General features: G+C 49.6%; 5 protein-coding genes across 6 annotated transcripts; all 5 read left to right on the plus strand.

Annotated features, from left to right (window-relative positions):
- Positions 1 to 2,617: 2,617 nt before the first annotated feature.
- On the plus strand, positions 2,618 to 3,965 carry LOC119957936 (basic proline-rich protein-like; the record flags this gene model as incomplete). The annotated part of the gene is made up of 3 exons (XM_038786152.1): positions 2,618 to 3,282; positions 3,318 to 3,446; positions 3,587 to 3,965. Coding segments are annotated over 3 exons (1,173 nt in total), but the record flags the coding sequence as incomplete, so codon positions are not given.
- Positions 3,966 to 6,679: 2,714 nt separating this feature from the next.
- On the plus strand, positions 6,680 to 19,561 carry tbcb (tubulin folding cofactor B). The gene is made up of 6 exons (XM_038786000.1): positions 6,680 to 6,964; positions 11,746 to 11,889; positions 14,560 to 14,656; positions 16,524 to 16,715; positions 18,167 to 18,239; positions 18,387 to 19,561. Exons 1-6 carry the CDS (start codon positions 6,842 to 6,844, stop codon positions 18,502 to 18,504), a joined length of 747 nt encoding a protein of 248 aa, XP_038641928.1. The 5' UTR covers positions 6,680 to 6,841; the 3' UTR covers positions 18,505 to 19,561.
- A 6,565-nt stretch (positions 19,562 to 26,126) lies between these two features.
- sdhaf1 (succinate dehydrogenase complex assembly factor 1) lies at positions 26,127 to 30,791 on the plus strand. 2 transcript variants are annotated; one of them, XM_038786248.1, is made up of 2 exons: positions 26,127 to 26,210; positions 30,198 to 30,791. In XM_038786248.1, the coding sequence occupies exon 2, from the start codon at positions 30,217 to 30,219 to the stop codon at positions 30,496 to 30,498; it is 282 nt and encodes a 93-aa protein (XP_038642176.1). In that variant the 5' UTR covers positions 26,127 to 26,210; positions 30,198 to 30,216; the 3' UTR covers positions 30,499 to 30,791. The 2 variants fall into 2 exon arrangements, with proteins under 2 accessions (XP_038642176.1, XP_038642177.1); XM_038786249.1 differs by lacking the exon at positions 26,127 to 26,210 and adding an exon at positions 26,326 to 26,348.
- Positions 30,792 to 41,962: 11,171 nt separating this feature from the next.
- On the plus strand, positions 41,963 to 105,377 carry clptm1 (CLPTM1 regulator of GABA type A receptor forward trafficking). The gene is made up of 14 exons (XM_038785973.1): positions 41,963 to 42,105; positions 56,273 to 56,397; positions 58,210 to 58,333; positions 60,236 to 60,388; positions 64,517 to 64,634; positions 75,202 to 75,287; positions 75,554 to 75,674; positions 80,453 to 80,697; positions 82,512 to 82,605; positions 83,802 to 83,992; positions 86,217 to 86,312; positions 94,296 to 94,431; positions 98,476 to 98,643; positions 104,956 to 105,377. Exons 1-14 carry the CDS (start codon positions 42,058 to 42,060, stop codon positions 105,120 to 105,122), a joined length of 1,872 nt encoding a protein of 623 aa, XP_038641901.1. The 5' UTR covers positions 41,963 to 42,057; the 3' UTR covers positions 105,123 to 105,377.
- A 20,352-nt stretch (positions 105,378 to 125,729) lies between these two features.
- On the plus strand, positions 125,730 to 134,388 carry LOC119957887 (potassium channel subfamily K member 13-like). Its single transcript, XM_038786066.1, has 2 exons — positions 125,730 to 126,063; positions 132,555 to 134,388. The coding sequence occupies exons 1-2, from the start codon at positions 125,730 to 125,732 to the stop codon at positions 133,439 to 133,441; spliced, it is 1,221 nt and encodes a 406-aa protein (XP_038641994.1). The 3' UTR covers positions 133,442 to 134,388.
- Positions 134,389 to 142,340: the final 7,952 nt, after the last annotated feature.

The following is a 142,340-nucleotide window of genomic DNA, read 5'->3' on the forward strand; positions in this document are numbered from 1 at the left end:
GGATTAGACCTTGAATCATAGAATTTACAGTGCAGAAGGTGGCCATTCGGCCCATCGAGTCTGCACCGGCTCTTGGAAAGAGCACCCTACCCAAGGTCAACACCTCCACCCTATCCCCATAACCCAGTAACCCCACCCAACACTAAGGGCATTTTGGACACTAAGGGCAATTTATCATGGCCAATCCACCTAACCTGCACATCTTTGGACTGTGGGAGGAAACCGGAGCACCCGGAGGAAACCCACGCACACACGGGGAGGATGTGCAGACTCCGCACAGACAGTGACCCAAGCCGGGAATCGAACCTGGGACCCTGGAGCTGTGAAGCAATTGTGCGAACCACAATGCTACCGTGCTGCCCATGAAGGGAGTAGGAACTCTCACTGCTGGTAAATAACTGCTTTACTGTTCTAAAATCAGCAAGTGCCTGGCACATCTTTATAGTTGAAATGATCCTGAATCTACAAAGCACTCTTTTCCCTTGGTTTCTGTGGCTATGACTCATCTTTCATTCCCTCACCCTATAGTATAAATATCTCCCACTTTATGTCTTTTAGCTCTGATAAAGGGTTATCTGAACTCGAAACGTTAGCTCTTTTCTCTCCTTACAAATGCTGCCAGACCTGCTGAGATTTTCCAGCATTTTCTCTTTTGGTTGGAAGTAGGTAGACTTGCCAGAGAAAACCCTGTAAAGCTTAGAAGCATTAAATTGAAAGCTTGAACTCCTGAAAGACTTTAATTCCTATTGGAATTTTATTTTATCATCATTTTTTCTTCCCTCTCCACCCCTCTTTCCACCTATATTGTCTGTGTGGAAAGGGGAGAGGAGGGGTGAGGGGTGAGGGGTATTAGGTAGTCAGTTACATCTTTTCAGTTAATTATATCACGGTTAAATAATAAAAAGGTTATTTATGCAAAGGTTCCAAACCTGGTGACTGCAGTTTATTGGGGCCCAGCCAAGGCCTGCGGGTATTTTAAAATAACACCCAATTTCACTTGTGTTGCGACTCTGGGTCAAGTGGGGTTGGAATTGACCGTGCCACCACCGGCCCAGGGGGTCGTGACAATGGAAAGTGAAAATAGGTGCTGTTGAAACTTGAGCAGGAATGTGATGTGATGGAATAAGCTTGGCAACGCACCGTGAGGAATGGGGGAGACCAGCTGTTCACCCCAGGGATTCGTCAATCAGCAAATGTACTCATTTACTCTGACCTGGTTAGATTGTGAAACCACGTTCAACGCATTTGAGGCACAATGTTGCTCGGATCCTCAATGACCGTCATTTCCCTACCCCCTTCTCCTCACTTCCCCCTACCCCTCCCCTCACTTCCTCCTCCCCCTCCCCTCACTTCCCCCTCCGCCTCCCCTCAATTCCCCCTCCCCTCACATCCCCCTCCCCTCACTTATCCCTCCCCTCACTTATCCCTCCCCTCACTTATCCCTCCCCTCACTTATCCCTCCCCTCACTTATCCCTCCCCCTCCCCTCACTTCCCCCTCCCCTCCCCTCCCCTCACTTCCCCCTCCCCTCCCCTCCCCTCCCCTCACTGTCCCCTCCCCTCACTTCCCCCTCCCCTCACTTCCTCCTCCCCTCCCCTCACTGTCCCCTCCCCTCACTGTCCCCCTCCCCTCCCCTCACTTCCCCCTCCCCTCACTTCCTCCTCCCCTGCCCTCACTTCCCCTCCCCTCACTTCCCCCTCCCCTCCCCTCACTTCCCCCTCCCCTGCCCTCACTTCCCCCTGCCCTCCCCTCACTTCCCCCTCCCCTCACTTCCCCCTCCCCTCACTTCCCCCTCCCTCACTTCCCCCATTCCCCTCCCCCCCTCCCTTCCCCCATTCCCCTCCCCTCACTTCCCCCTCCCCTGCCCTCACTTCCCCCTGCCCTCCCCTCACTTCCCCCTCCCCTCCCTTCCCCCTCCCCTCCCTTCCCCTCCCTTCCCCCATTCCCCTCCCCCCCTCCCTTCCCCCATTCCCCTCCCCCCCTCCCTTCCCCCATTCCCCTCCCCCCCCCCCCTTCCCCCATTCCCCTCCCCCCCTCCCTTCCCCTCCCCCCCCCCCTTCCCCTCCCCCCCTCCCTTCCCCCATTCCCCTCCCCCCCTTCCCCCATTCCCCTCCCCCCCTTCCCCCATTCCCCTCCCCCCCTTCCCCCATTCCCCTCCCCCCCTTCCCCCATTCCCCTCCCCCCCTCCCCTTCCCCTCCCCCCTCCCCTTCCCCTCCCCCCCTCCCCTTCCCCTCCCCTTCCCCTTCCTCCCCCTTCCCCACCCTCCCCTTCCTCCCCCTTCCCCACCCTCCCCCTTCCCCACCCTCCCCCTTCCTCCCCCTTCCTCCCCCTCCCCCTCCCTCCCCCTTCCTCCCCCTTCCTCCCCCTCCCCCACCCTCCCCCTTCCCCACCCTCCCCCTTCCTCCCCCTTCCCCATCCTCCCCCCTCCTCCCCCTTCCCCATCCTCCCCCATCCTCCCCCTTCCCCACCCTCCCCCTTCCTCCCCCCTTCCCCACCCTCCCCCTTCCTCCCCCTTCCCCACCCTCCCCCTTCCTCCCCCTTCCCCACCCTCCCCCTTCCCCCCCCTCCCCCCCCCTCCCCCCCCTCCCCCTTCCCCCCCCTCCCCCTTCCCCCCCCTCCCCCTTCCCCCCCCTCCCCCCCCCTCCCCCCCCTCCCCCCCCTCCCCCCCTCCCCCCCCTCCCCTCCCCTCCCCCTTCCCCCCCCTCCCCCCCCTCCCCCTTCCCCCCCCCTCCCCCTTCCCCCCCCTCCCCCCCCCCCCCCCTCCCCCTTCCCCCCCCTCCCCCCCCCCCCATCCCCTTCCCCCCCCTCCCCCCCCCCCCCCCTCCCCCTTCCCCCCCCTCCCCCTTCCCCCCCCTCCCCCTTCCCCCTTCCCCCCTCCCCCTTCCCCCTTCCCCCCCCTCCCCCCCCCTCCCCCTTCCCCCCCTCCCCCTTCCCCCTTCCCCCTTCCCCCTTCCCCCCCCTCCCCCTTCCCCCTTCCCCCCCCTCCCCTTCCCCTTCCCCCCCCTCCCCCTTCCCCCCCCTCCCCCTTCCCCCTTCCCCCCCCTCCCCCTTCCCCCCCCTCCCCCTCCCCCTTCCCCCCCCTCCCCCTTCCCCCCCCTCCCCTTCCCCCCCCTCCCCCTTCCCCCCCTCCCCCTTCCCCCCCCTCCCCCTTCCCCCCCCTCCCCCTTCCCCCTTCCCCCCCCCTCCCCCTTCCCCCCCCCTTCCCCCCCCCTTCCCCCCCCCTTCCCCCCCCTCCCCCCCCCCTTCCCCCCCCTCCCCCCCCCCTTCCCCCCCTCCCCCCCCCTTCCCCCCCCTCCCCCTTCCCCCCCCCTTCCCCTTCCCCCCCCCCCTCCCCCTTCCCCCCCCCTTCCCCCCCCCCCCTCCCCCCCCCTCCCCCCCCCCCCCCCCCCTCCCTCCCCTCCCCCTTCCCCCCCCCTCCCCCTTCCCCCCCCTCCCCCTTCCCCCTTCCCCCTCCTCTTCTCCCCTCCCCCATCCCCCTCCGCCCCCTTTCCCCTCCTCGCCCCCTTTCCCCCCCCTCCGACCCCTTTCCCCCCCTCCGACCCCGCCCCCTTTCCCCCCCTCCGACCCCGCCCCCTTTCCCCCCTCCGCCCCCGCCCCCTTTCCCCCCTCCGCCCCCGCCCCCTTTCCCCCCTCCGCCCCCGCCTCCGCCCCCGCCCCCTTTCCCCCCTCCGACCCCCCGCCCCCTTTCCCCCCTCCGACCCCGCCCCCTTCCCCCCTCCGACCCCCCCCCCTCCCCCCCCCTCCGACCCCGCCCCCTTCCCCCCTCCGACCCCCCCCCTTCCCCCTCCGACCCCGCCCCCTTCCCCCCTCCCCCCCCGCCCCCTTCCCCCCCTTTGCCCCCACCCCCTTCCCCCCCTTTGCCCCCACCCCCTTCCCCCCCTTTGCCCCCACCCCCTTCCCCCCCTTTGCCCCCGCCCCCTTCCCCCCCGCCCCCTTCCCCCCTGCCCCCTCCGACCCCGCCCCCTTCCCCCTCCGACCCCGCCCCCTTCCCCCCCGACCCCCGCCCCCGCCCCTCCGACCCCGCCCCCTTCCCCCCCTCCGACCCCGCCCCCTTCCCCCCTCCGACCCCGCCCCCTTCCCCCCCTCCGACCCCGCCCCCCTTCCCCCCCTCCGACCCCGCCCCCTTCCCCCCCTCCGACCCCGCCCCCTTTCCCCCCCTCCGACCCCGCCCCCTTTCCCCCCCCTCCGACCCCGCCCCCTTTCCCCCCCTCCGACCCCCCCCCTTCCCCCCTCCGACCCCGCCCCCTTCCCCCCCTCCGACCCCGCCCCCTTTCCCCCCTCCGACCCCGCCCCCTTTCCCCCCCCGACCCCCCCCCTTTCCCTTTCCCCCCCCGACCCCGCCCCCTTTCCCCCCCCTCCGACCCCGCCCCCTTTCCCACCCCGACCCCACCCCCTGTCCCCCCCCGACCCCACCCCCTGTCCCCCCCCGACACCCCCTGTCCCCCCCCGACCCCACCCCCTGTCCACCCCTCCGCCCGCCCCCTTCCCCTCGCTCCGCCCGCCCCCTTCCCCCCCCTCCGCCCGCCCCCTTCCCCCCCTCCGCCCGCCCCCTTCCCCCCCTCCGCCCGCCCCCTTCCCCGCTCCGACCCCGCCCCCTTCCCCCCTCCGACCCCGCCCCCTTCCGACCCCGCCCCCTTCCGACCCCACCCCCTTCCCCCCCTCCGACCCCGCCCCTTCCCTCCCCCCCTCCGACCCCGCCCCCTTCCCCCCCCCGACCCCGCCCCCTTCCCCCCTCCGACCCCCCGCCCCCTTCCGACCCCACCCCCTTCCCCCCCTCCGACCCCGCCCCCTTTCCCCCCTTCCGACCCCGCCCCCTTTCCCCCCTCCGGCCCCGCCCCCTTTCCCCCCTCCGGCCCCGCCCCCTTTCCCCCTTCCGGCCCCGCCCCCTTTCCCCCCTCCGGCCCCGCCCCCTTTCCCCCCTCCGGCCCCGCCCCCTTTCCCCCCTCCGGTCCTGCCCCCTTTCCCCCCTCCGGTCCTGCCCCATTTTCCCCCCCCTCCGGCCCCGCCCCCTCTGGCCCCGCCCCCTTTCCCCCCTCCGGTCTTGCCCCCTTTCCCCCCTCCGGTCCTGCCCCCTTCCCCCCCCCTCCCCCCCCTCCGGCCCCGCCCCCTCCCCCCCTCCGGCCCCGCCCCCTGCCCCCCCTCCGGCCCTGCCCCTCCGGCCCCGCCCCCTCCCCCCCTCCGGCCCTGCCCCCTCCCCCCCTCCGGCCCCGCCCCTTTCCCCCCCTCCGCCCCCGCCCCTTTCCCCCCCTCCGGACCCGCCCCCCCCTTCCCCCCCTCCGGCCCCGCCCCTTCCCCCCCCCGCCCCTTTTCCCCGCCCCCTTTCCCCCCCCGCCCCCTTCCCCCCTCCGACCCCGCCCCCTTTCCCCCCCCCCCGACCCCGCCCCCTTTCCCCCCCCCCCGACCCCGCCCCCTTCCCCCCTCCGACCCCGCCCCCTTCCCCCCCTCGACCCCCGCCCCCTTCCCCCCCTCCGACCCCCCCCCTTTCCCCCCTCCGACCCCGCCCCCTTTCCCCCCTCCGACCCCGCCCCCTTTCCCCCCTCAGACCCCGCCCCCTTTCCCCCCCTCCGACCCCGCCCCCTTTCCCCCTCCGACCCCGCCCCCTTTCCCCCTCCGACCCCCGCCCCCTTTCCCCCCTCCGACCCCGCCCCTTTCCCCCCTTCCGACCCCGCCCCCTTTCCCCCCTCCGCCCCCCCCCCCTTTTCCCCCCCCCGCCCCCCCCCCTTTCCCCCCCTCCGCCCCCCCGCCCCCTTTCCCCCCCCCCCCCCCCCCTTTCCCCCCTCCTCCGCCCCCCCCCTTTCCCCCCCTCCGACCCCGCCCCCTTTCCCCCCTCCGACCCCGCCCTTTCCCCCCCTCCGACCCCGCCCCCTTTCCCCCCCCTCCGACCCCGCCCCCATTCCCCCCCTCCGATCCCGCCCCCTTCCCCCCCTCCGACCCCGACCCCTTCCCCCCTCCGACCCCGCCCCCTTTCCCCCCCTCCGACCCCGCCCCCTTTCCCCCCCTCCGACCCCGCCCCCTTTCCCCCCCTCCGACCCCGCCCCCTTTCCCCTCCTCGCCGCCCCCTTTCCCCTCCTCGCCCCCTTTCCCCTCCTCGCCCCCTTTCCCCCCTCCGACCCCGCCCCCTTTCCCCCCCCTCCGACCCCGCCCCCTTTCCCCCCCTCCGACCCCGCCCCCTTTCCCCCCCTTCCGGACCCCGCCCCCTTTCCCCCCCCTCCGACCCCGCCCCCCTTTCCCCCCCCTCCGGCCCCGCCCCATTTCCCCCCACCGGCCCCGCCCCCTTCCCCCCCCCTCCGGCCCCGCCCCCCTTTCCCCCCCCTCCGGCCCCGCCCCCTTTCCCCCATCCGGCCCCGCCCCCTTTCCCCCCTCCGGCCCCTTCCCCCCTCCGGCCCCTTCCCCCCTCCGGCCCCGCCCCCTTTCCCCCCCTCCGGCCCCGCCCCCTTTCCCCCCCTCCGGCCCCGCCCCCTTTCCCCCTCCGGCCCCGCCCCCTTTCCCCCCCCTTCCGGCCCCGCCCCCTTTCCCCCCCTCCGGCCCCGCCCCCTTTCCCCCTTCCGGCCCCGCCCCCTTTCCCCCCCTCCGGCCCCGCCGCCTGGCTCCTCCCCCGGCCCCGCCCCCCGTCCCCTCATTGAGCCCATCTCTTTCCCCCCTGCTGACTGGTTGTTGAGTAAGGGGCGTGGCCTCCCGTCTATCCAATCATCGTTGGCGCTGAGGCAAGCCGCTGGAAGATTCTGGAAACGGCGCCGCTCGAGAACCAAACGGCCCCGTGATTCAAACCGGCAGCCCGGGGACTGAGTCGCTCTTCGGAGGCGGGAGGGCAGTCAGGACCGGGCCGTACACTGTGACCGGGATGGAGGAGGGCTCATACCGGGTGGTGTCGGCGCCGGCGGTCGAGGTGCGAATCACCAGCTCGCTTTCGTCCTTTGTGTCGGAGAAAAGATTCAACCGAGGCGTCACCGTGTCCGAGCTGAAAGTGAGTCACCGACTGGCCCAGGGGAGGGGGATCCGCAGTCCGCCAAATTTAAACCCTCCCAGGCGGCGGCTGAGGGGCCGGGGCCGAGCCTCCGGGGGGAGGGGCCGGGGCCGAGCCTCCGGGGGGAGGGGCCGGGGCCGAGCCTCCGGGGGGAGGGGCCGGGGCCGAGCCTCCGGGGGAGGGGGGGCGGGGCCGAGCCTCCGGGGGAGGGGGGGCGGGGCCGAGCCTCCGGGGGAGGGGGGGCGGGGCCGAGCCTCCGGGGGGAGGGGGGGCGGGGCCGAGCCTCCGGGGGGAGGGGGGGCGGGGCCGAGCCTCCGGGGGGAGGGGGGGCGGGGCCGAGCCTCCGGGGGGAGGGGGGGCGGGGCCGAGCCTCCGGGGGGAGGGGGGGGCGGGGCCGAGCCTCCGGGGGGAGGGGGGGCGGGGCCGAGCCTCCGGGGGGAGGGGGGGCGGGGCCGAGCCTCCGGGGGGAGGGGGGGCGGGGCCGAGCCTCCGGGGGGGGGGGGGGCGGGGCCGAGCCTCCGGGGGGGAGGGGGGGCGGGGCCGAGCCTCCGGTGGGGGGCGAGTCCGGTTAACAGAAGGGGCGGGACCCTGGAGACGGGGCTGATTGTTTATGGGCGGGGCCCGCGGGGGGCTAAGGGCGGGGCGGGGAACTTCGGGAGTAGGCGGAGTTAACGCATTAACACTGCCGTCCGGTCCTGCGCCGACTCGGGTCGGGGCTAATTTATGGTGGGTGGGGTGGGGCTTCGGGATCAGATTCTCGTAGTCGGGTTTTAAAGTCGCGCATGCGATCCTTGCCTCATTGACATGTGTCAAGTCCCAGTGCCCACAGAATCAAATAATTTATAGTTCAGAAGGAGGCCTTTAGGCCCATCGAGTCTGCACCAGCCCTTGGAAAGAGCACTCTACCTAAGCTCATACCTCCACTGTGTCCCAGTAACCCCCCCTAACCTTTTTGGACTCTGAAAGGGCAAGTTAGCATGGCCAATCCACCTAACTTGGACATATTTGGACTGTGGGAGGAAACCGGAGCACCCGGAGAAAACCCACGCAGACACAGGGAGAACGTGAGGACTCTGCACAGACAGTGACCCAAGCTTGGAATCGAAGCTGGAGCTTGGAAGCAACAGTGATAACCACTGTGCTGCCATGCCACCCAGCTAGGGGTGTGGTGCCAGCTATCCAATCACCAAAATCTCACCTTCCCAAGTGTGCTCTCTTCCTCGCAGCTCACGCAGCTTGCCATAGATCAATGGGCGGCCAGGAGAAATGTTTCAAAGATACCCTGAAAGCATATTTTTGAATAATAATAACCTTTTATTGTCACAAGTAGGCTTACATTAGTAATCTTTATTGTCACAAGTGGGGTTACATTAACACTGCAATGAAGTTACTATGAAAAGCCCCTAGTCACCATATTCTGGCGCCTGTTTGGGAGAATTCCGAATGTTCAAATTACCTAATAGCACGTCTTTCGGGACTTGTGGGAGGAAACTGGGGCACCCAGAGGACACCCATGCAGACACGGGGAGAACATGCAGACTCCACACAGGCAGTGACCCAAGCCGGGAAATGAACTGGGACCCTGTGTTGTGAAGTCATAGTGCTAACTACTGTGGGTTTCCTTTGACCTTAGAAGCAGAGAAGAGTGTGCTCTGGGCACATTCAGGAGTAAAAAGAAACCTCTAAGGCGTGCAACCCCCCCCCCCATATTGACCACCGATTAACCATAAGACGTAGGAGCAGAGTTTGTCCACTCAGCCATCAAGTCTGCTCCGCCATTCAATCATGGCTAGTATTTTTCTCATCCCCATTCTCCTGCTTTCTCCCTATAACTCCTGATCCCTTTATACTTTTTAAAATACATTTAGAGTACCCAATTCATTTTTTCCAATTAAGGGGCAATTAAACGTGGTCAATCCACCTAACCTGCACATCTTTGGGTTGTGGGGAGCGTAACCCACGCAAACACGGGGAGACTGTGGAAACTTGACACGGACAGTGACCCAGAGCCGGGATCGAACCTGGGACGTCGGCACCATGAGACAGCAGTGCTAACCACTGTGCCACCACGCTGCCCTTGATCCCCTTATTAATCATGAACCTATCTTTGTCTTCAAGACACTCAGTGATTTGGTCTCCACAGCCTTTTGGGGCAAAGACGTCCACAGATTCACCACCCTCTGGCTGAAGAAATTCCTCCTCATCTCTATTTTAAAGGATGGTGCCTTCAGTCCGAGATTGTGTCCTCTGGTTCTAGTTTTCCTACAAGTGGAAACATCCTCTGCACGTCCACTCTATCAACTGACTGAGTGCTTCCCAACATTATTTCTGTAATTAGTCTTGCGCTCTTTATTCACAGCTAAAAGCTAACTAAGCTATCTCTTTGCTTAAAGGAAAGCTTTTGTATGCATCAGGATGAGGCAAACATTGCGATATGGGACCATTTTTCCACTTTTAAGTATATGATGTCAGCATTGCAAAGTTCAGATTATGTGCCGATCAATCTACCCTATCTCAACTGGTTTCTCAAAGAAAACGTTACAGACGTGCCATTCTAAATATCTGCCTCAAATCAGTAGAACACCAATTTATTTGGGGAAAATTAGGGGGATGAAGCACTGACCTACAGCCACTGTGAAAGCAAGCATACATATTAATGTACAAATCAGGAGCACGGGTAGGCCACTGACCCCATCAGGCCTGTTCTGCGATTCAATTTGATCATGGCTGATCTGATTTTAACCTCAACGTTACATTCCTGCCTACTCCCTATAACAGGGGTGGGCAAACTACGGCCCGCGGGCCGCATGCGGCCCGCCAAAGGTCTTTATGCGGCCCACCAAGATCAAGTCATAAAAAAAAAATTTTTTTTTTTTAAATGTTTTTTTTATAAGGTTAATGGGGGGGGCTGTTGGGTTACTGGTATAGGGTGGATACGTTGACTTGAGTAGGGTGATCATTGCTCGGCACAACATCGAGGGCCGGAGGGCCTGTTCTGTGCTGTACTGTTCTATGTTCTGTGTTCTATATGAGGCGCCCAGAATCATAACCGGGTGAAGCGCCATTTTTGAAAAGTAGACAAAAAGAGGGCTAAAGGCAGGATGCCCCCGGGGGAAGCGCTGAGGTATATGCCGCACGCTAATTGGTTACAACCGGGACTATTAATTAATATACTATGCAGCCCTTTAAAATTGTGAATTTCTGAATGTGGCCCTTGCACGGAAAAGTTTGCCCACCCCTGCCCTATAACCTTTCACCCCCTTGCTTATTAAGAATCTATCTACCTCTGGCTTAACGATATTCAAGGACTCTGCCTCAAACAGCTTTTGAGGAAGAGAATTCCAAGAATCTCTGCCCCTATTTTGAATCAGTGACCCCGAGTTTTCTATTCTGCCAGAAGAGGAAACATCCTTTCCACCCAACTCCCCTCAGGATCTCAGCTGTGTGCAGTTCTGTGCACTGCAGCACAGGGTTATCCTGTTCTTGGGTACTGACGAAAGATATGGGCATCTGGTGGGACAGGTCAACATTTTGAAATGGATACTTTCGATAAAGTTAAAGATTGGAGTCGAGAAGGACATTTAACCAGGAGAATCGGGCAGAATCAAAGAACTAATTGATCGCTTCCTACATTACAACAGGGGCTCAAAAGTACTTCATTGGATGTGGAGCACTTTGAGATGACTCGTAGTCCTGAGAAGTGCAATATAAATGGAAGTCTTTATTTTGCTTCTCCCTCCTTAGCTTTAATGTTGAAGCAAAAATCCTGCTTGATGGATGTGATTTGGTATTAATTGAGAGCTAAATATACAGAATTAACAATGTGCTGTTGGGATTACTGTCTCCTGTGAAATGCATAGCCACACTGCAGTCTGGAACACACTGGACTGCAACAGATTGCACATAACAAAAGTTCTCTCAAATACATAAATTACTCTGGTTTGGGAATAGAACGGGGGTATTGATGATATCTGGATGTTCTGTCTTTGCACTTTTAAACTATATTTACTCAAGATGTGGAAAAAAAAAAGTTTATTTTAATGTTGGCCTGTAAGCCTAATGTTTTCACAAGTATTTTTCTGGAAATAAAAGAATGCTTACACAGGTTAGGTGCTAATTTGTGAGCTTTGCTTTCCCAGGATCTGTACGTTTTGAGAGTCTGTCGTAGAACTTGCACATTCCTTCACACCCATTGTTTTGGAAAGTCGTTGGTTACTCTCTTGCTGTGGAATCCACAACAATTTAAACTTGTGTTCACCCTTAATGTCGTAAAACATCCCAGGACACTTCACCGGAGCATTATGAAACACCGTATGAGTGAGCCACATGGGGAGACATTGGGTCAGATAACGCAACGCTCAATGAAAGAGATAAAAGTGGTGGGTGTTGGACAGGCAGTCATATATTTGTAACTCAGAAGGCTGCCAAAAGCATAATCACCTCTGTGGAGTTGGGTCACAGAACAGGCTCGAGGAGCTGGCTGGGCTATTGCTGTTCTCATGTGCTCTGTGAGGTGTGTGCATGTGCAACATTCCAGAAGGTACCATGCAAGCTGCTCACAAGTTGTTCCATTCAAGATAATGCATGTGTGATTCAAAATTGAATAGGTACCATGCAAAAAGGTAACAGGGAAAATTGGCTCGAATGATGCAATGAAGAGAGTAGTTGAGAATTAGTTTTAAGCCATATGACCCCACTTCTATGGATATCCAGTTTCTGTTAAATCCTCTATGTTGTGAGGAACCTGTTTTTAAAACCTTGCTGTTCTTTGTTTACAACAGTGCAAATTGGAGCTGATTGTGGGCTCTCCAGCCTCCTGCATGGAGCTGCAGCTATTCAGTCCAGATGACAAATTCATTGGCTTGCTGAACCAAGATGATGCATTGCTGGGTTCCTATCCAATTGATGACCGCTGCCGAATACATGTGAGTATAGCACAGTCACAACTATTTTCAGTAAACTCATTGAATGTGAACCTCAATCGTTTAGTCCAATAAAAGGACCTTTTTAAAAAAAAGAAAAATCTACTTTTTCATATTCCTTTCGTTCTAATTGCCCTTGATCCCATCAAGTGCCTTTTCAATCTTCCTTGCCCACATTATCACCTTTTAAAAAAATTCATTTATGGTATGTGGGTGTTGCTGGCCAGGCCAACATTGGTTCGCCATCCCTAATTGCCCCTTGAGAAGGTGGTGGTGAGGTGGCTTATTGAACTGCTGCAGACCATCTGTAGGTACACCCACAGTGCTGTCAGGAAGGGAATCCAGGATTGTGACCCAGCGGTAGTGAAGAAAAGGTGATTATAGTTCCAGTGAGTGGCTTGAAGGGGAATTTTCAGGTTGTAGTGTTGCTTTCTCTAATTTCAGCCTTTGAACACCATCTAGGCTGGTACGTGAAAGCAGAATTAATCTAATTCTCCACACTTGTGTCTGTTCTTCTTTCAGATGTGATGTTAGATTAATAACGAATTTATGTATTTTCATATCCCTGGCTCTATTTGAAGTTGTTCAGGAAACTACTGTTATTTGCATCACTATTATCCAACCAAAACCCACTAAATTGTTGTTTGATGTATTGCTGAGAAGAGACACATCGGAACTTTTAGTCTTGCACTAATCATGACACTTACAAGAAGGGACTTATGGTGACACCATGTAAAGACGACACACAAAGAGTGTCTTTGTATTTGATGCTTTTTACCCGTTTTTTTTTCCGGGTTTTCGGAGCCCAAGCCCAGTGAGTTGAGGAGGTGAACTCTTTCCTGACAGAGGTATGTCGAAATCATGGACAAAGAAGCCCAATGTTAAAAAGGCTCAGGAGGGAAGCCCATCGATGGAAGGTGAAGGAGGGAAGATGGCCGTCACGACACTACATTAAACACGTTGGTTGCGGTAATGGTGCAGGAGCTTAAAAGGTCGACAAACGAATGGACAGGCAGCCCGAGGGGCAGGGCCAGCAAATTCAGGAATCTTTTAAAGCCACTAGCGAAGCGGCTTTGGGCCTGATCCATGAACAGTTGATACGAACTTCGAAAGTGGTGCAGGCACAAGGCAAGACCTTAAAAGGGGTCAAGGGGGCCTTGTCAAAGCATGAGGATAGGCTTGCCTCAATGGAGGCAGAGCTGCTAATGGTGGTGGAAAGTAAAAAAGGCTTAAGACTCAAATTGGAGGACCTCGAGAAAACGTCATGGTGGTTAAACCTTGGGTTGGTGGGGCTGCTAGAGGGAGCGGAGGGCCAAAAGGCGAACCAGTATTTTCCTTGGCAGATGGGGGAAGATGAGGTGTTCTCCCCTCCAGAATTGGTCAGAGCACGTCGGGCGATCAGGCAAAAGCCAAGACCGAATGAGCCACTGCGGGCGGTGATAATCTCCAATTATCAAAGAAGGAGAGGGTCTTGGACTGAGTGCCATGATTTCATTGAATGGCGGAGCAGGCTCGAGGGGCCAGATGGCCTACTCCTGCTCCTAGTTCTTATGTTCTTATGAGTGAAAAGGATTCAGAATATTGACCGGAACGGGCTTACGATCTGAATATATCAAATTGGAAAAGAAGTGTGCGGCCTTCAATAGGCCGAAGGCGGTATTTTATAATGGGGTGAGGTGTGGGGCGGTGTACCCAACGCAACTATGGCAAATGGCAGCACGGTAGCATTGTGGATAGCACAATCGCTTCACAGCTCCAGGGTCCCAGGTTCGATTCCCCGCTGGGTCACTGTCTGTGCGGAGTCTGCACATCCTCCCCGTGTGTGCGTGGGTTTCCTCCGGGTGCTCCAGTTTCCTCCCACAGTCAAGATGTGCAGGTTAGGTAGACTGGCCGTAGGTAGGGTGTTCTTTCGGAGAGTCAGTGCAGACTGGAAGGGCCAAATGGCCTCCTTCTGCATTGTAGGGATTCTATTATCAGAAGCTGCATGTTTCAGCACACATTCCTGCTATTTTGGTGGTCTTACAGAGAAACATATTCAATCATTCCCCATTCAAAGGAATTTTGGGTGTCTAAGCTGATTTTGTACACAAATTACTAACTTATTGAACAATTTTGTTTTGTATTTCCAGCTTTTTAATTGAACATCTCATGAAATCAATCAAGTTTTATGCACAATTAGCAATAGTAATTAAAGATTATGGGGCAGCACAGTGGCGCAGTGGGTTAGCCCTGCGGCCTCACGGCGCCGAGGTCCCAGGTTCGATCCCGGCTCTGGGGCACTGTCCGTGTGGAGTTTGCACATTCTCCCCGTGTGTGAGTGGGTTTCGCTCCCACAACCCAAAGATGTGCAGGGTAGGTGAATTGGCCACGCTAAATTCCCCCTTAATTGGAAAAAATGAATTGGGTACTCTAAATTTATTTTTTAAAAAGTTTTTAAAATCCTGCATTTGATAAATCGAAAGGATTCACTAAATGACTGAAATACCAAGTGGTTGCTGGTGAGGTTTGACTAAGTCCAGATAGAAATCCTATTTTGGCGCTGTACAGAAGAACAGTGCTTGGGAGAATTTGGTTTGAGTTTCTGGGGCAGATTGTCTCCACTCACTGGCATAGTGCAGAATGGTTATTATCATCTTCCTTGCATAGGGTGATTATTTCATATTTGTTTTGTAGGTAATAGACCAAAGTGGAGTGAAGATTGGAGAGTTTGAGGATGTGTCTAATGTTATAAAATATGAAATGTCCAATGAAGCCTATGATAAGAGAACAGGTAAGATGGCTTTGGGAGCAATGTCTTGTGCTGGCTTTTTTCAAAAACAATACTCTAACCATGGAATGATTCAGTCTTGCATTCTATAACGTGTAGAATTGTTTTTGGAAAATGGGCTGAGAGTTTATGGCTCCATTTCTGATTTTCTTATTTAACCACTAGTTAGTTCATGTGGCCAGGTTCTCGCTGCCAGAATGCTCTTAAACCAGGCACTGTGTATGTAGGAGTCACCTGAGCTGACACATTTTAAGAGAATTGCAGGTGAAGTGAAGGAATTCACATGCAACACTAAATCTGGTTTGCCATCGTGATCTTTTTATTGTGTTCAAATATACCTTTGTCACAAGCATTGTCTGTAAGTAGCAGATGTCTGGAAAAATAAGCTACCCATTCGGGGATCCCTTTGATGCTGACTTTCTGTAAATTGTGAAGGAGAGCCCAAGTACTCCATAGATCTAGATGATTCATTACATCCGGATAGCTTTTGTGAATAAATCTCGCCCCCACCCCCCCAAACACACACACACACACACAAATGAGGTAGCACTGACAAAGCGACAAAACACCAGATGCCAACCCGTCCATCTGACCCATTGTCCCATTCCCTATTCCTGTCTCGGGACTCGTCTCATTTAACAATGTAATGAGATTTTGTCAGGCAGATATGAACTAAGCAAACTGCATTTTCAGCCAATGTTAAACGGCATAGTCAGCTAAACTGTGTACCCTGCCACGCTAAACCTGAAAGCTGATCCTGAGTATGAGTGACATTTAAGGACATAATTGTTTCTAGCCGCAATACAAAGTCACCAAATATTGGGCAAAAAAGAAGAAAACAAAAAAACCTTAATTGTCCCAAGATACTCTAACCCTACATATATATGTATACATTCTATCTTACAGAGACAAGGCCACAATTTGGGCACCTTCTTAATAGTTGCCCTGGACTTTCTGCAAAAAGCAGATACCTTGGGGAAAATCCACATTTTCTCAAATAGCGTGGAGCAGTGAATCCTTAAAGCATTGGAGTATGCACCAGAAAAATGGTGTGTAAAAGGTGTATCCTCCTGATCTCTGAGGTAGTGAAAGCACTCCTGACAAACCATTTTTTGCTAAGGCTAAAAATACTTCTGAAGTTTAGCTATGACTTTAATTTTAACAATACATTTCACTAAACCCGCAAAATAGTCCTGTACAAAAATTGATATTTACAGTTCTTAGTCATTTTTGCATTGGTAATGAAAAGCTTTGAGAACTGATTCTCATGGCGGCCCTTTCAATCTCCCAGCCTGGTCAGAGATATGCAAAAACAGGGGATTGAGAGACTGGGCGCCAGCCTGGCTAAATGACTGTCCAAGCAGGCACAGTGGTGAGATGGTAGCATTCCATATTGATTTAAAGCAGTGTTGCCTGATCTCTGCTGGGCAAATGGGAATGTGGACAAATGCAGCCTCATCATACTGTTCCCTTAGCCGATTAACTACCAGTCAACAGACTGGCCTGCTTTCCTCAGTTATTTTACCCAGCTTCTAATTTCCATTTTTAATCATATGATCACACTCTGGTTTAAAAAAAACCTCTCAATTTATCAACACCTCTGTAAAGGGGAAATAGTAGTGGTTTCCAACAGAATCAACTTAGATCTATCTATATGGGAAGGGGGAGTTAGAGGGTGCATCTTGAAGAAAGCACAGAGCTGGTGAGTGAAGTGTGTGGCATTAGTAAGGAAGTTTCATTCCCCTCCCATTTGTTCAGTTAGCTTTTATATTATGTTTTTGAACTATATTCCAACAAATGTGGTGAGAGAAGTTAGCTGAAACTGCTTCTGGCTGTTTATAACCAAACAATTAACCGGTTTCTATTTTAGATTCGATGCGTTTGTTCCTGAAACGCAGTAAACTGGGCTTGTATGATGAAGAACAGAAAGCAAAGAATGAGGTTGAACTTGAGCAGAGGGTACAAGAAGAAAAGACTTTGGCTGATGCCATTCTAGTTGGTGCAAGATGTGAGGTTGTAATCTCGGGCCAGCCAACTAAACGTGGCACAGTAATGTATGTGGGTAAGTTGCTGCTGACTTGACAGTAGAGTCCACAATTTAAAGATCTTCATATGTTTTCAAATGTAACATATCCTTTTGCCAGGCATTCGATATTTCCCTTCCCCCTCATTTTCCTCCCCCCATCCGGCCACTTCAGCCCTACATAGATTCCTTTGTGTTGTATGTTTTTGTTGAATGAGATGAAATGTAGAATCTTAGTTGCCCCATTAGAGCGATGTATTTGTGGCCATCTAGACTGGGAATACCTTGTTGGTTGGGCTGTTGCCAATAAAGGAATTGCTATTTTAAGAGTCCCTGTTTATTTCCAAAGTTGCCTTTTATTTTATTTTATTATTTTGGTCTGTAGAGCCACAGTAGGGATGTGCCATTAAGCAGAAGATTCAAATTTAAAACAGCCTGCTTGCCGGGACAATGTGTACCCAGGTTTTGTATTTTGGAGAGGAAAAACCAGACTACTGAATCAAGTGGATCTTAAGAACCAGCTTTGGAGGGAGTTTGTTTGATTGGTTAACTGGTGGATTGGCCAGGGACAGTGTTCTGCCCGACAACGGTCAGTGATTTGCTCCGGTGTGATGCTGACACTTGCTCTCTCTCCTTGAAATGATGCTGGGCCTGCAGAAAAGGTTCACACAACCTTGCCTGAGAAAACCATCTCCAGCCTAGAAGGCAGTAGTATCAAATCGAAGGTCTGAACTTCAGAAAGACATTTACTGGAAGTCAACCCAGTGCATCCAAGATCTTTATCCTTTTATATTATTTTCTTTTCCTTTCCACAGCCCTTTCCCCTCTGTGTTGTGTGTGATCTCCTGTTTAATTATAATACTGTACGTAATAAAAGGTTACTTGTGTTTTAAATGATAAACCTGACGACTGTAGTTGATTGGGATTGAACCAAAGACCTTGATTATTTGAAATAAAATCTAATTTCACCTGTGTTGCCACTCTGGGTCAAGTTGACCACGCATCAGCCCAGGGTATTGTGACACTTTAAAGTAGCTTTGGTTCCTGTTACATTGCACACTATTGATTTTGGCTAACCATATTGAGCAACATGACCGCATTTAACTGGGAACATTTGTCTATCAACTATAACACATTATGGTTCTAAACCTGATTGGCCTGTGTATTGTACCCGTGGGCATTTTCTGGCTTTCTCTAAAGGCCTTGATTGGATACTAACCCCAGTGCCCTTCTTTATTTTGTATTCTGAAAAGTGTTCAAGAAAATGTGTTCAGATTGTTGATTCCAGTAGAGCAGTTTTGAACATGAGACAGGATCCACGGGCCTATTTGGAGCCCAGCATCTTCACCCAGGAGCCCATTCTGTGCCTCGTCGTGGGTCTCAGTTGTACGTTTCACTGTCAGCTGAGTGCAGATTCATAATACACATTCACAAGCCCAGCCTGGGTTTACATATTGTCTCAAATGTAAACAGTAGTTTTTCTTTTTCAGGTCAAACAGATTTTAAACCAGGATACTGGATTGGACTGAAATATGATGAACCTTTAGGGAAACATGATGGAAGGTAAAGCCTGTGATGTGAAATTCAATTGTTGTCACTAATTGGTTATTCACTTGTGCTGAAATAGCATTTTGAATGTAAAATTGTCATAGTCAAATTGCTCTGAGTTCTTTGCTCATCAGATAACTGCTTTTGTTTTTTCCTCTGCAGTGTGAACGGAAAGAAGTATTTTCAGTGTCAGTACAAGTACGGTGCATTTGTGAAGCCACAGTCCGTAACAGTGGGAGATTATCCGGAGGAGGACTATGGTCTAAATGATGAAATGTAAATGCTAATTGTCTACCTCTTGGAAGTGTTGCCACATTATTTGTGGATTTGTGTCCTGATGATCCTGAATAGAATGATTCCTTCTTGCAGCCACATTCAGGCGATTGGAGTTCCTGAAAATATCAGGACTTTGCTGTTTATTTGTTTTGTATGCTCTGCAGATAAGAGTTTGGCCTGTGATATTTGCAAGAGTAATATTCCTAAATTACTAGCTGACACGAGTTGCTTGCAAACCGGCTCAGAATTTGTAAAGTACAGTGGCTTCAACAACTAGCCACTACCTGAGTCACCGTTGGGATCTCTATGTAAACACTCGAGTAAAAAGTTGCTACACCTAATGTAAACCATGGAAATTAATATTACATTGCATCAGACCACAGCCATGGCTTAACAATGTCCGTCACTAATTTTATATACATTTATGAAAGAACAGTATTTGTCCCTTCTGAACCTTGTCTTTTATATTTATGCATTGTGCTCACTAGGGCAGGGGTCTGAGCATTTGACTGCAGTAATCGAACAGCTGCTGATTGTCACAACAAGAACTTTTAAATAATATCAGCTACCATTTTAACTTGTTTCCTGGGATAGCAGGTCACCACCACGCTTGTTGTTGAATTCTTTTAACTTACTGTGTGATGCCTGTGGGTGCAATCTCTGTAAGCAAAAAGATTAAAACCTGGCATCCGTCCTGTCTTGATTCTGCTGAGTTATTTATGCAGAGTGCAATGTGACGTCAGCTGTGTAAAAGGTTAGATGGTAAACATGTCTTATTTTTTACTTGTATTTAAAAGAATGATTTTCTGGTGAGTTTATAACACTTAATTGAGATATAAAGTTTGCATTATCTTGCCAAACACCCACCTTCATCTACTTGAAAAGAGAGGGCAGTGATTTACTCGTGTGTCATTGAAATGTTGCTTTATTACCAGGGTGTGCACGTAACATTTTTGTGTTGAATGAAAAGGACATATTTGTTCCCGCCTTAACTTTATTGTTTCTCGCTGATGATCGCTTAAGTGTAGTGAGGAATTTAACAATTAAAATACAGCACTGTTCACTTGTCTCTCTCCACTTTTTTTCTTTCTGGTGCAAATGTTGTAAAAGGAAAAGAAATCTGTTCCAAATCGGTTACTTTATCAACTAGATGTGTTTGACAATTGGCTGCACTACTAAGATGAAAAAAAAATGAAATGAAAACCACTTATTGTCACGAGTAGGCTTCAATGAAGTTACTGTGAAAAGCCCCTAGTCACCACATTCTGGCGCCTGTCCGGGGAGGCTGGTACGAGATTGTCCCTGCAGCAAGGTTTAGGCAGACATACACCAATATGTTTTAATTTGATGAGATGTAAAAGATAGTGAAGAAATAAAGCATTCTTACCTCATGGAAGCTTTTCATTGCATTCTGATATTAGTTCTTGTGTTGGCCATTTGGTTTGGATTGGATTGGATTTGTTTATTGTCACATGTACTGAGGTACAGTGAGAAGTATTTTTCTGTGAGCACCTCAAACGGATCATTTAGTACATGAAAAGAAAATGAAAATAAAATACATAATAGGGCAACACAAGGCACACAATGTAATGTAAATACATAGACATCGGCACCGGGTGAAGCATACAAGAGTGTACTATTAAATCAGGTCAGTCCATAAGAGAATCGTTTAGGAGTCTGGTAACAGCAGGGAAGAAGCTGTTTTTGAATCTGTTTGTGCATGTTCTCGGACTTTTGTATCTCCTGCCCGATGGAAGAAGTTGGAAGAGTGAATAAGCCTTCCACTGCCAGCGCAGAGGCCAGGGAGGGGTCTTTGATTATGCTGCCCGCTTTCCCCAGGCAGCGGGAGGTGTAGATGGAGTCAATGGGTGGGAGGCAGGTTCGTGTGATGGACTGGGCCGTGTTCACGACTCTGAAGTTTCTTGCGTTCTTGGACCGAGCAGTTGCCATACCAGGCTGTGGTACAGCCAGATAGGATGCTTTCTATGGTGCATTAGTAAAAGATGGTAAGAGTCAGTGTGGACATGCCGAATTTCCTTAGTTTCCTGAGGAAATATAGGCGCTATTGTGCTTTCTTGGTGATAGCGTTGACATGGGTGGACCAGGACAGATTTTTGGTGATGTGCACACCTAGGAATTTGAAGCTGTCGGCCATCTCCACCTCAGCACCATTGATGTGTGAACTGTACTTTAGAAGTTTACAATTGATTTTTCTCCACAGTGAAGTACTCATCAGAACTTTCCTCTAATCAGTTTTTGACATGGGAGAATGGTTCGGGTAGGGTATGAATATACAGAGATCGTTGACTAGAGTAGTACATGGGCAAAATAGAGGTTTCCGTCTATAGAGTGTGGTGGCTTGAGAGGAGAGAAAGATCAGCCATTATATTGAGTCTTTTGTAGGCATTGTTATTTTCAGTGGGAGGACCAGAATAGATGATGTGTGCAGGGAGTGGTCAGCAAGGACTTTTAGAGCAGGCATGTGAGGCTGGCCTCTGCGCTGGCAGTGGAAGGTGACTACAATTTGAGGATAGTGTGTCGCCAGTGGTAGGGGACTGTTGGGAGGAGTACAGCGGTTGAGGCTGACGGATGTTACTGGGGGTAAGGAGTTCTGGTGAGTTTCACAGCTAGTGCTGTGTTCGGAGTAGTGAAGGGAAAATTAGAACATAGAACATAGAACGATACAGCGCAGTACAGGCCCTTCGGCCCACGATGTTGCACCGACTTGGGAAGTCAAAAACTAAAGGCCATCTAACCTACGCTATGCCATTATCATCCATATGCTTATCCAATAAACCTTTAAATGCCCTCAATGTTGGCGAGTTCACTACTGTTGCAGGTAGGGCATTCCACGGCCTCACCACTCTTTGCGTAAAAAACCTACCTCTGACGTCTGTCCTATATCTATTACCCCTCAATTTAAGGCTATGTCCCCTCGTGCTAGCCACCTCCATCCGCGGGAGAAGGGGACTGTCCACCCTATCTAACCCTCTGATCATTTTGTATGCCTCTATTAAGTCACCTCTTAACCTTCTTCTCTCTAACGAAAACAACCTCAAGTCCATCAGCCTTTCCTCATAAGATTTTCCCTCCATACCAGGCAACATCCTGGTAAATCTACTCTGCACCCGTTCCAAAGCTTCCACGTCCTTCCTATAATGAGGCGACCAGAACTGTACGCAATACTCCAAATGTGGCCGTACCAGAGTTTTGTACAGCTGCAACATGACCTAGAAGTAGACTGTTCAGCCTCCCCTCATAAGGTTCTAGTGACTTAACCATATGGCAAGAAAGAACACTTTAAATGTTGAATTCAGAAAGCCTATTAACCATTGAAAAAGGTAACAAGTCAGCCAAGGTGTCAATCAAATGCAATTGGTAAAGCTTAAACTTTTAACAAATGAACAGACATCTCACCACCCTTCTCAGACCAAGTCACAAAGTAACAACTCTTTAAAAACATCAAAGACTGCTCTCCGCCTCCCCATGAAGACCTCTCTTCTCTGCCTCATAAACATCTCACTCTCCCCCACTACCTACATCTTTCTCTACATCTTTCTTCACATCCTCTTCTGCCTCTGCCCATCCTTTTTTTAGTAAAATGACTTCTCCAGGTGCTTTTTTTATACCGTAAAACATTGAAAACCCACCTTAGCCAGTTTGTTGCAAAAATAGCCAATTGGTCTTTAACTTGTCAATAATAAAATAATAACCCATTGGTTTTTAGCTAATTTACACACACTGCCTTAGTTTTCTTCTCAAACTACTTCTCTCGAGGTTGGCTTAGATCTCAACCAATAATTGGTCCACATGGCTGTCTGCCACCTGGAATTAAGGGCCTGTTCCGTTCTCCCCCCAAGTCAAGGTTAACCTTCATATTCTGTCTTTGTGTACTGTGGCCTGAGAAACACATTAATCCTTTCTCTCAAAGCACTTTAAACGTCTATTAATAATCCAGTGTTAATAAAATGCTTATAATTACAAAAGTCATAAACATTTCTCTTCCAAATTACATTTCCAGCCTTTCTAACATCTATTAACGGATTACACAATTAAGGCTGTCTACTTATCTAATCTGGCTGGCTTCCAATCACATTTGTTTCTTTTTTATTAAAATGGCTTCCATCAACTTTAGCAGAAAACGCTTAAGAACATATTAATTCCAACTACAAAATGATAGTCACACAAAAACTAGTGATTTTCAAACTACCAACAATACTCAATGACAGATTCTTCAGGCCTCTGGGCTAGAGAATTCCAACGATTAACCCCCCCCCCCCCCCCCCCCCCCCGGTGTAAATATATTTCTCCTCTAATGGAGCCTAAGTAGTTTCCCCCTTAATTTGAAATTGCACCCCCCTGGTTCGAAACTCCCCAGGCAAGGGAAACAATTTACCTGCATCTACCCTGTCTATTCCTTTTAAGTATTTTGTGGCTTTCGTAGAGTCTCCAGGACTCGGGGCTCACTACAGTCGTGGGTCTATCAGTAACTGAGGGCAAGTCACCATCCCTAAGGCTGAGGGATGGCCATAGTGTCATACAGCACAGAGAGCCCTTTGGCCCATCACGTCTGTGCTGGCTATCAAGCCTATCCAATCCCATTTTCCAGCACTTGGTCTGTAGCCTTGTTCGTTGGGGTGTTTCAAATGCTCATCTAAATGCTTCTTAAATGTTGTGATGGTTCCCACCTCTACCACCCTTTCAGGCAGAGAGTTCCAGATTCCCACCACCCTCTGGGTGAATATGTTTCTCTTCAAATCCCCTCTAAATCTCCTGCCCATTACAGTAATTCTATGCATCCTGGTTATTGACCCCCATCGCTAAGGGGAAAGGTTCCTTCTCATCTAGGCAATCTATGTCCTTCATAATTTTGTACACCAGTCAGGTCCCCTCCCAACCTTCTCTGCTCCAAGGAAATCAATTCCAGCCTAACTAGTCTCTCTTAATGGCCGAAACATTTCAGCCCAAGCAACACCCTTGTGAATCTCCTCTGCATCCTTTCTGGTGCCACCACTTCCTATAGTGTGATGACTAGAATTGTAACCATACTCGAGCTGTTGCCTAACCAGTGATTTATACAGCTCCATCATCATAACCCCCCTGCTCTTGTATTCTATGGCTCTGCTAATAAAGATAAGTATCCTATATGCCTTCTTGACCACTGTATCCAGCTGTCCTGCTGCCTTCAGGGATCTGTGGACACGCACCCCAATATCATAAGATATCAGAGCAGAATTAGGCCGTTTGGCCCATTCAGTCTACTATGCCATTCGATCATGGCTGATCTTATCCGGCCTTAATTCCACCATCCTGCCTGTTCTCTGTAGCCCTTCAACCCATTACCAATTAAAAATCTGTTGAATTCCTCAATTTACTCACTTTCCAAGCATCCACCGCACTTTGGGGTAGCGAATTCTGTGGATTCACAACCCTTTTGGGAGAAGTAGTTTCTCGTCAACTCTGTTTTTAATTTGGTACCTCTTATCCTCAGGTCCCTCTGATCTTCTTGAACTTCCAGCATCCTACCGTTCATTGTGTGTTTCCTTGCCTTGTTAGTCTTCCCAAAATGCATCACCCCACACTTTTTGGGGTTAAATTCCATTTTTCTGCCATCCTGTCAATATCGTCCTGTAATCTCAGGCTTTCCTCCTCGCTTTTTACTGCACTGTATAATTTTGTGAGACATGTTTTGTTTCAGTGAGATCACCTCTCATTTGTCGACAATCTAGAAAACACAGGCTCAGTTTTCCTGGCCTCTTGATCAGAGCGTCCCGCCATCCCTCGAACAGGTCTGGTGAACCTCCGTTGCACTCCCTGGGCTCTGTGGCAATAAAATTTTTCTGTTGCAAGGGGACCAAAAGCGAGACACAAAGTGTTCGTTAAGAGCTGTGCCCTCACATACATTACTGTCTTTAATCTGCCCTTTCATTTCCCCTTAGTTTTTTAAAATATAAATTTAGACTACCCAATTCATTTCCAATTAAGGGGCAATTTAGTGTGGCCAATCCACCTACCCTGCACATCTTTGGGTTGTGGGGATGAAACCCACGCAAACGGGGAGAATGTGCAACTCCACACGGACAGTGACGCAGAGCTGGGATCGAACCTGGGATCTCTGCGCCATGAGGCAGTAGTGCTAGCCACCGTGCTGCCCTTCATTTCCTCTTAGTTAACCTCTGGCTCATCAGAAAAGATCTTTGGCTTTTGCTGGCTAATAATGTTTTGCTCTCTTTACTTTCCTAATTTTAATTTTTTATTTTGCCCTTGCATTTTTTATAATCCTCGATTTTACTGATGATTTCTGGTCGGGAGCATTGCAGTTCAAGGGAAACTGCAGCAACACAAAGGGCGGCAACTGGTGGAGGTGGGAGGATTGCAACTTGTCGCTGAGCTAGGAGGAACACAATACAATACAATACAATCCTGACAGTGCAGAGGGAGACCATTTGGCCCATCGCCTCTACACCAACCCTCTGAAAGAGCACCCTAACTAGGCCTACCCCCCATATCCCTGTAACCCCATAACCCCACCTAACCTTTGGACACTAAGGAGCAATTTATCGTGGCCAATCCGCTTAACATGCACATGTTTGGACTGTGGGAGGAAACCAGAGCACCTGGATGAAACACACTGGTTTAGCACAGAGCTAAATTGCTGGCTTTGAAAGCAGACCAAGGCAGGCCAGCAGCCCGGTTCGATTCCTGTAACAGCCTCCCTGAACAGGCGCTGGAATGTGGCGACTAGGAGCTTTTCACAGTAACTTCATTTGAAGCCTACTTGTGACAATAAGCGATTTTCATTTTCATTTCATTTTCACATGCAGACGAGGAGAAAGTGCAAACTCCACACACTGACCTAAGGCCGGAATTGAATCCAGGTCCCTGCTGCTGTGAGGCAGCAGTGCTAACCACTGTCCCGCCATGCTGCCCCAATGGATCATGGCGATGGGTGGTACTGCGTTCGGAGGACCTGGGTTAATGTAGTGGCGTTAAGAGGACTGGTGTCGGGAGCGGTGATGGGAGGCACTGCACTGGGAGGATCTGGGTTGATGTAGTGGTGCTGGGAGGACTGGTGTCGCTGGGCTGGCAGGACCTGGGTTAGTATGGTGGGGCTGGGAGGCCTGGCATCGCTGCGGTTGGCGGACCTTGGTTGGTGCAGATGTGCTGGAAGGATTGATGTCACTGGGAGGACTGGTGTCGCTGCGCTGGGAGGACCTGGGGTGGTGCTGGGAGGACTGGTGTCGCTGGGAGGACTGGTGTCGCTGCGCTGGGAGGACCTGGGGTGGTGCTGGGAGGACTGGTGTCGCTGGGAGGACTGGTGTCGCTGTGCTGGGAGGACCTGGGTTGGTGCAGTGGTGCTGGGAGGACTGGTGTCGCTGCGCTGGGAGGACCTGGGGTGGTGCTGGGAGGACTGGTGTCGTTGGGAGGACTGGTGTCGCTGTGCTGGGAGGACCTGGGTTGGTGCAGTGGTGCTGGGAGGACTGGTGTCGCTGCGCTGGGAGGACCCGGATTGGTGCAGTGGTGCTGGGAGGACTAGTGTCGCTGCGCTGGGAGGACCCGGATTGGTGCAGTGGTGCTGGGAGGACTGGTGTCACTGGGAGGACTGGTAACGCTGCGCTGGGAGGACCCGGATTGGTGCAGTGGTGCTGGGAGGACTGGTGTCACTGGGAGGACTGGTGTCGCTGCGCTGGGAGGACCAGGACTTTGAGGGTAAGTCGGAGGTGAATGGACGGGGTATTTGGCCGCTTCGGGGTGGAATTTGTGGGGTTTAAACATGGGGAAAGGGGAATTTGAAGAGCCGCTGACATTGTGGGCTAAAACTGAGAGGAATTTCCTCCCTGTGGAAAGGTCGGCGCAAGTTTCTCAACGTCGGGTTACGACGGTTTTGCGCCAAAATGCTCCATGAGCTGAGGGAGGGCGAAGAAATTCGTAAATACAAAATACTGTGGATACTGAACAATCTGAAATTCAGACAAAAAGTATCAGCAGGTCCTGTTTTAGGGAGAAAGGCAAAAACGTTTAATATTTATAGAGTCATAGAGTTTTTACAACACAAAGAGGCCCTTCGGCCCATCCTGTCTGTGCCGGCCATCAAGCGCCTATCCTAATCCCATTTTCCGACTCTTGGTCCGTAGCCTATGGCGTTTCAAGTGCTCATCTAAATACTTCTTAAATGTTGTGAGGGTTCCAGCCTCTACCACCTTGTCAGACAGCGAGTTCCAGATTCCCACCATCCTCTGGGACAAAGGGATTTTCCTCAGATCGCTTTGAAATCTCCTTCCCTGACCTTAAATTTATGCCCCCTGGTTATTGGCGCCAATACTAGTTTAAATCCTTCCCATCTACCCGATGTGTGTCCTTCAGAATTTGGCACACCTCCATCAGGTAACCCCATCAGCCTTCTCTGCTCTAAGATGAACAACAGCATCCTAACCAGCCTGGCTTCATAGCTGAAATGCTCCTGCGCAGGCAACATCCTGGTCAATTGCCTCTACCCTCCCTAGTGTAATCACATCCTTCCCATACTGTGGCGACCAGAACTGCATACCGTATTCCAGATGTGGCCGAACGAGCATTTTATGCAGCTCCAACATAACCTACCTGCCTTCATAGTCTATGCATTCGCTAATAATTGCCGCCTTAACCACCTTATCTACCTGTCCTGCTGCTTTCAGGGAGGGACACACATCACAATTTGCCTCTGTATTTCCTAACGTCCGACAGTTTCTTGTGTTTTCCCTGGCCTTGTTTGTGAGGTCAGAAATAAGTTTAATAAGGGCAGCACGGTGGCGCAGTGGTTAGCACCGGGACTGCGGCACTGAGGACCCAGGTTCGAATCCTGGCCCTGGGTCACTGTCTGTATGGAGTTTGCACATTCTCCTTGTGTTTGCGTGGGTTTCACCCCCACAACCCAAAAGATATGCAGGTTAGGTGGATTGGTCACGTTAAATTGCCCCTTAATTGGGGAAAAAAAATAATTGGGTACTCAATTTATTTAAAAAAAGAAATAAGTTTAATAATCTTTATTATTGTCACAAGTAGGCTTACATTAACACTGCAATTAAATTACTGTGAAAAGCCCCTAGTCACCACATTCCGGCGCCTGTTCAGGTACGCAGAGGGAGAATTCAGAATGTCCAATTCACCTAACAGCATCTCTTTACGGACTTGTGGGAGGAGACCGGAGCACCCGGAGGAAACCCACGCAGACACGGGGAGAACGTGTTGACTCCGCACAGTCAGTGACCCAAGCCGGGAATTGACCCCAGGACCCTGGCACTGTGAAGCAACAGTGCTACCCACTGTGTTACCTTGCCGTCCTGTTTAACTGTCTCCTACACATCCCGAGTATTTTCTGTTCTTCTGCCAAAGAGAAATACATGGGATAAAGTTGAAGGAAAGGGTTCTATCACATTCCTCAGGGCTTGCAACATATTTCACACCTGCCTCCCCTGTAAAAGCATTTCTACTTCTTTATTGCAGTTTCACAAGCCATCTGTCCCTGAATTTGGACTCACCTTTGTCTGTCTTGGGCAGCCGAACGGGGGTTCAGTGGGCTGCCTCCTGATGCGCAGGATTGTGGGTTTTGAGTGAAGCCACAGAGATGTGTCTAGGTGGACACGTCTGTACAATATTGTTTCAACTGAGGTGATGCCTGTAATCTCGGTTGGAAACATGGAAAGTTTACACAATAGAAGAAGGCCATTCAGACCATTGTGTGCCAGGCAAAGGGCAGCCACTGAGTATAAGTTCAGTTTGCCAGCTCTTCGTTCGCAGCCCTGTATTTTGCAACATTACACGCATATCTGAATATTTCTTACAGGTACTGAGGATTTATGCCTCAACCACCATTTTCAGCCAGTGACTTTCAAATGTCCTCATAGAAGCCCCACAGTGCAGAAGGAGACCATTCAGCCCATCATGTCTGCTCCCACCCTCGGAAAGAGCACTCGACCTAGGTCTACCCCCCCCACCCACTCCGTCCTTTTTCCATAACCCCGTAAACTAACCTGACCACAATGTGGCAGCTTAGCATGACCAATCCACCTAAGCTGCACATCTTTGGACTGCAAGAGAAAACCTGAGTACCCGGAGGAAACCCACGCAGACACGGGGAGAATGTGCAGACTCCACACCGGCAGTCACCCAAAGCCGGAATTGAACCCCGGTGCCTGGCCATATGAGGCAGCAGTGCTAACCATCGTGCCGCCCATTCTCTGGGTGAAAGAATTTCTCAACTCCCCTCTAATCTTTCCACGAAATACTCTAAATCTATGTCCCCTGGCTATTCTCTCTGATCTATCCACTCTATCGACGCCATCATCATTTATACACCTCAATTAAATCACCCCATAGTCTTGTCTTGTTCCGGAGACAGCAACATCAGCCTATCCGATCACTCCTTTAAAGTGTCCATTCCTGGCAACCTCCTCATAAATCCCTGCTTTACATTTCCTGATATGAGCACATTCTTCTGGTAATGCAGTGACCAGACCTGCGCGCAGCACTCTAGCAGTGGTTCCATACAGTTGAGCATTGCCTTTCTGCTCTCGAGGTCAGTGCCAAGGACAATTGTCCATTTGTCCTCTTGATCACCTGATCGATCTGTCCTACTACCTTCAGGGAAATGTGGCCATGCAGCCTGCTCCTGTACACTTCTCGGTATCCTGATGTCAACTGTGTACTGTATTCCCCTTGGCATCGTTTGTCCTCCCGGAATGGGTTATTCCCGCTTCTCCAGATCAAATTCTACAAAAGATCCCGTGCTACTATTTGAAGAGTTTTCTCCCCCCTCTCCCGCCACCAGACAATATTTTTTAACCAAAACAGATTATCTGGGAATTATCACATTAGCTTTTTCACGCAGTGAGTGGTTAAAGTCTGGAATGCGCTGCCCCAGAGTGTGATGGAGGCAGATTCAATCAGAGCACTCCCAATGGGATTGGATTATTAGGTAAGAAGGAGGAACACACAGGGCTACAGGGAGAAGACCAGGGAGGCACGGGTGCATTTGCTCGCCAGGGAGAGTTGGCACAGACGCGATGGGCCATTGTAACAATCCTGTGCAGTTCGTGTGACCTTGCTGTGTGCCAATTGGCTACCTTGCTTCCTACACACAACAGTGACTCCGCTTGTTAAATACTGCATTGGCTGTGAAGCCACCTGGGAGGACCTGTAGCTGTGAAAGGCGCTATATAAATGCAGTCCTTTACTCCTTGAAGGAATTGCAATTTTGACTTGTCAGCTGAGTTGTATTTTCGATGGCCCCAGTACTTTGTTTCCATCTGCACCCTCGAATTGGTTAAAACTACTTTCGCGAGCCCAGTTCCCTGTCTTGAAAATGAAAACAAAATATCGCGGATGCTGGCAATCTGAAATAAAGGCAGAAAGTGCTGTGGAAAACTCAGCAGGCCCGGGAGCAGACATGGGGAGAATGTGCAAACTGCATATGGACAGTGCCCCAGGGCCGGGATCGAACCCGGGGCCCCAGCACCGTGGGGCAGCGGTGCTAACCACTGCACCACCGTGCCACGTGCCGCCCCCTGGAACTCTCATATAGGTTTTACATTTCATAGATCCATCGATGTTTACCGCTCAGAAGGAGGCCATTCGGCTCATTGTGCCCATGCTGGCCTACATTTTCAGTGGGAATTAAACGCAGCGAGTGCCATAACATTATTTGTGTTTTTTGAACAGATTCAGGTAGACCACCACCATGGTGAGACACAGCAAACTGCAGAAACAGGTCTTAAACCTTTACAAACAATTTCTCCGGGCGGCCAAGGCTAAACCGGGATTTTTGCCTCTGATCCGCGATGAATTTCGCAAAAACTCCCAGATACCCAGAACTGATGTGATGCTCATTGAGTACCTGCTGCGACGAGGGCAAAGGCAGCTGGATCTGGTGCGCAAGTCAAACACCAAACAGCTGTCAGCGTTCACCAGGTCAGACCCATCGAAGAAACTCGAGCTACGGGACATGAAAGACTCGCCTTGACAGCCACTGGAGCTGGTCTGAAAACTTAACATCCTGGTTGTGATTCTCTGGTTCCCCCCCGCCGCGTGTTTCCTCGGCGGCGCGCCGTTCGTTGGCAGCGGGATTCTGCAAGCAGGAGTGTGGCTCCTGGCGGGAACAGAAAATCTCGAAGACCGGAAAATTCCGACCCTGAATCCCTCGCGCCAAAATCGGAAGTGTGATGGGAATTAAGCCACGAGATACTTGTGGAATCCAGTGAACTAGTTTGCTCTGGTCACACTAATAAATTAATAAAAGTTACGTATTTGATACCATGGCAGCAAAGTGGTTATGTTACTGGACTAAATAACCCAGAGGCCTGGGCTAATGTTCCAGAGACCGGAGTTCAAATCCAACCACAGCAGCTAAGGAACCCGAACTAAGATAGCCGTTCGCTGGTTCATTCCTCAGGGCCAACTACAATCAAGCTGCCTGGTTTAAACAACGCTTTGCAGTTAACAGTCAGCCACCATTAACTGGTGCATTCTCCATGGCAACACCCCTACCAATCGGGAGTCCGCCTGCCAACCAGTCAGCGCTCTCTTCTCATACCATATGACGTTTCCCCCGATATTGGTGGTCTTACCATTGTCCTGTTGAGTGCGAGACGAAAAGCTTTGACAAAATGGTTCAGCAATACTCAAGAACCTCGTTGGGCGGTGGGGTGGTGGGAGGGGGAGGGGGGGAAGCTAGCTTCAGTAATGGTGACCAGGAAACTCCCAGATTGTCGTAAAAACCCATCTGGTTCACTCATGTCTCTACATGTAGTGTAAGGTTAGTGGGGGGATTGTTGGGTTATGGGTATACGGGTTACGTGGGTTTAAGTAGGGTGATCATTGCTCAGCACAACATCGAGGGCCGAAGGGCCTGTTCTGTGCTGTACTGTTCTATGTTCTATGTCACCCACAGCATATGTGGTTGACTCTGAACTGCCCCTCTGATATGGCCTTGTGTTCAAGAAGGCTCACCATCAGAATGTTTCCCTCTTGTGGGTGAACTAGTCCAGAACTGTGGGGCACTGTTTCAAAATTAGGCGTCTCTCTTTTAGGACAGAGATGAGAATGTTTTTCTCTCAAAGGTTGTGAGACTTCGGAATTCTCTTCCTCAGAGTGGGAGGGGGGGGGGGGGGGGGGGGGGGGGGCCGGTAGGGAGTGTCATTGAATATTTTTAAGGCAGATACATTCTTGTCGGGCAAGGGGATCAAAGGTTATCGGGGGATAGATGGGGAATGTGGGACTCGAAACACAAATAGTTCAACCATGGTTAAATTGAATAGTGGGGCAGGCTCGAGGAGTCGAATGGTCTACTTATAATAATCTTTATTTAAATAGAATTTACAATGCAGAAGGAGGCCATTCGGCCCATCGAGTCTGCACCAGCTCTTGGAAAGAGCATCCTACCCAAGGTCAACACCTCCACCCTATCCCCAGTAACCCCACCCAACACTAAGGGCAATTTTGGACACTAAGGGCAATTTATCATGGCCAATCCACCTAACCTGCACATCTTTGGACTGTGGGAGGAAACCGGAGCACCCGGAGGAAACCCACGCACACACGGGGAGGATGTGCAGACTCCGCACAGACAGTGACCCAAGCCGGGAATCGAACCTGGGACCCTGGAGCTGTGAAGCGATTGTGCTATCCATAATGCTACCGTGCTGCCCCATTATTGTCACATGTAGGCTTACATTAGCACTGCCATGAAGTTACTGTGAAAATCCCTTGGTTGCCAGATTCCGGCGCCTGTTTGGGTCACAGAGGGAGAATTCAGAATGGCCAATTTAGGTAACAGCATGCCTTACGGGACTTGTGGGAGGAAACCGGAGCACCCAGAGGAAACTACGTAGACATGGGGAGAACGTGCAGACTCTGCACAGACAGTGACCCAAGCCAGGAATCAAACCTGGGACCCTGGACCTGCGAAGCAACACTGCTATTATTTCACGTGTTTGAATAAAAACAAAATTGCATTAATTAGAAACCTGCAGTGCAGAAGGAGTCCATTCAGCCCATCGAGTCTGCACCGAACCTCTGAAAGGGCACCCTACCGCGGGCCACACTCCCGTCCTATCCCCGTAACCCCCACCTCACCTGTACATCTTTGGACACTAAGGCCAATTTAGAATGGCCAATACACCCAACCTGTACATCTTTGGACTGTGGGAGGAAACACACGCAGACACGGGGAGAATGTGCAGACTCCGCACAGTGAGCCAAGCCGGGAACCAAACCCAGGTCCCTGACGCTGTGAAGCAACAGGGCTAACCACTGTGCTACCATGTTGCAGTGGGTCGCATTCCTGCCCCTGAGCTCGAAGCTCCGGGTTCCAGTCCATGGTGACTTGACCACAAAACATTCCGCTTTGTGTCGGCGAATGACTCTGCCATTAGTTAGTTCCACGACGACAGACACTGGACTACTTTGGTTCAGAGTAATTCCAGGCAGCCATCGTTAGCTACTGCCGAAATGTCTCACATTAACACAGCCACCTGGATTGAAATGCCTCCTTTGCGTGGTAGTCATGTCTCTCCTGCTTTTCTGGTCTCCTTCCCACTCTGCTTTGCCATCTGGATGTAGCAGACCCAGATGAGATCTTGGCTTCCTACCCATCAACTTTTCAGCCGGTGAGTGTCCTGCGTGTGGTTTGTGGCGTGATACGATTCTGCAACAAGAGCCGCGAGAGCTTAGCTCCCAAAATACCATCTGTTATTCTCTTCATTCCTTCTTTCAGTGTCTGTATAGCTCGTTCTGCTAAACCATTCAACGCTGGATGAAAAGGAACGTATTCCATTTCTTTGCATAAACTCTAGAAACAAATCACTTGTAAACGTTGCCCCATTAGAAAAAAGAGAATCTGATAGGCCACGAGTTGCAAAAACTTGGCCTGGCTTCTCTATCGTAATGGGAGCTGTGATGTTGCTCATGATGTGTACTTCTAGCCAGTTAGAATACACGTCCACAATATCCCTAAAGAATGCAGCCACCCTGCACACTAAGCTCATTAATAAATTTTAAGTACACGATTATTTTTTTCCAATTAAGGGGCAATTCAGCGTTGACAATCCACCTACCCTGCACATCTTTGGGTTGTGGGGGTGAGACCTGTGGTGATTGTATATCTGTGTAGATGCAATACCACTGAGTAAGCACTAGAGGGAGCACGGGAGAGATATAAAGGCAGAAGAACAGGAAGTCAGGGCACACTTCACAGAACGGGAACTGGTAGCAGGACATAGACATCCAAGCAGCATCGATGTAACTTTAAGTTAAGCACTGAAGAGAGAACGAACTTACAATAAAGCATCTACTTCAACTTTAAGACTACGAGCTTTATTAAGACACACGGAACAACACAAGACCCAGGCAGACACCCGGGGAGAATGTGCAAACTCCACACGGAGAGTGACCCGCGGCCGGGATTGAACTCCAATCCCCATATTAACCAATTATGCCCTTAAAGTTTGATTAAAAAGAAGTGGGGGTGGGAGGCTCATGTGGACAGCATACAGAGTCTCTACCCCGTCCAAACCCCTCAGGATCTTGAATACCTCTATTGTGTCTCCTCTCAGCCTTTTTGTCTCCAAAAAAAAAGTCTCAACCTCTCCAATCTATCCTCATAGCTACAGGGCGAGATTCTCCCATATGGGGAGAAATCGTAAGGCTGGCGTCAAATCCGGGCGGGTTTGACGCCAGCCCCCCCCTTCCCGACCGGGAACCGATTCTGGTCCCCGGTCGGGGCTAGCATCCCGACGCCGTAAACTCCGGCATCGCGGGCTTAACGAATTTCGTTAAGCCCGCTTGCCAGAGTTAGCGCCGGCTGACGCGTCATATGACGTCAGCCGCGCATGCGCGGATTGGAAGACTCCAACCCGCGCATACACGGATGACATCATCGCGTATTTGCGCGAAACCCGCGCATGCGCGGGCCGGGATGCCCCTCAGCCGCCCCGCGAATGGATACTGCGGGGCGGCGGAAGGACAAATAGTGCGCGGGCATCGGGCCCATGGCACCCTTGGCACGGCCGTGGTACTGCCGTGCCAATCGGTGCCATGGTTATAAAAAGCGAGAGTTTACGGCCGTTTTTACGAACGGCCAGACCAGGTGTGTTTGCTATTCGTAAAAACAGCCGTAAAGGGCTGGGAACTCGGCCCATTGATCAGCTGAGAATCGCTGCCGGCCGTAAAAAAACGGCGGCAGCGATTTGTATCGGGAGTCGGGTGTGGGGGGGGGGGGGGGGAGGGGAGAATAGCGGGAGGGCGTCGGAACAGCATGGCCGTAAAATTTTACGAGCCACGCTATTCTCCGCACCGTCGGGAGTGCGGAGAATCTCGCCCACAGTTCTTTATCCCTGGAATAATTCTGGTGAATCCTCCTCTGTATTCTTCTCCAATGTCTTCACATTCTTCCTCAAGACTGGCACCCAGAACTGAACACGGTCTCCAGCTGAGGCCCAACTAGTGTCTCATACGAGTTCAACATGACCTCCTTACTCTTGTACTCAATGCCCCTATTAATAAAGCCTTGGATAAGATGATGCAACAAGCCCTGACACCTTCAATGACGTATGTAGATATACACCGAGGTCCCTCTGTTCCTGCACTTCGTTGAGAGTTTCTCATTTTATTTTATTCTGTCTCTCCATATTTGTCTTGCCGAAATGAATCACCTCACACTTCTCTGCATTGAACTTCATCTGCCGCTTGTTTGCCCAATCCACCAACCTGTCTCTTGCCTTTTGAACTTCAAGACTATCCTCATCACAGTCGAAAATGTTCCCAATCTTTGTATACCCTGAACAGAAGGGTCTCAGGAAGTATCTGGTCAGTGACCAGATCAACAAGAAATCTGGTCATTTATCTAATTGTTTGTAGAACCGTTCTTGGGTGTTGGTGCAGAGGAAATGAAAAGGAAGATTCTTCAACTCCTAGCTTTCATATCAGGGCCAACTGGCCTTCTGCTGTTCCTAAGTCCTATGTTTCTATGTTTGGTTCCTTCCTCATTTCTTCCCGTATAGCCTCTCTTTTCACCAGTTAGGAAATAAACATAATTTAAAGTAATTTCTATTTGTATTCACGTGTGTTGGACATAACCTCTAGCCTTAAGTTTAACCTTAATTTATATTCCTGCAGTTGTGTGTTAAGGGAACCTGAGTTTAGTTTCACTTCAAAAGATGCCTGTATTTTAGTGAGTTCTTTTACAACTCTAGAGCAAACACAGGGTATTAAAAAACTGAGCTGTTGCCTAGCAACCAGGGGCCAACAGAAACGGCAAAAAACAGTTTCAGTTCTATTGGTGGTTATGCTGTGAGGCGGAGGGAGTAAGTCTCTCTCTAGCAGGACATGAAGAGAGACTGCACATTGCAGACCCTAAACCTAATAACAGAAGAGGTCCTAAAACCAGGGAGACGGAAAGTAGCAAGTTTCAAGCTTCTAGTTAAAGGACCAAAGAACAAGAATCTGGGGAAAAGGTGAAGTTAAGAGTGAGGAGCTTAGACCAAAAAGGCCAAGCAGACAGAAGATGAAGTGGGCTTGCAAGAAGTCAGAGATCCAAGGTGACCAGAAGATTTGTGACTGGGTTGGCAGGACAGACTTATGAGGAGAAATTAAGTTGGTTCGGATTGTATTCGCTGGAGTTCAAAGAATGATGGGGGCTCTCATAGAAACTGTTATGGGCCAGGGTTTAGAGAACCCCAAAGTGTATCATGGAGTTCACCTGATGCACAACTTTTAATATATTGTGGTATGGGCAGCACACGGCCCACTCTACAGGTGTGGTACAGCAGAAATGGAAAAGTATTTTTTAAAGCAAAACAACGTTTATTCTATGAACTCAAGTTGACCTTTTTAAAACAAACAGTGAACATCTTAGCAACCATTAATTCAAATATAACCAGAGGGCTCACTGTGTGGCAAACATCTGGGTATTAGGGTGGGGGGGGGGTGCTGTAGGGGAGGCGGACAGGGAGTAATGAGAAATCCCTGCAAGTTGGTTTGAACAACATCTCTCACTTGGTTTTAGAGTGTGGGGTGTCTGACCAACAGTTTTCCTATTGGTTTACATGGACTGTGTATTTACTGTGAACATTAGAGAATATGATAGATCTTGTAAAGGTATAGTTAGGGTGAAGGAGTAGTGTAATATAATTCATCCTTCCTTGTTTAATAAGTATTTTAGTCTTTTGTTAAATGTTCATCAGCTGGCTCCTGTGACTCTGTTCAGTAGCTGCCTTCCATGTATCTAAACATAAAATGAAAGTTAGGATCTATCAAGCCAGGCACCGGCCTGGGAGCTGACTTGTCCAGTAGTTACACCAGCGAGAATCACAACACACCCTGCTGGCCTGAAAACTCAGGCAAAGATACTCAATTACAGGAGATCCAATCTTTACAGGGTGACACAATGACAGAAAGCATGTGATCAGATGCTGCATTGTCATACGTCACATGATCAGGTGTCATGTGATGTCACATGGCCATACCTGAGTAATCACACATCCTGTGAGCCGAACGTCACACAGCCTGAATGCAGCATCTTCCAAAATGTCAATGTGCATTACCAGCAGTGTGAAACTCCTAATTACTTTTGTAGAAAGTTGTGGGTTCCTCAACGCTCTATTAGAACAGTACAGCACAGAACAGGCCCTTCGGCCCTCGATGTTGTGCCGAGCAATGATCACCCTACTTAAACCCACGTAACCCGTAAACCCGTAACCCAACAATCCCCCCCATTAACCTTACACTACGGGCAATTTAGCATGGCCAATCCACCTAACCTGCACATCTTTGGACTGTGGGAGGAAACCGGAGCACCCGGAGGAAACCCACGCACACAGGGGGAGGACGTGCAGACCCCACACAGACAGTGACCCAGCCGGGAATCGAACCTGGGACCCTGGAGCTGTGAAGCATTGATGCTAACCACCATGCTGCCGTGAGGCCCCAAAACATCAAGCTCTAACATCAAGGACTTCCAACGAAGGTAGTTTATTGCTACGCCGAACAGCAACATATATACAGTACCAACACACTGCCGGAGATCCCTAGGATAACTCCCGTGTTCCCGGCATGTGGCCACTCGGTCTACAATCATTGAGAAAATGTGAACTCCGCCCACTGAAGTTCAAGTGCAAAGTCAACCGTCTGGTTTAACCATTTTTATTCCCCCTTCTTATTTGCCTCTCCTAGAATATTATGTAAACATGGGAGTTAGGAGAAGGGAGAACTATTCGGTCCTGATGCTCTGTATTTTTTTTCATTCTTAAAAAGTACTTCATTCATTCAATTTTGCAAACACAATACATGACAGTTCAAGTTTGACATTGCACAACGTGCAATACAGTTCAGCATGCCACCCTGAGGAGCCTCGGAGCACTGACAATTACAGGTTATAAACATTTCATTTCAAACATGCACTGGTGCATACGGCCCAGTTTCACACGGGTCCCAGTCGTCGGTGTTGTAATTCGATGCTCATTCACTGGGCCAAAGAGGAATAGCAGCCAGTCTTTCCTAAAGAAAGGTGTATTCACAAAATCCAGAGCACACGAGCTCAGGGTCCCTTTTACTTCCTCCCACACAGGTGAAAACCGGTTCTTCTCTGCAGTTCAGAATAATTCCCAAACCTTTCCCCAAATAGTAACAGCTGTTCTTGCTTAAAGCCAGAGAACGCACTTCAAGATGGCAGCATTGACACTTGATTTTCTCTGGTGAGATGGCCTGTGGCCAGAGACATTCTCCAGGTTTTTGCCTTTGGTGATCTTGCCTGTCAATTACACGTGTATCACTTAGCTGATTGGTGGGCTTTCTTGACCAAGGGGCGTGGTTAGCACTGCTTCCTCATGTCGCTGAGGACACGAGCCCCAGGTCACCGTCCATGTGGAGTTTGCACATTCTCCCTGTGTCTGCGTGGGTCTCACCCGCTAAATCCAAAAGATGTTCAGGGTAGGTGGATTGGCCACGCTAAATTGCCCCTTAATTGGAAAAAAAAAATTGGGTACTCCAAATTTATTTTGAAAAATAATTTCTGTGACCTATTTATCCGTGCCCTTGTATGCATCAACTGGCCCCGCGATTCAAATCATCAATTATTATAATAATAATCTTCATTATTGTCACAAGTAGCACAATGGGCACACGGTAGCGCAGGGTCCCAGGTTCGATTCCCGGCTTTATATTATTGCACTGCAATGAAGTTACTGCGAAAATCCCCTAGTTGCAACACTCCGGTGCCTGTTTGGGTACACTGGGAGAATTCAGAATGGCCAATTCACTCGACAGCATGTCTTTTGGGATTTGTGTGAGGAAACCGGACACCCGGAGGAAATCCACGCAGACACGGGGAGAACATGCAGACTCGGCACAGACAGTGACCCAAGCCAGAGATCGAACCTGGGACCTTGGCACTGTGAAGCGACAGTGCTAACCAATGTGCTATCTTACTGCAATAGCTTTCAGTTGCGATTCATTTAAAAAATGGCACGGTGGAACAGTGGTTAGCACTGCTGTCTCACAACGCCAGGGATTTGGTGTTTCATTCCAACCTTGGGGGTGACAGTATGGAGTTTGCACGTTCTCCCCGTGTCTGCGTGGGTTTCCTCTGGCTGCTCCGGTTTCCTCCCACAGTCCACAGGTGTGCAGTTTTAGGTGGGTTGGCCTTGCTAAATTGCACCTTGGTGTCCGAAGATGGGGTGGGGTTACAAGGATAGGGCTGGGGAGTGTGCTTAGGTAGGGTGCTCTTTCGGAGGGTCGGTGCAGACTCGATGGGCCAAACGGCCTCCTATGCCGTTGGGATTCTACTCTAAAATAATGGAGGTGGGGAGTACAGTAGAACAGACGAGTCTCAAGATGGCAGGGCTTCCACAGTAGATGATTTGAAGCAGGAGGATAATGGAAGTTCTTTCCTCTTTAGACTTTTCCTGGACCACAGCAGTTCAGAAAACAAATGAAGTCTAAAAGTTCAAACAGCAGTTGACCCACCTCCGGAATCTTCCTCCCTCTGTCTCTCAGTTTTATCAGGTTTTTTTTATCCCTTTGGTGCTGTTGGTTTGAACAGTGGATGTAACGCACATAATTGCCAGCTTAGCCACTCAGCACAATGTAACAAAAGGATAACATAATAGAAAGCAGTCCAGAAGTTGTGTTTTTTACTGAACTGAAATGTAAGCTCCATTTTCAGCTTAGCTCAGTTGCCAGTTAATTGTCCAACCCTTTCACTGATACCCTTCATAGTGGAGAGGGTGGTTAAGGGCTGAGAAAGCACTGCCTGAGAGTGTAGTGGAGACAGGTTCAATGGAAGGATTCAAGAAGGAATTAGACCCTGAAAAGAAAGAATGTGGAGGGTTACCGGACGAGAAGGCGGGAGAATGGCACTAAGGGAATTGTCTATTTATAGAGCTAGCACAGATACCATGGGTCAAATTGCCTCCTTCTGCACTATAACAATCCCGTGATTCTACAGGGTTGCCAACTGTGATTAAACGTATTTCTGGAGGTTTCCCACGCTCACCACGCTCCAGCCATTAGTCGGCCAACACATTCGGCATTGTGACGTCCTGCCTTCCTACGCCAATCAGAAAGCAAAAAGACTCATTTCCCAATTGGATGATGCTCGTCTATCAGTTAAATTGCCTTTTCTGTTCACCCTATTTTCAATATTTTGATATCTGGTAAAAAGAAATGTTCAAGGGCAGCACGATGGCGCAGTGGGTTAGCCCTGGGATCTCACGGCAACAAGGTCCCAGGTTCGATCCCGGCTCTGGGTCACTGTCCTTTTGGAGTTTGCACATTCTCCCCGTGTTTGCGTGGGTTTCACCCCCACAACCCAAAGATGTGCAGGGTAGGTGGATTGGAAACGTTAAATTGCCCCTTAATTGAAAAAAAAAATTGGGTACTCTAAATTTTAAAAAACCCCAAAAAAAAGAAATGTTCAAAGAATATGAAGAAATAATGTCCCTATTATTTTTCTCTTGAGGACATCGAAATAAGAACAGAATTAGGCCATTCGGCCCCTCAAAGCTTTCACAAAGGGTCAACTGGACTCAAAACATTAGCTCTGTTCTCTCCCTACAGATGCTGCTAGACCTGCTGAGATTTTCCAGCATTTTCTCTTTGGTTTCAGATTCCAGCATCCGCAGTAATTTGCTTTTAACGCTTCAAAATCTGGACGACCCTTCTGCCGAACTGTATCTCTCTGTATGATAAAAACAGAAAATGCTGGATAAATGCATCATCTGAGGAGAGTTCACGCTTGTGTTGAATTCACAGAAGCAGCCACACAGGAAGGGTTGAGAATGAAAGGTTTATTTCAGAAGTATGAAAAGGTTATGTACACAGGTCCCTGCAGGGACTGCTGCGCCTGGCTCACACTCGGGCCGATTTGAAATACTCTTGATTCCCTGTCCCGCTGATAAGGCAGCCCTTCCCCTCAGCGGGGAAGCTCATACTCCACGAATCTCATGGGGAGCCTAATCGGCCCGGCCCTGTTGGGGTTACAACAGTTTGGAATCTGGATGTAAAGTCGCCATTGTCCCAGATGGTCATTGGCTGCTTTCCCATTTGGGAGGGAAGGCTGACTGGTGCTGATTTAACATGAAGATCGCCACACCTCGGGCGAGGTTGAGAAGGCTCATGGATAACCATGGCGTCTACCGGATTTGGCATCAGCCTCCCAGGCCACGCATCTGCCTGGCCCCAGGTTCGCACTCCAAGGCGAGGTTCTGGCTGGAGCAGCGCATGGGCGGCATGGGAGCACTGTTGCTTCACAGCGCCAGGGACCTGGTTCGATTCCTGGCTGAGGTCACTGTCTGCACGTTCTCCCCGTGTCTGCATGGGTTTCCTCCGGGTGCTCTGGTTTCCTCCCACAAGTCCCGAAAGAGGTGCTGTTAGACGAATTGGACATTCTGAATTCTCCCTCTATGTACCCGAACAGGCGCCGGAGCGTGGCGACTCGGGATTTTCACAGTAACGTCACTTCAGTGTTAATGTAAAGCCTACTTGTGACACACCCGCGCCGTTGGCCTCGCTCCATCTGACAAACCAGTCAACCGAGCTAGACTATGGACGATAAGGGAATAGTGTGGATGGGCTTGAGAGTGGTTTCACAGGTCGGCGCAACATCGAGGGCCGAAGGGCCCATACTGCGCTGTAATGTTCCATGTTCATTCATAGAGCCAAACCTCTCCGCCGCTCTCCCTCCCTCTCCAGGCAGATGCTGAGTTCACCCAGCAAGTGGCCTTTTTTGAAAATAAATCAGATCCGGCATCCGCAGTGTTTTGCTTTTATTATGAAAGTAAATTACCGCTGATGCTGGAATCTGAAACGGAGACAAGGAAATGCTGGGCGCTGGCAGTAGGTCCGACAGCGCCGGTGGAGGGAGAAGGGCTGAATGAGCAGAGGTGACACTTGGCGGGTGGGGGCACTTCCGCCAGCATCAAAGATGGCGGGCACCTCACTTGTCACAGGCCCGCGAGATTCCCGTCTGACCTCCGCGCCCCCCCTCAAATCCCGCAGTTAAAGGTGTTGCGGGCCGGCGGGAGGGAAGATGGCGGCGCAGGAAAGCGAGGCGCCGGTCAGTCCGGCCAACGGCGAGGTGAGAGCCAGAGAGAGAGCTAGGGGCCGGGGAGCCGAGGGGAGGGCAGCCGGCCGCTCAGAGGCACCGGCACCGGCGGAGGAGGAGGCCTCGGATCCCGGGCTTCAGTCAGCGGCCTTTGGGCAAGCCGGTCATCCCCGGGCAGGAGCAGCCCAGAGGCCGCGGACTGTCACTGAGGGAGGGGGGGAACCGACCCCCCACCCGGCAGCCGGTGGAATTTAAATTCAATTAATAAAACCCTGGGAGTAGCGAAAGCCCACCCTGACCCCCACCCGGGGGGGGCAATCCTCCCTCCTCACCCACTCCAACCCCTCCAGACAGAGCTGCCCCCCCCCCCCCCCCCCCCACATACTATCCTCTGCGGCCACTGTGAGCGGGTGAAATACCCCAGCTCAAAACGCTCCCCCTGCCCAGATGGCATCGGGGTCCGATTGCTGATGTAGCCCACGGGTGTGCAGGTTGGGCCGATCGACCGTGTCACGTTTCCATTAACCGGTGAGGTCGGGGGATTGGGCCCAGGCCGGCCTGCTTTTTCGAAGGGTCGATGTGGACTCAATGGGCTGAATAGACTGCTCCTGCACTTTACATTCTGTGACTCGATGGGCTGAATGGCCTCCTCCTGCACTGTAAATTCTACGACTCGATGGGGCGAATGGCCTCTTGCACTGTACATTCTACGACTCGATGGGCGGCAAGGCCTCCTCCTGCACTGTTAGGGATTCTCTGATCATCCGGGAATGTTCCCATTCCCGCCACAGCGCTTTGCGGTTGGCTCTTAACTGCCCCTCTCTTCTCTTTCTTCCCCCCCCCCCCCCCCCCACCTCTCCGAGGCAGCTGAGTGGGTCGCTCGTTTCGAGGGGTGGTGAGGGACGGGCGACCAATGCTGGCCTTGCTGGTGAGATCCATATACCTGTATAATCGTGCGGGGAGAGAAAGAGATTTCTGCTGGATGAAGAGTTTAAATTTAGCAGGGGGTGGGGGCGCACGGTTTGAAACATGTGCAGCCCAGCCTCTGAAGTTCCGTAATCTCCAGGGCAACGGGCCAAGTGCTGGAAAATGGAATGAGGGTTGGGTGGTTCATGTCTCAGCTGACACAGGCGGTGGGCAGAGTGGCCTCCTGTTCCACTTTTTTTTAATTTCTGAGAAGTGGCAATGTGCAGGGATGTGGGGAACTGTGGCAGTATGTGAATTGCTCCTTGCGAGAGCATGCATCAGTGCCGTGGGCTGAATGGAGTGAAATTAGGAAGCACCGAAGGGTGGCTGAAGTTGGGAACTCTCACCCGCAATAGACACAATAGGTCACTTGTTAATTTTCAATCTGAGATTGAGAGGTTTTTGGCTAATCAGAGGTGTGAATGGATATGAATGTCAGACCTGGGAGCAGGAGTAGGCTATTCGGCCCTTCGAGCCTGCTCTGCCATGCCATAAGATCACATATGATCACATGCTCTCTCTCATCCCTATTGCATCATCTTGGGTTTCCAGTAGTTGGATATCTTTGCCTGAGTTTTCACACCGCTTTCAGCTGAAAGCGAAGAAGTCACATGGGAACAAGTGAAGAAGGGAAGCCAAAACATAGGCCTTAACAGCAGGGCGAGGCCATTTGGCCCATCAAACCATCCCCACCATTCAATCAGATCTACGCTGATCTGATTCTGGCTGCTGTCTTGACCCCTTTCCTGTCTGCTCATTCTTAATCCCTGGCTCCCTAGTCGATCAAAAATATCTGAGCCTCCACTGCTTTCCTAGGGAAGAGAATGCCACAGATGAACTCCTTCTCTGAGAGAACAAAATTCTCCTGAACAAAATCTCTATCTGGAAACCTCTTATTCCCAAACTGTGTCCCCTAGTCTCTCCCACAAAGGGCAACATCTGGTATCTGTCAAGTCCCCTCGGGATTTTGTATATTTGAATAAGATCACATTTCATTCTGAACGCCAATGGATGTGGGGCAAAGTTAGGTATGTGGAGTTGGGTCAGAGAATGAGGGGACAGGATTGAGGGACTGAATGGCTTCCTTCTGTTCCTGTGTGTTTGCAACAGAACGCAACTGAGGTGAGGGACTGCAGAGATGAATGTGCGGCTAGTAAGGTTGAACCCCCCCCTTAAGGGTAGCACAGTAGGATTGTGGATAGCACAATCGCTTCACAGCTCCAGGGTCCCAGGTTCGATTCCGGCTTGGGTCACTGTCTGTGCGGAGTCTGCACATCCTCCCCGTGTGTGCGTGGGTTTCCTCCGGGTGCTCCGGTTTCCTCCCACAGTCCAAAGATGTGCGGGTTAGGTGGATTGGCCATGATAAATTGCCCTTTAGTGTCCAAAATTGCCCTTAGTGTTGGGTGGGGCTACTGAGTTATGGGGATAGGGTGGAGGTGTTGACCTTGGGTAGGGTGCTCTTTCCAAGAGCCGGTGCAGACTCGATGGGCCGAATGGCCTCCCCCTGCACTGTAAATTCTATGTAAAATCTATGACCTTCCAGTAAAGGCACAGCTTGATCTGAATTGATGTCTTCACGCTAAAGAGAAGGACAAACCTGGCTTGCTATAGTGCATTTTGCAACCTTAAACTATTGGAAAAGATTGGAAAGGCTAGGGTTATTTGTGTCACAAGTAGGCTTACATTAACACTGCAATGAAATTAATGTGAAAAGTCCCTAGTCGCCACATTCCGGCGACTGTTCACATAGGGAGAATTCAGAATGTTCAATTCACCTAACAAGCACGTCTTTTGGGATTTATGGGAGGAAACCGGAGCACTCAGAGGAAACCCACGCAGACACTTGGAGAAGGTGCAGACTCTGCGCAGTCAGTGACCCAAGCTGGGAATCGAGCCTGGGACCCTGGTGCTGTGAAGCAACAGTGCTAACCAATGCGTTACCGTGCCACCGCCCTTTCTTCGGAAGGTTGATAGTTTTTTTAAAATTTAGAGTACCCTATTACTTTTTTCCAATTAAGGGGCAATTTAGTGTGGCTAATCCACCCACCCTGCACATCTTTAGGGTTGTGGGGACAGAACCCACACAGACTCGGAGAGAATGTGTAAACTCCACATGGACAGTGACCCAGAGCCGTGATCGAACCTGGGTCCTCAGTGCTGTGAGGCAGCAGTGCTAACCACTATGCCACCCCTGCTGAGAAGAGTTTTAATTGAGGTGCATAAAATTATGAGGGCTTCTTCCCTTTTTCCTTTAGCAGAGCGGTTAATAACTCAAAGGCATAGATTTAAACAGTACTGGTATGATTAGAGGGGAGGTGAGACTTTATTTTTTTAAAAACTCACTCCTCCTCGAAATGGCGGTAGAGGCAGGACGCCTCCGGTATCGGACAGGAGCTTGAAATGCTGTGTCCTACAAGGCTATTGTCATGTGAGAGTACCTTTTAAGAAATGGGTGGTTATAAATGGGTGTGTATATAAATATCTGTAGTGAGAGTACCTTTAAAAAATGGGTGTTTACTACTGCAGTGATGTCAGAGAATGGGTGGAGCTGGGCTTACTTTCGTTTTTGAGCAGGCTGCAGGGTGTGTTTTAGTTTTGTTTTCAGTGTTGGAGCTGAAGCCAGACAGAGCAGGTGCACTGCTGTTCTCTCTGCCATCAAAAGACTATCTCTTGATCATTTGGTGAATTCAGAATTATAAATGTTTTCAGTAGTGACTTTAACGTGATGTGCTTCTGATAAAGATTTTGTTTTTCAGTCATCTGGATGTTAAAAGGAAAGCTTAAAGGATTACTTAGTGTTGTAGTCTTTGGGGGTTGTATTTGAATTAATGGTTGCTAAGATGTTCACTATGTTTTAAAAAGGTTAACTTGAGTTCATAGAATAAACATTGTTTTGCTTTAAAAAAAAAACTTTTCCATTTCTGCTGTACCACCTGTAGAGTGGGCCGTGTGCTCCCCATACGAAATGAAATGAAATGAAAAATTAAATTAAATGAAACCACAATCTATTAAAAGTTGTGGGTCAGGTGAACTCCATGATACACTTAGGGGTTCTCTAAACCCTGGCCGATAACACTATGGATCAAGAATTGAAAAGTGTGCACATTCTCATCGTGTTTGCGTGGGTTTCACCCCCACAACCTGAAAGATGTGCAGGCTAGGTGGATTGGCCACGCTAAATTGCCCCTTGGAAAAAAAATGAATTGGGTAGTCTAAATTTATACAAAAAAAGAGAGAATTGAAAAGTGGGATTATTCTGAATAGCTTTTCTTTTGGCAGTCCTGGCGATTGTGGGCCGAATGACTGTCCTTTTCTGTGTAAATTTCTATAGTTCTGTGAACTTCAGAGAACATTGCAGACAATGCCCATACACAAAGTGTCATCACCGTTGGCAATACAGCAGTAATTTGTGCACAAGAAGTTTCCGAAGTAATGGGGTGAATTCTGTTTCTGACGTTGGTTGAGTGATAAATATTGACCAGGAGACCAGAGAGAAGCAATCTTGCTTAAAGGGAAGACAAGGTTTTAGTTTAACATCTCCTCTCTCCGTCCATACTCCACTGAAGTGGCAGTCTAGATCCTAAATCTCTTCCCTGAACCTGTTAATGTGGTTCAGAGACCAGACTAGCAGACAAAAGCAAATTACTGTGGATGCTGGAATATGAAACAAAAACAGACAATGCTGGACATTCTCAGCAGGTCTGACAGCCTCTGTGGAGAGAGAAGGGATCTAATGTTTCAAGTGTGGATGACTCTTTGTCAAAGCATTTGTCAGAGATTGTGAGCTGAGGATTATCACATCAGATTTGTGGGCAGCACGGTCGCACAAGTTGATAGCACTGTGGCTTCACAGCGCCAGGGTCCCAGGTTCGATTCCCCGCTGGGTCACTGTCTGTGCAGAGTCTGCACGTTCTCCCCGTGTCTGCGTGGGTTTCCTCCCGGGTGCTCCGGTTTCCTCCCACAGTCCAAAGACGTGCAGGTTAGGTGGATTGGCCATGCTAAATTGCCCTTAGTGTCCAAAAAGGTTAGGTGGGGTTATTGGGTTACGGGGATAGGGTGGAAGTGAGGGCTTAATGTGGTGCAGACTCGATGGGCTGAATGGCCTCCTTCTGCACTGTATGTTCTATCAGTCATGATCTCATTGAATGGAGGAGACTCGATGGGCTGAGTGGCCTACTTCCGATCCTACGCCTTGTGGTCCAACTGGAGGCTGTCAATATAAACTAGTCCCCAAGAAATCCAGTCGGGAATTCAGAAGAAACTTCACCCAGGAAGTGGTGAGAATGTGCAAGTCACTCCCACAGGGAGTGGTTGAAGCGCATAGTGTAGATGTATTTAAGGGCAGGTTTGATCAGCATATGGGCATAGCAAATTGGTTATGCTGATAGAATTAGATGAGGAAAGAGCAGTAGAACGTTTGGTTGGACAGAATGGCGTGTTTCTTTGATAACCTGTGCAGTTCTGTTGAATCCATACCCGCCAGCCTATAAAGCAACACGTTCAAAATCTCAACCTGTGTAAATCTAAATTTGTGTGAACCGCTTTTTCCTCGTGTTGTCTCTGTTTCCTTTGTCAATTGCTTTAATTCTGTGTCCTCTGGTTACTGACCCTTCAGCCATTGAAGACATTGGCGATCGCTAGAAACCCTGAGGGCCAATTGGGATATTAAAACATTTTGATTGGGCCGCCGGGAGGGGGACTGGGTTTGGTGGATATTGGGGACATGTTGGAGGAGGAAAATGGGAAAGTTGGGAGTCGGGGATGTGTGGGGAGTGTTGCATACGTCTTGCAGGCTCTGATGCATGCATGCCTGCAGCAGTGGCAAATTCCAGTGTATTTCGCAGCAAGCAAATAAAGGTGCACTTGAGGCCTTGGAGGAGAAGTGGCCTGTAGCAAATACCCCTAAACCCCTCAGGATTTGAACCACCTGTATCAGAGCTCCTCTTTGCCTTCTCTGCTTAAAGGAGAGTATTCCTAGTTTCTGGAGCCATTGTAGTAAATCTCTTCTGTACCCTCACCAAACCCTTCGTGTCTTTCCTAAAGTGTCATACCCGGACTTGGACGTGCAAAAGTCCAACTGAGGCTGAACTAGTGTTTTATATAGGTTCAGCATAACCGCCTTGCTTTTGTACTCTTATCTAATAAAGTGCAGGATTTACTGTGCCTCAACTGTTTATGTTAACCTGACCTTGTCTCCTTTCAAAGATTTGTGTGCACACACCCTCTTAGTTAATGCACCAACTTTAATATTGTACTTTTTAAAATTTGTTTAGCTTCCCCTCATTCTTTCTACCAAAATGAGTTGCCTCACACCCTGTCCTCTTGAGCCTATTATTTTCCTCACTTTCCTGTGCTTTCAAGTATTGTGTCATGTACAAGTTGCTTCCTGTTCCCTGTCCAATTCATTAACGTATATCAAACAAACAGCAGAGGTCCATGCGGAATCCTGGTGGACGTCACTTCATACCTCCTTCCAGTCAGAACAAAGAGCTATTCACCATCCAGACATTGTGTATCGGTGACGTATTGCTCGGCTCTTGTATGTTTTGGTTAGTTCGCAAAGCTCTCATCTGACTTTGGCCGTGGTTCGTGTCCTACTGAGCTGACCATTGCTGCAGTTGAGGGCTTGTCAGCTTGAGAAGTGGAGGCTGAATAACACTCCTGTTACTTACAGGGTAGTTGCTCGTTGCATCCAAATTCAGTGGACTGAAGGGGGGTATGGATGTTACAGCAGGTCTGAGACCAGGTAATACAATCAAAGAACAAAGAAAAGTACAGTGCAGGAACAGGCCCTTCGGCCCTCCCAAGCCTGCACCGACCATGCTGCCCATCTAAACTAAAATCTTCTACATTCCGGGGTCCGTATCCCCATCCTATTCATGTCAAGATGCCCCTTAAGCGTCACTATCGTCCATGCTTCCACCACCACCTCCGGCAGCGCGTTCCAGGCACCCACTACCCTGGTAATGGTCTGCATGGCTCATGAACGGAGAGAGGTTGCCTCCAAGAAGTAAGTGGCTCCTCTTGTACCAAGTGTGTTCTTCCTGCCTCAGCACCTCTTAACCCACAACATGTCTCAAGCTGTGGAACTTTTCAATCCTGTCGATTCCCTTCGAGAAACCTGTGGGCTTTCGCTTGACCATGCCAGCTTACTTTCTCATTTGCCCTGTCTTCTCTTTCTTGCTCCAAGACTGGGGATTTCAGCATGAACCCCAAGTCTCCATCTTAAACTGAAGCTCATGAAATATGCGTATTACCCACAATTGGCTTGCCCTGCAGAGAGCTGGCACGGGCCGGATGACCGCCTTCTGTACTGAAATGATTCCAACCCTAATGAGGGGTGGGGAGAGAGAGTCTTTCTAACATAGAACATACAGTGCAGAAGGAGGCCATTCGGCCCATCGAGGCTGCACCGACCCAATTAAGCCCTCACTTCCACCCTAGCCCTGTAACCCAATAACTCCTCCTACCTTTTTGGTCACTAAGGGCAATTTATCATGGCTAATCCACCTAACCTGCACGTCTTTGGACTGTGGGAAGAAACCGGAGCACACGGAGGAAACCCACGCAGACACTGGGAGAATGTGCAGACACCGCACAGACAGTGGTCCAGAGGGGAATCGAACTTGGGACCTTGGCGCTGTGAAGCCACAGTGCTATCCACTAGTGCTACCGTGCTGCACATAGCGAGTACATAGCTTGTACTCCTGGTCAGAATGCTGTCATGATGGACAATTATGTCTAACCCCGACCTTTCTCCATTGTCACGTCACTCTACTGCTGGGAATGTCTCTCGTGGTTCCTCTAAGCTATAATCACTGCATCCTGTACACCCTCCCCTCTCACTGCTGAAATTAAGGTACGTGGCAGTTTCACACAACCAAACCTATTGTTTCCCAAGGTCTCAGAACCTTGCCTCAGGCTTTTGCTGCTCAAACTTGGTCGAGTGAGTTATCTTTTTGCCATTTTCAACCTTGGTGGCTTCTACTAGATAATTTCTCACCAAATGGTAAAGCATTAAATGCATTTTTGTGACCTTGATTTTCTGCTTGCCCCTGCCAAAACAGTTGCTATGGGAACACTTCTTCCAGGCTACCTTTTCTATCACTCACCATCCCCTCACAGTGTTCTGAAAGCCTTATTGCTCAGATTGTGTTTTTTCTGTATCTCTCCAGTTGCTTTACATTCTGCTCTCATGTGACAAGTGCTGTATAATAACTTGCAATTCAAAGAAAGGACAGCTTGGTTAAAGCTGGTTAAAGAGTTATGTTTTGCACAGCAGAGAGAGAGCGGGCAGCGAGCTTTAGGGAGGGACTGAAAAGCACAGGCACCAATGTCAGGATTGATGCAAGTGTAGCAGTCACAGGAGGCCAAGGCTGGAGGAAGGCAGAGATCTTGGCAGGGTGGACGTTACAGAAATGGGGAAGGAGGAAGGCCGTGTACACCAGGAAGGGGATTTTAACACCCCGTTGACAATGCACCGGCAGCCGATGTGGCTCAATGAGCACACGGCTGATGGGTGAACGGGACTTCAGTGTGAGCTCGGGAATGAGCAACAGGACTTTGGTTGTCCTTGACTTAACCAAGGCAAAACGCTGGGTGATTCGTCTGGAGACCATTGGAACAGTCAAGTGGAAAGGTAACAAAAGTATGGATGAGGGCGTCGGCACCAGATGGTACTAGGTATCCAAAAATTAATTAGTTACTCTGATTGTTACATTGAACTTATAACACAAAAATGCTCAACTGGTATATGCCTCATCGACTTCCCTTCCTTCATGAAGCATGCTGTTCTTTTCTCCCTAATGTGTTTATCCAACTTCCCTTTTAAATGAAGATTCTATAACGATCACCTCGGCCCTGCCGTGTGGTGCCGAATTCCACATTCTCACCATTCTCTGGGTAAAAGTGTTTCTCCTGAATTCCCTATGGGGCTGTCTCTAATAATGGGGCTGTCTCTTAACTTTGGCCTCTCCTGTAAGTGGGAGCATCTTTTCTAAATTGGCTCAATTCAATCCTTTTGTAATCTTATAAGACCTTGATCTGGCCACCCCTCCAGTCTTCTCCTTTGTAATCGGAAGCTATAACTTTAGTAGTTAAGGTTTTTTAGCATGCCATCTGTGACTTGAGTGCATTGCCATTATTTTAGGAATTTGCATTGATTTATTTAAAAATCCACCGACAGGTTCCTGAAATCTGAAGTTGGTGTCTTCAGTTTGTAGATCAGTAGCACGGCTTTTCACATCAAAATAATACTGGAGTTTGGGGTCTTAAGGTGGTTGTGTACATGGAGTTGTACCTTAACCTGTAACAGTGATCTGCTGCCTGTTTAATATTAAAAGGGATTTGATGGGGTAGCCGAGGTGAAACCTCTGGTGGGAGAAATTAAACACACAATCTTGCGCTTAGGAACCCGCCTTCTTGGCCGAGTTCTTTAACAGCTGATGGGGTTATTCTGCATGGTGCCATAGACCCTAGGCCTGCATAGTTATTGTGTGTCAGTGTGTTGTAAATGTCATCTTGTGCTGTGGAATTATCCTGATTGTGGAACTAGGGTGTTGCAAAGCTGATTATTGCAAAGAAGCTCAGCAGTCTGTGCGAAGTCTGCACGTCCTCCCGTGTGTGCGTGGGTTTCCTCCGGGTGCTCCGGTTTCCTCCCACAGTCCAAAGATGTGCAGGTTAGGTGGATTGGCCGTGCTAAATTGCCCGTAGTGTCCTAAAAAGTAAGGTTAAGGGGGGGTTGTTGGGTTACGGGTATAGGGTGGATACGTGGGTTGAGTAGGGTGATCATTGCTCGGCATAACATCGAGGGCCGAAGGGCCTGTTCTGTACTGTTCTGTGTTCTATGTTCTAGAACACGTCCAGATGTGACATGAGGGCGAGTGAGGGCAGCAGAGCTTTGGACTGGGAAAAACCTTTCCATATCTTGGAATTTTCATGCGTTAAGACGATGTTAGTACCTTTTTAAGAAATGGGTGTTTATCAAATAGCTGCAGTGATATCAGTGTGTGGGTGGAGCTTGGCTGTCTGTCTTTTTACTTTCGTTTTGAGCGGAAAAGCTGCTTTGCGGCTCTGTTTTTGGTTTCGTTTTCATAGTTGGAGAGTTGTATTCAAAGCAAGCAGATGTGTAATCTTTCTCGCTACAAGCTAAAGAATGTATTCAGCTCACTTGATGATTTCAAAGTAATACCTGTTTCTGTAGAGAATTTAAACCTGCTGTCTTTGTAAAAAGGGTTTAACTTATGGATGTTGCTAGGAAAGGTATTAAGGGTCACCTATAGAGTATTGTATCTGTTGGGTTACATATGTTGGTAGTTGATAAGATGTTTAGTGTGTTTATAAAATGTTAACTGGGTTCATAGAATAAACATTGTTTTGTTTAAAAAAAACTTATGGTCTCTGTTGCATAACACCTGGAGAGTGGACCCTTGTGCTCCCCATAACCAAAATCTATTGAAAGTCGTGAGTCAGGTGAACTCCATGATATATTTTGGAGTTTTCTAAATCTTGGCCCATAACAAAACAAATATCCAGACTGAAACTGGTCACTTTTGTAATGGATCCATGCCAATGTTGGTTTCATGAGATGGGGTAGCCGAGGTGAAACCTCTGGTGGGAGAAATTAAACACACAATCTTGCGCTTAGGATTTCCTTCCACTCTTTGTTAGTATATCCTATTCCTTTGTTCCTCTTTACAAAGCTTCCCCTTTGCTGTTCATCTCAACTATTCCTTGTGGTGACCAGTTCTACATTTTAACCTTTCTCTGGGTAAAGAGGTTTCTGCTGATTTTACTGCTGGATGTATTAATAACTATCACTTGTGACCCATATTCTGGTTTCACCTACCAGGCATCCCTCATCTGTGTGTCTGATCTACCAAACCCTTTCATAACTTTAACAACCTCTGTCAAGTCGCTTCTCAGTCCCAGCCTGTTCAATCTTCCCTGATGGGTATAATTGCTCCATTCTGTTTGATTTGATTATGGAGATGTAGAAAGAATTCCATGCAGATGGTTTTGAATTCTCTTGTCCTTATTTCCTGGCGGTTGGTATTGTGGCATACCGTTAGTTTGCAATGACCAGTGAAGTGACGCGGAAGATGCAAGTCAATGCAACTGAAGTCATAATTTTAGTAGGAGGAATATGAATTAGATAGAAAACTTTGAAAAGGAGTGCAGAACGGGGTGTTAAAGGGGGTGGGGGGGGAGGGGTTAAGAATACTAAGGTTTGCATGCAATGTCATTCGCTTGTGCACAAAGGCAGAGAATATCAATGCAAGGAAATTGCTACATCACTGGTTTGACCCCACGAGAATATTGTGTTCGAGTTTAGGCACCGCACTGTAAGAAGGATGCCATGGTCACTGAGGGCGTGTGGAAGTGATTAAGTGTTCCTGACAAAAGAGGAATGCTACCAAAGCTTTTCATGTTGCACTCATCAGAGAGCTATGCAAGATGAACCATCAGTAAAGGAAACAATTTATACTGCATGCAAAGTGAGTGCTGATTGATTAGTCTGGTGGAAGACTTGTCAAGGGCATGGCCACGCATTGCACCTTTCCCAGCTAAATGAAAACTTAGGGGATCTGTCAGTCTGTGATTCATTGCCCAATCAGAGTCGACCTGCCTGTTTGAATTTGAAACAAAAGCTTGGCAGTTAACTGTTCTCTGCTGCATTCCCCTTGGCAAATGCCCTTGCCATGGCAACACTTCTACAATCAGTTCACTTGCCAACTATTCCGCATTCTCTTCTCATGCGGTATAAATTGTTCCCTTTTACTGGTGATTTATCTTCACGAGTGAGTGCAAGTCAAAAAGCTTTGATTGCATGTCTTTTTTTTTGCAATCCACCGCTTCTGTACAAATAAGTGACAATTAAAAGTGCTCTACTAGAATGCTACCACACACGGGATTTCAGTTTCACGGCGAGGCTGATGTAGATAGGATTGCTCCCCCTGGCGTGGGGGAGATTGTGAGATTTAGTTGGTACAGAGTTTTACGGCAGTAAATAAGGAGAAATTGACAGGAAAGTCAGTAGGAGGATGTAAATTTTAAGTAATTGGCATTTAAAAAAAAAGATAAAAAATTTCGAGTACCCAATCATTTTTTTCCAATTGAGGGGCAACCCTGCACATCTTTGGGTTGTGGAGGCGAAACCCACGCAAACACGGGGAGAATGTGCAAACTCCACACGGACCGTGACCCAGAGCCGGGATCGAACCTGGGACCGTTGCGGCGCTGTGATGCAGCAATGCTAACCACTGCCACCGTGCTGCCCGTAATTACCATTTTTACACAGCTGAATATGATCTATGTTTTTCCCGGCGACCCATTGGCCAGCCCTCGGAACCCACAATTATGTAACACCATTTTTTGAAAAAGTTTGTTGGTCGCCTAAATACTATTTCCTGCACTGAAATTAAGATATTTAATATGTTCTGCATTCACAAGTAGGTGGGAATGGTTCTGCATGCTCAATTAGAATGTTGTACTGCATGTTGTAATTGGCAATGGGTGTGAATGTAGGCTGGTTAGGAACATTGGAAATTCTCATGAATGGGACATAATTGCAGTATGCGCACCTCCTCATTTAATTAATTATCTTTATTGTCACAAATAGACTTACATTAACACTACAATGAAGTTACTGTGAAAAGCCCCGAGACGCCTGTTCAGGTACACAGAGAGAGAGAATAATGTCCAATCCACCTAACAGCATGTCTTTCGTGACTTGGGGTAAGGAAACTGGAGCACCGGAGGAAACCCACGCAGACACTGGGAGAATGTGCAGACTCCGCACAGACAGTGACCCAAGCCGAGAATTGAACCTTGGACCCTGGAGCTTTGTTTCTCAGTTAGAAATGGTTCCCGGGTTAAATAGAATCTTTTCTTCTTGTTCAGGCTGTGGGGCAGTTGAAAATGGGTTAAACTGCAATGGTTTTATCAACCATCTGTGCGAACACGGTTTAAAATGCACCAGAGCATTCCATTCACCTCCTGGGCTAGCGGTCTTCAGCCGCACTTTGGGGGGCCGGACTATTGGCTCTCGCGCGGAGGAATTGCACTGCGTTCAATCGGAGGAGTTCTGCCAGTGACGACTGCGCTCAGGAAAGATTTGGTTTGTACAGTATTTATCAGTTAGGGTCCGGGGTGTGGGGAAACATGCTTTGCAGTCTTGGATAGCCAGCTGGGTGCGCGTGTGTGTGTATGGGGGCGGCTGGAAACAGTGACACACACTGGAGGTCACTTTTGGTGACCCTTTTATCAACACCCCGCGACCCAGCCGAGGGTTGCGATCCCCATTTGAAAAAAACACTTATCGAGAATGCCCTACTTGAAAAGTTCATGGATGCCGATTCAATAATAACTTTGAAAAGGAAATTGAATAAGTGCTTGAAGAAGTGGTAAAAATCTCCGAGCTATGTTGGGAAAGGTTGAGGAATGGGACTAATTGGACAGCTCCTTCAAAGAACTGGGATCGACATGATGGGCTGAATGGCCTCTTGTGGTGTATCACTGAGTCTATGGTTTTCTCAGTGGAGTGTTAATTTAGACATTTCCAAATTTAACATCTTCGTCACATAAACAGCAAGTGATGTCAATCAGGCTTGAATTTTCATTTTTCGATAACTCTATACTGTTCAATCCTTTGAATTTTAATGTTTAGTATGCATAAGTGAATTTTATTTGCAGGCATATTTGGCTGCTTATTTCAATGCTGTTCTAACGCAGCTGTTGAAAAACCACCCAGTAAATAAATGAGGAGAAATATCTTTTTTTTTTAAAGTCTTGAGTTTATCTAGGGGTTCCAAAGCCTTTTGCGTTTGAAGTATAATCGCTTGTTGTTTGGAAAAAGAGGCAGCCAATTTGTACAAAGTAAGCTCCCACGAACAGCAGTGAAGTAGATTCCTTGGTTTCACATCTCTTCCAAAAGACGACACTTCCAGCAGGGCGAAAAGAAACAAGCTATCAAAGCTTTTCACCTTGCACTCATCAGGACAGCTATGTCAACAGTAAAGGGAACAACAATTTATACTGCATGAGAAGAGAGTGCTGAATAGCGTACGAGTCTAGATTTTGGCTCCGGAGTGTGACTCGAACCCACAATCTTCTGAAAGAGTTAACCGACAGAGCCACGGCGGAAAATATCTCCGCCATTTATGCGAACCGTGTCCACTTTGTTCCATTGTTTCTGCCCCTCGCTCAATCACTTGTTTATGTTTGCATTCTGCAGGTCAGCAGTGAGTTGGTTGCTGATGGGCAACTCCAAGTATCGGAAGGTAATCAGGTCGAGGCGAACCCACCTCCGCAGCAGCAGCCCCCCAATGCCTGGCAAGTGATCAAAGGGGTTTTATTCAGGTACGGGCTGCATCATGTTCAGAAATATTACCGCCCTTGAAAGGACGTAATGAAGATCCAGCAGGGATGAGGGGGTTGTAGTTGTGAAGGTGGATGAAAGTTGATGGGTAGAAATTATTTCCTCTGGGAGGGGGCTTCACCTTGAAATAAAAGCTAAGCCGTTCAGTGATTATTTCATGAAGCACTTTGCACCGAGTAATGGGAATCTGGGTCTCACTTCCTCCAAAAAGCTGTGGAAGTTACATAATGAACATAGGAATTTGGAGCAGGAGGAAGAGGCCACTCGGCCCCTCAAGCCTGCTGCACCATTCAAATAGGTCATGGCTGATCTAATTGTACTCCCACATTCCTGCCAACCCCCGATGACCTTTCACCCCCTGGTTAATCAAGAATCTAACCACCTCTACCTTAAAAATATTCAAAGACACTGCTTCCTGTCTTTTGAGGAAAAGAGATCCAAGGTTACTCAGTCTTCTAGCTCTGGATTCTCCCAACAAGAGGAAACATCCTCTCCGCATCCACCCTGTCAAGACCCCTCGGCATCTTAAAAGGTTTCAATCAAGTCGCTTCTTGCTCTTCTAGACGCCAGTGGGAACAAGCCCAGCCTGTCCAACCTTTCCTCATAAAACAATCCACCCATTCCTGTTACTAATCTGGTCAACCTCCTCTGAACGGGTTCCAACCCTTTCACATCCTTCCTTGAATAAGGAGAACAATACTGTGCACAATGCTCCAGATGTGGTCTCGCCAGTGCCCTGTGCAACTGAAGCAGAATCTCCCTACTTTTGTAATCCATTCCCCTCACAAATTATAACCTTCTATTAGCTTTCATGATCACTTGCTGTACCTTTTGTGATTCATGTGCCATAGGACACCCAGATCCCTCTGAATCTCGGAGCTCTGCAATCTCTCGCCATTTAGATAATAACCTTTTTTTATTCTTCCAGCCAAAATGGAGAATTGAACGTTTGCCCATATTTTATCCTCCATTTGTCAGATCTTTGCCTTCTCGACTTGTATGTCGCTTTATAGGCTACTTGGGCCTTTGCAATTTACTTTCCTACCTAGCTTTGTGTCGTCAGCAAATTTAACAACAGTACCTTCAATTCCATCATCCAAGTTATTGTATCCAATTGAGGCCTGTGGAGGCACTCTTGTCTCAGCCTGCCAACCAATTAGTGGTGAGGGAGCACAGACTCGCAAGCAGAATAACGAAGCAGGAGCTGAAGCCTACAGAGGTCACTGGAACATGGAATGTCTGGCCCCTCATGGCTATGTAAATTGAAAAGGAATTGGGTAGCATTTGAAGATGATTAATAAAGAGGACCTGCAAAAAGATTATGAATCTCTATTTAAAACCAGTGGTGATGGGTGGCACGGTGGCGCAGTGGTTAGCACTGCTGCCTCACGGGCCAAGGACCCGGGTTTGATCCCGTTCCCGGGTCACTGTCCATGTGGAGTTTGCACATTCTCCCCGTGTCTGCGTGGGTCTCGCCCCCACAATCCAGAAGGTGTGCAGGGTAGGTGGATTAGCCACGCTAAATTGCTCCTTGAAAAAAATAATTGGGTACTCGTAAAAAAAAATTTTTTTAAATTCCCTTCAATTATCACTTTTTAATATATTCTCCATAAATTGAATTCCCAATTTCCTTTCCATTGTTTTGCGTTCCGTAATATATTCTCCAGCGATGCTCCGGATTCCTTGATATTCCTGACCTCAATCTGACTGGATTTTGCAGGTGTGTTCGATTTCTGTTTTCAATCCCTTCTTTTACTGAACAGTAATTTAAAAAAAAAACATTTGTGTTTCAGAATTTTTATTATCTGGCTGATCAGCAGTTGGTTCCGTCGTGGAAGTGCACCACCAGAGCAGAGTGATCCAACCGGGAGCGTGCGACTTCCCAGCCGCAATCTTTTCCCCAAAGACACACTAATGGTAAGCCTTTTGATGATCCTAAGACAGCCCGATGCACTTCACACATCACAGAGAGGATCTAACCATTGCCCCTTGACATTCAATGGCATTATAATAGCTGAATCCCCCAAAATCAACATCCTGGGGGGTTACCATTGATCCGAAAATGAACTGGACTAGCCACATTAATACTGTGGCTACGAGGTCAGGTCAAAGACTAAGAATCCAATGGCGTTTAACTCACCTCCTGAGCCCACAAAGCCTGTCCAGCACCTAGAGGGAAAAGTCAGGAGTGTAATGGAATGCTGTCCACTAGCCTGAATGAGTGCAGCTCCAACAACACTCAAGGTGTTCGACACCATCCAGGACAAAGTAGCCCGCTTGATTGCTCCCCCTTCCACAAACATTCAAACCCTCCACCACCTACGAACAGTAGCAGCCGTGTGTACCATCTACAAGATGCACTGCAGGAATTCACCAAGGCTTCATAGGCAGCACCTTTCAAGCCAACGACCACTATCATCTAGAGGGACAAGAGCAGCAGATACCTGGGAACCCCACCACCTGGAGGTTCCCCTCCAAGCCATTCACCATCCTGAATTGCAAATATATTGGCCGTTCCTTCACTGTAACTGGGGCAACATCCTGGAACTCCCTCCCTATCAGCTCTGTGGGTGTACCTACACCTCGAGGACTGCAGCGGCTCAAGAAGGCAACTCACCGCCGCCTTCTGAAGGGCAACTAGGGATGGGCAATAAATGCTGGCCTGGTCAGCGACGCCCACATCCAGTAAATTAATTTTTAAAAATCCATGACGCCCTTTTGAGTTACGGTTGCAATGTAGGAAGCACGGCGACCAATTTGCACATTGCTAGCTCCCACGAACAGCACTGCTAACACCCAAGTAATTTTACATTTACTGATGTTGACTGAAGGATAAACATTGGCCAGGAAAATAGGGAGAGCCCCCTTGCTTTTCTTTGGAATAGTGCCATGGGATTTATTTTACCTAATACACAATCCAAAAGACAGCACCTCTGCTGGACTCCCTCAGTGCTGCTCTAACCCCAGAACTATCCTTCACCGTGAGGGTATAACTGGATATCCTCCCTCTAGCTCAAGCTGGGTGAATCATCCAGCCTCGTTTTAACGTTTCACGAATTTGGTCTGTTCAATCTCAGCATAACCTTCCCGCATTTCAGTGCAATGACCTATAAGAGATTTCCGGCCGATAGTCTCTGCCTTCTGCCAGTCAGCCAATCCTCTACCCATGCCAGGATCTTGCCCTTAACACCATGGGCTCTTAACTTATTTAATAGACTTCTATGCGGCACCTTGTCAAAGGCCTTCTGGAAATCTAAATAAATCATGCCCACTGGTTTTCCTTTGTCAAACTTCCTTGTTACTTCCTCAAAGAACTCTAATAGATTTTTCAGACATGACCTCTCCTTGATGAAGCCGTGCTGACTCAGTCCTATTTTATCATGCACTTCCCAAGTACTCCGCGATCTCATCCTCACCAATGACGGAAGTCAGGATAACCGGCCTATAATTTCCCGTCTTCTGCCTCCCTCCCTCCCTTCGTAAACAACGGTGCTACATTCGCCACTTTCCAGTCCTCTGGGACCCTTCCGGCCTCCATGGAACATTCAAACCTGGAACATTCAAACCACCTGGGCCTGTTGCCAAGCAGAATTCCGAACGGATCACATGTTCGCCATTCATTTTACTTAAAAGCGACAGTCCTAAACCATAGCAATCTTAATTGTAACAGTGTGATAAATATCCCAGACAATACAAACCAAATGTACAATGCCATTGCTTTTACTTGCACGCTGATTCCAAATTTACCGTGCAATTTTAATCTATTCTTCATGTTTTTTTTTACATTTACCCAAAATATCTCCTTTCCAATCCTGACAGGACCTACGAGTTTACATCTCGGAGAATGAGAACTTTGCGGAATTTAACGACACTAGCCTGCTTTTCTGGGAACACCTTGATCTTGTGTACGGAGACTGGACGAGCGGAGAGTCTGGATGTTATGAGCACTATGGAGAGATAGAAACCACTGAGGTACGACCGCTTCAATTTCCCCAGCTACCTATTTTTGTGGTTCGAAATGGAACGCCCCCCCCGGGATTACTGAATTGCTTCTGTTCTTGGGCTAATAACGCTTCAGACCAGAGGTTACTGTTAGTGATGTTGGCGCATCTGTAGATTGTATTTTTCTTTGGACTTGTGCGGTTTCCTTGTGCACAGCACCAAATATTGCTCCAGTCAGCAAGCTGCCACTCTGTGGTTGATATGTTAGTTGGCTCGTAAACCAGAGACCTGGGCTTCACAAGGTAAACCCCACCGGAGACTACCAGATTGTCACCTTGACAAGGGGATGTGGAAAGGATGTTCCCCCCCCCCCTTTGCGGGTGAGTCCAGACCTAGAGGGTCACTGTTTTAAAATTAGGGGTCGCCCATTCAGGACAGTGACGTGAATTTGTTTTCTGAGGGTCGGGCGACTTTGGAACTCTGCCTCAGAAGGAGGTGGCAGCGGCATCACTGAATATTTTTAAGGCACATAAACTCTCATTGGCAAGGGAATCCAAGATTATCGGGGGCGGGAAGTGGAGATGGGAAAGTGGAACTCAACTCAGAAAACATTCAGTCATGATCTTATGGAGTGGCGGAGCAGGCTTGAGGGGCCGAATGGCCTGCTTCTGCTCCTAAACCATAACATTAGTCAACCACCTTGTTCGCTAATGTCCATTAGGGAAGGAAGTTTGATGCCCTGACCTGATCTGGCCAATGTGTCTCCAAACCCTCACCAATGTGGTTAGCACTGGAAAGCAGTATTATATTAGTCTCTGAAAGGGGGCTTGGTTGGGGTGGCACAGTGGTTAGCACTGCTGCCTCACGGCACGAGGGTTTGATCCCGGGTCACTGTCCGTGTGGAGTTTGCACATTCTCCCCGTGTCTGTGTGGGTCTCACCCCACAACCCAAAGATGTGCAGGGTAAGTGGATTAGCCGCGCTAAATTGCCATTTAATTGGGGGGAAAAAAAGAACTGGGTGCGTTAAATTTACAAAAAAGAGAAAGGGGGCTCGGTTAGCTCAGTTGGCTGGACGGCTGGATTGTGATACGAAGCGACGGCAACAGCGCGAGTTCAATTCCCACACCAGCTGAGGTTACTCATGAAGGGCCCTGCCTTCTCAACCTTGCCCCTCGCTTGAGAAGTGGTGACCCTCCGGTTAAATCACCACCAGTCAGCTCTCCAAGGGAAAAGCAGCTTGTGTTCCTCTGGGACTGTGGTGACATTTACATAAACTACCAAACCGATTTATCATTTTGAATTAAATAAGATGCTATGTTGCTGTATGAATTTTTTCAAAGACAAAAAACAGATTTACTGTAATAAACAGAACATAAATATGCCTGCATAAAATTTACACCGTTACAATTTAGGAATGCTTTTGGACAGAGCATTGCAAGACAGATTTTTGTACTTAATGAGCACTAATGTAATTAACATCACTCTTTCATTTGCAGCAAGCTACAGGCACACTATCTTTTTTCCTGTCTGTTGGCCAGACCTGATCCAAAATGAAATACACACAGACTTGCTTCTAATGAAATTTAATCCGCGGAATTAATTAAATTGAGGCATAAAAATTAAAATTGGCTACATCTGCTGAAGGACTTCAAATGCGTTCATATAACGTTCGTCTGCCTTTCCTTGAAACTGAGAATATTGGAAAGAGCTTCTTCCTTTCTCCTTTTTATTAAAACTTGTGTCTTGTGTCTCTATATTAAGTTTTGTCTCTTGTCCGTTTCTAGCTTGACACACTTCTTGTTGCAAAGTAGGTGCATCAGTTTGTTCTTCTAATCTGCCTCATTTGCAGTTTCCCAGATTGAGGTTGGACCGAGTTGCAGGCAGTAAGAGAGAGATGCAAGCTTGAATTTGGAGTTACACTATTGCTTTTACCATTTTGCGTACCTCACTTGGGTCAGCCCTCTGTCTCCGACGCCCAAAGGAATGCAGGCCATGTTTTGCAACCTGTTCTCACGAATTAACCCTCCAACAGTTTTGAAGGTGTGATACTAATTCCTCATTGTATGATGCAATGCAGGTTATTGTGAATCCTGGTTGAAAGTTTTCTTTTAGGATGCAGATGCCCTTCGCATCCTGAGCTTGCAGTTTGCTGCTGTTAAGATGCGTTTATACCTTTTGTATAATCTCCAGATGCATCATTAAGCTCACCTCAGGAAGCCATTTTACCTTTGTAAAAATGAACTAATTAAGAGTGCGTTGTGATTCGAAAGGCAGTTCACAAAACACACGGAGGCAATGAGGAAGGAGATGTGGCGGTTTGAAAGTGCTGGTGGAGGAGGCGATTACCAAAGTGAGTTCGGTGGTGGCGAGCGGAGGTGCGGGAGCAAGGCGAGGCGCTGAAGGAAGTGGAAGAGACATTATTGCTGCACAGTGATCAACTTACCTCGATGGGAAGGGGCAGCACGGTGACACAGTGGTTAGCATTGCTGCCTACGGCGCTGAGGACCTGGGTTTGAATCCCGGCCCTGGGTCACTGTCCGTGTGGAGTTTGCACGTTCTCCCCGTGTCTGTGTGGGTTTCACCCCCACAACCCAAAGATGTGTAGGATAGGTGGATTGGCCACGCTAAATTGTCCCTTAATTGGAAAAAATAATTGGGTACTCTAAATTTTTTTTAAACTTGACTCGATGGGGAAGGAGATGCGGAAGGTGATAGAGGTCAACAAGGATCTGCGAGGCAAAATGGAAGACCTGGAAAACAGATCCAGGTGACAGAATTTGAGGATTGTGGGGCTGCCCGAAGGAGTGGAAGGCCCGAGGCCGATGGAGTATTTTGCCGCGATGCTGGCAAAACTATAGGGGGAGGGGGAGGATCCCTCCCGATATGAACTGAATCGGGCTCATCAGTCGTGGAGGCCTGTACCAAAGGCGAGTGAGCCACCAAGAGTAGTGACTCTGTGCTCCCGTAGGTACAGTGTGAAGGAGAAGGTCCTGTGCTGGGCTAAGCAGAAGCGGGTGGTGCAGTGGGCTGGAGCTGGTATACGCGTATACCAGGACTTTACGGTGGAGCTGGCGAGGAGGCAGGCTGTCTTCAACCGGGTGAAGAAGGCACTGTACATCAGCAAGGTGCAGTGCGGCATTGTATATCCAGCAAAGCTGAGGGTGACCTACAAGTTCAAGTACTTTTATTTTGGGAAGGCGGAAGCAGCGGAGGAGTTTGCGAAGGCAGAAGGACTGTGGCAGAATTGAGAAATGGTCATGTACTGATGTCGCCTCATGACTGTATTTTTTCTTTTTTGTTTCACTGCGTGCTGGTGTATAGGCTACAGGAGCCAACGTTGTGTATATTTGGACAAGGGAAGAAATGGGAGTCGTGATACAATCGCAATGAGGGTTCTTTGGGGTGTGGGTGTGTACGCGGGGTTTGTGTGCTAAAGGGGACTTCTGGGTTTTCCTGGGGCCGGGCAAGGTGGAAAGAGACCTGAGCGGGGGCCTCCACGCTGACCGGTTTAAACCGGCCAGTGAACGGGGGTGAGGTGAGGGGAGGGGCTGCGGCCATCGGGGCCTGGCAGAACAGGGTCCGATGAGTCTAGTTGGGGGGGAAGGAACAGAGGTTGGGGGGAGGAGTTTTACAAGAGGAAGTGGAGGGGAGGAGTTGGGGGGGGGGCGGGTTTACAACTCCTGGGTGTCATTAACGGTACTCTTTCGGAGGTTGGATGGCATTGAGTGTCGGGGGGGGGGGGGGGGGGGGGAACTACTCTATAGATTAATGGTGACCATGGGCGATTCCGGACTCCTTTTTCTTTTTCTCCTTTGTTTTTTTTTCCACCGTGGGAGGGTTTGCCTTATTTGGTGCGTATATTGACAGGTGGGCCGTTGGTTGGGTGGTGGTAGGATGGGATTGTTGTTGGTGTTAAGGATATTGACTTTGTATTTGTTACCGTTTACTGCTTGTTGGGGGGGATGTAAATTCTGAGGGAAAATATGAAAATGGAGAATAAAAACATTTATTTAAAAAAAAAGTACGTTCTGGTACTATTCGCAGCCGTCGCCGGTGTTAATTAGGCATCGATGTTAGCTGACCCACAGGATTTATCTGTTCCCCACTACATTTAGAGCTGGTAAATGCGAGAGTAACATTTGCTCTCTTTATTACAGAATATGAAATCCAATGGTTCCATGTACATTCACATATATTTCACCAAGAGCGGGTTTCATCCAGATCCAATGAGGAAAACCCAGTACAGGCGCCTGGCCTCTGTGTCGACAACAAGAAGTAAGCTTTTCTCTTATTCATCCACGGGACGTGGCTTCCCTGGCTGGGCCACCATTTATTGTTGATCCCTAGTTGCCCTGGAGAAGGTGGTGGTGAGGAGCTGCCTTCGTGAGTCCGTGTGGTGCAGCTACACCTACAGCACTGTTAAGGAGAGAGTTCCAGTAGTTAACCCAGTGACCGTACAGGAACGGTCCAAGTCAGGATGGTGTGTGGCGTGGAAAGGAATTTGCTGGTGGTGGTGTTCCCATGGATCTGCTGCCTAGATGGTAGCGGTCATGGGGTTGGAAGGTGCTGTCATCTTGTAGATGGTACACACGGCTGCCACTGTGCGTTGGTGGTGGAAGGAGTGGATGTGGTGCCAATCAAGTGGGCTGCTCTGTCGTGGATGGTGTCAAGTGTTGTTCGAGTGCAGCTTCAATGATTATTAAGCTCTAACTGCGTATAAAACACTCATTAGGCTGTTGCCAGAATGTTGCCTGTAGCTCTGATCACCACATCACAGAATTACACGAGCGAGTACAGAGAAATTGAAGAGTATGTTGCTGGGACTGGAGAATTTCAAAGAGGAGGAAAGATTCGATAGGCACGGATTGTCTTTCTCGGAAGCAAAAGTGGCAGAGGGAGATTCAGTTGAGGTACATAAAATTGAAGGAGGCAGAGATAGAACATAGAACATTACAGCGCAGTACAGGCCCTTCGGCCCACGATGTTGCACTGTCCTGTGAAACCCTTCTAAAGTCCCTCTACACTATTCCCTTATCGTCCATATGCCTATCCAATGACCATTTGAATGCGTTTAGTGTTGGCGAGTCCACTACTGTTGCAGGCAGGGCATTCCACGCCCGTACTACTCTCTGCGTAAAGAACCTACCTCTGACACCTGTCCTATATCTATCTCCCCTCAATTTAAAGCTATGTTCCCTCGTGCCGGACATCACCATCCGAGGAAAAAGGCTCTCAATGTCCACCCTATCTAATCCTCTGATCATCTTGTATGCCTCAATTAAGTCCCCTCTTAACCTTCTCTCTAACGAAAACAGCCTCAAGTCCTTCAGCCTTTCCTCATATGATCTTCCCTCCATACCAGGCAACATTCTTGTAAATCTACCCTGTACCCTTTCCAATGCTTCCACATCCTTCCTATAATGTGGCGACCAGAACTCTACGCAATACTCCAAATGCGGCCGCACCAGAGTTTTGTACAACTGCAGCATGACCTCATGGCTCCGAAACTCAATTCCTCTACCAATAAAAGCTAACACACCGTACGCCTTCTTAACAACCCTCTCGACCTGGGTGGCAACTTTCAGGGATCTATGGACATGGACACCGAGATCTCTCTGCTCGTCCATACTACCAAGAATCTTACCATTAGCCCAGTACTCTGCCTTCCTGTTATTCCTTCCAAAATGAATCACCTCACACTTTTCTGCATTAAACTCCATTTGCCACCTGTCAGCCCAGCTCTGCAGCTTATGTCCCTCTGTAACTTGTAACATCCTTCTGCACTGTCCACAACTCCACCGACTTTAGTGTCATCTGCAAATTTACTCACCCATCCTTCTACGCCCTCCTTCAGGTCATTTATGAAAATGACAAACAGCAACGGCCCCAAAACAGATCCTTGTGGTACACCACTAGTAACTGGACACCAGTCAGAGCATTTCCCATCAACCACCACTCTTTGTCTTCTATCAGCTAGCCAATTTCTGATCCAAACTGCTAAATCACCCTGAATCCCATGCCTCTGTATTTTCTGCAATAGCCTACTGTGGGGAACCTTATCAAACGCTTTACTGAAATCCATATACACCACATCAACTGCTTTACCCTCATCCACCTGTTTGGTCACCTTCTCGAAGAACTTAATGAGGTTTGTGAGGCACGACCTACCCTTCACAAAACCATTTTGACTATCTCTAATCAAATTATTCCTTTCCAGATGATTATGCATCCTATCTCTTATAAACCTTTCCAAGACTTTTCCCACAACAGAAGTAAGGCTCACTGATCTATAGTTACCGGGGTTATCTCTACTCCCCTTCTTGTACAAGGGGACAACATTTGCTATCCTCCAGTCCTCTGCCACTATTCCTGTAGACAAAGATGACTTAAAGATCAAAGCCAAAGGCTCAGCAATCTCCTCCCTAGCTTCCCAGAGAATCCTAGGATAAATCCCATCCGGCCCAGGGGACTTATCTATTTTCACACTTTCCAGAATCGCTAACACCTCCTCCTTATGAACCTCAAGCCCTTCTAGTCCAGTAGCCTGTATCTCAGTATTCTCCTCGACAACTTTGTCTTTTTCCTGTGTGAATACTGACGAAAAATACTCATTTAGCACCTCTCCTATATCCTCGGACTCTACGCACAACTTCCCACTACTGTCCTTGACTGGCCCTACTCTTACCTTAGTCATTCTTTTATTCCTGACATACCTATAGACAGTTTTAGGGTTATCCTTGATCCTACCTGCCAAAGACTTCTCATGTCCTCGCTTGGCTCTTCTTAGCTCTCTCTTTAGAGCCTTCCTAGCTAACTTGTAACTCTCAAGCGACCCAACTGAACCATCACGTCTCATCTTCACATAAGCCTCCTCCTTCCTCTTGACAAGTGTTTCAACTGCTTTAGTAACCCTTCGGCCCACGATGTTGTGCCGAACTTTTGTCCTAGGTTAATCATAGATCATAGAATTTTGGACACTAAGGGCAACTTATCATGGCCAATCACCCAACCTGCACATCTTTGGACTGTGGGAGGAAACCGGAGCACCTGGAGGAAACCCACGCATACACGGGGAGGATGTGCAGACTCCACACAGACAGTGACCTAAGCCGAAATCGAACCTGGGACCCTGGAGCTGTGAAGCAATTGTGCTATCCACAATGCTACCGTGCTGCCCTTAAGAACAAATTAATCTACACTGCATTATTCTACCATAATCCATGTACCTATCCAATAGCCGCTTGAAGGTCCCTAGTGTTTCCGACTCAACTACTTCCACAGGCAGTGCATTCCATGCCCCACTACTCTCTGGGTAAAGAACCTACCTCTGACATCCCCCCCCCCCCCTATATCTTCCACCATTTACCTTAAATTTATGTCCCCTTGTCATGGTTTGTTCCACCCGGGGAAAAAGTCTCTGACTCTCTACTCTATCTATTCCCCTGATCATCTTATAAACCTCTATCAAGTCGCCCCTCATCCTTCTCCGTTCTAATGAGAAAAGGCCTAGCACCCTCAACCTTTCCTCGTAAGACCTACTCTCCATTCCAGGCAATATCCTGGTAAATCTCCTTTGCACCTTTTCCAAAGCTTCCACATCCTTCCTAAAATGAGGTGACCAGAACTGCACACACTACTCCAAATGTGGCCTTACCAAGGTTTTGTACAGCTGCATCATCACCTCACTGCTCTTAAATTCAATCCCTCTGCTAATGAACGCTAGTACACCATAAGACCATAAGACATAGGAGTGGAAGTAAGGCCATTCGGCCCATCGAGTCCACTCCACCATTCAATCATGGTTGATTTCAACTCCATTTACCCGCTCTCTCCCCATAGCCCTTAATTCCTCGAGAAATCAAGAATTTATCAATTTCTGTCTTAAAGACACTCAATGTCCCGGCCTCCACCGCCCTCTGTGGCAATGAATTCCACAGACCTACCACTCTCTGGCTGAAGAGTAGGACTCCCAAGTCCCTTTGCACTTTAGCATTATGAATTTTGTCACCGTTTAGAAAATAGTCCATGCCTCTATTCTTTTTTCCAAAGTGCAAGACCTCGCACTTGCCCACGTTGAATTTCATCAGCCACTTCTTGGACCATTCTCCTAAACTGTCTAAATCTTTCTGCAGCCTCCCCACCTCCTCAATATTACCTGCCCCTCCACCTATCTTTGTATCATCGGCAAACTTGGCCAGAATGCCCCCAGTCCCGTCATCTAGATCGTTAATATATAAAGAGAACAGCTGTGGCCCCAACACTGAACCCTGCGGGACACCACTTGTCACCGGTTGCCATTCCGAAAAAGAACCTTTTATCCCAACTCTCTGCCTTCTGTCTGACAGCCAATCGTCAATCTATGTTAGTACCTTGCCTCGAATACCATGGGCCCTTATTTTACTCAGCAGTCTCCCGTGAGGCACCTTGTCAAAGGCCTTTTGGAAGTCAAGATAGATAACATCCATTGGCTCTCCTTGGTCTAACCTATTTGTTATCTCTTCAAAGAACTCTAACAGGTTTGTCAGGCACGACCTCCCCTTACTAAATCCATGCTGACTTGTCCTAATCCGACCCTGCACTTCCAAGAATTTAGAAATCTCATCCTTAACGATGGATTCTAGAATTTTGCCAACAACCGAGGTTAGGCTAATTGGCCTATAATTTTCCATCTTTTTTCTTGTTCCCTTCTTGAACAGGGGGGTTACAACAGCGATTTTCCAATCCTCTGGGACTTTCCCTGATTCCAGTGACTTTTGAAAGATCATAACTAACGCCTCCACTATTTCTTCAGCTATCTCCTTGAGATTTATCAATTTTCAGACCTTTTAGTTTCTCTAGCACCTTCTCCTTTGTGATGGCAACCATATTCAACTCTGCCCCCTGACTTTCCTGAATTGTTGGGATATTACTCATGTCTTCTACTGTGAAGACTGACGCAAAGTACTTATTAAGTTCCTCAGCTATTTCCTTGTCTCCCATCACTAGATTACCAGCGTCATTTTGGAGCGGCCCAATGTCTACTTTTGCCTCCCGTTTGTTTTTAATGTATTTAAAGAAACTTTTACTATCATTCCTAATGTTACTGGCTAGCCTACCTTCATATTTGATCCTCTCCTTCCTTATTTCTCTCTTTGTTATCCTCTGTTTGTTTTTGTAGCCTTCCCAATCTTCTGACTTCCCACTACTCTTTGCCACATTATAGGCTCTCTCTTTTGCCTTGATGCATTCCCTGACTTCCTTTGTCAGCCATGGCTGCCTAATCCTCCCTCTGATAACCTTTCTTTTCTTTGGGATGAACCTCTGCACTGTGTCCTCAATTACTCCCAGAAACTCCTGCCATTGCTGTTCTACTGTCTTTCCCACTAGGCTCTGCTTCCAGTCGTTTTCGTCAGTTCCTCCCTCATGCGCCTGTAATTACCTTTATTTAACTGTAAAACCTTTACATCTGATTCTACCTTCTTTCTTTCAAATTGCAGACTGAATTCTACCATATTATGATCACTGCTTCCTAAGTGTTCCCTTACTTTAAGGTCTTTTATCAATTCTGGCTCATTACATAACACTAAGTCCAGAATAGCCTGTTCCCTCGTGGGCTCCATCACAAGCTGTTCCAAAAAGCCATCCTGTAAACATTCAATGAATTCCCTTTCTTTGGGTCCACTGGCAACATTATTTACCCAGTCCACCATAGGCCTTCTTCACAGCTCTATCCACTTGAGTTGCAACTTTCAAAGATCTATGAACATAGACCCCAAGATCTCTCTGCTCCTCTACGTTGCCAAGAACCCTACCGTTAACCCTGTATTCCACATTCATATTTGTCCTTCCAAAATGGACAACCTCACACTTGTCAGGGTTAAACTCCATCTGCCACTTCTCAGCCCAGCTCTGCATCCTATCTATGTCTCTTTGCAGCCGACAACAGCCTCCTCACTATCCACTACTCCACCAATCTTCGTATCATCTGCAAATTTACTGACCCACCCTTCAACTCCCTCATTCAAGTCATTAATGAAAATCACAAACAGCAGAGGACCCAGAACTGATCCCTGCGGTACGCCACTGGTAACTGTGCTCCAGGCTTAATATTTGCCATCCACCACCACTCTCTGACTTCTATCGGTTAGCCAATTCGTTATCCAACTGGCCAAATTTCCCACTATCCCATGCCTCCTTACTTTCTGCATAAGCCTACCATGGGGAACCTTATCAAATGCCTTACTAAAATCCATGTACACTACATCCACTGCTTTACCTTCATCCACATGCTTGGTCACCTCCTCAAAGACGTGAATAAGACTTGTAAGGCAAGACCTACCCCTCACAAATCCGTGCTGACTATCCCTAATCAAGCAGTGTCTTTCCAGATGCTCAGAAATCTTATCCCTCAGTACCGTTTCCATTACTTTGCCTACCGCCGAAGTAAGACTAACTGGCCTGTAATTCCCAGGGTTATCCCTATTCCCTTTTTTGAACAGGGGCACGACATTCGCCACTCTCCAATCCTCTGGTACCACCCCTGTTGACAGCGAGGACGAAAAGATCATTGTCAACGGCTCTGCAATTTCATTTCTTGCTTCCCATAGAATCCTTGGATATATCCCGTCAGGCCCGGGGGACTTGTCTATCCTCAAGTTTTTCAAAACGCCCAACACATCTTCCTTCCTAACAAGTATCTCCTCGAGCTTACCAGTCTGTTTCACACTGTCCTCTCCAACAATATGGCCCCTCTCGTTTGTAAATACTGAAGAAAAGTACTCGTTCAAGACCTCTCCTATCTCTTCAGACTCAATACACAATCTCCGCTACTGTCCTTGATCGGACCTACCCTCGCTCTACTCATTCTCATATTTCTCACATATGTGTAAAAGGCCTTGGGGTTTTCCTTGATCCTATCCGCCAAAGATTTTTCATGCCTTCTCTTGGCTCTCCTAATCCCTTTCTTCAGTTCCCTCCTGGCTATCGTATCCCTCCCTCCAGCGCCCTGTCTGAACCTTGTTTCCTCAGCCTTACATAAGTGTCCTTCTTCCTCTTAACAAGACATTCAACCTCTCTTGTCAACCATGGTTCCCTCACTCGACCATCTCTTCCCTGCCTGACAGGGACATATATATCAAAGACATGCAGTACCTGTTCCTTGAACAAGTTCCACATTTCACCTTGTGTCCTTCCCTGACAGCCTATGTTCCCAATTTATGCACTTCAATTCTTGTCTGACAGCATCGTATTTACCCTTCCCCCAATTTTAAACCTTGCCCTGTTGCACGCACCTATCCCTCTCCATTGCCAAAGTGAAAGTCACAGAATTGTGGTCACTACCTCCAAAATGCTCCCCCACTAACAAATCCATCACCTGCCCTGGTTCATTACCAAGTACCAAATCCAATATGGCCTCCCCTCTGGTCGGACAATCTACATACTGTGTTAGAAAAGCTTCCTGGACACACTGCACAAACACCACCCCATCCAAACTATTTGATCTAAAGAGTTTCCACTCAATGTTTGGGAAGTTGAAGTCACCCATGACTACTACCCTGTGACTTCTGCACCTTTCCAAAATCTGTTTCCCAATCTGTTCCTCCACATCTCTGCTGCTATTGGGGGGCCTATAGAAAACTCCCAACAAGGTGACTGCTCCTTTCCTATTTCTGACTTCAACCCATACCACCTCAGTAGGCAGATCCTCCTCGAACTGCCTTTCTGCAGCTGTTATACTATCTCTACTTAACAATGCCACCCCCCACCTCTTTTACCATCCTCCCTAATCTTGTTGAAACATCTATAACCAGGGACCTCCAACAACCATTTCTGCCCCTCTTCTATCCAAGTTTCTGTGATGGCCCACATCGTAGTCCCAAGTACCGATCCATGCCTTGAGTTCACCCACCTTATTCCTAATGCTCCTTGCGTTGCAATATACACACTTCAACCTATCTCCTTGCCTGCAAGTACTCTCCTTTGTCAGTGTTACCTTCCCCACTACGTCTCTACACGCTTTGGCTTCCTGAATATCGGCTTCCTTAGTTGCTGGACTACAAATCCGGTTCCCATTCCCCTGCCAAATTAGTTTAAACCCTCCCGAAGACTACTAGAAAACCTGCCTCCCAGGATATTGGTGCCCCTCTGGTTCAGATGCAACCCGTCCTGCTTGTACAGGTCCCACCTTCCCCAGAATGCGCTCCAATTATCCAAATACCTGAAGCCCTCCCTCCTACACCATTCCTGCAGCCACGTGTTCAACTGCAGTCTCTCCCTATTCCTAGCCTCGCTATCACGTGGCACCGGCAACAAACCAGAGATGATGACTCTGTCTGTCCTGGCCTTTAACTTCCAGCCTAACTCCCTAAACTTGTTTATTACATCCACACCCCTTTTCCTACCTACGTCGTTGGTACCAATGTGCACCACGACTTTTGGCTGCTTACCCTCCTCCTTTAGGATCCTGAAGACACGATCCGAAACATCCCTGGCATCCGGGAGGCAACGTACCTTCCGGGAGTCTCGCTCGCGACCACAGAATCTCCTATCTATTCCCCTAACCATTGAATCTCCTATTACTATTGCTTTTCTATTCTCCCCCTTCCCTTCTGAGCCCCAGAGCGAGACAGTGCCAGAGACCTGGCCGCTAGGGCCTTCCCCCGGTAGGTCATCTCCCCCAACAGCATCCAAAATGGTATACTTGTTTTGAAGGGGAACGGCCACGAGGGATCCCTGCACTGTCTGCCTGTTAGTTTTCTTTCCCCTGACTGTAACCCAGCTACTCTTGTCCAGTACCTTGGGTATGGCTACCTCCCTGTAACTCTTCTCGATAACACCCTCTGCCTCCCGGATGATCCGAAGTTCATCCAGCTCCAGTTCCCTAACACGGTCTCTGAGGAGCTGGAGTTGGGTGCACATCCTGCAGGTATAGTCAGCAGGGACACCGGTGGTATCCCTCACCACCCACAACCTACAGGAGGAGCATGCAACTGCCCTAGCCTCCATTCCCTCTTACTTTACAGAATATAGCTGCCCTGCAGACCAACTGGACCTCTGCCCTCCGCCTCTGCTTCCAGTCAGCTGCACTCTGTAAACTCCTGGCTCCCTACTCGCTCTTTGTGGAAATGAAATGAAAGGAGCACCTTGCTCCCTCCTCACCTAACTCCCTCAGTCACCAAACTCTCACTATAGCACTCAAATGCACCAAGTTCAGCACTCCCTCAGTCACCAAACTCTCACTGTAGCTCTCAAATGCACCAGGTTCAGCACTCCCTCAGTCACCAAACTCCTCACTGTAGCACTCAAATGCACCAAGTTCAGCACTCCCTCAGTCACCAAACTCTCACTATAGCACTCAAATGCACCAAGTTCAGCACTCCCTCAGTCACCAAACTCACTGTAGCACTCAAATGCACCAAGTTCAGCACTCCCTCAGTCACCAAACTCTCACTGTAGCTCTCAAATGCACCAGGTTCAGCACTCCCTCAGTCACCAAACTCTCACTGTAGCACTCAAATGCACCAAGTTCAGCACTCCCTCAGTCACCAAACTCTCTCTGTAGCTCTCAAATGCACCAGGTTCAGCACTCCCTCAGTCACCAAACTCCTCACTGTAGCACTCAAATGCACCAAGTTCAGCACTCCAGTTTGCACTGTAGTTGGATCCTTTTTATACTGTGAATCTAGCTTCTGAAAACTGGCCTAATCCAATTAACTAATTAACAAGCTCCAGCTGCAAGTACCTACAAGTAGAACCTTGTTTGAAGCTGATTCAAAATTCACCTTCTTCTAAACCAAACAGCAACTTTTAAGTTAATTAACTAAATAAAAGAAATACTAGACTTTAGATAAAAACGAACCCTTGTACTCCCTCAGTCATCAAACTCTCACTGTAGCACTCAAATGCACCAAGTTCAGCACTCCAGTGCAGCAGATAGGCCTGTTTCCCTTGGCAGAAAGGTCACTAACCAGGGAGCGTAGATTTGGCAGAAGTATGAGCGAGCAACTGAGAAACATTTTTATCCAGAGCGTGATGGGGCCTGAAACTCACTGGGTGGGAGAGTGAGAAAGGCAGAAATCCCCGTTACTTTTAAATCTGGATATGAACTAAAAAGCGCTGCAACTGACCAGGCCAAGAGCTGGAAAGTGAGATTAAACCTGATTACATTTTATCAGCCAGTTCACCCCAGTGGTGCAGTGGTTAGCACTACTCCTCACAGCGCCAGGGACCCGGGTTCGATTCCTGTCTTGGGCAACTGTCTATAGAGTTTGCACATTCTTCCCGTGTCTACGTGGGTTTCCTCCAGGTGCTCTGTTTTCTCCCTCAGTTTAAAGATGTACAGATTGAGTGGATCGGCCGTGATCAGGGTTAAGGGGAGTGGGCCGAGGTGGCATGCTCCTTTTGGAGGGTTGGTGCAGACTAGATGAGCCAAATCGCCTCCTTCACTGTAGCAATTGTATGCTGAGTGAAATGCCCGCATCTAATGCCGTAACCCTCCATTATTCAACGTTACTGACCTATGGCTGACCCATAATCCAGAGAAACTGACGTTAGACCAAGTAAATGACAGAATCCCTACTGTGCAGAAGGAGGCCATTAACCAATCGAGTCTGCACTGACCCTCCAAAAGAGGGACCTAGGCCACCTTCACCACCCGATCCCTGTAACCCTAGTTGAGCTGCACATCTTTGGACTGTGGGAGGAAACCGGAGCACCTGGAGGAAACCCACGCAGGCACGGGGAGAACGTGCAGACTCCGCACAGACAGTGACCCGAGGCCGGAATTGAACCTGGGTCCTCAGCGCCGGGAGGCAGCAGTGCTGAAGTTATTCCTTCGTTAACTGTCTCTATCTTTTCGCAATAGTGTTGAACAAATACAAGAGACGGAAGTTTCAGAAGACAAAAAATCTTCTGACTGGACAAACGGAGGCTGACCCTGAAATAATTAAGGTACTTTGAAAGGTTTTGTATATATTTAATGCTCTTTCTTGAACAGGGCGAATAATATACAAGCAAAACACAGCCGATGCCGGACCTGAAACAAAAAGAATGTCCTGGGTTAAACTCTGGTTCCAAAGAAGAGACACATTGGAGGCTGAACGCTGACTTTCTCTCCACAGACGTTGTCAAAGTTCTTGCAGCACTTTGTGTTTTTATTTTCAATATTCAAAGCCGTCTAATGTTATCTGCACGTGTTCATTTTATTTTTGTTGCAGCGAGCTGAAGACTATGGGCCTGTCGAGATCATTTCCCACTGGCACCCAAACCTCACCGTTCATATCGTCGACGATCACACAGCATGGGCAATGGGGGCAGTGCCACCTCCTCTCGACCAGTGTAAGTGAATAATCGCTGCCCCTTAGATTTCTCACGGCCCTTTCTATGCCCGTTACAAGCGGGTTGTAACAGTAGTTGGGTGGCACGGCGGCACAGTGGTTAGCACCTGGGTTTAATCCGGACCCGGGTCATTGCCCGTGTGGCGTTTGCACATTCTCCCTGTGTCTGCATGGGTTTCACCCCCACAACCCAAAGATGTGCAGAATAGGTGGATTGGAAAAAAAATAATTGGTTACTCTAAATTTTTTTTTAAATTGTTTTTTTTTTACAAGTTTAAACAGTAGTTATCAGCTCTGCGCAAGCAGAAAGCTAGCTTTGCCAAAGTGCCCTGGAGCTCAGGAGTGTTGAGTTTCCACATCACCCTCTATATTTCGAGGGATTTGCCCTGTAAAATGAATCTGGGTTGAATAGTAACATGGAGACAGCACTGTTGGTGGCGCAGCTTCTGATTTTAATGGTGATTCCCTCCAAGCCAGTTAGAGTTCCGGGTACAGAAAGTTGCGGTTTGACTTATTGAGAAGCTACAAGCCCTGCTATTGGATGCATAACCATTCTGGAGGAAAATACTTCACCGCTATTTGGCTGACATTTTCCACCAGTATCAGCAGCACAAATTCCATTCAAAAATCAGATCGTGGCGAGATGGTGGTGTAATGGTAATCGGGAGGTCCAGACTAATGCTCTGGAACCACGAACGGGGAGAAAGTGGGTACCAAGCCAAGGAACTGGGCACTAAGGCTGGTGTGTGAATGATTGGGCTTCAAGGAAGGTTTTGAAGGCAGCAGGTTGGAGTAGTTTAAAGCAGGAATTTTGCATTTGATGTGCTGGAGGGTTGGGTGTCGATGGGTACAGTTTGGATTGCTTCCTGAGGCACGAATGAAGTAGTAGTTGGTGGCGGCAAGGGGAAGAGAGCGGTGGTGCAGGCAAGTGGCATTACTGAATCACAAAAGTGTTACAGCACATAAGGAGGCTGTTCAGCTCATTGTGTCTGCACCAGCTCTCCGCGTGGGCAGTTAATTTGTGCCCTCCTTCCGTAACTCTGCAGACTTTTCCTTTTCGAATGGCAGTCTGATTCCTCTTCAATGTTTCGATGGGACCTGTCTCCACAACACACGCAAAGGCACTGCATTCCAGGCCTTCCCCCGCTTGCTGTGTGAGAAAGATTTTTCTTGCTTCTTTTGCAATTACTTTAAGCACCTGCCGACTCGGTCTCGATCCTTTCGCAAGTAGGAGCAGGAGGGCGGCACGGTGGTTAGCACTGCTGCCTCACAGCGCGGAGGACCCGGGTTCGATCCCAGCCCCAGGTCACCGTCTGTGTGGAGTTTGCACATTCTCCCCTTGTCTGCACTGGTCTCACCCCCACAACCCAAAAGAGTGCAGGGTAGGTGAATTGGCCATGCTAAATTGCCCCTTAATTGGAATTATTTTTTTTAAACCTCAGGAAAAAACAAGTGGGGGCGTTTTCTCTATTGTGGTAAATGTAAACAATTGACCCATGTTCGATTCCCGGCTTGGGTCACTGTCTGTGTGGAGTTTGCATGTTCTCCCCTTGTCTCTGTGGGTTTCCTCCGGGTGCTGTGGTTTCCTCCTGCAGTCCAAAGATGAGCATGTTAAGTGGATTGGCCATGCTAAATTTCCCCTTGGTGTCCAAAGGTTAGTTAGGGTTAAGGGGCGAAGGAAACGCATGTCAGGTGGGGTTACAGGGATAGGTTGAGAAAGTGGGTCTTGGTGGGGTGCTCTTTCAGAGGTTTGGTGCAGACTAGAAGGGCTGAATGGCCTCCTCCTGCACTATATGCATTCTATGAGGTTATCCAGCATCGAAATGCAACGCATCCCTCTGAATAAGCAGCCTGTCAATAATTTACGCCTCTTGAAGGGAACAACTTTCCTAATTGCATTATTACTTCCCGTTTGTTTGCCTACCGACTTACAATCCTGCTCGTGAAGCAAGCCACTTTAGGCAGCCTTCTAGATCTGTTCGCATGTTGAGGGGGTGGGTAGCTAGAGCTGTTGTGTAGTTTTGAATAATTGCTGTACGTTTTGGTCAGAGCCAAGGTTTTTGAATTGTTTTTCATACAGTATGTACAGGTTCGGCACATGAAGGCAATACTGTACAAATTAGCCACTTCTAATTTGTGATGCGGTGCCCCTTCACATAGTTGTACTAAATACAGTCAGTGGTGGCATCTTAACTGCAGTACTAGGGACGTGAAGTACAAAAACGGAGAGCCCAGAAATGAATCCACAGAATCCCTACAGCGCAGAAGTAGGCCATTTGGCCCATTGAGCCTGCACCGACCCTCTGAAAGAGAACCCTACCAAGACCCACTTCCCCGCCCTATCCCGTTTTAAAGAAACATTGACTGGCCCTGCATGGCTGAACGTATACAGACTGTGGGCAGAGAGCGGAGTTCAAGCATGGATGAAAAACCTATTCAAGTACAGTTCTCAAAGCCAACAGCATTTAAGCCTTCATATTTTTTATTGTCACAAGTAGGCTTACATTAACACTGCAATGAAGTTACTATGAAAATCCCCTAGTCGCCACATTCCGGCGCCTGTTCGGGTACACAGAGGGAGAATTCAGAATGTCCAGTTCACCTTTCGGGACTTGTGGGAAGAAACCGGAGCACCCGGAGGAAACCCGTGCAGACTCCACACAGACCAAGCTGGGAATCGAACCTGGGACCCTGCGCTGTGAAGCAACGGTGCTAACCACTGTGCTACCATGACACCCTACACTGTGCTACCATGACACCCTGTTCAAGTCCAATCCTCCCAGCCTACAGCATTTAAGCCTTCAGATAACAAACTCTCCAACTCCTGAGGGAGTGACCCTGAAACACCAATCTTGCATTTGTATTTTCAAGCACACTTTTTTTTCCTCCCTGTTTTTAGGGGGAATGGGGCAGCTGTTGGAAGGACCAATAAAGGCTGATTATCAACCTGAGGGACCGCATCATATGCGCTCCTTCCTTAACCAATAAGCTTGGGTTGGAGTTGAACCCAGAGCTTCCAGTTCAGGGGCAGGGCCAGTCCCGACTAAATCACAAGACCTCTTACAGCATCACAAGTGGGTTTAATAGAATAAGGAGAAATAAACCGTTTCCATTGGCAGAGGTAACCTGAGCATGTTGATGAAAGGGAGTTAGCGAGAGAACCAGAGGCACGAGTGAGACAGTTTTTTCACAAAGTGAGTTCGGATGACCTCGCTGCCTGAAAGGGCAGTGGAAGCAAATGTAATACCTTTCCAAAGGAAATTGGATTAATACCTGGGGTAGAATTGCAGGACTATGGAGCAGGGGTAGGTGAGATGGAGCTAGCTGGCTAGTTCTTTCAAAGACCTGTACAGGTATGATGGACTGCTGTATGATTCTATGATTATATATTTGTGAGGGCATGTCAGCTACGACCCTCACCAACTTCCACAGACTCACCATAGAAAGCATTCTTTCTGGTTGTATCACAGCTTGGTATGGAGCCTGCTCTGCCCAAGACCGCAGGAAACTACAAAAGGTCATGAATATAGCCCAGTCCATCATGCAAACCAGCCTCCCATCCATTGACTCTATCTATAATTCCCGCTGCCTCAGAAAGGCAACCACCATAATTAAGGACCCCACGCACCCCGGACATACTCTCTTCCACCTTCTTCCGTCAGGAAAAAGATACCAAACTTTGAGGTCACGTACCAACTGGCTCAAGAACAGCTTCTTCCCTGCTGCCATCAGACTTTTGAATGGACCTACCCCGTATTAAGTTGATCTTTTCTCTGCACCTTGCTATAACTGTAACATTATATTCTGCAGTCCCTCCTTCCTTCCCTATGTACGGTATGCATTGTTTGTACAGCATGCAAGAAACAATACTTTTCACTGTATACTAATACGTGTGACAATAATAAATCAAATCAAATTGTGTACTGTGGCACTCAATAAACGTCTTGAGAATAATGCAACATCATTTGAAGTGAAGATGAAATGCTGGATCGGATTCAAGGAGACCAGCTACTCTTCAAATATTGCTGTTGGATCTGTTATCACTTGTCAGGCAGAGCTTTGGTTTTATTGTCTCTTCCAAACTAGACAATTTGGCGCCCCCTCGGTGCCAGCCTGTTGTGCCTTCATGTCCTCAAATTTCCTGTGAACCCAACTAACGGGCAAGAGTTTTACCTGCTGAGGCAAGGTCGCACTTGAGCCCTTGGCGTTGTGTCAAGTTCCAAAGAACTATGTGTCAATCATCAGGAGTGTCATTGAAGGTAACGCAGAGAGATAAACACTGGATTAATTGGAAAGCTGTCATTCCGTATGGCTATGTAAATGTCATAACTCAAAAGGACCTCTAGTTCAAAATGGCATCTGGCACCACCTCCCGCTTATTCCTCTTTCGCTTGTTCAGTACTGAGGGTGTGCTGCCCCCGATTACCTGATCGTTTACCACACTCCTGTTTGTGGGCGTTTGCTATGCTCAATTGACTGATGTGTCCCCTGGATTTTAACAGTGATTACACACTTTCAAAAAAAAGTCCTTTGCTGGCCTTAAAGCGACAGCTGTCATCATGAATAGTCTTTATGTTTGTATGTTTGAGTGCAATTTGTAGTTGGGAGTAGCATTTTAAAAATGATTATAAGGCAACGCCCAAATTCCCAAGTTATATTCAAGTAAAAGACAGTGTTTTCATGCGATTTTACACTTTGCAATAACGCAGAGAATCACGGAAGGCTGAGTCCGTGTCATGTGGGATAGCACTTCATGTGGTTCCTCTTCTTTTCCAACAGACGTGAGGTTTGATCCAGTCAGTGGCGACTATTTCCCAATAATTTATTTCAACGATTACTGGAACCTGCAGAAGGACTACTTTCCCGTCAATGAGACCCTGGAGAAACTCCCCTTGCGGATGACCTACTGCCCATTGTCGCTATGGAAATGGCAACTGTATGCGGCACAGAGCACCAAATCTCCATGGAATATCTGGGGAGAGGATTTGTACGACCAGCCGGACGAGGAGCAGGATTCAGTGAAGGTTTTTATCCCCCTCCCCCTTATCCAATATAAGTAATGTTCTGCACCGCGCGATCCAGTTGAGCTACCTAGCCCAGTAATTGCAGAGGCATGAAGGGACGTGAATTGACCTTTGACCCTGTTTTGCCATTCCTATCCGATTTTGAATTTGTACCCTAACTCCCACTATCTTTTTTTTTGCCATATCCCTCTCCCAATCCTCCTTGGTCTTGGAAATTTCAGTTGCTCCTCAATATTCCCAGCCTTTTGGTGAAGACAGTTCAGCGGGAGAAACTGTGTTCCCACTCGCAAAAGGATCTAGAACAAGAGGGAACAGAATTAAAGTAATTTGCAAAAGAAGCGGGTATATATGTATATTTGACAGGGTGCCATACAGGAGGCTTCTAAATAAGATAAGAGCCCATGGCGTAAGGGGCAAGATACTGGCATGGATGGCGGATTGACTGACTGGCAGAAGGCAGAGAGTGGGGATAAAGGGATGGCAGCCGGTGACTAGTGGTGTTCAGCAGGGGTCAGTGTTGGGGCAACAGCTATTCATGATATGCATTAACGATCTGGAAGAAGGAACTGAGGGCATTGTGGGCAAAGTAGTGGGAGAGTGGGCAAAGTAGCCGATGTGGCAAAGTGTTGAGGTTACGCCCTTTGGTATGAAGAATAGAGGCATAGACTATTTTCTAAATAGGAAAAGGCTTCGGAAATCAGAAGCACAAAGGGACTTGAGTCCTAGTTCATGATTCTCTTGCATGCAGGTTGCATCGGGCAAAGGCAAATGCAATGTTAGCATTCATTTCGAGAAGGCTAGAGTACAACAGCAGGGATGTACTTCTGAGGCTCTATACGGTCCGGTCAGACCCCATTTGGAATATTGAATCCTTTATCTAAGGAAGGATGTGCTGGCCTTAGAAAGGGTCTAGAGGAGGTTCACAAGAATGATCCCTGGAATTAAGAGCTTGTCATAGAAGGAGCCGTTGAGGACTCTGGATCTGTACTCAATGGAGTTTACAAGGATGAGGGAAATCTTATTGAAACCTGCAGAATACTTAAGAGGCCTAGATGGAGCAAATGTGGAGAAGATGTTTCCATTAGTAGGAGAGACTAGAACCCTAGGGCGCAGCCTCAGACTAAAGGGACGATTCTTTAAAACAGAGATGAGGAGGAATTTCTTCAGCAGAGGGTGGTGAATCTGTGGAACCTTTTGCCGCAGAAGGCTGTGGAGGCCAAATCACTGGAGTGTCTTAGACAGAGCGGTAGGTTCTTGATTAATGAGGGGAGAAGGCTGGCGAATGGGGATCAGAAACATAACACCATGATCGACTGGCGGAGCAGACTCAATGGCCCGAATGGCCTAATTCTGCTCTTACATCTTATGGTCTTATGATGGGAGGGATTGTTTTTTGATCATTCGGAAAGCCAGTGCAGATCTGATGGATCGAGTGGCTTCTTGCTCCATAACAGTTCTGTATTTCTGAGATTTTCACTACCGTCCCATTGTGTTCCTACCTGGGCTAACTCTAATTTAAATGCCCTCTTGTTCTTGATTCCACCTGTTTTCATCATCAACCTCCTGCCCTTGAGCAAGTAATTCCTTTGTATCTACCCTCTCAAATCCTTACATCATTTTAAAAGCCTCAATATTAACTTTAGGGAAACCAAGCCTATAAAACACGTCGTTGAGATGAATATTATAAATACATTTCAGGGAGGGCTGGATTAAGTTTACTTTGACTTAAATTATTCTTCGAAGTTTGCAAAAAGATATCTGTTTAGGGCAACTTTCTGTTTAATTCATTTTTCTCCTCTGCTCTCTCACGACAGGTTGCCTTATTGGAAACCAATCCCTATCTCCTCGCAGTAACTATTATTGTGTCAATTGTGCACAGTGTGTTTGAATTCCTGGCCTTCAAAAATGGTGAGACGTAACTGCAATTTATTTATTATTTCATATTTACTGTATAACCGGGGTGTCTGATGTATGAAAGGCAGCAGTGTCCATCCAGTTCACCCAACATAAAAATGACCTGTAGTCTTTTACTATGTTGTTGCCTTGCAGCGTGCCATTATATCGGTTTTACAGACCTGGGCTTACCGATACGGGAATTATGTTGGTTATCGTGAGAAATCTTGTCGCTCTAACCCCACGGCAATCGAGACCTTTTTAATTCACATCCATGTTGGTACCTTCCTGGGCTTTAGGGCTCAGCTGGTCATTGGTAAAGTTGGAGGAGCTAAGAAACCATAAAGGTTGGAGGTTGTGCGTCCTTCCCTGACCCTAGCCTGTGATGGTTCATCATTATTATGAGATGCACTGTAGGAACTCATCTAGGCTCCTTTAGGCTGCACACTCCGAACCCACAGCTGCTGTCATCTAGAAGGACAAGGGCACCAGGCCACGTGGGAACACCACCAGCTGATGGTTCCCCTCCAAGCCACTCCCCATCCTGACTGGGAAATATATCCACCGTCCCTTCCCTGTCGCTGGGTCTAAGTCCTGGAACTCCCTCCCTAGCAGCACTGTGGGTGTACCTACACCACACGGACTGCAGCGGCTCACCACCATGTCGCAAGGGCAATTAATGCTAGCTTGCCCAGCGACGTCCACATCCCACGAATGAATAAAATAAACTTCAATTGCCTGAAATCTCTTAAAATTTACACAGGTGATATCAGAACCGAGCGCACCACAATGAAGAAAGACTGGACAAGCAGGGGTTCTTTTTTTTAAGAGAAGAGAAAGGCTGATGGGCAAATTAATCAAGGACTTTAAGATTCTGAATGGGTTTTGGAGGGAAGACGTAGAGAAGATGATTCCGTTTTTGGGGAGGTCGAAACACGAACGATACAACAGTCGCACAGAACACTAATAGGGAATTTCTTTACCTAGAGCATGTGGAACCTGCAGTCACAAGTAGTGGTTGAGCACAAATACATTTGGTGGAATACTAGACAAGTGCACAAGGGAGAAAGGAATGGAGGGTATGCTGACTGGGTGAAATGGGGGCAGGGGTATGGAGTTGTAGACACTGACCCACACCAGTTGGTCCAAATGGCCTGTTTTGGTGTTGAATGCTTGATGTAAATTGACCCAAGTGACCGATTATTTTTCAGACATCCAGTTCTGGAACAGTCGTCAGTCCCTGGAGGGTCTTTCCGTGCGTTCGGTAATCTTTGGTGTCTTCCAGTCCGCCGTTGTGTTGCTTTACATCCTGGACAACGAAACCAACTTTGTGGTGCAGGTCAGCGTATTCATCGGCCTCTTGATCGACCTGTGGAAGATCACAAAAGTCATGGATGTGCGGGTAAGATGGTTCTTCTCCACTCCCAGGAAAGAGTTTTCGTACTGCTTTGCAGGGCAAGTTTTCAATGGGCAAGTGGCCAAACTGTGGAGAACGTTGTTGAGGGAGACTGCATATTGATTCGTTCAAATGCAAATGAGAAAATCGGATTTCTTTCAGAAATTGCAATTTTAAATCCAGCATCTTAGTAATTGAAAGACGCAATGTGTTGAGTGTAACATGCTTGGTGGAGCAGGTGACTTTGAATGCTTGTAAATGCTGTCCCACAAGAGGTTCTCTTTACCTCCTGCCTGGGTCTGTAGTAGATCAATTGACCTATAGAATCCCTACAGTGCAGAAGGAGGCCATTTGGCCCATCGAGTCTGCATCAACTTTCTGAAAGAGCACCCCACCTAGATCCCCTGCCCTACCCTAGTAACCCCACCTGAGTACCCAAAGCGGTGTAGATAAGGGACAATTTAACATAACCAATCCGCCTAACCCGCACATTGTTGGACTGAGGGAGGAAACTGGAGCACCCGGAAGAAACCTACGCAAACACGGGGAAGAAGTTGCAAACTACATGCAGACAGTCACCCAAGGTTGGAATGGAACCCAGGTCCCTGGCGCTGTGATGCAACAGTGCTCACCACTATGCCACCGTCTAAGTTGATCGCTATGATTATTTTTGGAAATGTAGAATAATGTTGCCGCATATGTAATCCACTGTGGGTTTTTTAATTGAACAGTATTTTTATTTTACAATGTACTGCAAATTATGACAAGATTATTAAACTGTAAGAAAATGCGTGGATAATCAGCTCATTCAGAAAATGCGGTACAGATATTGCAGTGCACCCTTGCAATATATCCCCCTGCCTAATGAATCCATTTCAACTGAAACAGGTCAAGCTAGTACAAGAAGCAGCGAAACCGGGGTGTCGCAGCATTCTAGAAGCAGCTAACCCGGTGTGTCGCAGCATTCTAGAAGCAGCTAACCCGGTGTGTCTCAGCATTCTAGAAGCAGCTAACCCGGTGTGTCGCAGCATTCTAGAAGCAGCTAACCCGGTGTGTCGCAGCATTCTAGAAGCAGCTAACCCGGTGTGTCGCAGCATTCTAGAAGCAGCTAACCCGGTGTGTCGCAGCATTCTAGAAGCAGCGAAACTGGTGTGTCGCAGCATTCTAGAAGCAGCTAACCCGGTGTGTCGCAGCATTCTAGAAGCAGCTAACCCGGTGTGTCGCAGCATTCTAGAAGCAGCTAACCCGGTGTGTCGCAGCATTCTAGAAGCAGCTAACCCGGTGTGTCGCAGCATTCTAGAAGCAGCGAAACTGGTGTGTCGCAGCATTCTAGAAGCAGCTAACCCGGTGTGTCACAGTATTCTAGAAGCAGCTAACCCGGTGTGTCGCAGCATTCTAGAAGCAGCTAACTCGGTGTGTTGCAGCATTCTAGAAGCAGCTACCCCGGTGTGTCGCAGCATTCTAGAAGCAGCGAAACCGGTGTGTCGCAACATTCTAGAAGCAGCGAAACCGGTGTGTCGCAGCATTCTAGAAGCAGCTAACCCGGTGTGTCTCAGCATTCTAGAAGCAGCAAAACAGGTGTGTCGCAGCATTCTAGAAGCAGCAAAACAGGTGTGTCGCAGCATTCTAGAAGCAGCAAAACCGGTGTGTCGCAGCATTCTAGAAGCAGCTAACCCGGTGTGTCGCAGCATTCTAGAAGCAGCTAACCCGGTGTGTCGCAGCATTCTAGAAGCAGCAAAACCGGTGTGTCACAGCATTCTAGAAGCAGCTAACCCGGTATGTCGCAGCATTCTAGAAGCAGCAAAACCGGTGTGTCTCAGCATTCTAGAAGCAGCAAAACCGATGTGTCTCAGCATTCTAGAAGCAGCAAAATCGGTGTGTCGCAGCATTCTAGAAGCAGCTAACCCGGTGTGTCGCAGCATTCTAGAAGCAGTGAAACCAGTGTATTGCAGCTTAGCGAGGGCCCGATGTTGGTGTACACTTGTGTTCCCTGATTGCAAAGAGAGATGTCAGGGCTACGGGTGTAATCCTATTTCATACCGTGAGAGAAATAATTGCTGCTTGTTTCTTGAATGTAGAAGTTGTTCGCAATTCTCTACGGTCCATAATTTGGAACAGAAAGAAACGGTGACAGTTTAAAGCCATATCTGAACAAAATGCTGACACAGCACCTAGTTTTTCTCTTTAAGACTCTCACATATATGTTTTGCGATCCACCTCTTTGTTATAGATTGACCGAGAAAATAAAGTGGCCGGAATCTTCCCACGCTTGACGATAAAAGACAAATCAACATATGTACAGTCCTCAACTAAGAACTATGATGATGTGAGTATGAAGCTGTGTTTAGAATTGTTTGAAGCTGTGGGGTATGTTTTTAAAATACAGGTACGGTGCCCCAATCTGGCACAATGGGACCGAGACCGTGCAGGATTTTGGACGTCTAACCTGTTCAAAGTTACTCGTTTTGTTATCGTTCATTAGGGTCAGTCACAAAGAGTTCAATCTATCTCCAGCTTGCATCCAGCTCTCAGTTATTGGTTTGCGTCTGGCTTTTGACATTTTATGGGCGCGTTTGCCAATCGGAGGGAGGAGGCAACGAGGAGTTCCTCGCGCTCTTAAGCAAGAACCGGTTCAGATTGCGGCTCGACCTGTACTGTGCCTGACCAGCGGCGCTGGTTCCAAAACTGTCCACTTTTTCAAGCTGCATTACTACTGTTTTCTTTGTGGACAGGTGTCTGGGCAAGCTTTTGTTTAAGCAGACAAAAACCAGTGTGTAACAGCTCAAACTGTAAAGTTCTCTACTACAAAGATCTCCAGCCTTCAGATGCTACTGGTTTTCGGGGAAACCAGATTTGAGCTATTCTAACGGCACAATGAAATAAGGCTGTTTACATTATTTCCTTGGCAATCTGTTCCCAACTCCAACCTCAGTCGCAATGCTAAAAGTATCATCTTGGAAGAAAGTGTGCCTTCTCGGCACGCCATTGGTGAACCTGGTTTGCACAAAAGCGAGAGCTCTGCGCCAGATGGAGAATTAAGTGGGGAGCACTGGTTTAGTTCGGAGATGGCTGCTGTTGAAATTGGGGAAGCCGTTTTGCTTTTGTCCGTAAGTTGACTTGAGTTTGATTGGGGGTGGGGGGGGGGGGGCTTTGAGAGTAAGGGGCTCAAACGTTTTCTTCCACTGAGTCCAGTGCCAGCCAGCAGTGGGTGTAACCTTGCTACAGTATGGTGCGGGAAGTGGAAGCCACGACGCTGCGGAAATCGGTATCAAAATACATCTCACATTTCATCGAGGAACCGGTACCTACTGGGCCAGCTTTGAATGAAAGAAAGACACGGGTAGTCTTTAAAAACATCCCAAGGAGACTTCCGGTGGCGGCTATGAAGGGGTAAGTCGCACATTTGGTGGCTCCCGCTTGGTCGGACTTTTTCCCCCGATTTACTACCGTACTTGAATTGTAAAACTGACGACAGAGGCAATTGTGTACTGAATTCCCACATCGGTGCAGAAGGACCAGAAGTGCTCGCAAAGGCAGAAACAGAAAGACAGAGAAGGCTTGGGCTGAAGCTGCAGTGGGAGACAGCATGGCGGAGGACTGGACCTCTGGTTTGTCGACCCAGCGGTCAACGGAGCAGCTCGCCAAGCAGAAACGGGACTGCTTTGACCCGATAAAAGAGTCAATTGAGCGGCTGGATCGGGTGATCCAGAAGGTAGAGAAGGCGCTGGCTAAGCAGGAGGAACATCAACCTGTGGTGGAGTTGGAGGTGGGGATGCTGAGAGACCAGCAGAAGAAGCTCCTGGAGAAGGTGGACGACCTAGAGAATAGTTCCTGCCGGCAGAACTTGAGAATCGTTGGGCTCCCGGAGGGATCTGAAGGAGCGAACGCTGGGGCATACATCGCAGACATATTTGAGAAGCTGCTGGGGGATGGGGCATTCCCCCAACCCTTGGAGGTGAACAGGGCTCACAGAGCACTCGTGAGGAAGCCTTGACTGGAAGACCCCCCGAGGGCAATAGTGGTGAGATTCCACAGGTATTTGGATAAGGAGCGCATTCTACAGTGGGCCGCACGGAGCTGTAATTGGGACAACAGTATCCTGCGGGTCTGCAGGACACGGAGCTGTAAGTGGGACAACAGTATCTTGCGGGTCTACCAAGAACCGAGTGTGGAGGTGGCCAGGAGAAGAGCAGGCTTCAACCAGATTAGGTCGATCCTTTTAAGAAAAAGGTGAAGTTCGGACTGTTGTATCCGGCCCATCTCTGGGTCACATACGAGGAACAGCACTTATTTTGAGTCGCCTGAGGACGCGCTGGACTTCATGAAAAGGAAAGGACTGGTGGTGGGCTGAGAACTTTTGAACTTTGCTGCAACATTCATGGGTTTTTTATTTGTTTTGTCTTTCTGCTCTTTAAACAAAGTTTCCCATGTTTCGTTTTGTGGAAGGTTTTCATTTGCACTGTTAGGGGATGGAGGTGTGCTTGTTTAGATGTTGGTGTTTTTCTGTCGGGCAAGCGGCTGAGGAAATGTATTCAGACCTACCTGCAGGTCAAAGAGACGGGGGAAATTTCAGCAGCGGTGGTCTGGGAAGCACTGAAGGCGGTGGTCAGAGGGGAGCTGATCTCAATATGGGCCCATAGGGAGAAGGAAGACAGGGCAGAGACTGACCGACTGGTAAAGGAGATACTACAGATCGATATGAGGTATGCGGAGACCCCAGAGGCAGGGCTTTTAAGGGAATGACGGAGGCTACAGGCGGAGTTCGGCTTGTTAACCACAGGGAGGGCGGTGGAGCAGCTGAGAAAGGTGAGGGGGGGGCGATCTATGAGTATGGAGGGAAGGCCAGCAGAATGCTTGGACAGCGGCTTAGAAAGCGAGAGGCAGCCAGGGAGATAGGGAAAGTAAATGACGGAGATGGGAACCTGGTTGGAGATTCAGCAGGGGTGAATAAGGCATTTAGGGATTTCTACAGTAGGCTGTATAGGTCGGAACCCCCTATGGGGCCGGAGGGAATGAGGCACTTCTTGGGGGGGCTGAATTTCCCAAAGGTGGACGGGGAGCTGGTAGAAGGGCTGGGGGCCCCAATCGGGTTGGAAGAGGTAGTGGAGGGTCTGAAGGCCATGCAGTCGGAGGGTCTGAAGGCCATGCAGTCGGGTAAAGCCCTGGGGCCGGAAGGGTACCCAGTGGAGTTTTATAAAACGTTCTCTGGGATATTGGGATCGGTGTTGATGAGGATGTTCAATGAGGCAAGGGAACATAAGAACTAGGAGCAGGAGTAGGCTATCTGGTCCCTTGAGCCTGCTCCGCCATTCAATGAGATCATGGCTGATCTTTTGTGGACTCAGCTCCACTTTCCGGCCATCTTAGATCATAGGATTTACAGTGCAGAAGGAGGCCATTTGGCCCATCGAGTCTGCACCGGCTCTTGGAAAGAGCACCCTACCCAAGTCCATACCTCCACCCTATCCCCATTACCCAGTAACCCCACCCAACACTAAGGGCAATTTGGACACTAAGGACAATTTAGCATGGCCAATCCACCTAACCTGCACATCTTTGGACTGTGGGAGGAAACCAGAGCACCCGGAGGAAACCCACGCACACACGGGGAGAATATGCAGACTCCGCACAGGCAGTGACCCAAGCCGGGAATCGAACCTGGGACCCTGGAGCTGTGAAGCAATTGTGCTAACCACAATGCTACCGTGCTGCCCTAAAAGGGGAAAGATAGGTGCTGCCCCCGATGATGTCACAGGCCTCGATTTTGCTGATTCTGAAGCGGGACAAGAACCCGGAGCTGTGTGGGTCCTACAGGCCGATATCCCTGTTGAATGTGGACCCCAAACTGCTGGCCACAATTTTGTCCTCCAGGATTGAGGATTGTGTTCCGGATGTTATTGGGGAGGACCAGACGGGGTTTGTTAAGGGTAGGCAGTTGGTGGCCAATGTAAGAAGGTTGTTAAAAGTGATCATGATGCCCCTGGAAGGGAGGGAGGTGGAGGTAGTGATCGCAATGGATGAGAAAAGGCTTTTGATCGAGTAGAGTGGGATTATCTAGGGGAGGTACTAGGGCGGTTCCGATTTGGGCGGGGCTTTATTGACTGAGTCAGGTAGCTGTATCAGGCTCCTGTGGCAAGCGTACAGATGAATAGGACAACATCGAACTATTTTAGACTGCACCGGGGGACGAGACAGGAATGCCCCTTCTCCCCACTGTTGTTCGTGCTAGCTATAGAGTCGTTGGCAATTGCTCTTGAGAGCCTCAAATGGCTGGAAGGGGCTGGTGTTGGGGGGTGGAGCACAGAGTCTCGCTCTATGCAGATGACCTGCTTCTGCATGTATCGGACCCAATGGAAGAAATGATGAAAGAAATCATGAGGATTCTAGCGGAATTTGGCCGGTTTTCAGGGTATAAGCTATATATGGGGAAAAGTGAGATGTTTGCGGTCCAGGCGAGGGGACAGGAGAGGCGATTGGGGGAGCTGCCGTTTCGATTAGTAGGGGGAAGCTTTAGGTACCTCGGCATTCAAGTGGCGCGGGAATGGGACCGGCTGCATAAATTCAATCTGGCCCGACTAGTAGACCAAATGAAGGACGATTTTCGGAGATGGGACGCGCTCCCGTTGTCATTAGCTGGAAGGGTGCAGACTGAAGATGACGGTCCTCCCGAGATCCCTGTTAGTGTTTCAATGTCTCCCCATCTTTATTCTGTGGTGCTTTTTTAAATGGGTCAACAAAATGATCTCTGGCTTTGTTTGGGCGGGCAAGACCCCGTGAGTAAGGTAGGTAATGCTTGAGGAGAGTCAGAGAGCGGGCAGGCTGGCGCTGCCAAATTTTAGTAACTATTACTGGGCGGCGAATATAGCCATGATCACGAAGTGGGTGGTGGGAGAGGGGTCAGCATGGGAGCGTATGGAGGCGGTTTCATGCAAGGGCACCAGTCTGGGGGTGTTGGTAACTGCGCCTCTGACGTTCCGCGGGCACGGGACTCCACCAGCCCTGTAGTGGGGGTGGCTCTGAGAGTCTGGGGGCAATGGAGGAGACATATGGGAGCAGAGGGAGCATCGGTCTGGTCCCCAATCTGTAACAATCACCGGTTTGCCCCGGGAAGTATGGATGGGGGGGGTTCCGGATATGGCGAAGAGCAGGGATTGAGAGGATGGGGAAATGTTTATAGAGGGGAGCTTTCTGAGTATGAGGGTGCTGGAGGAGAAGTTTAAGTTGGCGAGGGGAAACAAATTCTGGTATCTGCAGATGCGGGACTTCCTACGTAAACAGTTGTCAACCTTCCCACTCCTACCGTTAAGGGGGATTCAGGACAGGGTAGTTTCCAGAGGGTGGGTAGGAGAAGGGAGCGTCTCTATCATTTACAAGGAACTTATGGGGTCAGAGGAGACGCAGACCGAGGAGCTGAAGCACAAGTGGGAGGAGGAGCTGGGAGGAGACATAGAGGATGGTCTATGGGCGGACGCGTCCGCAACATGTGCCAGGCTCAGCCTGGTACAATTCAAGATCGTTCACCGGGCTCATATGACAGGGGCCCAGATTAGCAGATTCTTTGGGGCGGAAGACAGGTGTGCAAAATGTGTGGGAGGACCAGCGAACCATGTCCACATGTTCTGGGCATGCCCGAAGCTTAGGGGATTTTGGCAGGAGTTTGCAGATGTCATGTCCACGGTGTTAAAAACAAGGGTGGCGCTGAGTCCAGAGGTGGCGATTTTTGGGGTGTCGGAAGAGCCGGGAATCCAGGAGGAGAAAGAGGCAGACGTTCTGGCCTTTGCTTCCCTAGTAGCCCGGAGACAGATACTATTAGCTTGGAGGGACTCAAAGCCCCCTGAAGTCGGAGACCTGGCTATTGGACATGGCTAGCTTTCTCTGTTTGGAGAAAATCCAAGTTCGCCTTGAGGGGGTCACTGTTAGGGTTCACCCGGAGGGGGCAACCGTTCGTCGACTTCTTCGCGGAAAATTAATCATCAGCAGAAAGGGAGGGGGGTTAGTTTAGCTTAGACTAGAGGATCAATAAAGGTGGACCTGTAAGGGAGGGAGATTGCTTTTGCACAATGTTTATAGTTTCATATACAATGTTTATTTTGTTGTTGTTATAATACCAAAAATACCTCAATAAAATGTTTATTTTTTAAAAAAAATTTCCAAGAGGCTTTTCACAGTAACTTCATTGAAGCCTACTAGTGACAATAAGCGATTATTGTTGAGGTGGTCTCGGTGCCTCCTATTATGGCTTCCTCTTGTTCCTTTGATTGCAAGAGGTTTCAGGTTATAATCCTGTGGTGCCATTCTTGAAGGATGGAATAGCTGATTTGAAGCTCAGGAGCTGGTCCTATCTGCCTCTACTACTACTACTACTGACAGGCAGAAGCATGGAAGTTACACTGAGCCTGTACAAAGCTCCGCTAGGCCATAACTAGAACACTGCACCCAGTTCTGGTCACCACGCTTTAGGAAAGATGGAAGTGCCCTCAAGGGTCACATAAGAGATTAACCAAAATGGTGCCAGGGATGAGGGATTTTGAGGACCAGGTTAGGCCGGAGAAGGTGGCGGTCAATCTGTGGATTGAGGCACGATTTTATGGAGGTGTCGAAGATTCCTAAAGGTTTGCATGAGGTAAACAAAGGGACGGTGTTGCTATTAGCTGGTAACAGGAGGTGGACACAGATCTGAGGTACTGAGCAAGCAATGCAGAGGAGATGTGAGGAAAAGCTTCTTCATTGCAGCAAATGGTAACGACCCTGCATTCAGACCCGTGAAGATGGTGGATGCGGAGGCGATTAATGGTTTCAAAAGAAAATTGGATGGGCACTTGAGGAATATAATCTTGCAGGCCTATGGGGATAGAGTGGGAATTTGGGGCTAACTGTATTGCTCTACAGCAGCTGGCATGAACTCAATGGGCCAAATAGCCTCTTTGTGCTGTAATGACCCTCTGACTCCATAAATTTATTTTGGTCTGCACCAATTCATGACAAAGCAAACTTGGAGAGTTTCCTGGGCTTGCCGTTCAATCCTCCCTCTTTACCTCACAAGCCAATTGAGTGAGGAATTTCGGCGAACCATCCTTCTGTGCATCTTGCTACTATCATCATCCTCAGGGTTACCATTGGTCAGAAACTGAACTGGATCAGCCACACAAATACTATAGTTACAAGAGCAGGTCAGAGGCTTGGAATTCTGCAATGAGTAACTCACCTCCTGACTCCCCAGAGCCTGTCCACCATCTACAAGGCACAAGTCAGAAGTGTGAAGGAATAATCTCCACCTGCCTGGATGAGTGCAGCTCCAACAACACTCAGGAAGTTTGACACCAGGACAAAGCCCACTTGATCAGCCCTCAATCCACCACCTTAACCATTCACTCTGTCCACCATCGGACCAGTAGCAGCCGTGTGTACTATCTACAAGATGCACTGCAGCAACTCGCCAAGGCTCCTTTGACTGCACCTTACCAAGCCCCCTACCACTTGGAAGAAAAAGGGCACCAGATGCATGGGGACACCACCACCTGCAAGCTCCTCCATCCTGGCTTGGAAATATATCGGCCGTTCCTTCACTGTCGCTGGGTCAAAATCCTGGAACTCCCTCCCTAACAGCACTGAGGGTGTACCTACACCACATGGACTATAGTGGTTCAAGCAGGTGGGACAATTGGGGGTGGGCAATAAATGCTTGCCTAGAACGCACATAACGTGAAAGAATAAAGAAGTGGTTATTGTGAGGAGAATAGAGGAAGTTAGATCAGTACATGAGGGACTGAGTATATAATAAATTGATACGGGTGGGGTGAAGTAAATGAAGGCGCACGAGGGGTATAAACATGCAGTTTTGTGTTCTGCAAATTAATGGAACTTGGGCGAATGTAGATGTGTCATTTCTGAGACATGAACTGACCAGTAATTCCCTATTAACAATGAATATTTAATGATGTTCCCTGACCAGAGAGCGTTTGGCTAATTTCCCATTCACATGTCTACTGATAGTGAGATATGGTGAGATTTCCTGGATTCTAAAAAAAACAGGCTTTTGGAGTGCCTGTTTGCCAAACTCTTTCTTTGGGATTTGGTATAGGCGCACAAATCCGGGGGGGGTGGGGGGGGCACAGTGGCCTCTCGGCGCTGAGGACCCCGGTTCGATCCCGGCCCCGAGTCACCGTCCGTGTGGAGCTTTCGCATTCTCCCCGTGTCTGCATGGGTCTTCTCCTCCTCCTCCCCCCCCCATAATAGCCTGTAGTATTGCTCTGCCCTTTGAAGGGATTATTGGGCAGTTAACGATTAACACGTTTTGGTTTTCTTTCAGATGGCTTTTAAATATTTGTCTTGGATTCTCTTCCCTCTGTTGGGCTGCTATGCTGTCTATAGCTTATTGTATATGGAGCACAAAAGCTGGTATTCCTGGGTGTTGAGTATGCTCTATGGATTCTTATTGACATTCGGTGAGTATGAACGACTTGCAAAAACCTTCTCGCAAATGTGACAAACTGTAAACATTCACCATCTGCAAAATGTTTGGACAGGCTCGGGTTCTGTTTTCCCTTCGAACAGAGGGTGACGTGCCTCGACAGGACAGACTTGTTTGCCCCCTGGCTGAGGGGCCAATTGCCAGGGGGGCATAGATGTAAGATGATTGGTAGAAGGATTAGAGGGGATTATGAGGAAAAACGTTTTCACCCGGAGAGTGGCCGGTGCTTGGAATTCACTGCCCGAATTGGTGGTCGATCCTGAATCGCTCAACTGATTTGAAAGGGTCCATAGATCTGTATCTAGAATGCTGTCATTTGCAAGGCAATGCGCTAGGTGTTGGGAAGTGGGAATAAAATGAGCAGCTAGGTATGTTTCCTCTTTTTTTTTTTGAGGGGGGGGGGGCTTGTGCAGACACGATAGGTCAAATGGCCTCTTTCTGCACCCTAACTGTCTTTGACAATGGGAGGGGGAAAGGACTCCAGAGAACTGAGTATATAGAACAAAGCAGCGGAGTTCAGTTATTTTCACCAGTATCCTGTGTTTCCCAGGTTCGAACTATTCTACGTTTTGAATACAAGACTGATGTTTCCCAAAATAAATGGGGTTTTATTGAGATTATTCACTAGTGCAGGCTTGTGGGGGTGGTGGGGGAACAGCAGTAGAGTTGGCAAGGTGCAGTCGAGAATGGAGGTGAGGCATCATGTTCCAGATTTATCTCGTTCTAAGTTACTTGATGGGGGCGCTGTAATTAGCTTCCTAGCTTCGTAGGGCAAGAAGGTACTGCAAAAATGGCCGATGCAATCTATGTTATCGACACTGTAGAGGCAGCCAGTAGCTTTGTGTTGGATACACGTTGATCAAGCGCTGTGTAATTATAAAGCTGAGGCTGGATACGGTCTAAGATAGAAGTGCCTGGCTTTTGATAGAGCACAGTAGCACAGTTGCTTCACAGCTCTAGGGTCCCAGGTTCAATTCCCGGCTTGGGTCACTGTCTGTGCGGACTCTGCACATTCTCCCCGTGTCTGCGTGGATTTCCTCCGGGTGCTCCGGTTTCCTCCCACAATCCAAAGATGTGCGAGTTAGATGGATTGGCCAGGCTAAATTGCCCTCAGTGTCCAAAAAAGGTTTGTGTGGGGTTACGGGGATAGGGTGGAAGCGTGGGGTTAAGTGGGGTGCTCTTTCCAAGGGCCGGTGCAGACTCGATGGGCCGAATGGCTGCCTCCTGCTCTGTAAATTCTAATAGGGCAGCACAGTGGTGCAGTAGTTAGCACTGCTGCCGTTTGCACATCCCCCCCCCCCCCCCCCCCCCCCCCCCCCATGTCTGCGTGGGTCTCATCCCCACAACCCAAAAAGATGTGCAGGGTAGGTGAATTGGCCGCGCTAAATTGCACCTTAATTGGGGGGAGGAAAAAATAATTGTGTACTCTTAAATTTATTTTAAAAAAGAACACCGTGTCAATTTATGTCGGGGGAACCTCATTGGACAGTGTCAACAAAAGCTGCCCGATGACCACTGGGATTCTAAAAGCCATCGATGTACATTCCAGCTATTTGAAAGGCAAAAAAGTGGCCTTTAAACTGGGCCGAGTGAGAGGGTCCATGAAGAGCAGGGGTGGCATGCTGCTTGCTGAATGAATCCAGCTAGTTAATTTACAGTCAGAAACAGTTAATGTTTCGCATCATTGACATTTCAACACAGTAGAACCATGAAGCTGCTGTGAGTCAGCCTCTGAAAGAGAGATACGGTTATATAATCTTTCAATACCTGGAGAATGCAATGCAATACCCCATTGAACTGGAGGCTAAATGAGAAAGTTTAGCATTTATTTGTGTGTTTGCATAGAAGCACAAGGTGAATTTATACAACATTAAATGCGACTTAAGACGGTGAAACTCTTGCAGAGTTCTGAAACGAGGTTTCGATTGACTTGCTGTTTGATCATTTATCCATCTGTCACTTATTTTATATTTTTTTTAAAAAGCAACTCTGGCGGTTGTTCTGTTATCTTTGATGGTTGCTCTTGAGGCAAAAACGATTAAGGAGAGATTTAGTAGACATGTCCAAAATCGTGAATGGTTTTGACCGAGTAAATCAGGGGAAACTGTTTTTGAGTGGCAGCCAGCTCGGTAACCAGGACAACACCGGTTTTTTTTTAAAAAGGCTGTTGACCAAAATAAAGAAAGAAGAGGCAAGATGAGAATTTTTTATTTTATTTTGCACGTTTTGAGTTATGCTTGGGAATGTACTGCGTTTAAGTGCAGGAGGAAGCCATAACTTGCAAAAGGTAATTGGATCAATACTTCATGCCGAATAACTTGCAGAGCGATGAGTAAGGGACAAGAGAGTGTTGGTACCATTCAGCAGTTAATAATTAAATAGCAGCTTGCTGCAAGGTGATTTGTTGCTTCACAGCATTAGGGCAGGTACTTTGTGGCAGATGTAGTATCGATAACTATGTTTTCCGGATGCCACCTAGGCCCTGGTTAGGTTTATTATCTTTTGGCACCTCCACTGTCGAGCCGTATGCGGAGGCCGGGGGTGCAGCCTTGCTCAGAAGTTTAATCACTTGCTGAACATACACTATAGCGTATGGAGCTTTAATCATCCTTCAGTGTTTCCAAGTGTTAAACCCCAGATTGCAGCACTGGGATTAAATATAACTGGTGTGAGATTAGCGTTTTGATTGCCAACTTGCGGCTGTTTATACTGATCACTCTTGCAGCTGTCTATGCGTTTGCAAATGCTCAAAAGTTGTTGCATGGAGCCCACGCATTATAAAAATTATACTTATGCAGCCACCCGTGAAGGTTTATTTTCCGATTTATATTCAAGCTCTCCGATTGATAAGGGAGCATGGTCTTAAAAATTAGCACCAAACATTTCAGGGGTAAAATTAGGAAATGTTCCCAGGTACAAAGGAACTCGCAGCAGAGCTGGGCTAAATCGCTGGCTTTTAAGTCAAACCAAGGCAGGCCAGCAGCACGGTTCAATTCCCGTACCAGCCTCCCCGAACAGGCGCCGGAATGTGGCGACTAGGGGCTTTTCACAGTAACTTCATTTGAAGCCTACTCGTGACAATAAGCGGTTTTCATTTCATTTCATTTTTAAAAATTCGACTTTTAATTCCAGATTTTAATTAGACTTTTCATTCCAGATTTGTTTTTTAAATTGAATTCAAATTTCACCATCTGCCGTGGTGGGATTCGAACCCAGGTTCCCAGAGCATTACCCTGGATTTCTGGTTTACTAGTCCAGTGACAATACTGTACCTCTATGCCACCTCCCCTATTTTCAAATGGCAATTGATGATAGATTTTATTTATTTGGCATACCTCCCCACACTTTGGGGAATAGTGGGGTAAGTGCTGGATGAACTCTCGGGATCATCAACCCATTGAACGCTCCTTCTGTGGCCAACAAGTCCTGGTGTCAGACTTTAACATGGAGCTTCTGGTCCAGAGGTAGGAGAGCTGCCACTGTGCTGCACGACCTTCCTGATGTTAAATGTTTTTCAATATGAGGTTGATAGTATTGTTATCCAAAGATATTAATGAATCTGCAGCAAAGGTAGATGTATGGAGTCGGGTTTCAGATTAGTCATGATCTTGTTGAATAGCAGGGCTGGATGGTCTCGTCCCTGTTCCTCTGGTTCTTTTTTGTTTTTGTTTTGTACATTTAGAAAACCCAATTTTTTTTTCCAATTAAGGGGCAATTTAGCGTGGCCAATCCACCTACCCCGCACATCTTTGGGTTGTGGGGGTGAGACCCACGCAGACACGGGGAGAATGTGCAAACTGCACACGGACAGTGACCCGGGGCCGGGATCGAACCCGGATCCTTTGCGTTGCAAAGCAGCAGTGCTAACCACTGTGCTGCCCTACCCCTGGCTCTTAATTAGATAGCTCTTTCAAAGAACTAGCACAGGCCTGATGGGCTGCATGGCCTCCTTCTGTGATATATCATTTCATGATTCTAAGGATTATAAATGTCTGTTTTTGTGTTTCTCTCCCCACAGGATTTATAACCATGACACCACAGCTTTTCATTAATTATAAGCTGAAGTCAGTAGCCCATCTCCCGTGGAGGATGCTAACCTACAAGGCCCTAAATACCTTTATTGACGATCTCTTTGCATTTGTTATCAAAATGCCAATGATGTACAGAATAGGATGTTTGAGAGATGGTAAGTGGTTGAATGAAATCTTTAAATGGATTCACTGATTGCCTGATCCTTTTGCACCCTTCACTCCAAATGCACGCACGCACACGTAGTTGGAGAAAATTAAAGATGTCTCTGCTGGCGTGCGTTCCTGCAGGTTTCACTTGTGTGATAACTGTATGAAGTATAAAGTTTGTGATTCACGCATCTCTGGCTAGAGTAGTCGATTTAAGCACAGTCAACTCGTGAGTTATCCTTTGGCAATAGAGTGCTAGAGAAGAGAGTTACATCGGTGATGACGTGCCCTTTAACATGAAGTTATTTATATAAACGACATAGATGACCATATGGGGGGGGGGGGTAAAGATCAGTAAGTTTGCGGATGACGCAAAGATTGGCCGGGTGGTGAGGTTGCGTGTCTTGGGCTACTGGAAGATATAGACGGGGTGGTCAAATGGGCAGCTAATTGGCAGATGGATTTTGGCAGAGTGAGGTGACACACTTTGGAAGGACTAATCTGATGAGTATTCAATGAATGTCCTGATATTGGGAAGTTCTGAGGAACAAAGGGACCTTGGCGTGTTTGTCCATAGATCTCTGAAGGCAGAGGGACAGGTTAATAGGGTGGTGAAAAAGGCATATGGTACACTTGCCTTTACCAATCGAGGCGTAGATTACAAAAGCAGGAAGGTCATATTGGCCTTTGGTGAGGCCACAGCTGGAGTACTGGGTGCAATTCTGGTTGCCACATTATAGGAAGGATGTGATTGCACAGCAGGGGGTGCAGAGGGGATTCACCAAGATGTTGTCTGGGCTGGAACATTTAAGTTATAAATAGAGGTTGGATAGGCAGAGAACGATCTGATCGAGACATACAAGATTTTATGGGGCTGGCGCAGACTCGATGGGCTGAAGGGCCTCTCCTGCACTCTGTGATTCTTGTGACGTTGATTATGTTAATTATCCAGGCTTGTGCTAGTTTATAGCGGAAGAACCAGAATCTTTATGCTTTTGGAGTGTTTGGACTTTGAGTATGTTGAAAGCCTGTTCTAATAGCTGCACAACAGAAATCTCCACCTTGTATCAACCTTGTCGAAGGATATAGAAATAGATTACATGACAGAAAAAGTGACCTTTGCTATCCATTGTTAAGAATTACTTCCGACTCTGGATAATCTTTTAGATTTCTCTCTCTAAGTTTCAACTACTCTTCATTCTCCCATCTGCCTCTGCTGCACTGTAACCTTTCACTTACCTTTTCACGTTTACCTATCTTACCTGCAGAATAATCATTGCCCCCCCCAGTCCTATTGCTGACCTTGGTACCTCCACTCTGCCTTCACCAGCATTGCCAGCTCTGAATCCATCACCATTTGACTAGAAACTGAACTGTGCCAAGCCGCATGCACACTGTGACTAGAAGCAGAGGTCAGAGCCTGACTATTCTGCACAAAGAACTCTCCTCCTCACTTCCCCCAAAGCCTTTCTGCCAGGGTGGCCAATAAATATTGACCATCTTACAATCCGTGAGCAAATAATTAAATTTGTACTGTACTGCCACACAGCATCTTGATTTGGGAATAAATCCTATCTAAGCTGTTCCTTAGTTGGTAATGTGGGAGTACTTTCACCATGTGAACATGCAACAGTTTAAGAAGGTAACAACTGGGCATGGGCAATAAGTGATGGCCAGCAATGCCCATATCTCCTGGGAGAATAAGATGGTGATCATGTTGCTGGGAATGTACCCCCAAACCAGCGGGGAGAGAGAGAAGAGCAGATACATAGGCAAATCTCAGAGGAGTGTAAAAGCAATAGGGTAATAATAGTAGGAGATTTCAACTTCCCCAATATTAATTGGGATAGACAGAGTGTGGAAGGCTTAAAGCGGGCAAAATTGTGCATCCAGAAGGGCTTTTTGAGTCCGCACGTAGAAAGTCCTGCAAGAGTGGGGGTGGTAGTTTTTGGGAATGAAGCTGGGCAGGATGTAGAATTGTCAGTGGGGGAGCATTTTGGTGATAGTGACCATACCTCAGTAAGATTTAAGGTAGTTATGGAAAAGGACAAGGATGGACCAGAAATAAAGTTTCTGATTTGGGGGAGGTGGGGCTGGGGGATGGAAGGCTGATTTTAATAGGATGAGACCGGATCTAGTCAAAGTGGACTAGTAGGAAAATCCACGTCACAGCAGTAGGAGTCATTCAAAAGGAAATAGAGTACGAAGCCAACATGTTCATGTAAAGAGTGGGACCAAAAAGTCCAGAGAACCCTGGACATCAGGGGAAATATAGGAATGGATCGGGGGGGGGGGGGGGGGGGGGGGGGGGGGGGGGGGGGGGGGGGGGGAGAGAGAAACGGAAGGTTTATGGTAGATACAGTGGATGCCCTAGAGAAGTATAGAAAGTGCAGGGGGAGTGGGGTACTTAAAAAGAAATTGGGAGAGAGAAGAGGGGGCATGAGGGCCTATTAGGGACCAAAGTGACAACGTGTGTGTGGAGCTGAAAGATATAAGTGAGGTATTGCATTAGTATTTTGCATCTGTACTCGCTATGGAGGAGGAGGATCAATAAGTGTATAGAAAGCAGGGAGGGGGCCTGTGATATAATTGAACACCTTATCATTGAAAGGGATTAGGTGTTATCGGTTTTAGCAGACTTAAAAGTGGATAAATCCCTAGGCCCAGATGAGATGTATCCCAGGCTGCTGTGTGAGGCATGAGGAGATTGCAGGGGTTCTGAAATTAATTTTCAAATCCTCTCTGGCCACAGATGAGGTACCAGAGGACTGGGGAGGAGGGTACAGCTAACGTACCATTATTCAAGAAGGGAAGTAGGGAACAAACAGGTAATTACAGGCCAGATTTGCAGGACAGTGACAGGCCAATTAATCTAACATCAATGGTAGGGAAATTATTGGAAAAAATTTGCGGGACAGAATTAATCGCCACTTGGAGAGGCAAGAATGAATCAATGATGGTCAGCATGGCTTTGTCAATGGGAGAGGTTCGATTCCCGGCTGGGTCACTGTCTGTGTGGAGTCTGCACGTCCTCCCCCTGTGTGCGTGGGTTTCCTCCGGGTGCTCCGGTTTCCTCCCACAGTCCAAAGATGTGCGGGTTAGGTGGATTGGCCATGCTAAATTGCCCGTAGTGTCCTAATAAAATTAAGGTTAAGGGGGGGTTGTTGGGTTACGGGTATAGGGTGGATATGTGGGTTTTGAGTAGGGTGATCATGGCTTGGCACAACATTGAGGGCCGAAGGGCCTGTTCTGTGCTGTACTGTTCTATCTATCATACCTAGCAAATTTGATTAAATGTTTGAGGTGACGAGGTGGGTAGATGGGGGCAGTGCAGTTGATGTAGTTTACATGGACTTCAGTAAGGCTTTTGACAATGTTCCATATGGGGGTCTGGGGCCCATGGGACCCAGGGCAATTTGGATCCAAAATTAGCTCAGCGGCGGTGGCCCAAGGTGTTGGTCCAAGGTTGTTTTTGTGACTGGAAGCTTGCGTTCAGCGCTGTACTGCAGGGATCGGTACTGGGTCCCTTGCTGTCTGTACATTAATGACCTATAAAGGAATGTGGATTGGATTGGTTCATTGTCACGTGTACCGAGGTACAGCGAAAAGTATTGTTCTGCGTACAGTCCAGACATGAAATCCCGGACATGAAAAGAAAATACATAATACTTTATAGAATTTACAGTGCAGAAGGAGGCCATTCAGCCCATCCAGTCTGCACCAACCCTTGGAAAGAGCACCCCACTTAAGCTCCACGTCTCCACCCTGTCCCCTTTATCCCAGCCACCCCACCTATCCTTTTTGGACACTTAAGGGCAATTTTGAATGACCAATCCACCTAACCTGCACATCTTTTTGACCCAGAAGGTGGTGGGAATCTGGAACTCTGGGGGTGGGGCGGGGGGGGGGGGGGGGGGAGAGGAGAGGAGGAGAGAGAGGAGGAGGACACGATGGGCTGCTGGGCCTCTTTCTGCATTGTAAAACTCTTATGACACGAAACAAAGTCCTGCACCAACTGCCTTCAATCTGCAGGGTACAAGCTGAAATGTAGCTGGGGTACTGCTGACCTTTAATTACTGGCTCTGGATCGGCCATGTCTAGCTTTACTCTGCCTCATTGTCTTCTGCTAAAGCTATTTACTATGTATTCCAAAATCCATGGCGGACTCTGGGTTTCCCTTCTTGACAAGCCATCTCCTCAAACACCATTCTGCCCGCCTCCCAAATTGCCTCTAACCCCAATGTGAGGAACTCTCCCTGCCTCGCCATTGAGCCTGCCGCAGATGTACACTCCTTCCTGCCCCCTTCAGTCTTTCGAATCTTTGCATTCTACCATTGATGGCAGAGCTTTTGGGTGCTTAGGCCCTGCTCTTTGGAGCCCCTGCCTGAGACCTCGCCATGCTAACTTTTTTTTCAGGTTGTGAATTTTCTCCCAAGCCTTCAATTAACCTCTATTAAACTCAACTGCTGTTCCTCTTTCAAGTACTCTGAAGAATGCCTTGAGGCATTTTGACGGCAACCTCCGTTTGCCGAATATTGCATCCGTGTGATCATCGCCTCCTGGGGTGGAATAATTCTTTAAGCGATAGACAGAAATACTTTTTCCCACAGTGAGTGGTTGAGGTCTAGAATTCCCTGCCTGAGAGTTTTGTGGAGACATGTTCAATTGAAGCATTCAGGAGGAAGCTAGACGGTTAGGGGAGAAGCTGGGAGAATTGCACCCAGTGAATTACTCATTTGGAGAGGTGGCGCAGAAACGATGGGCTGAATGGCCCTGTGCTTGTAACAGTTATGTGAGTCTAAGAAAGAAAGGCTTGCATTTATATAGCACCTCTCTCAACCTCCAGGAGGTCCCAAGGCAGTTGGATCCACTTGTGAAGTGCAGTCACGGTTGGAATGCAGGAAGCACCGCGGCCATTTTGTGCACAGCAAGATCCCGCTTAACAGCAATGTGATGATGTACAGGATGTTGGTCCTTATTTCAAGGGGGTTGGAGTAAGGGAGTCTGATGAGATCACATCTGGATGTGCTGTGAACAGTTTTGGTCCTGTGGTAACCTGACCACAAACAGGTAGTCAAAATACGTTAATCTTAAAGTCAAAGTTGATCTTTAATATATAAAAAGTTTAAAATACAGTATGGACTCTGGAACGGGAACAGCTAGCTAAACATCGAAATAACCGTACCAGAAAAGAATTAGAACCAACAGCAGTTAAATAGGAATATATACGTGTAACACCAACAAGTAATGATGTCACACCACTTGCTGATGACATCAGCAATGTATTTAAATAAGAAGATGCATAATAATAACACCCTAACTGGTCCCCTCTTTTAAGGAAAGATATTGGACGTCATTTAATGCTCAAAAAGTCTTGTTTTAGCCACGTATAGCGGGATCTTTCTCGGCACCTACAAACTACCCCGCTATCAAAACGGGTGCAGGTGTTTGTTCCTGAGCCTCGGTAGAATCGGGTGCTAACCTATTTGAATGAGCCTATTGTCTCACTTTTTAAAAATAGATAAATATGGATCCAGATCGCACCCAGTAAAGGAGAGTTCCAGATCGTGACGGCTCACAAGGTTTCATTAGATCTTGTGAGGTGTTCCGAGAATCGAAAGCCTCTAATGAGATTTGATGGCCTTGTCACGTCACTGAGGCGGGTGCGAAGAAGCCATTCAGTTGCTCTCATTATTTCATTGCAGGCAGTTCAGAGAAGGTGCACTAGGAGGATCCCCAGTATGAAGGGATTGTCTTGCGAGCAAAGGTTAAACAGGTCGGGAAGATTCTTGAGGGTTTGACAGGGTAGCCCCTGAGAGGTGATCTCATTGAAACATAAAAGAATCTTGAGGGGTTTGACAGGGTAAGTGCTGAGGATGCTTTCCCCTCTTGGGGGAGTCACGGACCAGATCGCATAGTCTCAGAATACAAGGGTGCCAGTTTAAGACTGAGATGAAGAGCAATGTCTTCTCTGAGGGTTGTGAGCCTTTGTAACTCCTTACCACCGAGAGATATGGGGGCAGAGTCCTTGTGTATATAAGGCTGAGATCGACTCTTGATCCGTGAGGGAATCAAAGTTGCAGGGAGAGGGCAGGAAAGTGGACATGAGGAATGTCGTATCCGCCACGATCCGATTGTGGCAGGGCAGACTCGAGGGGCCGAATGGCCTCTGGTTCCTATTTCTTATGGTCTTCTAATCTGCATTGAGGATATTGCTTGAATGAATGAGGATATTGAGGCTATTGCTTGAATACCATTAGATGGCTTTTTGAATGTCTGGCATAACACACGCTTCCATATTTTTTTCTCATTCAAACCAGATGTGGTGTTTTTTATCTACTTGTACCAACGCTGGATCTATCGAGTGGATCTTACTCGAATGAATGAATTTGGTACGAGTGGCGAAGACTCTGTGAAGGCGCCGAAAGAGAACAATTCCCCAAAAGCTCTACTGGAGAAAGCAGAGGGAGAGAAGAAAAATGATTAAAAGAAAATCCTCGTGTGGTCATCAGTTTAAATGTTTCACTGAAAAGGCGGAAGTGAGACCAAGGACTGTAATAATCAACTTCCTGATTTTGTATTAATATAATCCTGTTGAAGATAAAGTGAATTTGGAGTCCAGGTTAATGTGCTGTACTGTATTTGTTCAAAATATCTGTATTTAAGTATGATAACTTTGTAATCACTGTATTCCACTGTGGAATATTTGGTACATTAAATTACTAATAACGTTTAAATTGCAGCCACTTGTCAAAAGGCAGCCTCTTGTTCATTGCGGGGGGGAGGTGGGGGTGGGAGGGGAGGGTAACAGATTTTAGAAATAAAGATTCTATTAATTCATCCGAAATTCTGATTCCTGTTTCAATCCACGCTCGTGTGTCAATTTACAAACTAATTTTGAAGCACGGTATATGTGGACTTGTTAGACTTGCCAGTGAATATTTGTTAATGGTTTAATCCGATTGCATAATGTGAAGCTATTCCGAAGAAAGTGTTGATTCCAAGTCCTGGGGCGGGGGTGGGTGGGGGGGGGGGCAGTTCTGTGCAGAATACCCTATTGTGAATATGGTGTTTATTTCCAATAATAGAATCCATTTAAAACAAAATATTTGTGAAAAATGCTCCAGATCGGAACGTCTTTCAGGCAAAGATGGATCGATTTTTGAACGGTAAAGGAATTCAGGGTTACGGTGAGTGGTAAAGGAATTTGAGGTTACGGTGAGCGGGCGGGTAAGTGGAGCTGACGTCACAAAAAGATCAGCCATGATCTTGTTGGATGGCGGCTCAGGCTCGAGGGGCCAGATGGCCCACTCCTGCTCCTAGTTCTTACGCTCTTATGTTCTAAATTGAGATTGCTGGATTATAGGTGCTTGGGGCGGTTCACAGCCCACCCACCCCTCCCGGATCCTCCATTCTCCTCTTAGGGCGAGGTAATGTATGAACAAATTCAACTTTGTGGATCCACTGGATTCTGGACAATCCTTTTTTTAAATAAATTTCGAGTACCCAATTCATTTTTTCCAATTATGGGGCAATTTAGTGTGCCCAATCCTCCTACCCTGCACATCGTTTTGGGTTGTGGGGGCGAAACCCACGCAAACATGGGGAGAATGTGCAAACTCCACACGGACAGTGACCCAGAGCCAGGATCGAACCTGGGATCTCGGCGCCGTGAGGCAGCAGGGCTAACCCACTGTGCTGCCCCGATTCTGGACAATCCTTTTTTAAAAAAAACCAAAATATACTTTTATTAGAGCTTTTCCATTTTTTACAGATAACGCATCAAATCCTCGGGATTGGTACAGCACAGTATAAACGTCTGAGTGTCTGTGAATAAGACAGTAGAGCAGCAAACAGTGGGTTCAGCTTTATCATTGAACTTGCTGCCTCCGTGTGTGTTAATGGGTAAGATAGAGAATGAGGGAGCAGAGGACAAGGCAATGAAAACATGGTTAAATGGCGCACCTTCCCCTGTAGCATGTGCTCGTACGGCCAATGGAAATACAGGATAAAATTTTCCCACTATGTTCAGGCATATCAGAGGCACCAATAGCCTATTATGACGTCTTTTTCTCAGATCTGAGACATGTCTGTACCTTTGCAGGAGCCAGCCAACCCCAAAATAACGAGGAGAATAAGTACAGAAAAAAATATGCAAAGGTTTTAGTCCAAAGTGGCTATCTTGCATATAACCACAAGCTGCAACAAATCCACAATTGTTTTTAATACAGTCTCATAGACTCGAGGTATAGACGTCTGGTTAATCTTTTGATCTTTAATTAATAAGTGAATCTTTAGCACCTCGTCCTTTCACAGGGAGGCGGGGGAGAGACACCCGCTTCCTCTAGCTGTTTTTTTGACCAGGCTAACGGGGAATTTAAAGTTAGATTGGTGGAATTATTGATAATTGCGGGGCAGCAAATTCGATTCAGTTGAGATGTCACAGAATTGTTACGGCACCGGAGGAACCTATCGCTTCTGCACCGACTCTGAATCAGCAACTCGCTCTGTCCCATTCTCTCCCGAAACCATGCACCACCTTCCTCTACGGGTATCAGTCCCATTCCCTTTCGAATGCTGCGATTAAATCCACCACACTCTTGGGCAGTGCATTGCAAACCTTACCCACTCGCTGTGTGAAAATCCTTTTCATGTCGCTTTTCCTTTTTTAAAATAAATTTAGAGTACCCAATTATTTTTTCCAATTAAGGGGCAATTTAGCATAGCCAATTCACCTAACCACATCTTTTTGAGTTGTGGGGGCGAAACCCACACGGGGAGAATGTGCAAACTCCACACGGACAGTGACCCAGGGCCGGGATTCGAAACCGGGTCCTCAGCGCCGTAGGCAGCAATGCTAACCACTGTGCCACCGTGCTGCCCCTGCTTTTCCTCCTTTTGCCAATTGCTTTTAAATCTGTGCCCCCTCGTTCTCGATCCTTTCAGGGGCGGGATCGGTTTGTCCTCCGACTCTGTTCAGCCTCCTCGTGACTTTGAATGCCTCGATCAAATCTCCTCTCCCCTTCTCTTCTGCTCAACCGTGATCCAGTCAGCGCGGGATAGGGTCAAGGAGCTGATTGGACTATTCCTGTTCCTAAATTTATCAAGGGTGATAGACGAAAGACTGGGTCAACCGTAACCGATAATGAATGGTTAAAATAAGCCTGGGGAACTGGATGGCCACTGCTGTGCTGCTTGATTGCTGATACTTCGCTCAGTCGGCTGGGAGGCTGGTTCGTGACGCGGTGGCGACGCCAACAACGCAGGTTCGATTCCCGTGCCGGCTGAGGTTATTCATGAAAGCCCCGCCTTCTCCACCTTGCCCCTCCGCCGGAGGTCGACTCGCCACCGGTCAGCTCTCAAAGGGGAAAGCAGCCTGTGGTCCGCTGGGATCGTGGGGACATTTCTACTGCTACTTAACATCAGTGGTGGGAGTGGTAAGGATCCCACCGCTGACTAGCCCCACCCCCAGCTCACGCTTCCTATTCTAAGATGTCATCACCTGGAAACTTGTTATTGCATTCCAGTGCAGAAAGTCATTGTACCCTAAATGGACCCTGAGGGTTTACCACATCATGGGAATATATCTAGAGTTGAGGAAATATTTCATCGCGCATAGGAACCCCTATCGCAAAAAAACATTCTTCTTGGCAAAGTTAATTGAAATCACTAATAAATAGACCCGATAGAGCTATGTTAGTCAGGTTATTATGACATATGAAAGCAAGGATATAGATTAAGATAAATTCTTTTGCTCTGAAATTTATCAAGCGATATGGATCAAAGACTGGATAATTGATGTACATCCTCCTGTGGCTGAAGCTACAGCTACATAGCACGGTAGCATTGTGGATAGCACAATCGCTTCACAGCTCCAGGGTCCCAGGTTCGATTCCGGCTTGGGTCACTGTCTGTGCAGAGTCTGCACATCCTCCCCGTGTGTGCGTGGGTTTCCTCCGGGTGCTCCGGTTTCCTCCCACAGTCCAAAGATGTGCAGGTTAGGTGGATTGGCCATGAGAAATTGCCCTTAGTGTCCAAAATTGCCCTTAGTGTTGGGTGGGGTTACTGGGTTATGGGGATAGGGTGGAGGTGTTAACCTTGGGTAGGGTGCTCTTTCCAGGAGCCGGTGCAGACTCGATGGGCCGAATGGCCTCCTTCTGCACTGTAAATTCTATATCTATAACATCTGCCACGTCACTGATTGTATTCAATTAAAGACTCTTTATTTGTACTGATACGTCTCACCGACTTTAAATGTGATAAATATTACACGGACTTTTTTGTCACATGCACGCAATAACTCAGTGAATGTCACTTTAACTCAATGAATATCACGCAGACTCTTCAACTGAATATACTAATAAACGGTACTCAATTCACTAATCAAACTCCAGTCCTATTCAGGACAAATGGCCAGGTTCTTCTTCGTGGGCACTTGCTGGTCTCCAAGCCACTGGCTCCGGGTCATCTTCTGTGACAGTCGTTCCCAGGGTTTACACACCTGAGGCTTCGATCTCTTGTACTTTTATGCCAATTTCTTCAGTGTTCAAGAACATTTGATGACAAATAAGACCCTCATATGACTGAGGTCACTCTCCCAATGTCTGGTAAACAGGACACACCGATTTCATTATCCCTATGTCGGCTGTTTTTTGGCCTTAACAGCTCTTTGCAACCACAAAAGTCAGATGATCCTCCTGTTCAGGGTCTACGGTTGTCTGGTTCCAGCACCTCTTCCTCCTTTTCACCACAAAGTTGCTATTTTTTCCTTTCTTGTGGTTCCCCACAATAAGTCATGTTCCTGAACACCTGTGGTTTTCCATCATTGTTCACTTTTTATTGTAGTACTTGACCAAATTTCCCATCATGCAATCTGGTCCGGCTACACATCCACGGCATGCACATGCCTCATCAAGGCCCTCTTCAAAGCTGCCAAAACAAGCATTCCGCGTTGTTTTTTTTCCACGTGTGTTCCTTGCTGTGACTGTGGATTTTGAGAATGCCTCAAAAGAATTTGAAGAATCTGGTGATCCAGGTATTGCTGACCATCTCCTCACAACACGAGACAATGTACGCCACACTCACCGGGAAAACCTCATGAGCAACCGGGATTGCACTCACTCTAGCCTCTGACACTATGGCACAGAGGCCCACTGGTCAACCTTTCTAAGGGCCTACCACCCTGGGTTGGTGACACCATCACCTCTCTCCTTCACAACAGACTATTTCAAGCCCATATGGGGGCCCAAAGCCAGCAAATGGAAGAGGTAGCGAAATGGCCTACTTCAAGGATCAATACTGGCCTCCAGCCTGTTCAACCCATACGTCAATGACCTGCCAGACACTTGGAGCCGCACGTTTATCTATGCAGATGGTATCTGCTGTGCTTACCAAGCGAGAGATTTCAAGGACATTAACAGTGCTCTCAGTAAAGACCTTTGTAAACTCTGACTCCTGTCAAACCTGGTGCCTCAGACCAACTGTTGCCAAAACCATATCATGCCTCTTTCACCTTGACCATGCAAGAAGTTAAACTGAAGACTCGCTCCAATTTCATCCACAAACTAGCAGGAACACCAGAACTTTAAGAACCCAGTTTTGGGTTCTCTGCTACACAGTAGCTGAGTATCGTGCTTCACTCTGGAACAGCTTTGCACATTGCAAACTTGGGCTGACAAGTGGCAAGTTACATTCACGCCATACAAGCGCCAGGCAATGACCATCTCTTACAAGAAAGGATCTAATCATCGCCCCTTGACATTCATGGCATTACCATCGCTGAATCCCCTATTATCGACATCCTGGGGGTTACCATTAATCAGGAACTGAATTGGACTAGCTATTCGAATAATGTGGCTACCAGTGCAGGTCAAAGGCTAGGAGTCCTAGGGTGAGTAACTCAACCCCTGACCCCCCCCAAAGCCTGTCCACCATCTGCAAGGCACAAGTCAGGAATGTGATAGAATACTCTCCCCTTGACTGGATGAGCGCAGCTCCAACAACACTCAAGAAATTCAACACTATCCAGGACAAAGCAACCCGCTTGATTACTCCCCCTTCCACAAACACTCCCTCCCTCCACCACCGACGCACAGTGGCAGCCGTGTGCACCACCTACAAAATGCACTGCAGTAACTCGCCAAAGTTCCTTGGACAGCACCTTCCAAACCCATGACCACTACAATCTGGAAGGACAAGGGCAGCAGATACCTGGGAACCCCACCACCTGGAGGTTCCCCTCCAAGTCAGTCAACATCCTGACTTGGAAATATATCTGCCGTTCCTTCACTGTCGCTGGGGCAAAATCCCCGGAACTCCCTCCCTAACAGCGCTGTGGGTGTACCTACTCCTCAGAGACTTCAGCAGTTCAAGAGGGCAACTGACCACCACCTTCTGAAGGGCAGCTAGGGATGGGCAATAAACGCTCAGCCTAACCAGCGACTCCTACATCCCGTAAATGAATTTTAAAAATCTGGTAGATGTCCAGCTGAGTGAGACTGTGGATAATGAATAATATGATCAACAAACACCAATTGGCTCCCTGTGTTCTGCAACATTGCACCGCCACAGATCCGTCGTGTAGTGAGTACTGCACGATTGCTCGAAAATAGTGCCCCAAAATCTGGATCTGCCACTGGTGGACGACATCACCCACCCAGCAAATGCCTCGTCTCAAGGCGGCCAATCTGGACCAACCTGCCTGAGTTTGGCAGTTCTGCTGCGGGCCTGTGGCATAACACCGACAACACAGCCCAGAATCTGCACTAGGTTGCTGATTCCACGTTGGAAATCCCCAGGGTGCGACCCCCCCTCCTCCCCCTCGCGGCGAATGGGTCAAACTGAACAGGTTTCGCACTGGAGTCGGACCCTGTCGTAACAACCTCTTATGTTGGGGCCACCCGCGACTTACCCTGCGTGCAACTGTGGTGAAGCACAAACCATGGAACCAGACAGTGGGCAAGTGCCCCGATCTGTGCTTAAGTGGCGCCCCCTGCTGTCCTATACCAGGCTGCCAACTGGCTGGAGGGTTTCAAATCTGACATCAGTGCATCATCAATGTACTGGATAATAGGCACAGCAGATGGAAACCTGCAATCCAGCGCATTGTACCCTAAACAAAATCCAAGAAAGTTTGCTGAACCCAAGATATGGTGACTGAAGGGACATCGCAATGTAGTTCCACCTCCCCATACAATGCGTAATCGACGCGAGATCAGACGCCACGATATGTTTTGTAAGCTGGGTAAATTTGAGGCAGGAGGCTGCACCATTAACTGAAGGAAATCTGTCCGGCTGATCTGTCGGGGCGTGAATGCGAAACATGGATAAGCTGACTTTGTGACGGCAACACGGACAATGATTCCTCCCCTACTCCCCGAGGCTCCAGGAGAGTTACAAACCATCTAACCTCACCTCCAACACTCTGTCACTGCCAATGTCCTCTTCGGAAATGCTCAGGTTTTTTTCATTTAAGGAAACTCTCGTCACTTGTGGCCCACATTACTTCCAGATCACGGCGCCACTGTGGCAAGTCACCATCTTGTATCTATGAACATGGTGACAAAAGTTCAAGATAGCCAGGTAGAAAATGACAGAACACTGAAGTCGCTTCATTCATTGAACAACATAAGGAATAAGAGGAGGAGTGGACCACTCGGCCCATCGGGCCTGCTCCGCCATTCGACACAATCATGGCTGATCTCGGGCTTCAACTCCATTTCCCGCCCTCTCTCCATATCCCATAATTCCCCGATAGACCAGAAACCTCTCTCTGACTTAAATATATTTGCCGATGGAGCACCCACAATCCTCTGGGGCAGATAATTGCAAAGATTCACAACCCTTTGAGTGAAGAAGTTTCACCTCAATCTCAATCCAAAATGGCCGACCCCCTGATCCTGAGACTGTGCCCGACCAGCGGGAACAATCTCTCAAAACAATCTCTCGACGTCCACCCTATCAAACCTCTTCAGAATTGTGTAGATTGCAATGACATCGTCTCTCATTCTTCTAAACTCCAGAGAATATGAAGCCGATTTACTCAGCCTCTCGTCACAGGACAACTCCCTCACTCGAGGGACCAATTCAGTGCACCTTCCTTTTGCTTTTGTCACCTTTTTATTTGCAAAGATGCACGTTACACACCGTCACGACCACCTGGGCTGGTACGCAGTCAATTCCAGCCCCACTTGATCTGGAATCGCGACACAGGTGAAATTAGATTGTGTTTAAAACACCCGAGGTCCTTATTTGCGCCCAATGAGCTACAATCACCAGGTTTGTAACTTTAAAACACAAGTAACCTTTTATAATGTACAGTACAGTAGTCCCCCTTTATAACGCGGGTGTTGGGGTCCAAGACAGCCACCCGCGTTGTATCTGAGCCGCGGATATCCATGATGGGGGTTTTAAATTTATTTAAAAATCTCTGCTAGCGCTTCCCATTGTGAGTCTACGGGGGGCGGGGGGAGAGGTCAGACCCCCGTAGACTCACAATGGGAAGCGCTAGCATAGATTTTTAAATAAATTTAAAACCCCCATCGTGGATCCAATTAAAACAGTGTCAATTTCAGCGGCCGGCTCACTTTGATCCGGAGAAGGAAGCTGCTCTCTCACTGAAACAATCAGCCGGCCGCTGAAATTGACACTGCCCGCTGCTCTCTCCCTCCAATCCAACTTTTAAGTTTTAATGTTTCTGATTGGAGGGAGAGAGCAGCGGGCAGTGTCAATTTCAGCGGACGGCTCACTTTGATCCGGAGAGGGAAGCTGCTCTCTCACTTAAGCAATCAGCCGGCCGCTGAAATTGACACTGCCCGCTGCTCTCTCCCTCCAATCAGAAACATTAAAACTTAAAAGTTGGATTGGAGGGAGAGAGCAGCGGGCAGTGTCAATTTCAGCGGCCGGCTGATTGTTTCAGTGAGAGAGCAGCTTCCCTCTCCGGATCAAAGTGAGCCGACCGCTGAAATTGACACAACTGACAGTTGGGGTCCATAAGCCCCCCGCGGTATATCGCGAACCGCGGTATTGCGGAGCGCGGTATAACGGGGGACTACTGTATTATAATTAAACTGACAGAAAAACGTAACCATCTAATACCCCTTTCCCAACCTCCCCACCTTCCTCCCTACCTCGTCCCACTCTCTACATATGTACACGCACACACACACACACACACGCACATAACAACACAGGCTAACAACACAGAGGGGAAAGTACGGTGCGAAGGGAAAGAAAATATTAACAAAAGTAGAAGGATAAATGGTGAAAATGAAATGAAAATTAAAATCGCTTATTGTCACGAGTAGGCTTCAAATGAAGTTACTGTGAAAAGCCCCTAGTCGCCACATTCCGGCGCCTGTCCGGGGAGGCTGGTATGGGAATCGAACCGTGCTGCTGGCCTGCTTGGTCTGCTTTAAAAGCCAGCGATTTAGCTCGGTGAGCTAAACCAGCCCCTGGTCTCTGATGCACTGCGAAGATTTCCAGTCAATGTCTTTCAGAAGTTTCGTTTTGGTACTTCTTCCTTCTAGGCTTGAGATGGTTTTCTGGGGCAAGGTTGTCTACTTTCTCTGCAGACTCAGCATCTTTTTATGTTCACGGCAAAGGATGGGTCTGCCACTTCGGAACCATAGAGCTCAGCGGCTTGCCTGGGACCATTCCGGAGGGGCAGTTCAGAGTCAACCACATTGCTGTAGAATCACATGTGGGCCAGAGCAGGTAAGAACAGCAGATTTCCTTCCCGAAAGGGACATTTGTGATGGGTTTTGACGGCAATCCACAGTCAGGTCTTTATTGTATTCGAATTTCACCATCTGCTGTGGTGGGATTTGAATCCTGCTCCCCAGAACTTGACCCTGGTGTGATGAATGTAGGAATTTCAGATATATTGTGTTATAGGTACTTGGTGTAGTAAGGGTCAAAAGCCTGGGTCAGATTGTGTGTGACTGCCGCAGTAGTGTTTCTAAAGAATCCTGGGTTGAAAGATTTTGGGAGCTGGGGTGCAATTAAAGCATCGTAAAAAGCTTGGGCTAATGGGATGTTGTTTGGATTAAGGGGATTCCCTGTGGAGTTAATTAGACTTAGCTTGGTACGAGGATGTAATTAATGAGAGGAGCCAAACTATCAGTGATTTTGCAGAAAAGCAGGGTTTAGTTGTGAGTTAGTTGGAGATGCGAGCAGAAGTCAAGCATTTCAGTTCAGTTAAAGATATATCTGTCGCTATGTTAGCGGCATCTTTTCAAGCAGTTCAAAACAGTGTAATTAGAAGGTAAGCTGAAACAAGCTGAAGCAGCTTTTGAAGAAATACAGCCAGAGTTTCTGCATGGTTCTGACAGGAGTCAGATCTTTTCTTTAAAGAAGTTGGACAAGAGCTCTTTCTCAAAGAACATCTCTGTAAAGCAGGTATTCCTGAGGACTAACTGTATTTTAACTGTGGATTGAGAGCTGAGGTGGTTTTTGTGTTGTTTGAGTGGGAATAAAGATAGCAGTTAAGGGTAACAACACTCACTGTGTTGATTAGCATTGATTAAGGGGTAATTGTAGCTATTTTCTGGTGTGAGGTTGTAGATATTTTAATACTGTGTTAGTAATAAAGTTTGTTTTAATCTACCATCTCCCTATTTCTTTGCGAATTCACTCCTACAGCGAGGTATTCGTTCCTCACTGTCTTGCAAAATTAAAATAAAATATTGGGGTTTCTGTCCAGTATCTGAGCGACTATTGGGCTCAGGTCCGGGATCATAATACTGGATCCCTGGATTACTAGTCCAGTGACAATACCACTATGCCATCGCCTCCCACTCCCATTTGGCCGATCATGTCTTCGCTGGCAACTTATCTTTGTCTTGGAAACATTTGAGCCTTTTATGGACGCAAAAAACTCTGGCAACTATTTCTCTCACTTTGCCGTTGGCCATTCAGACTGTGTTTGGCTTGAGAGTTCTATTTGCGTTTCCTCCAATGCCCGCAGTACTCATTGTGAACAGTAGATGGGGCACGGCACCAATATTTGCTCAGCACAAGCCAACGGTTTGCTGTGTCTTGCGGTCTGCCGAGTGTTGCTGGGGAACGTGGGTTGCCAACCCTCCAGGATTGGGCCTGGACTCTCCAGGAATTGAAGGCCAACCTCCAGGACGCTGCTGTGGGCCACGCTGGAGAAAAATCACCCAGACATTAAAGGAAGATCATTTTTACTTGTCATTTCACTTTATCAGATACAAAACTAGCGAAAACGGGGGGGGGGGGGAGGTTTATAAAAAAAGACTGTTTGGGTGACAGTCAAACATCATCCAATTGGGTAATGAGTCTTTTTGCTTTCCGATTGGTGGAGGAAGGCCGGACGTCACAAGGACGGACGTGTTGGCCGAATAATGGCTGGGGGTGGGGAGGGGTGGGGGGGGGGGGGGGGCAATGTCATGTGATGGGACCTCCAGGAATGCGTCACGTCACAGTTGGCAACCGCCAGTCTGGTCCGAGAGCTGAATTTGCCAGAGTCTCTGTGAGGTCGGCCCCCATTCGCGTCGCCCCTTCCCGTATGCCCACTCGATCTCCACCTCAGTCACCTCCCCTGATCCACACTGAAACACCAGCACGAGGGGACCACGACCCCTCGATCTGCACATCAGTCACGCTGATCCTGCACTTTTCCCGCTCATTCCCCCAACATCCTGAGATCTATTGGCCGACATTGAGTAGAATCACCGACGGAGCTGCCGCAGCTGCCTGGGGGTAGAGACTTCCACAATCTCGAAATCTCAACTCGTGGAAGAATCGCGGAATCCCTAGGGTGCAGAAGGAGGCCATTCAGCCCATCGAGTCTGCGCCGACCCGCCGAAAGAGCACCCCACCCGGGCCCACTCCCCCTCCCTGTCCCCGTGACCCCACCTTAACCTTTGGACACTGAGGGGCAATTCTAGCCTGGCCAATCCACCGAATCTGCGTATCTTTGGACTGTGGGAGGAAATCAGATTACCCGGCAACCCGGTGCAGGCTCCATGGGCCGAATTGACTCCTCCAGCTCCTCTTTCTTATGGTCTTAAATGCCCTTGAGGAAGTGATGATGATGGACCACCCCACGGTCCATACTGTCCACTGAAGATGCCCCCACGATGTGTGGTTTTCCCCGACTTGGGAGTGTCTACTGCTGTAGACCCTAGGAGGGGAGGGTGGGTGGGTGGGAAGGAGTCCCAGAGTGGGTGCCTCACCCAGGGACACAGAGACCCAGAGGATCTCTATGGCCTGGCTGTTTGTCCATAAAGATTCTCTGTGACAAGATCAAATCCCAATTCATACCTGGTGGGCGTCTTCCGGCCTGTGACCCCCCCCCCCCCCCCCCACCCTCACTCTACAGTGAGTAAAGGCTTGAATCAGTCTGGGTCACCTCTCCCAGCTCATCATGTGTGGGTGAAGGTTGATTGTGAAGAGGTGCTCTCTCTCTCTCTCTCTCTCTCAGCCGTCGACCGTGTGATGTGGAAATGATGGATTTGAAAGCTTTGCCAAAGCCTGGAGCACCCACTCAAAGGTGCCTTGCACTTCAGATGAGAGCCTTGAAGGCTTGGCTCAAAGAAAGGGAAAAAAAGATAATGTTATGATGCATGCATTCGGCTGACTTCAAAGAAGCGGCTGGAGTGAGGAGGGGGTGGGGGGAGGGTGGGGGGGGGGGGGCGGGGGGGGGGGTTCTTTAATATGTCTGTCCGCGCCCCCGGGGCACAGCTGAGAGAACACATTCTGTGTCACCGAAGGAAACTTTGATCAGAGGGTCTGTTTACAACGCAAGTGACTGAAGTGGATGTGATGCAGGATTTCTTCCCCACTTGAGGCCTTCTTCAGTCGAGTGTCTGAGCAACGGAGGCAGCGCCGTCGAGCCAGGACGTAGCTCGCAGATCCAGGAGGACAGACGACGAAAGGAAAGCAAACGACACCTGCTCCGCCCTGCCTGTTAACGCAGCCCCTTTCCCTCGGCGTCCAACCTCCATCCCAGCCTCTGGGCCACGGGCAACCACAAGCTTCGTGCCTTTCGGAGACCCACGGAATTGACAACAAGGCCATTCAAGCCTCCTCCAATTCTATTTGCTTCATCCCCATCCTTCTCCCTCACTGGTTGTCTGTCTTCCCCATCAATTAGCTAATGCTATTCACCTCCCCTACTCCCGGCTGGCAGCAAGGGGAATGATGAATGACCAACTGGTTGGCCCCTGAATTTCCATGAACTTACATTGCACGCACAGCCCAGGGCGGCAAGGTGGATAGCGCTGCTGCCTCACGGCGCCAGGGATCCGGGTTCAATTCCGGCCTTGGGTGAGTGTCTGTGCGGAGTCTGCACGTCCTCCCCGTGTCTACGCGGGTTTCCTCCGGGTGCTCCGGTTTCCTCCCACAGTCCAAAGATGTACAGGTTAGGTGGATTGGCCATGCTAAATTGCCCCCAAGTGTCCAGACGTTGGGTGGGGTTATGGGGCTAGGGTGAGAGATTGGGCCCTGGTAGGGTGCTCTTTTGGAGGTTCGGTGCAGACTCGATGGGCCGATTGGCTTCCTTCTGCACTGAGGGGATTCAATGAGTCTATGAATAGTCCCGTCAGCAAAACCACACCCCCCCTAACTGCCCTTCAATTGAATGGCTTTCTTGACCATTTCAGAGAGCGCGGTCGCTGTGGGTCTGGAGTCACGTGTAGGCCAGACCGGGTAAGAATGGCAGATTTCTTTCCCGAATGGGCATTGGTGAACCAGATTGGTTTTCACAACCTAGAAACTAGGAGAGGAGGAGGCCATTCGCCCCTTCGAGCCTGCTCTGCCGTTCAATCCCAATGCCCATATTCCCGCATTCACCCCAGACCCTTTGTTGCCGTTAAAATATTTTTTAAAAACGACCTCTCCCTTTTCTGAATACATTCAGTGACTCGGCCGCCACAGCCTCCTGTGGTGGAGAATTCCGCAGCTTCACCATCCTTGGAGTGAAGCAATTTCTCCTCATCTCAGTCGTGAATGTTCTGCCCAAATGGACGTATTCTGAAGAACGTAGAGGGGGGCTTAACGCTGAGGGGGGCCCCCGACTCAATCCGCAACTTAGCCTCACGAGAGGCGGGGCATCAATCTTATAGGCTGCCTTAGCACGCGACAATTCACGTTGACACACTTCTGAGGCAGGACCTGGGCAGTAGCCTTGCCAGGGGGGGGCAGTGCCAGGACACTCCTTGGGTAGTGGCCGGTCAAGACCCGCTCCCCACTGAGTGAGGTACTCACCTGGGCTCCTCTGGGAGGTCTGCCCGCCAGGTGCACGCTGAGGGAGGCCAGCCAGGTTTCACATGATTCTGCCGCCACGGCGACACGGGTAGGCATTCTTATGGTGGTGGTGGTGGGGAGGGAGATTCAAGTACAGAAAGCTCAATAATGAGGTGAGAATGTATTTAAAACCTGAGAATTCCATTCGGCCCATCGGGTCTGCGCCAAAGAGCACCCTACCTAGGCCCACTCCCCAGCTCTCTCCTCGCAACCCCACCCAACCTACACATCCCTGGACACTAAGGGGCAATTCAGTGCAGCCAATCCACCCGACCCGCACACCTTGGACTGTGGGGCGAAACCGGAGCGCCCGGAGGAAACCCGCTCAGACACGGGGAGAACATGCAGACTCCACCGAGACAGTGGCCCAAGCTGGGAATCGAACCCGGGTTCCTGGCCCTGTCAGGCAGCAGTGCTAACCACTCTGCTTTGATGAACAATTATTAAGCATCATTGGGGAACGGGTGGAAATGTTTGACATAAAAACCCAAAGCCGAGCTTCTCGAAGGGAGCTTTGTCATGATGGGGAAGGCGGTCGAGTTCTATTTGAACCTGTTGCTCGTTCTGGGTGAGCGTGCTTAACACTCAATTTGGCTCTGTTTCGTTACTTAGCTCTGGAGTCGCCAGGTATCGTTAAGATACCGCCACAAGTTTCAAGGTGAAGTTCAAAGCAATAAAACCATACACCAATTAGTAAGTTCAAACAACTGAGTTTATTATAATACAATTATAAAACTACCCATGCACACGCTAAGAGGATTAAACTATTCCTACCGCTAAATAAACAAATACTTACCTCGAAGGAACTGCCGGATCAGGGGGCAAGGCCTCTTGCTCTGCTCTGGTCTGCAGACTTCAGGTTGGTACAGGTTATAAAGGGGTCAGGAGTGTCTATCTCTGGTAGCGATCGTTGTGAGACACTTACTTGCTGGCGGCTGCTGTCCCCAAACCTCTCCTCTCTCTCGTTCAAGGTCTTCTTGGCAAAGCTGGTCAAAATGCTGGTCCAGAGAGGAGGGCTGGTTCAGAAGAACAAACTATGTGTGGGACCTGTCTTTTATAGGTCCCAGGGATCCGCGCCCCTTTGGGCGGACTCCCTTACCTGCTTGGAATCGAATGGGTCTCTTCCCAATCGATATGTTTGAATCCCCCCAATACTGAGGCTGTTCCTTAGCTACTGGGCGGGCTTTCAGGCTCTTTGTTTTCGAACCCCGCTGGTGCCTGGTATCCTTTACAATGTTGCAGTTACTTCCCCATTTGTATCCATTGTCTCTGGGATCGTTCCATTACTATGCTAACTGCCTCGGAGATTGCCTCATTAGTATGCAGAATGTTTGTTTCGGTGCTGTCTGCTCGCTTAGCAGACGGAATCCACATTGGCTAGGCGCAGCCTGCTGGTGCTGCAAACATTGTCCATTTTAACCTGTATGCTTTGCGTTCCTCCATTTTGTATTTAGGGAATGGCCAACTTCGGCAAACCAAAGCCCCACCTTAAAGATGAAGAATTTTCTTCAATACGATTATTGGGCCTTCTCTGTAAATTATGATACGTCGACCAATTTATTATTCAAACGTTTTTCCCAGGTGTCCTTACTTGCAAGAAGAACAAAGGACAAACACAGGTTCGCGATTCAACCCAAATGTATTCTCAAACGCAACAAACCATGATTTCCCCCCCAAATGATCTCAAATAGTATCTTCACACGATTTGAATGCTACCCGTGCCGATGAATTTGATCGAGATGCGGGCCCTCTGTGCCTCAGGTGAGTCATGCCACGCCGCTTCTCCGTCCGTTCTCTGGTTCGCCGTCGAGTCTTCTCCGCTGCCTCTGCGTCGAGTCTTCGCTGAGGAGTGCCCCCCCCCGGGTATCTGTCCTTGTCACCCTTTCTTCCCGACCTCCCCCTCTCCCAGATATTTCCCTGACCCTCAGCCAGCGGGTGGGGGGGCCACAGGACCCAATGTAATTGCCGATTGCAATTCTGAAGGACAGTTCCTGGACCTCCCTGGGCACCATCTTCAGGGGGATTGTCTGAACATAACCTTATCTAATAGAACATAGAACAGTACAGCACAGAACAGGCCCTTCGGCCCTCAATGTTGTGCCGAGCCATGATCACCCTACTCAAACCCACGTATCCACCCTATACCCGTAACCCAACAACCTTACTTTTTAGGACACTACGGGCAATTTAGCATGGCCAATCCACCTAACCCGCACATCTTTGGACTGTGGGAGGAAACCGGAGCACCCGGAGGAAACCCACGCACACAGGGGGAGGACGTGCAGACTCCACACAGACAGTGACCCAGCTGGGAATTGAACCTGGGACCCTGGAGCTGTGAAGCATTTATGCTAACCACCATGCTACCCTGCTGCCCCTCTAATATAAGGTAACGGCGGGAAATCCAGGTGCCAGAAAGTCTGGCTTCCTCCGGCCAGCCGCAACAATCGGTCCATTTGAACGGGGCTGATTACCCCCCCCCCCAATATCCTGTCTACAGGTCAGGCGCAGACCTGCCCCCGGCTGCCTGTCTCTGTCCAATGTATTCGAGTTTGGCTGTTTGACTTCCCACCAGGCCTCTCTGAGGTGCTGACTATGCTTTTAATTTAAAGTGTCCAATTTTAATTTAAAATGTCCAATTCTGTATCAGGCCTAAGATTCAGGCCTTTGCTCATTTTACCGCAGATCTTCCTCAATAAGAAGATTCTGGTCCAACACTGCAGCTTCTATACCAATCATTTCGGTAACTCGGACCTTCTGATGTTCTGGAATGATGAAATGATACAGCGCAGGTTGACCATTCATGGTCATACCGAATCTTTGGAAGAACAGGCAGAATTAACTCCAAAACACCAGCTCTTTCCCGATAGCTTTATTAGTATTTCCCCCTTTAAGTATTTATCCAGTTTCCTTAATTGGATTTGCTACAACTGTCCTTGCAGACAACAAATTCTAGATCCTAACGACACACCATTATGGTGGGGCGGGCTGTCACTGCTGTCTTATTTTGTTTCATAGAATCTCCACAGTGCAGAAGGGGGCTATTCGGCCCATCTAGTCTGCAACAGCCCTCTGAAAGAGCACCCGACCTAGGCCCACTCCCCCGCCCCATCCTTGCAACCTAACCTACACATCTTTGGACACTAAGGGGCAATTTAGCGTGGCCAATCCACCTAACCTGCACATCCCTGGACTGTGGGGGGGGGAAATCGGAGAACCCGGAGGAAACCCAGGCAGGCGTGGGGAGAACGTGCGGTCTCCGCAGACAGTCACTTTAGGCCGGAATCGAACCCGGGTCCCTGGCGCAGTGAGGCAGCAGTGCTAACCACTGTGCTACAGGGCCGCCCATCATTGTGGAGTTCTCTTTGCCCTATTTACACTTTATCTTCAGGGTTGTCTCCTCACCTCAAGTTGAAGCGTTACCCCCCACCCCCTCCCAATTATATGTTGTTGGGGGATCCTGGATTGTCGTGTTGGCTGGGGCCTCCCATCCTGGTGTTTTTCAAGCTCCTTCTTCGGCTCCAGGTTGAAGGCCCAGGTTCCTGTACGAACCCTGATGCACCGCAACTGACTCTTTTGCCCAGAGTGGACGTTTGCTTTTTTTAATTGTGGAGGAGACAACAGACTCCTCGCAGCTGTTTCCAACCTTTGGACTGTGTGATGCGTTGCCATGCCGACCTGGAAGAGAAGACACTCGTGTTTCTTTTTTGAAGGCTACATGTGACGATCAATACGGTCGGGGACTGTAAGGAGGCCCCTGCTGCATCTCAACTGCAGGCCCGTTCTCCCCCGGGGACATTTTTTTTTTTTTTTTCCCTTAAATTTAGAATATCCAATTCATTTTTTCCAATTAAGGGGCAATTTAGCGTGGCCAATCCACCTACTCTGCACATCTTTGGGTTGTGGGGGTGAAACCCACGCAGACACGGGGAGAACGTGCAAACTCCTCACAGACAGTGACCCAGGGCCGGGATTCGAACCCGGGTCCTCAGCGCCGTAGGCAGCAATGCTAATCACTGTGCCACCGTGCCGCCCTCCCGGGGACATGTTTGACTGCCGTGGTTCTTCAAACTATTGGACACCTCGACATCCTGGGCCACAATAAGAAAACAGCCAACTTTAGAAAGATGGCTCGGGTTTGCATCGGTAACAATATCAATGACTTGTTACCCAGAGAGTTCTCCCGAACGACTCCAACCATAAACCAATAGTCCAGCCATTTCATTGATCACGGTTTGGGTGTACGAATTGGTTGCTACATTTTCCTATATTATACCAATTTGAAAAGACCTCATTGGCAATGAAGTGATTGGGGAGATAGAACATAGAACATAGAACAGTACAGCACAGAACAGGCCCTTCGGCCCTCAATGTTGTGCCGAGCCATGATCACCCTACTCAAACCCACATATCCACCCTATACCCGTAACCCAACAACCCCACCCCCTTAACCTTACATTTTATTAGGACACTACGGGCAATTTAGCATGGCCAATCCACCTAACCCGCACATCTTTGGACTGTGGGAGGAAACCGGAGCACCCGGAGGAAACCCACGCACACAGGGGGAGGACGTGCAGACTCCACACAGACAGTGACCCAGCCGGGAATCGAACCTGGGACCCTGGAGCTGTGAAGCATTTATGCTAACCACCATGCCACCCTGCTGCCCCTGATGTCCAGATATGTCCTGAAATGACCTCACAAATCCCAAAGTGTCCATTCTTTCAAATAGCCACATGTGGCTCCGTTGTGCCTGTATTCTCTGGCCATTGGGGGAGTCTCTGTTCCGGCTGGTAGCACACCCCTGCCCAGCTTCAATGGGAACTCCCATTTACTGGGATTTCATAGAATGGACAGTGCAGAAGGAGGCCATTCAGCCCATCAAGTCTGCACCGGCTCTTGGAAAGAGCACCCTACCCAAGGTCCACACCTCCACCCTATCCCAATAACCCAGTAACCCCACCCAATACTAAGGGCAATTTTGGACACTAAGGGCAATTTAGAACGGCCAATCCACCCTAACCCGCACATCTTTGGACTGTGGGAGGAAACCGGAGCACCCGGAGGAAACCCACGCAGACACGGGGAGAACGTTGCAGACTCCGCACAGACAGTGACTCAAGCCGGGAATCGAACGTGGGCCACTGGAGCTGTGAAGCAATTGTGCTAACCACTATGCTACCGTGCTGCCCTGAACACCTGGAGCAGGTTTTTACTCGATTTTGACCACGGAACTGGTTTTTTCCGGGATTTGAACAGTTGGAGCTGTTTTTTACTTCGATAACTTGGAGCTGTTTCTTTCTGGGATTTGTATACTTGGGGCTGAATTTTACTGGATTTGAACATTCAGAGCCGGTTTTTACTGGGATTTGAACACTTGGAGTAGTATTTTTCTGGAATGAACACTCAGAGCTGTTTTTTTCACAGATTTGAATAGTTGGAGCTGGTTGTTACTGGAATTTGAACATTCTGAGCTGGTCTTTGCTGGGATTTGAGCATTGGGAGCTGTGCTTTACTGGTAGTTGAATTGTAGTGGGATCTGAATATGAACACGGAGCTGAGTTTGACTGGGATTTGAACACGGAGCTGAATTTTCCTGGGATTTGAACACGGAGCTGAGTTTTAGTGGGATTTGAAAATTTGGGTTTTACTGGGAGTTGAACAGTTGGAGCTGGTTTTAACTGGGGTTTGCACACTTGGAGCTGTTTGTTGCAAGTTGCACACTTGGAGCTGAGTTTTGCACACTTGGAGCTGAGTTTTACTGGGATTTGCACACTTGGAGCTGAGTTTTACTGGGATTTGCACACTTGGAGCTGAGTTTTACTGGGAGTTGCACACTTGGAGCTGAGTTTTTCCTGGGAGTTGCACACTTGGAGCTGAGTTTTACAGGGATTTGCACACTTGGAGCTGAGTTTTACTGGGAGTTGCACACTTGGAGCTGAGTTTTACTGGGAGTTGCACACTTGGAGTTGAGTTTTTCTGGGATTTGCACACTTGGAGCTGAGGTTTTCTGTGATTTGCACACTCAGAGCTGAGTTTTTCAGGGATTTGCACACTCGGAGCTGAGTTTTTCTGGGATTTGCACACTTGGAGCTGAGTTTTTCTGGGATTTGCACACTCGGAGCTGAGTTTTTCCTGGGATTTGCGCACTTGGAGCTGAGTTTTACTGGGATTTGCACACTTGGACCTGAGTTTTTCTGGGATTTGCACACTTGGAGCTGGGTTTTACTGGGAGTTGCACACATGGAGCTGAGTTTTTCAGGGATTTGCACACTTGGAGCTGAGTTTCACTGGGATTTGCACACTTGGAGCTGAGTTTTACTGGGATTTGCACACTTGGAGCTGGGTTTTACTGGGATTTGCACACTTGGAGCTGAGTTTTACTGGGATTTGCACACTTGGAGCTGAGTTTTTCTGGGATTTGCACACTTGGAGCTGGGTTTTACTGGGAGTTGCACACTTGGAGCTGAGTTTTTCAGGGATTTGCTCACTTGGAGCTGAGTTTCACTGGGATTTGCACACTTGGAGCTGAGTTTTACTGGGATTTGCACACTTGGAGCTGGGTTTTACTGGGATTTGCACACTTGGAGCTGAGTTTTACTGGGATTTGCACACTTGGAGCTGTTTAAACGGTGTTTACTGGAGTCCAGGTTAAGGCAGGTGCAGCTGGGCAGGTACCTGCTGCCCTTATATGGAGCACAAGAGGTTGAAGTGTCTTTGGGTGGAAAGGGGCTGCTTGTCAATCGCTGTGAGCGAGCCCCCCCCCCCCCCCCCCAATGCCAGCCTGCCCAGGCAGCTCTCCCTTCGCCCGGGGGGGGGTATGGCAGGGAGGGCAGGGGGCTGCTGCTGCCCACTGCCCAACGAGGACAATGGGCGCTTCTGCCTGCTGGCCCTGCTCATCCTGCTCTACCTGGTGTGGGGGGCCGCTGTCTTCTCGGCCATTGAGCGGCCCCCGGAGCTGAGGGCACAGCGGGCATGGAGCCGGAGGCTGAACACCTTCAGCCGGAGCTACAACATCAGCCAGCCGGAGCTGGCAGCCTTCCTCCGGCTGTACGAGGCAGCCAATGTGGCCGGGCTCCAGGGGGAGCCTCTCAGACCCAGATGGGACTTCACCGGAGCCTTTTACTTTGTCGGGACGGTGGTGTCCACCATAGGTTAGTGTGTCTGTCAGAGCTGGGGCTGCACAGGCTGCACAGGGAACACTAATGTGTTCTCCCTCTGCCTGGGTCTCTCTGCCTGGGTCCCTCTGCCGTGTCTCTGTCTGTGTGTCCCTCTCTCCCTCTGCCTGGGTCCCTCTGCCGTGTCTCTGTCTCTGTCTGTGTGTCCCTCTCTCCCTCTGCCTGTGTGCCCCTCTCTCCCTCTGCCTGTGTGTCCCTCTCTCCCTCTCTCTGTGTGTCCCTCTCCCCCTCTGTCTGTGTGTTCCTCTCTCCCTCTGTCTGTGTGTCCCTCTCTCCCTCTGTCTGTGTGTCCCTCTCTCCCTCTGTCTGTGTCCCCCTCTCTCCCTCTGTCTGTGTCTCTCCCTCTGTCTGTGTCCCCCTCTCTCCCTCTGTCTGTGTGTCCCTCTCTCCCTCTGTCTGTGTCTCTGTCTCTGTCTGTGTGTCCCTCTCTCCCTCTGTCTGTGTTCCTCCCTCCCTCTGTCTGTGTGTCCCTCTCTCCCTCTGTCTGTGACTCTCCCTCTGTCTGTGTCTCTCCCTCTGTCTGTGTGTCCCTCTCTCCCTCTGTCTGTGTCTCTGTCTCTGTCTGTGTGTCCCTCTCTCCCTCTGCCTGTGTCTCTGTCTCTGTCTGTGTGTCCCTCTCTCCCTCTCCCTCTGTGTCCCTCTCTCCCTCTGTCTGTGTGTCCCTCTCTCCCTCTGTCTGTGTCTCTCCCTCTGTCTGTGTGTCCCTCTCTCCCTCTGTCTGTGTCTCTCCCTCTGTCTATGTGTCCCTCTCTCCCTCTGTCTGTGTCTCTCCCTCTGTCTGTGTGTCCCTCTCTCCCTCTGCCTGTGACTCTGTCTCTGTCTGTGTGTCCCTCTCTCCCTCTGTCTGTGTGTCCCTCTCTCCCTCTGTCTGTGTGTCCCTCTCTCCCTCTGTCTGTGTCACTCCCTCTGTCTGTGTCTCTCCCTCTGTCTGTGTGTCCCTCTCTCCCTCTGTCTGTGTGTCCCTCTCTCCCTCTGCCTGTGTCTCTGTCTCTGTCTGTGTGTCCCTCTCTCCCTCTGCCTGTGTGTCCCTCTCTCCCTCTGTCTGTGTCCCTCTTTCCCTCTGTCTGTGTGTCCCTCTCTCCCTCTGTGTGTCCCTCTCTCCCTCTGTCTGTGTGTCCCTCTCTCCCTCTGTCTGTGTCTCTCCCTCTGTCTGTGTGTCCCTCTCTCCCTCTGTCTTTGTGTCCCTCTCTCCCTCTGTCTGTGTGTCCCTCTCTCCCTCTGTCTGTGTCCCCCTCTCTCCCTCTGTCTGTGTGTCCCCCTCTCCCTCTGTCTGTGTGTCCCTCTCTCCCTCTGTCTGTGTGTCCCTCTCTCCCTCTGTCTGTGTCTCTCCCTCTGTCTGTGTGTCCCTCTCTCCCTCTGTCTGTGTCCCCCTCTCTCCCTCTGTCTGTGTGTCCCTCTCTCCCTCTGCCTGTGTGTCCCTCTCTCCCTCTGTCTGTGTGTCCCTCTCTCCCTCTGTCTGTGTCTCTCCCTCTGTCTGTGTGTCCCTCTCTCCCTCTGTCTTTGTGTCCCTCTCTCCCTCTGTCTGTGTGTCCCTCTCTCCCTCTGTCTGTGTCCCCCTCTCTCCCTCTGTCTGTGTGTCCCCCTCTCCCTCTGTCTGTGTGTCCCTCTCTCCCTCTGTCTGTGTGTCCCTCTCTCCCTCTGTCTGTGTCTCTCCCTCTGTCTGTGTGTCCCTCTCTCCCTCTGTCTGTGTCCCCCTCTCTCCCTCTGTCTGTGTGTCCCCTCTCTCCCTCTGCCTGTGTGTCCCTCTCTCCCTCTGCCTGTGTCTCTCCCTCTGTCTGTGTCCCTCTCTCCCTCTGTCTGTGTGTCCCTCTCTCCCTCTGTCTGTGTCTCCCTCTCTCCCTCTGTCTGTGTGTCCCTCTCTCCCTCTGTCTGTGTGTCCCTCTCTCCCTGTGTCTCTGTCTCTGTCTGTGTCCCCCTCCCTCCCTCTGCCTGTGTCTCTGTCTGTGTCCCCCTCCCTCCCTCTGCCTGTGTCTCTGTCTCTGTCCCCCTCTCTCCCTCTATCTGTGTCTCTATCTATCTCTCTCTGTCTCGCTCTCGCTCTGCCCGTGTCTCTGTCTCTTTATCTGTGTCTCCCTGTTCTCTCTCGGTGTCTCTCTCTGTCTGTGTATCCCTGCCTCTCTCTCTCTTTCTCTCCCTCTGCCATTTCTCTGACTCTGTCTGTGTGTCCCTGTCTCTCTGTCTCTCTCTGTCTGTCTGTCTCTCTCCCTCTGTCTGTGTCTCCCTGTCTCTCTGTGTGCCTTTCTTTCTCTCTCTCTCTGTCCATCTCTCTGTCTCTCTGCCTGTGTGTCCCTGTCTCGCTCTCTCTCTTTCTCTCCCTCTGCCATTTCTCTGACTCTGCCTGTCTGTCTCTCTCTCTGTCTGTGTCTCCCTGTGTGTCTTTCTCTCTCTCTCTCTGTCCATCTCTCTGTCTCTCTGCCTGTGTGTCCCTGTCTGTGTCCCCTCTGTCTCTCTCTCGCTCTCTCTCTGTCATTCTACCTCTGTCCTTCTCTCCATCTCTCTGTTTCCTCTCTGTGTCTCTATCTGTCTCTCTCTCTGTCCTTGTCTCTCTCTCTGTCTGCGTCTCTCTCTGTCTCTCACCCTCTCTCTGTCTGTGTGTGTGTGTCTCTCTCTCTCTGTCTCTCTCTGTCTCCCTCTCTATCTCTCTCGCTTGTTACTCTCCATTTGTGACACTTTCTCTTCTTCCCAGAGGCAAAACAACTGGGGAATGGGAATATTCGTCTTACTTGGTCTTGTACACCTTAAAATATAACATCTTAAAACTGGGGAATGCGAATACTCATCTTAATTGGTCAATCTGGAATTGAACATGGCGACCGTGGCAACGATCATTGATTGTCGTAAAAAGGGCGGCACAGAGTCACCGTAATCGATGATCGCTGTCGCAGTGGCCGTTACTGAGACCGGCTTTCAATTCCAGATCGACCAATTAAGACGAGTATTCCCATTCCCCAGTTTTTTACAAAATAAATTTAGAGTACCCAATTCATTTTTCCAATTAAGGGGCAATTTAGCGTGGCCAATCCACCTACCCTGCACATAGAACATAGAACATAGAACAGTACAGCACAGAACAGGCCCTTCGGCCCTCGATGTTGTGCCGAGCCATGATCACCCTACTCAAACCCACCCATCCACCCTATACCCGTAACCAACAACCCCCCCTTAACCTTACTTTTTAGGACACTACGGGCAATTTAGCCTGGCCAATCCACCTAACCCGCACATCTTTGGACTGTGGGAGGAAACCGGAGCACCCGGAGGAAACCCACGCACACACGGGGAGGACGTGCAGACTCCGCACAGACAGTGACCCAGCCGGGAATCGAACCTCTTTGGGTTGTGGGGGCGAAACCCACGCAAACACGGGGAGAATGTGCAAACTCCACACGGACAGTGACCCAGAGCCGGGATCGAACCTGGGACCTCGGCGCCGTGAGGCAGCAGGGCTAACCCACTGTGCCACCGTGCTGCCCTTACTCCCCAGTTTTAAGATGTTACATTTTACGATTAGCATTGCTGCCAGGGGGCCTGGGTTCGATCCTGGCTCTGGGTCACTGTCTGTGCGGAGTCTGCACATTCTCCCCGTGTCTGCGTGGGTTTCCTCCGGGTGCTCCGGTTTCCTCCCACAGTCCAAAGATGTGCAGGCTAGGTGGATTGGCCGTGATAAATTGTCCCTGAGGGTCAAAATATGTTCAGGTTAGGTGGGGCTACAGGGATTGGGCAGGGGAATGGGCCTCTTTCTGAGGGTCGGTGCAGACTCGATGGGCCAAATGGCCTCCTTCAGCACTGTAGGAATTTCATGATCTTATGACTGGTTTAGTCATAGTCAGAGGGGCTGGTTTAGCTCACCAGGCTAAATCGCTGGCTTTTAAAGCAGACCAAGCAGGCCAGCAGCACGGTTCAATTCCCGTACCAGCCTCCCCGGACAGGCGCCGGAATGTGGCGACTAGGGGCTTTTCACAGTAACTTCATTGAAGCCTACTCGTGACAATAAGCGATTTTCATTTCATTTCACCTGCCCCCCCCCCCCCCCCCCTCCCCCTCCAGCCATTAGCCGGCCGACACATCCATCCCGGTGACGTCCGGCCTTCCTACGGCAATTGGATAGCACAAAGACTCATTACCCGATTGGCCGATGCTCTCCTATCAGCGAAACACCCTTTCAATATTTTCAATTTTTTAATATCTGGTAAAGAGAAATGTTCAGGGAAAATGACAACAAGAAACATTTTTTCAATGTCCCCGATGATCCTTCTCCAGGATCACGCAGTGTCCTGGGGATTGATCTTCGATGTCTGGGGACTCCAGGCTGATCCTGAAGAATTGGCGACCCGGGTTGAATCTGGTGTCTTGCTGTTAGTGTGCTTCAGTCCCACATCAGGCAGTGCTATCCCCCAGGTAGCCATGAGTGGGCAATCCAGGACCGTGTGGGCTTTGTCCATGTTGCGAGCAATAAGTATTTATTTACAGTTCAGTAAGAAGGGAGATGAAGGCAGGGGAGCCAATTGTTTGATATGTTTTCCATTACTTATCACGACCTCAGGTCCCTAACGGCAGTGAATAATTAACCCAAGACCTGTCGATCTGCGGCCTCTACAGCTACTCATTCCTCGCACAATGTCATCAAACGATGTTTCAGTGCCAGAAAGACATTAAGGTTCAGTTTATTTGCAATGCCCCAGTAACACGATCTGAGCAATTCAAACAAACCGTAAACTGGGGCAATAAAACAAAAGGTTACATCGAACGTCATTAATTAATGTTTCCCACATAAAAGTATCTGCAAACGGAAATCCAGCGGTTAGTGCTGGTTAATATGAGGTGACAGCAGATACACAACTGTTGAGGACTTCAAACAAAAAGCACCTTTTTCAACCTGTGTTGATAAACCTCTTCACTTTTATTTCAAAGAGAATGGAGGATAAAAATAGGGAAGTCCGGCTCAAAGTATACAAGGCACTAGTTCGATCACACCATGGATTCTGTGAACAGTTTTGGTCCCCTTTATCTAAGGAAAGATATACTGACATTGGGGGAAGTCCAGAGAAGGTTCACAAGGCCAATCCCAGGTACGGAGGGATTTTCTTATCAGGAGAGGTTGAGTAGGTTGGGCCTGTACTCATTGGAGTTTAGACGAATGAGAGGCGACCTTATTGAGACATATCGGATTCTCAGGGGGTTTGACAGGGTCGATGCTGAGAGGTTGTTTCCCCCTGTGGGAGAGTCTGGGACCAGAGGGCAGAATCTCAGAGTGAGGGGGTCGCCCATTCCAGACAGAGATGAGGAGGAATTTCTTCTCTCAGAGGGGAGTGAATCTGTGGAATTCTTTACCGCAGAGAGCTGTAGAGGCTGGGTCGCTAATTGTCTTTGAGGCTGAGACAGATTTTTAATCAGTGAGGGAATCGAGGGTTATGAGGATAAGGCGGGAAAGAGGAGTTGAGGATTGTCACATCAGATCGGTCACAATCTCATTGAATGGAGGAGCAGAGTTGAAGGGATTAATGGCCGACTTCTGCTCCGATGTCTTATGGTCATTCCTGCCTCAGCTTATCTGCTCAAATCCTCATGCCAGCCTTTATGTTATCTACAGACTTGACCATTCCAATGCTCTCCTGACCAGGCCTCCTGAAATTCAACCTTGCCCGAGACTCTCCAAACGTACCCTGAATGGCTGTTTGCCCATCACTGCTGTGCGCATTGACCTACACTGGGCTCCTGTTTCCCACAAAGCTTCAATTTTAAAATTCTCATCCTTGTTTACCCATCCATCCCTGGCCTTGCCCCCTCTGTAACCTCCTCCAGCTTCCAAACATTCAGACAAACAGATGAGAACACTTCAAAGGGGTTCGACAGGGCGGATGCAGGTAAGGTGTTTCCCTTGGCTCGGGAGTCCAGAACCAGTGGGTTCAATTTCAAAATAAGGAGGCTGGACAGATTAGATAGGGCAAAATTGTTCCCGTTCCAAAAAGGGTCGAGAACGAGCGGGCTCAGGATTTAAAGCGATTTGGCTAACGGTTTAGATCTGGAATGCGCTGGAAGCACGATGGAGGCTGGTTCAATTGGGACGTTCAAGAGGGAATTAGATGCCTATTTGAATAGGAACAATGTGCAGGGGTAAATGCGCAGAGCCAACTTGCCAACCAATCAACATTCTCTTCCCATGCAGTATAAATTGTTGTTCGCCATGAGATTTGGTATTCTTGGAAATCTGACCTGATGAGTGCAAGACGCAAAGGTTTGACGACATGTTTCTTTTTAAATGACTTGACTTTAAATTCCCCAGTCAAAAAGGGTTATCGGCACTTTGCACACTCTGAGTGATACTTTGGTAATCTCTTTGCAGTTTTGTTTCAGACTGTGGTTTGAGGCCTGAAGCGGTGGCAAAGTGGAGAGGGCGGACGGGACTTCAGTTATGGCGGAGTTATGGAATGCTTTCCCCTGACTGTCCTTGTTTGATTTCCTCGCAGGTTTCGGGATGGCCACACCGGTGACGACTGGCGGCCGAATCTTCCTGATCTTCTATGGGCTGGTGGGCTGTGCCGCCACCATCTTGTTCTTCAACCTGTTCCTGGAGCGGATCATCACGCTGCTGGCCTACATCTTGCGCTGGTTCCACGAGAGGAAGTTGCAGCGGAGCGGGGCGCCGCGCTCGCCAGACCGCCGAGGCTCCAGCCAATTGGGAGAGGTGGACAGTCTGGACGGCTGGAAGCCCTCCGTCTACTACGTCATGCTCATCCTGGGGGCAGCGTCCCTTGTCATCTCCTGCTGCGCCTCGGCAATGTACTCGCCCGTCGAGGGCTGGTCCTACGCCGAGTCTTTGTACTTCTGCTTTGTGGCGTTCAGCACCATTGGCTTTGGCGATTTGGTGAGCAGCCAAAGAGCGGCCTACGCCAACCAGAGCCTGTACCGGGCGGGGAACTTCCTGCTCATACTGATGGGCGTGTGCTGCCTCTATTCCTTATTTAACGTCTCCTCCATCGTCATCAAGCAGTTCCTCAACTGGATCCTGAAGAAGATGGAGTACCGCTGTTGCCGACGGTGCCAGGGCGCGAAGGCGAGGAATCACTGGAATGCCGTCCATCCGGCAAGTGTCAAGACCAGGCGGCATGAGGTCTCCGTGGAGACGGTGTGCGACAGCGAGACCGATGGGCACCGGATGTCGGGCGAGATGATATCCGTTAAAGACTTTCTAGCTTCCAACAAGGTGTCCTTGGCTATAATGCAGAAGCAACTCTCAGATACGGCCAATGGAGGCCCCAGGCAAAGCCACTCACGGTACAATGGCTTCTCTGGAGGAGTCGGGGCCTTGGCAATCATGAACAATAGGTTGGCAGAGACGAGTGTGGATAGGTAACCTCATGGATAGGAAGCTTTGCCAGTTATCAAATTAAATGGAAGTTAGCTCGGTGGGACAGCTGACTGATACTCATCAGTCCCCCCCCCCCACCATTGGTAAAGGATGTGGCCAGGACAGCCCCAAGATTCGGCCACTTGCTGGGCACTGAGGTAGCTAATGTCAACCTGGGACATTGGTGATTGGGTCACCGCCACTTGCCTCAGCAAATTGGTCGAAGGAGTGGGAAAACGAGTCAGGGCCCACACTGCTGAGTGGCGCCCAGCTCCTCTGTCCCCTGGCAAAGTACAGACGTGGACCTAATCTTCCGCCTCTCCTGCGGCGGACACCCACAGCGAACGCCCCACCCCCTCCCAGCCAAGACTCGCAAACAGCAGTGTTGACCCGTTGGTCAAAATGACCGGGGTTGTCGCACCTTCAGGAGAGGAGGGGGGGCGGGGGGGTGCAGGAGGCTTTCTCCTGATGGCAACAACAACTTGCACCTCGACAGCAACTTTTAATGTCGTCGAACCCCCCACCAGGGCCCGCCGTAGGAACGATCTGAGGCAAAATCTGTCATGATGTGCTCGTCGGACAGGCAACTGAGAGATTGGACGGTGAGGAGCATCTTGAAGGAAGCGAGAGATGGAGAGATTTATTGAGGGAATTTTATCGCTCAGAACCGAGGAAGCTGAGGGCGCTTCATCAGCAGTGATGGAGGGATGGAAATTGAGGATATGTCGGAATTGGACGAATGTTGGGGACCACTTGCTTGATATGGACAGTGGACCCGAATTATCAGGAGCTTTGCTGTGCATTCTGGGAACCACTTGAATTATACAGGGAGACGGCTACTATAAGATATGCTCAACCTGGAAAGATTGTGTGAAATATATTCCAAGACTGCAGAACGTATCTGTAAACATTCTTACTGCTGTAAATAAAACACACATCTGTTCAAATAGGATGCATTGGTATTGTAACATAAAGCTTTAGCAATTGAAATGTCTACTTTAATTACAGAGAGAGAGACATAGTGAGGGATCACTCACTTGGCCTGATGCCTCGTTGCCGGCGATGGTAGATGACTGGGGGAAGGGAGACTCTGATGCTTGTGTTTCGTGGGGTGGTGGCGGTGGGGCGGGGGGGTGGGGGTGAGTGATGCAGACATTTAGAGATGGGGGGGTATAGTTGCCCTTCTGGGGTCAAGGGTTGGGTGCGCTGCCCATGTCTACGGGGGAGGGGGGGGCACAATGCCTGTGGGCGGGAGGGTGGGGAGGGGTTGGTAAGGGTGGGGGACCTTCAACTTAACTTTAAGTTCTGGGCGCCCTTTGAAAACGGCGCGTTCAGCGATTGGCCAGGAGAATACGCTTCCGACCAAATCGGGGGCGGCATCACTTTCACGATGCTCCACTCCCTCCAAATTCATCAGGGCCTGGGGGCACTGTGTGGGGGGGGGGGGGGGGGGGGGGGTAGTGGGGGTGGTGCGGGGCGTACAAGCCGGCCAAAGGGAGAATACTATCCCGTGGGCTGGGTCCGCGAGTGGCCTCCACCATGTAGCACGGTCGGGGCACTGCAGTTCGCCAGGCTGTATCGGCAGCGACAGCCGGGGGCACTACCCTGCCTGCCGGCATGCAAACCCCCAGCCAAACGGGGAATCGTTGGCCGGTTTATGCCATTTTCACACCGTTCCCACACCAGCGTGGGGACATAGCCCCAGAATCAGAGATTCTAGCCCATGAGGAGCCGATATCTTTGTGTTCTTGCTCCTCCGAGGGCTGGATGGTCCATTCTGGCGACTAGGTGCTGCCGCCAGTGTTGAATCCAGGGAACTGCGCCCTTCTGGTAGGAGGGCCGACCCGGGGTAATTCAGGCGATGCGAATGGGCCAGCACACAGCTCACGTGCAGCCCGAGCCACTCCCTTCACACAGGTAACTGATTCTAATGGGCGGCACGGTAGCACAGTGGGTAGCACTGTTGCTTCACAGCGCCAGGGTCCCAGGTTCGATTCCCGGCTTGGGTCACTGTCTGTGCGGAGTCTGCACGTTCTCCCCGTGTCTGCGTGGGTTTCCTCCGGGTGCTCCGGTTTCCTCCCACAAGTCCCGAAAGACGTGCTTGTTAGGTGAATTGGACATTCTGAATTCTCCCTCTGCGTACCCGAACAGGTGCCGGAATGTGGCGACTAGGGGCTTTTCACAGTAACTTCACTGCAGTGTTAATGTAAGCCTACTTGTGACAATAAAGATTATAAAGATATAAAGATTCGCTGGGGCCGGGATTCGTGTTAAAAAGCCTGACAAGCTGGAGCAGCTTTTAAGCGCTCCACTTCCACAGACTCATTCCAGCCAAGATGGTGTCTGCAGGCTGACCAGCTCCCAGATTCTGTGAGTCGGAGATGGACAGAATGCTGGACATCGTTGAGGAGAGGAGGGACGCCCTCTTTCCCAGGGTGGGGCGGAGACACAAGCCTGTCCTTCCCAACAGCGCTTGTGGATGAGGTGCCAGAGGCGGTCAGTGTTGCCAGCCTCGGCAGGCAGACTGCCCGGCAATGCAGAGGAAGCAGATGAACGACTTCCTTTGGGCATCTCGGGTGAGTCACCATCTCTGTGCCCCCGGGCATCACTCCTGTCCCTCACTCCTCATATCAGTCCCCAACCCCCTCGAAGCCATCGCCATCCCACCTGCCTGCATCTCCCTTACAGCCCACTCTCCACCAAACCCCAACTCCTGTTACACACAAGTTTCAGACCCCCCCCCCCAATAAAACTTGCGTCCCTGTGTCTAATTATGATGTGGGGATGCCAGTGTGGGGTGAGCAACACTGGGGTGAGCACAGTAAGAAGTCTTACAACACCAAGTTAACGTCCAACAGGTTTGTTTGGAATCACTAGCTTTCGGAGCGCTTCTCCTTCCTCAGGTGAGTGAAGAGGTGGGTTCCAGAAACACATATACAGACAAATTCAATGATGCAAGATTGGGGACCACCATTACACGTGAGAATACCACCCACCATGGGTACATACTCGTGGGACACGGCCAATGTTGTCTACCTCATACGCTGCAGGAAAGGATGTCCCGAAGCGTGGTACATTGGCGAGGCCATGCAGACGCTGCGACAACGGATGAACGGACATCGCGCGACAATCACCAGGCAGGAATGTTCCCTTCCAGTCGGGGAACACTTCAGCAGTCAAGGGCATTCAGCCTCTGATCTCCCGGTAAGCGTTCTCCAAGGCAGCCTTCAGGACGCGCGGCAACGCAGAATCGCCGAGCAGATACCTATAGCCAAGTTCCGCACACATGAGTACGGCCTCAACCGGGACCTGGGATTCGTGTCGCATTACATCCACTCCCCACCATCTGGCCTGGGCTTGCGAAATCCTACCAACTGTCCTGGCTAGAGATAATTCACACCTCTTTAACCTGTGATTATCCCTCTCTCCAGTTGCACCGTCTGGACCTGTAAAGGCTTAATTACCTGCAAAGACTCGCATTCAAAGTACCTCCTTGCATCATTGAATTTGTCGATATATGTGTTTGTGGAGCCCACCTCTTCATTCACCTGAGGAAGGAGCAGCGCTCCGAAAGCTAGTGATTCCAAACAAACCTGTTGGACTTTAATCCGGTGTTGTAAGACTTCTAACTGTGCCTAATTACAACTCAACACGGTCCAATACGCACAGGTTTTGCTGGAATGACTATGCATTGCTGTCAGTAAAGAATATGCTGGTAATACGCCTATGTCATGCTTCAGACATTTTATTTTGACAGATGTAAGTGCATGATTCTATCAAGAGGCCACATCTGCAAGTTATTCTAACAAAGCTTGAACTGCCACCAGATTTTTTTTTCTCCTCTTGTTTTCTCGCTCTGCACACTGGTTGAAATTTCTCAGTTTACCGTTTCATAGGTTTAGGATAAAGTTGAATACAAGATTATTCAGATATTTAGAAAATAGAACATAGGACAGTACAGCACAGAACAGGCCCTTCGGCCCTTGATGTTGTGCCGAGCAATGATCACCCACGTATCCACCCTATACCTGTAACCCAACAACCCCCCTTAACCTTACTTTTTAGGACACTACGGGCAATTTAGCATGGCCAATCCACCTAACCCGCACATCTTTGGACTGTGGGAGGAAGCCGGAGCACCCGGAGGAAACCCACGCACACACGGGGAGGATGTGCAGACTCCACACAGACAGTGACCCAGCCGGGAATCGAACCTGGGACCCTGGAGCTGTGAAGCATTTATGCTAACCACCATGCTACCGTGCTTGCCCAAAACAATATTTTGTTCTCAAAGAAGTGAAAGTAAATATTGGCGACCATTGCAGATCGGCCAGTCCCAAATGGTTACAGACGTGATCTGACTTTTTAACCTCCAGTTGATTTGTGCGTGCTCAGTTTCATTAGCCTTCAGTTGTGTTACTGTGACGGGTGCTCCCGAGTCCCCAACGAAACAAAACCTGGCTATCCATCAGCCTCCGAAGGGAAATGTGGGCATTGAAAGCATTTCAAAGCTGAGGCTTGAAGTGCCGTTTGTTGCCCCTTGAGCCGTTTTTGACTGAGGCACTCAATAAACACCGTGTCCATGGTGACGAGGGAACAGTTTTTTTTAATTTTATTTTTTTAATAAATTTAGATTACCCAATTATTTTTTCCAATTAAGGGGCAATTTAGCGTGTCCAATCCACCTACTCTGCACATTTTTGGGTTGTGGGGGCGAAACCCACGCAGACACGGGGAGAATGTGCAAACTCCACACGGACAGTGACCCAGAGCCGGGATCGAACCTGGGACCTCAGCGCCGTGGGGCGGTTGTGCCAACCACTAGGACACCGTGCTGCCCGACGAGGGAACAGTTTTTATAACTCACGGTGGCAGAGTAGTTAGCACTGTTACTTCACAGCTATAGGGACCCGGTTCGATTCCTGGCTTGGGTCACTGTCTGTGCGGAGTCTGCACGTTCTCCCCGTGTCTGCGTGGGCTTCCTCCGGGAGCTCCGGTTTCCTCCCACAGTTCAAAGATGTGCAGGTTAGGTGGATTGGCCACGATAAATTGCCCTTAGTGGCTAAAAGGTGAAGTCGGGTTACTGGTTTACAGGGATAGAGTGGCGGTGTGTGCTTCAGTAGCATACTCTTTCCAAGGGCCGGTGCAGACCCGATGGGCTGAGAGGCCTCCTTCTGCACTGTAAATTCTATGATGGTGAACAAATGACGCCCAATGCAACTCAGGCGTCCCTTTAGCAAGTGAGTCACTCCTCTCCCACAGACCAGTCCTTCCCAGGATCTCACTCCATGTCATTTGTTGGCAGAATCACCAACAGACGAGGCTGGGGGCATCAGGGGTCACAGCCCCCCCCCACATCCACAGCCCCAGATCTCCGCGGAGCACCAGTCTGGGGAAGAACCGCCACCTTGCCACTGCGGTAACCTCCACCCTCCACCATCGCAGAGACTACCTCATCAGTGGGGCATTTTAGTGCAGAGGCTCCTCGGTCACCTTCTGGTGCACATTCCATACATACTGCAGCACATCCGGTGGAGGCAGCACCTCCCCGTGAAGAGGTCGGTCAGGAGGCTGCCAGATCCCAGGGAACAGCTGTCGTCCCGACAGGCGTCGTGTTTCTGGAAAGGATGATCCCATCACTGGTGCAGAGCCAGAATCTACACCAGGAGGGGGTGTCAGCAACCGCCCAGTGCCTGAAGGTCCAGCTGGAGGAGTCTGACTGCCTTCCGGTGCAGGAGGTTTGGCCGACGATGCGCTGGACACAGACCAAAACGGAAAGGGTGGCGTTTGGGGCGGACGGCATGGGGCAACACGTCAGAGCCATGGGTCAGGCCATGAGGGACATGGCCGAGGGAGCGAGGGGAGATGGCCGAGGGAGCGAGGGACGTGGCCGAGGCAGTGAGGGAGATGGCCGAGGGAGCGAGGGAGATGGCCGAGGGAGCGAGGGGAGATGGCCGAGGGAGCGAGGGAGATGGCCGAGGCAGTGAGGGAGATGGCCGAGGCAGTGAGGGAGATGGCCGAGGCAGTGAGGGAGATGGCCGAGGGAGCGAGGGACTTGGCCGAGGCAGTGAGGGAGATGGCCGAGGCAGTGAGGGAGATGGCCGAGGGAGCGAGGGAGATGGCCGAGGCAGTGAGGGAGATGGCCGAGGGAGCGAGGGAGATGGCCGAGGGAGCGAGGGAGATGGCCGAGGCAGTGAGGGACTTGGCCGAGGCAGTGAGGGAGATGGCCGAGGGAGCGAGGGAGATGGCCGAGGGAGCGAGGGAGATGGCCGAGGGAGCGAGGGAGATGGCCGAGGCAGTGAGGGACTTGGCCGAGGCAGTGAGGGAGATGGCCGAGGCAGTGAGGGACATGGCCGAGGGAGCGAGGGGAGATAGCCGAGGCAGTGAGGGACATGGCCGAGGGAGCGAGGGACGTGGCCGAGGCAGTGAGGGAGATGGCCGAGGGAGCGAGGGAGATGGCCGAGGGAGTGAGGGAGATGGCCGAGGGAGCGAGGGAGATGGCCGAGGGAGCGAGGGAGATGGCCGAGGCAGTGAGGGAGATGGCCGAGGCAGTGAGGGGAGATGGCCGAGGGAGCGAGGGAGATGACCGAGGGAGCGAGGGAGATGGCCGAGGCAGGGAGGGAGATGGCCGAGGCAGTGAGGGAGATGGCCGAGGGAGCGAGGGAGATGGCCGAGGGAGCGAGGGAGATGGCCGAGGCAGTGAGGGACTTGGCCGAGGCAGTGAGGGAGATGGCCGAGGGAGCGAGGGAGATGGCCGAGGGAGCGAGGGAGATGGCCGAGGGAGCGAGGGAGATGGCCGAGGCAGTGAGGGACTTGGCCGAGGCAGTGAGGGAGATGGCCGAGGGAGCGAGGGAGATGGCCGAGGGAGCGAGGGAGATGGCCGAGGCAGTGAGGGAGATGGCCGAGGGAGCGAGGGGAGATGGCCGAGGCAGTGAGGGACGTGACCGAGGCAGTGAGGGAGATGGCCGAGGCAGTGAGGGAGATGGCTGAGGGAGCGAGGGACGTGGCCGAGGCAGTGAGGGAGATGGCCGAGGCAGTGAGGGAGATGGCCGAGGCAGCGAGGGAGATGGCCGAGGGAGCGAGGGAGATGGCCGAGGGAGCGAGGGAGATGGCCGAGGGAGCGAGGGAGATGGCCGAGGGAGCGAGGGAGATGGCCGAGGGAGCGAGGGAGATGGCCGAGGCAGGGAGGGACATGGCCGAGGCAGGGAGGGAGAAGGCCGAGGCAGTGAGGGAGATGGCCGAGGCAGGGAGGGACATGGCCGAGGCAGGGAGGGAGATGGCCGAGGCAGTGAGGGAGATGGCCGAGGCAGTGAGGGAGATGGCCGAGGCAGTGAGGGAGATGGCCGAGGCAGCGAGGGAGATGGCCGAGGCAGTGAGGGAGATGGCCGAGGCAGTGAGGGAGATGGCCGAGGCAGTGAGGGAGATGGCCGAGGCAGTGAGGGAGATGGCCGAGGCAGTGAGGGAGATGGCCGAGGCAGTGAGGGACGTGGCCGAGGCAGTGAGGGAGATGGCCGAGGGAGTGAGGGAGATGGCCGAGGCAGCGAGGGACAGGGCCGAGGGAGTGAGGGAGATGGCCGAGGCAGGGAGGGAGATGGCCGAGGCAGGGAGGGAGATGGCCGAGGCAGGGAGGGAGATGGCCGAGGCAGGGAGGGACATGGCCGAGGCAGTGAGGGAGATGGCCGAGGGAGTGAGGGAGATGGCCGAGGCAGTGAGGGACTTGGCCGAGGGAGTGAGGGAGATGGCCAAGGCAGTGAGGGAGATGGCCGAGGCAGCGAGGGACATGGCCGAGGCAGTGAGGGAGATGGCCGAGGCAGTGAGGGAGATGGCCGAGGCAGTGAGGGAGATGGCCGAGGCAGGGAGGGAGATGGCCGAGGCAGTGAGGGAGATGGCCGAGGGAGCGAGGGAGATGGCCGAGGGAGTGAGGGAGATGGCCGAGGCAGTGAGGGAGATGGCGGAGACAGTGAGGGACATGGCCGAGGCAGTGAGGGAGATGGCCGAGGGCAGCGAGGGACTTGGCCGAGGCAGTGAGGGAGATGGCCGAGGCAGTGAGGGAGATGGCCGAGGCAGTGAGGGAGATGGCCGAGGCAGTGAGGGAGATGGCCGAGGCAGTGAGGGAGATGGCCGAGGCAGGGAGGGAGATGGCCGAGGGCAGTGAGGGAGATGGCCGAGGCAGTGAGGGAGATGGCCGAGGCAGCGAGGGAGATGGCCGAGGCAGTGAGGGAGATGGCCGAGGGAGCGAGGGAGATGGCCGAGGCAGTGAGGGACTTGGCCGAGGGAGTGAGGGAGATGGCCGAGGGCAGTGAGGGAGATGGCCGAGGGAGCGAGGGAGATGGCCGAGGGAGCGAGGGAGATGGCCGAGGGCAGTGAGGGAGATGGCCGAGGGAGTGAGGGAGATGGCCGAGGCAGTGAGGGAGATGGCCGAGGCAGTGAGGGAGATGGCCGAGGGAGCGAGGGAGATGGCGGAGGGAGCGAGGGAGATGGCCGAGGCAGTGAGGGAGATGGCCGAGGGAGCGAGGGAGATGGCCGAGGGAGTGAGGGAGATGGCCGAGGCAGTGAGGGAGATGGCCGAGAGCAGTGAGGGAGATGGCCGAGGGAGTGAGGGAGATGGCCGAGGCAGTGAGGGAGATGGCCGAGGCAGGGAGGGAGATGGCCGAGGCAGTGAGGGAGATGGCCGAGGCCGTGAGGGAGATGGCCGAGGCAGTGAGGGAGATGGCCGAGGCAGTGAGGGAGATGGCCGAGGGAGCGAGGGAGATGGCCGAGGGAGCGAGGGAGATTGCCGAGGGAGCGAGGGAGATGGCCGAGGGAGCGAGGGGAGATGGCCGAGGCAGTGAGGGACTTGGCCGAGGCAGTGAGGGAGATGGCCGAGGCAGTGAGGGAGATGGCCGAGGCAGTGAGGGAGATGGCC

The sequence above is a fragment of the Scyliorhinus canicula genome, chromosome 27, assembly GCF_902713615.1.
Source record: "Scyliorhinus canicula chromosome 27, sScyCan1.1, whole genome shotgun sequence".
Classification (NCBI taxonomy): domain Eukaryota; kingdom Metazoa; phylum Chordata; class Chondrichthyes; order Carcharhiniformes; family Scyliorhinidae; genus Scyliorhinus; species Scyliorhinus canicula.

Bases quoted from the DNA above. Each gene is read 5' to 3' on its own strand.
- sdhaf1 (XM_038786248.1), top strand. From the start codon at position 30,217: ATGGTGAGACACAGCAAACTGCAGAAACAGGTCTTAAACCTTTACAAA.
- LOC119957887 (XM_038786066.1), top strand. From the start codon at position 125,730: ATGGCAGGGAGGGCAGGGGGCTGCTGCTGCCCACTGCCCAACGAGGAC. The intron at 126,064-132,554 runs GTTAGTGTGTCT...ATTTCCTCGCAG, and splicing joins GACGGTGGTGTCCACCATAG to GTTTCGGGATGGCCACACCG.
- clptm1 (XM_038785973.1), top strand. From the start codon at position 42,058: ATGGCGGCGCAGGAAAGCGAGGCGCCGGTCAGTCCGGCCAACGGCGAG. The intron at 42,106-56,272 runs GTGAGAGCCAGA...TGCATTCTGCAG, and splicing joins TCAGTCCGGCCAACGGCGAG to GTCAGCAGTGAGTTGGTTGC. The intron at 64,635-75,201 runs GTAAGCTTTTCT...TTTTCGCAATAG, and splicing joins CTCTGTGTCGACAACAAGAA to TGTTGAACAAATACAAGAGA.
- tbcb (XM_038786000.1), top strand. From the start codon at position 6,842: ATGGAGGAGGGCTCATACCGGGTGGTGTCGGCGCCGGCGGTCGAGGTG. The intron at 14,657-16,523 runs GTAAGATGGCTT...TTTCTATTTTAG, and splicing joins AGCCTATGATAAGAGAACAG to ATTCGATGCGTTTGTTCCTG. The intron at 18,240-18,386 runs GTAAAGCCTGTG...TTTCCTCTGCAG, and splicing joins TTAGGGAAACATGATGGAAG to TGTGAACGGAAAGAAGTATT.